The sequence below is a fragment of the Coloeus monedula genome (genome assembly GCF_965178545.1).
Source record: "Coloeus monedula genome assembly, chromosome: 3".
Taxonomy (NCBI): Eukaryota; Metazoa; Chordata; class Aves; order Passeriformes; family Corvidae; genus Coloeus; species Coloeus monedula.
Genome location: NC_138783.1, coordinates 29,211,623 through 29,355,801, shown reverse-complemented (window position 1 = coordinate 29,355,801; position 144,179 = coordinate 29,211,623). Strand labels below are relative to the sequence as shown.

Here is a 144,179-nt window from a genome sequence, read left to right as displayed (position 1 = left end):
ATTCTTCAGAACCATGTAGCATGGGGTATCAGCAGAGATGGTATACTGGGTTAGAAAAGCCTACAATCAGTCTAAGTTTAAAATCATGAAAATTATTGTACATAATTTTAGATCTCTTTGATTAGAACAATTTTAAGTAACAATTCCAAGTACCCTTCTACTATGGTCATGAAAATTTAAATCTTGCAGAGTTCCAAATAATACTCATGGACCTTTCCTTACTAGACCAGAGTTCTCTGCCAAAATACAGATAGTACTGAACTTAATATGAATGTCCATTGCCTGGTGAAATAATCTATGAAAGGCTTTCAGGGTCTGGGGAATTCATTCCTGACTGGAAGCTGAAAACTAGCCTACATTATCCCAATTTACAAGAAAGGTGTGAATAAAGATCCAGGAAGCTACAGACCTGTTACTCTAATCTCAGTACCTGGAAAATTATGGAGAAGATCATACTGGGTGCAATTGAAAGGCATTTAGAGAGCAATGAAGCAATGAATTCATCAGGCACAGTCAATGTGTTCACAAAGGGAAAGTCCTGTCTAATCTGATGTCTTTCTCCTGTAACATCACCTGCCTGGCGGGTGAAGCAAAGTCAGTGAAGGTTTTCTGGATTTTAGTAAGGCTTTCAATGCTATTTCTCACAGCATCCTTCTGGAAAGGCTTCCCAGAGAGGGGATGAATGCCACAAGCCTGTCAGTTTGAGAGGCATTTGGACAATGTCCTTAATAACCCACTTGAACTTTTTGGTCAGTTGGACTAGATGATTGCCAAAATGACCTTCCAACAAGAATTATTCTGTTCTAATTTTAAAAGAAAATCAAACTGTATTTCAAACATGAGAAAAACTCTCAACTATTTATGTAGCCTCATGAGAAAACAGAAGAGGAGGTGAATGCTGGTCAAAAGGTCATCTGTTCTTGGACCCACTTGAATGGGCTAACTGAGGTCAATGAGTTTGGACAGTGTCACTGAGAGTAGGATTTACCTCATAAAAATGCAACGGCTGTGGGCTGTTTGTGTTACATAATAACCCTTTAGATAAACCTGTTAGAAAAAGTCACTCTTAAAAATACAGTCATTTATGGTAATGACTACTTTCCTAATACTCTATTAGCAGTGCTGCATTCCTTGGCATGTTATCTATGTAATCATCTAGAAGAATGTCCCAGACAGTTCTACATGAAATTCCAGTTCCTGCTAGGCAGTGGGGTGCTTTTTAGATATCTGAATAAACAACTTTGGTGTAACATGAAGCATGAATTGACAGAGCTTGGCCTTTCCTACATCAGGAATGCATGTATTGTTGAAAAAAATATTAAGCATTTTCTAATGCTATATGCATAATCTAATGGTACCCAATAATTTGAAAATGAATGATCAAAATATATATGATAGCTTAAATGAATAAAATCCTGAGGAATGTCAACCGAGTCCTATTTTAATGCAAACAAGTATTACAGTATATTACCCCTTAAAATATAGTCAAAGTTTTAAATCAACATAGACCTAATGGGGGGACTGAGATAACCAAAAGGGAAGCTCTGCCCTGCAGGTTATAAGGTTGAAAAAAAGGACAGGTAGTACAAGTTATCCAAGGCCGTTCACCACAACTAAATTTCAGGGTTACAAGATGCTTTTAATGATTTCCTTTTTTATTTTGTGAAATTAGGGTAACATAGCCTTGGCCATAGTGTGACACAATGGCAGCTCACTCAGTCCCCTGTCAGAGAATGACATGTGTCAGAGTGACATGCACAATGCAGAAAGATGACAGAGGCTTCTTAAATGTCAATATCAGGATCAGATCCACTCATACAACTTACATATACACTCAAGTATATAAGGCAGTTAACTGTGCCTGTTGGGGGGTGGTGTCCTGTGAACCAGCACATAACAGCACTGATGGGAGAATCTCCAGGACATTTAACTGTCCCTTTCCAGGCAGAGCTTCACCTGGAGAATGTTGTTCAACAGGTCTCTTGCATCTCCCACTGCATACAGGAGATTCATGCTGCTGGACGTTGGCATGAATGTAATCTACCTTACAAAAAAAAAAAAAAACCAAAACAACAAAACAACAAAACAAACAAACAAAAAACCCTGAACAAAACAAAGAAAAAACCCAAGGTCTGGATTTTCTGCACTTTAATTTTTTCATTGTAGAAAACTTACTGTTCTAGAAGCAAATTGTATTTCCTATATAAAGCAAATTTTGTTTCTGTTGACAACTTCTCTGATTTCTTTCACTGTATGAAGGACAGGATCATCCTCTTCTCTCTCATTCATTATTTTAGCAAATCTTCCCTATATGTACACACCCTCCCATTTTCTAATATTCCTAAACCAAATAATTTAAATGCTGTGTCATGTTGCATTTTCTTTATGCCCTGAATAATTTTTTGTATCCTTTCTTACATTTACCTCATTTATTGAGATACGATAACCAAGGCTGAATGAACTCATTTACAGACTGGGACAGGAGAAAATTTTCTGGAGGATGTTGGCTCTGTAACTGTTCACTTCTCTCATTCATCTTGTGGCTGCTTCCAGCCCTAAGCATTACAATATTCCCACTGTTATTTTTTTCCTACCCTTAAATAGGCCAAAGTTATAAAAATGAAGTTGCTAACCATGAAAGTATTCTAACATCTCACCCCTTTCCACTTTTCAGACACATTCCAATAATTTCATTATTTGCTCTGAACAGTTCAGTAATTCAGTGGCATTAATTGGTAATAGAGTAGGAGGGCTTAGAGGAAAGGTTTCCAGTTGCTAACCTTCTAGTTACTGTACAATTACTGGCCCTCTGGACTTCAGTTCTCGAGCCAAGTTTTACTGCCTCCCTGTTCATGGGCTACTCAGGTGCAAGCCTTAATCATGATTAAGCCAGATACAATTACAGTATGCACACCCCAAGACTTAATAAAATAAATAGCTGATCGAGCCAGTCCTGTGATTCACCTATTTGGCCACCCACAGGAAATAATCACCCACATTGCAGTACTCAGTTTCCCCAAATACCTTGCAAGAGCAGGGTCCACAGCAGGTATGATGTTAGCATTGTGAATTTTTTTTATCCTGACAATAGTTGAGGTTTTTTTCCCTCTGGTTGTATTCTGAGCACTCAGCTATAGGCCAGCAGCTCACCTTGATCATCCCCTCTCTCTCTTAAATGTTGTTTCAGAAACATTGATGCTATGATCCCTATGCTCTGGATCCTGAAAATTAGTCACAATGATGGTAGTTATGTGTAGCTCCCTGCAATTAAGGGTGATATATTTCTCAGATAGCTAAAACTCAGAGGAACATGTTTGGTGCCCATTCACCAAGCAGACTGCAGTGGTAGTCCCTTTGCCAGCCTAACTTCAGACTGTTTGACTATTCCCCACACCACTGCCAGAAGAGAAGGATGCCAAAAGCATGGCAGCAGAGCGAGGTGGATCACCAATTGGTATGTTGTGTCTTGGGATGCAACAGCACACCACTGGGGTGGGGTGGGCAGACCAGGAGGGCTCAGCCTCACCCTGGTCTGTGCCCCAGGCATGCAGTCACCTGCACCTCCTTGTGCTGAGAGCTGTGTTCAGCTCACAACAGTACATTGAGAGCCCATCCAGCTGAAAACAGACCTTTTTCTCAGATTTATTTTCTGCAACAAGGTCACATCCCTTCTTCAGCTGGTAGCACAGCAACATTAGTGCTAGTGCTGGCAGAAGGAAGGTGATAGAGTAAATGTAGGTGGGTTTGGACACAGGGAGAAGACTTCTGCTCCCTGTGGCAGCCAAAGCACATAACCTCATCTTACTATGGCCACATAAATTCAGCCTCACTGAAAGGCCTATACAGCTTTTCATTGGCTGACTTTCTTCCCCTAGGACCCTACATGGGGATGATGGAACACTGCTGTAATCTCTATTTTACTCTTCTCCACAGTCACACAATTTTAAAATACTTTAAAAACTTGCTCCTCTCAACAAACATTTCAGCAGAGAAGAGACAGAGATGATAGGTGATGATCATGGGTGTGACACACCAAATTTCTGGTTGCAATTGGGCCAAAGTTCAGAGTATGGCTCACTCAAGACTGCAAAGTATTCATGATGGCAAGAGATTCCTATAAGCTTTGTTGTGCTTTCCCTCACCACTTGGAGCTGCTGAATTCTCAGTTGTCAAATCACCTATGCCATTGAGCTGTAGTGTCCTTTAGTCTGTTTTTAGCGTCTTCAGAATGCCCCTTTTTAAACACCTGCTGATATATGAAAGGAAGAACTTTTTCCAAGCTGTCTGGAAACAGCAAGTTTAGGGCAGAAAACAGGTAAACATCAGATGGGGATAGCATACTAAAAAAACCCAAAAACCCACAAAAAGTTGATGCAAAATGCAGAAAGGTACAGCAAGCCTTGGACATACATTTTTTGCTGCAGTAGGTTGATTTCATCCAGACACCTGCCCTGAGCCCTGTCACCCTGTAAGGTGTACAAAAAAGAGCTCCAGAGAAACTCATGATACTTAGGCAGGACCATCTCCATGGTTCTGTGCCCTCCTCAGCTGACCTCAAACCATCACCTCCATCTCTTTTTCCCTCTCATGTGTAAATGGCACTCCCCTGTTCCACCTGGGATAAGACTACCCCACGTGGGATAAGACTGCCCAAGTGGGAAACATGCTTCTGCAGGAAATGTCAGTGCAGAAGAGTGACAGGGAATTGCAACACTTGGCTAAGGATGCAACCCGGCTGAGCTTCAGGGTCAGACGGCCTGATGGAGAGCTGCTGAGTGAAAGACAGCAAGCACACGCCTCTCTACCAATCTACTTCCTCTTTTAAAGAGAGGCAGCTTTCTTCAGAGGCTGTAAGAAATCTACTGTGCTCCCCATAGTCTTATTTATACTCCACACAGGACTTCCGGAATGTATTTGTGACAGTAGATTTCAAAGATAAACAGTAGATTTATAAGTGAAGTACAAAATATTGTCAGGGGCTCCAATTTACCTCCACTTCTTTCCACTTTCTTTCCTTTTCAGGTATATTTTGTCCCTGTCTGCAGAAGTAGGAACAATATTATGACAGGAGAATGTGAAGGTTTGCTTGAAGCTCTTCTGCTTTAAGTTCAGGCAAACTTCTCTCTTGTGTCTCTTTCTGACAATGGCAACCCCACATGCGCATGCTTAAAACCCAGTCCTGAGTAACAGCTGCCCATGCCCTTCCGCTATCTTAAGATGCTCCTTTCCCTTGTTGGAGTCATTAAAACAAAAGTATATCAGCAGAGGGACTGAAAAGGATTCATCTCCATAGGGTCTCTTTAATACAGATTTCTGTTACACCTACTTAATAAACCCTGCAGGTACTTGCTATCCCTGAATGAAAATTTGATCATGCTAGATTGGCAATACAAAAACCTGAGGGCCCAGGAATCAGGCTGTTGTTTCATGTCTCTCACACAACTCAACTGAATGAGCATGAAAAGCACACCAACCCAAAACTGATGTGTGAGACCAGTTAGGTTACAGGTCTCTTGCTAAAAGGACATAACAAAGCCACAATATCATCTAGCTGTCATCATAAACCAAGGATGGCAGCTTCATTCTCTAATCATAACCAGAAATCAAAGAAAACTCGTTTAGATTTGTAAAGCATGGGTTGGAATGATTGTAATCTGCTGCAGGTTTAGCAGGCTGGCTTGAGAGAGGTCTCTGGGTACAGTCTGTCTGCTGAAGTGCATGAGGATAAACCCAATGAACTCAGAGAGTCTCACTAGCCCTGTGGACATCAGACTGGTTCTTTGCTCTCAAAGGAATTGCCTGGTGGAAGGAAGATGGATATGAACAAGTGTGAGAACCTCAGTGACTGGGAACATAAACCTCTATTGCCTCCTTGCATCTGGGACAGTCAGGATGAGGGATCTGTCTTTGTCCAAACAGATGAATAAAGGGGCAAGAGGAACTTATGTAACTCAGTATTGTATAGCTGCCTGTCATGACCCTCACATGAGGGCCTTTATAAGCTCAGGTTCAGGTTAGATAGGAACATGTGCTCACACCAGCAAACCTAATTTATGTTTTACTTCTCTGCAGATGGTTGTGACCAGCCCTTCCTTTAGGGAAGCAATGCTTGTGTTCTCAGGACCACTTAAGAGAAATATCAGACAAACACAATTTGTTTCAGTCCTCTTAGCTGAAGAACAGTCCTTTGAAAAGTTATTAAATGTCAAGGGTCTGACTTTTGACAAGAAAAAGGCCTAGAAATGGTAAAATCCTGTCCTGCCCACTCAGAACAAGCTCTCTCACACTCTGTGTCAATCCTTTAGGTGCTTTGAAAGAGTGGGCTCATTATCTTTACTCAGAAATGTTCATTTCCTGAAGTTCAGTCAGAGCCTCCTGGGTTCCAGATTGTGCCTACTGCCTCTTGTTCTGTTGCTGGGCACTACTGAAATGAGCTTGGGTCTGTCCTCTTTGCATCCTTTCCTTGGATATTTGTGCAGATTAATGGACCCCCTCCAGAGCCTTCACTTCTCCAGCCCTAAGTCCCAGCTTTCTCAGTCTCTCTTCATACAAGGGATACTCCTGTCCCTTTATCATTTTCTTGTCCCTTTGTTGGACTCTCTCCAGCATGTCCATGTCTATTTTGTACTGGGGAGTCCAAAACTGGACACAGAACTCCAAGTGTGGCCTCACCAGAGCTGAATAGAGGGGAAAGATGATCTCCCTTGACCTGCTGGCAATACTTTGCCTAATGCAACCTTTTTTTTTTGGCAAGGGCACACTGCTGGCTCAAGGTCAGCCTGGTGTCAAACAGAGCCCCAAGGTCCTTTTCTGCAAAGCTGCTTCCCTGCTGGGTGGCTCCCAGGATATATTGGTGCATGGGATTGCTCCTCCCCAGGTGCAGGACTTCCCCTTGTCGAACTTTGTGAAGAATCCTGTCAGCCTTTTTCTCTGCCCTGCTGAGGTGCCTCTGGCTGGCTACATGTCCTGAAGGTGGTCTGAGGCCACCCAGAGCGTACTGTACATACCCAGTAGCATGGATTGAGGAGAGAATGTTTCTTTTTCTTACCACACCATTGTATTTATCTCAGGCATGTACTAAAGTGACATTAACGTGACAGCAGCTGTGCTGCCAAGTACTGCTATTTCCTTGGGCAGCTCAGCTCTATATCTCAATTCTATCTTATACAAAATGGGAGCAATAACACTAAATTTTATTTGTCTTTGTGTGACCAATTAGCTCCCAATCTTCAATGATAATCACAAATACCACTATGGTAAATCACCTTTATGTTCTTATTATTTGCAACTCTCCGTAGGCAAGAGAGGTAGGAAATGCTAAAGAGTTATTGTGCATGGCAAAGAAAGAGAATTAATTACATATGGAATTTGCTGTGCTGATGAACTATTGCAGGGTGTAGGAAGACTACACTTTGCCCTGTAGTTAGCAACGCATGTTAAGCCTAGGTGGGCTATGGTTCACTTACACTAACAAGAACTTTCTCTCAATCGGGATTTTATCATGAGTTAGCTAACTTGACATGAAAATTTGTTCCTGCATTTCCATTTTCTCTCCTCCCTTAATAAACACAGCCAAGAGCAAAAAAATTTGATATTTCATAGAATCATAAAGTTGTCCTGGGTTGGAAGAGACCTCAAAGATCATCTAGTTCCAGCCCCCCTGCCATGGGCAGGGACACCTTCCACTAGACCAGGGTGCTCAAAATCCAGCCTGGATTTGAGTGCTTCCAGGGATGGGGCATCCACAACCTCTCTGGGAAACCTGTTCCCATGTCTCAACAACCTCACAGTAAAGAATTTCTTCCTAATGTTTAACCTAAGTCTCTTTTTTTAATTTAAAACCATTCCCCCTGTCCTGTCATTATCTGCCTGTGTAGAAGGTGACTCATGCTCTTTTTTATAAGCTTTAAGTACTAAAAGGCTGTAATGAGGTCTCCCTGGAGCTTTCTTTTTTCCAGGCTGAACAACCCCAAGTCTCTCAACCCATCCTCATAGGAGAGGTGCTCCATCCCTCTGATCATCTTTGTGGCCCTCCTCCCAGATCCTTTTAACAAGATTTGAGGATACAGATTTTATTATTTTCTTGTTCAGACATTTTCAAGTGTAATTCAGCTTTGGGAAGTGAACCCTACATATGGAGCATACACAGAACTTCTTCCTTATAATCCACTCTTTGGTAGAACCATCTCTGACTCAACATTTTTATTTGAAAATTAAAAATGTCTAGCTCCACATTAAATGTTATTTGACAAATTTAACCTGAGGTCTAAGAGGCAAGAAATCTTTCCTCATGTTCTTCATCCTATAAAATAAAGCCTTGTAAAGTATGACAGACATGAAAACAATTAAATATACTAAATGGTGGTAGTTTTCAAAATTATGTAATAATGGACCTCCTCCCTGACAGGCTTACTGACATTTTTAAAGCATGGAAATACCTCAAATAAGCAAACACTTCTTGATGAGAAAGAGTATTCCAGGAATAACAATGGAGTGAGGAAGGTGTTATTCACAAATCCTTCTCTGGAGGATTCAAACACCATCTCTAGACACCATATTCAACAGCTCAATAACATCACTGAAGGTCAATATGGCCAGGTTCCCAAAAGGTGTGAAGTCCTGACCATACAGATCACTCTGGTTACCTTTGAGGCTCTTTCTGTTTTCTGAAGTAGAAGATGGGGAGAACAAGATAAAGTAATGTTCTCGTAGTGAGTTGAGGATAAAGAGAGAAAGCTGAGCTGATGATAACTTCATGGGTAATGGAGGGATTTTGATGGAAGAAAGAAAGCAAAAGACTCTCAAAATGGGGATAATATTTAGTGAGTAAACAGAACTGAAGACACAGACCAGAAAAAAATCAAAAGTAAAAGGACCCCAAAATTCTGAAGAAATGAAAAAAAAAAAAAAACCAAAACAACAACAAAACAAACAAACTACCCTAAAAAACAAACAAACAAACAAAAACCTCCAAAAGAAGAATATTAAGAGGAAAAAATCCTGAAAATCAGTGTAACTACAGTCTCTCATCTAGTTTTCAGGGAGCTGGTATTAAAGTATTAGAAATTTTGATCTCATTTGGAAGGGGGTTACTTACAGTAAATAATAACCTCATACTTGTGGAATAATGTTCTGCGTTAGAACTGAGCTACCATATGTCCAGCAGTTTCCAGTAAGTATTCTTGACATGTTAAAAATCCCTTCTGGATTTCTGATAGAAAAGCAGCCCTAACTTTGAGATCTGAAAGCATTCAGTTCATACTGCAAATGAGGCTGCTGAGGTCAAAGCAGATGGCACATCTCCAAAGTGATACTGAGGCAAGCAGTAGAGTTGAATTACTTTTGTTTTCTACAACTACAATTTATCTGAAGTACAAATATGAAATAAATGGGCACTTTCACTGGAATCCAAAGATGTCACCTGTCTAGATGTGTTGTGCTCCCATTTAAAAAGGGCAAATACAATAAACCTCCCTTAAACAGAAATTGAAAGGAAAACCATGAAATGTGGAGTTTTATGCAGTATCTCAATGCTGTTGTAGTTCTGATTCAAATGCAGCTGTCTAAATATTTATCATAATATAGAAAAGGGTTCCAAGTGGATGAAATTGCTGTTAAAAAGTAGATTACTTGCAGAGAAATCAGAGTTGAAACGTGCAGCTCTAAGTATTTCTGCTTTCAGAGGTCATAAAAATCACTAACCTGCAGTCATTGTTAATTTAGACTACTCACACATGCATGTTTTAAAAAGTAAGAGGTATCTTATCACAGGGACATGCTGCTAAGCAAGTGCTAAGGAAAGAAATTTCCTTGAAGCATAACACTGCAGGGGCAGGCATCCTATGTAAGTGGCAGACATCTGTATGTTACTAGTCAGAGAACAAACAAGTTCACTCTGTAACTGAGAGAGACACTCAAAGCACGCTGAATTCCTACCTGGAGCAGTCTCCCACTATGGACCACTGAGAAAACCTGACCTTGAGCAGCTGCCTAATACTTACATGATTAAAGTTAGGGGAAATCCACTTCCTGATGTCAGAAATTAACTGAGCAGTTTTAGCTGGAATCAAGCAGATGGCCTCATGTACAGAAAAATGCCTGGTTTCCATTGTAATTTTTTGTATGTTTTTCATGATCCTGCATTTTTTTATTAGATTTCTTTATTTTTTACTCTTTGTGTGATTAATTTAGAGTTTGGTAAGTTTGTGAATAGGACTACATGATAGTATAGTCTATCAAGGCATCAACCTCTGTGACCCTTCCTGGCACACAGTACATATAATTTAGCACCACTGACTCTTTCACCTCTCTACTCTAACAAAAGAAAAGGCTAACATACCTCCCAGCTTGAAAACAAGCTCTAAATACAACAATATGAACAAACACTGACATCACCTATATATAAGGAATGAAAGAAAAGCATTTTAATATGTTCTTCAGTTGCATCACTTTCCTGAACAAAGAGGCTTTAAATAAGGCAAACACAAAGGGTCTGTTGGAAGAAACAGCCCCACTTGAGCACATTGTTAGGATATCTCTGGTCTAAATAGAGAAATTTATTCCCTTAGCTACGCATCATTAGCATCATTTGCCTCATACATCTGGAAGATGATTGCCATCAGTGGTGTCTGTAATTTTGCTGTTATTAAAAGTTAGGATCTGGCTATAGAAAACAATGGAAGACATATTGCTTGGAGATTCCATGTAGGCAGAGTTGTTGTCTGTATGAGAAACAGGTTTAGATTGTTACATGCACAGCACCACTACCAGTTGCCTCTATGTCCAATGGGAAAATCAATCTTGAGTAAGAGGCAGTTGTAAATTACTGGGATATTTATGGACTGAAGAGAGCATTGTCAACACGGAAAATTGCCATTAAACAACTTAACCCTCCCTGCTGCTCCTGGAAGGTGCCAACATTCAGTGTTAAGTCAGATGCCATGGTGCAGGAAATGCTCATTTCTAATGAGTGCACTAGTCAGTCTTATTCTAGATCAGCTAACTCTCCACAAACAGACAAATTAAAAATCTCACTAAAACTGAACCTCATGACATTGCTGTAGAAGGTCATGATGGGAAGACAGTTCTGTGGCTGGAACACATAAGAACAAAGGGAAGTGCAAATTTCTGTGTTGAGGTCCAGTAGTATTTTCTTGTGCAATTTTGGATGGTGTTTAGTTTGAACAGCCACGAGTCTTCAAATCGTGTGTGCCTAATTTGAAAGTAGGCTCCCTCTAAACCATGGGAATTTTAAATGAGTCTTCCTTTCAACTCCTTGAATTTGGCTATTGCTAGGATGAACAATTTTGTCCCACTCCATAGGATATATCAAGTGTTTTGACATCTTTGCATATAGAGGATATAGAAATGTAAAATATTAATGGCAACTCAACAGTCAAGATAAATTGACAGGAAACTAGATGAAAGCCTGCTATATATTACACGCTCCTGAAACCAAACTTGAGGAAGGTTTTCAGCTGAACTGACCACAGGTTATGGTCTTATAGACCAAGATGAAATCACAAATTGGGAGCATATGTCCGGCACTGTACGTCTGCATATGCTTCCACTTATTAAAGAAAGCTTTTACCAGAACAGCCAGGGAATAGGAGCTCTACAGTACAGGATTTTGATGAGCTTCATCTTTTGCCTAAAAGTATCAATTGTGACATTGTTTTTTTAGAGACAAATGCTGCAGAAGAGTTGTGTGTTAAGAGAAAAAGCTCAATGTTTTCAAGATGTTTTACACTAACAAAGCAACTTCTATCAAAGATATGAAAGAGAGGAATTAAGGAGGAATGTAAGCCCATTGTCTTCTCTACTCCATTCTTCTACTACCCTTCTAATAGCTGAGCAGAGTCAGCAGCCACCTATATATATATATATATATATATATATATATATATATACATAAACACAAGTTCTGTTCTCTCTTTCTTCCCACACTTAACTTCAAAGTTAACTTTGCCGTTCTGAGTCCTAATTTATTGAATTTACTAAATGCACTTAATTTCTTCTTTTTTTTTTTTCAGTTCAAATTATTCATTATTATTCTACAGCGTTTATATTTTCCTCGGAGTAAAAGCTTGATTCATATGTTGTTTCTCTTTGAAGCAGGGAGATCTGAATACTAACATGGCCCAACATGAACAGGTACTGGAAATGTCAACTATAATTTGACAGCTTATGAAGTAAATTAAGCAGCTATTAAGAGAAAAAGCTTCTGATGTGACACCTCTCAGCTAAAAGCGTCATCAAGATATAAAGGTATCCCTAAAAGACTGCCACCAGACTGATATTCACCTTTCACCAGTACTGAAAGGAAAATACTATTACAGAAGCTGGAAGTGAATTCACACATGAGTGTGCACGCATAAATATTCACGGAGTGACAGGCACACAGATATGAATGAGGCCAAAGCTCAGAGTCCTTTATATACTGATCTAGAGGACAACATTTATTTTTGTAATCTTCTGTAAGGTAATTGCTGTCCCTAGTAAGCAGTGTGGGAATAGCCAGTTGTCATTGTCCCCCCTCAATTGTCAATTGTTTTTCTACCTTGCATTTCTCTGTTTCATTCCATGTCCTCATGGCCACTTCTTTGTCTGAAATGATAAATCAGAGCTATTTTTTTCTTCTACCTTCTTCAGCTTGTGCAGGATTTTTTCATCACTGCATTCTTTGGAGTCACTGAGTTCATAGGGAGTAACATTAATAGTGTATCTGCCTTTAACCCCTCTGATCCTCTGCTATCTTCTTCTTTTAAGACTTTTTAAGGTTAAGCCAAAGCAATACTTCACACCGTGTCTGGCAGACCAGTTACTGAGGACTGTTGTTTTCTTCTATTTACGCCTTAAGCAGAAAACATAAAGGAAAAGACCTGGCAAAATCTAGTGTGTGCAATGTATTGGATCCATCCTCATGTCACAATGTTTTAGGGTTTTCTGTCACATTTGCTACATGTCTCTGGGAAACATCTCTTTCTCACATATGTACTGGCAGTCTCTGAGCTGGGAGAGAATCATGAGATTCAGCTTTCACTGCTCATTTTAGCCATGGGCTGGCCAAGGATGCTGATCAGCAAAAACTCAGCCACAAATGGAAAATTCAGAATGTCTCTTAATCCCATTCACTTGGATCTCTGCTGTGCCAGGATTTCAGTATATATTAATGAAAATAATTTGCACTCCTATTCTAGCAAATATGGGAAATGTTGGACCTAACAAATCATTGATTCTTTCCTTTCTTTTCCACCTACTTATATTGAGTTGTAGCTTGAAAGAGTAACCACTGCCTTTATTTTTTAATGCTGGCTACTTTTGATAATGCCTGGAAGCCCCCCAACATTGTTCTATTACACAATAGACAATGTGAAACAATATCTATTGTCTTGTGTATTGTCTGACAAACAGAAGAAGAAACCATTTCTGGAAAGCAAAATTGGCAAAGACGAATCCACATAGCAGTAGAAGAACAGGAATAATTGAAACCACATCTTCAGATTCTCATGTTTTCTCAAATGAAAAATAAATCATGCACACAGCTCTGGAGCAAGCTTGAGGGACTCTAAATAGATTCCTCCAAGCTGTCCTTTCACAAAGAAAATATTTCAGATGTTTTTTATTGCTTTGATGAGAAAGAATGAACGCTGGGAGTTAGCAATGCTCTGCTGTCTGCAGCAGGAACTCATCCTGCCTCTGTTGGCATATCTACAGAAGTTGTTTCCCTTGTTGTGATAGTCAAGGCAAGACTGTATGAACTCAAGTCCTTCATCACCATTCCAATGACAGTTCAACCACTGATGTGGAACAGACCTTCACTTGCTCATGCGTAAATATCCTATGAAAGTCATGACTCCTTCAAGACTAATACAACTCCACATCCATTATACATCCCCCTTGCTCAAGGCAAGATTAAGGCAAAATGGACCGTGGACCATGGAGCTGTTTTAGAGGGAGCATTCACCACCACCTGCGATGATGGTACACAAACTTTTCCTTATTTTCCTGTTGGCAAAAAATACACACATGATCTAAACTTTTTGGGAATCACTTTCTCTTTTCTCTTTTTTATCTCCTTTATTTCTGTCTGTCTTTGATACCTCTATTTCTAGCCTGATCATCTTTTCTTTTCCTTCCCTTCATCTTCTCCCACGTGAAGTAACATGTTTATTAGAAATGTGGAATGCAAGAAAATAGAAAGATGGAATGGAGAAAGTCTGGTTGTTCTAGTCAGACAGTTCTCTGAACCTGCAATTGTTCTCTTACAGTTAAAAATTGCATTTCTGCTGTCTTGCACCTAACCCTCCAATTTGGAGCCCAGTTTCTAGGCTCAAGGATTGGAAATCAATCTTCCAGTTTTCCTGAATGATATCAAAATTCCTGGAAAAAGTGATTTATTTAAGGTATTTGGGAGTCTACTTTTTTGGACATGTCTTTATAGATTTTAGAAAAAGATAACTTCAAAAAGTTTACTTAAGTTTAACTTTAACTTCATAAAACTACCTTGATGAAATGCACTGAAATGAACTAGACTAAAAAAGAATTTATTGATTGTCTCAAATTTGTCTTCTCAAGTCTAGGTTTGAGCTCAGCAGAAAATTTTCCTTTACAATGAAAATTTTTGCATTTCCAGTTTCAAATTCACAAAGCCTTCTGAAAATACCCAGGTAGTACTAAAACTGTAGAGAACAAGGTAGTTTTCAAATATAGCAGTGCCTGAATGAAGCAACTGCACCATGAGGCCCAATTTTAAACTGCATTTTTACTAAGTGAACAAAAGTGAACTGGAGGAGAGTCTGGCAACTGTGTGACATTTTTTGAGAAAAAGTGTCCCTTATTTATTTGCTAAAAATTATTTCTAACTACTTTTTTCTCATCATTCCGGCTTGTTTTGTTTTTTTTTTCCCAAACACTTTTCTAGTTGGCTGAAATGTAAAAATGTAACAAAATTATGAGACTTGGAAAAAACCATTTTGCGTAAGTTCCTAATTTCTAGAGGCAAATGTCTTGATTTACTGAGCTGGCGTAATGAAGAGGAAGGATAATGTCAGAGGCCCAGAGTCTGACCTCTTTATTATGTTTCAAGAGAGAGTCACAAAGGGATTCTTTTGGTAGAAAAGCTTTAATAATTCAGAGCTTCTCAGTTATGTGCCAGTATAGAAAATATAGCTTGAAATTGAAACAGGACATGGAAACTAAGAGCTGTAGCACTGCTCCTCCGCCCCGCTCCCAAAGTGAAGGCCATTAATACAACCCAAGAATATACCTAGGCAATCATGTCTTGCACATGAGATTTCCAGGGGAATCTAAGAAACCCTCCTGGTTTAAAATATTTTAAAAATCTGTGCTAACAGATTTTGGATTGTTGCATGCATGTCTTATTGAAGAATGACAGAGATCAAGGTGTCTCATGGGCAGAAATATAGGGTCAAAAGATTTTAAGAGTCTTCAATATTAGACAACACCTCTGCAAATGATTCAGCCAGAAGAATAGGCAAATTCTTTATTAATATTTTCAGATCTAAATAAATAGTGATCTTCATACTATTTTCTTCATAAATTTTAAATTCCTTTGTTTCTTCTTTTGAGTGATACTTAGGAATTGATCTGACAAGACTTCATGTCAATTAAATATAAGTGGAGTGTAACTTTGATGTTATACTTGGATATTTTCCTGGCATCTGTGTGAATAAAGCAAAAAGGGTTTGGTTCCTAACATGACAGATCACCATTTCCATTGCTCCCTTCGCCATATAACTGCCATATAACACTTCTTTTTTACATTCTCCAGCAGAGCTACATGTCATAATATCTGTTTCATGTTCTTTTTCAGCCTCAAGTGTAACAGGACCTGGACATCTTCCTGTTCATTGTTAAGAAATATTTATTACAGAAGTGTGTGTTGTTTCCCCCTGTAAAACCATCTCCATTAATAGGATCTGAAGTCATCACGGGCTCTGTTCCAGGTATGTGTAAAATCGAGTTAGTATGAAGCCACAGTAACTCACTGCACTGCCTGTGTTTATGTTTTCTGCACTGAGTAATATGTGGAAAACCCCTGAACTTTCTTCAAGCCACTTGGAAAAATACTTACTTTCAGTGAGGTTCTCACTGCTTTAATTTGCCTGTGGATGTTCAGCACAGTGTTATATCTCCAGACAATCTACTCAGGAGTGCATGGTGGGACGTCAAGAGGCAAGAGACAAAGTTAGAACAAGAAAGGTTCCAACTGAACATGAGGAAAAGGTTTTCATTATGGGGACCATTCAAAACTGGAACAGATTTCAGAGGGCTTGTGAAGTTTCTTTCCTCAGAATCTTTCAAGATGAGGATGGAGAAATCCCAGAGCTACCTTGTCAGACCTCATAGGAAACCTTGCTTTGAGCAGGATCATGGACAAAATAACCTCCGGATGTCCCGTCCAACTTGAAATATTTCATGCCCTTAAGGTCCTAGTTCTCTCATCACAGAGACCATGTCAAACAAAATGGATTTTAACTTGCTCTACCCATGCTCTGTATCACCTCCTAAACACACAGAAAAAGATGGCTAGAGATAAGATTCTCAGTTCTGTCCACTGGCTTCCCTGACTAACTCTTTTTGAGCTCATACAGCAACAAGGAAACAAAAGTTGAACTAGATTTGTCCTCTTTGAAAACTAAGTAATCTGTTCTCTTGTAGCTTTCTGTTCTATATCACGGAATGGGGAGCTATTCCATACGAAAAACCTCTAACTTTTTTCTTTTCTTCTAAATTTTCAATGCCAAAACCATGGATGAAACATAGCTTGCAGAGAAGTTAATAATGGTTAGTCACTTCTGGATTTGTTTCATGCATTTGCTTTCCTTATAATAACTTTTTAAAAACTCTCCTGTCCTTGATAGTTTTTGTTTATTTATTGGCATGTCAAACTAGTCAAACAGGACTCCCACCCTTGCTGACTATTTTTTTATTCATCACAGGGTTTTTCCCAAGTCTCAAAGGTGAAATATGCACGTAGGTGGCATAAAACAAACAGAGAAGGGTGACTTGTGTGCATACTGAAGTTGGTAAGTGAAGAAAATGCTCAGTGGTTACAAACAAGCAATTCCCACTTCTGTGTATGTTGGGTGTGTGTTTGATGGGACCAAAATGAATAGAAATAGACTAACCACATGTAACAGGGGTTTTTTGGGAAGACAAATGTCTGCCCCTCTTCCTACTTCGGCCCCTAGCTTTTATTGCTGAGCACAACATCATATTGTATGGAATATCCATTCCATCAGCTGGCATCAGCTGTCCCAGCTGCATCCTTGCCCAGCTTCTCATGCACCCCCAACCTACTTGCTGGCAGGGCATTGTGAGAAGCAGAAAAGAACTTGACACTGTACAAGCACTGTTCAGCAACAACCAGAACAGCCCTGTGTTGTCAACACTCCTTTAATCACAATTTTAAAACACCACCATACAAGCTATTGTGAAGAAAACTAACTTTATCCCAACCAAAACCATCATATTAAATTAGTTTTCTTTGCGTATTATTGTGCAGGAAGCCTAGATGGCTAAATGACAGCAGAAGACATCAGTATGGAAGAAATTCCCAAATAGTTGGCACAGTAATAATATAAAAAAAGAGTCCAGCTCCCAAACTTCCAAACTCAGCACAGATGCCCAATGAAATAAGGTGAAACTCTGGGAGAAGGATTTAAAGCAACCTGCATTAAGTACCCAATTATCTTATGTCCTTCTGTATCTCGTTTGCATACTCTTCATGCATGCCTACAGAAAATAGTCTGGAAGTTGTCTGACCTTTTTTGTAAGTCTGATGTTACTCTGTAGTTCTTAAAATGCTTTTGAATCTGCTATGCAATTACCATTAAAAACAAAGATTCTAATAATAATGTAGCATTTTGTTTCACCATGAATGTAAGTTCAGGAGTAAAACCCTGAAGTTCCTGAGTTTAAAAAAAAAAGCAAATATGCTTTGTACAAGCAGAGGAGAACTTGGGTACAGGTGTCTTGAAAAAGTGATCAGATGTACACAGAGTTTTAAATGGATTTCAGTGATTAGGAGTCTGCAAAAATGATAATGAAAAGCTGCATTGCAAATTGGCAATTTGTCTAATTTCTGACCTTCAGCAATGTCTCTCTCTGAACAACAAGTCTATTATGAGGAGGGACATGCAGCTTTTTTCCCATTATTGTGGAAAAAAATGACTATGCCTTTGTTCTCATTGGCACCGCCATTTTAGCATATTACTATACACAGTCTGTACTACAGCAGGTGAGGTTACGTCTCTCTTAATTTCACAGGTTTTTAATTGGATTCCTCTACTTTTTGTTACGGGCCTATACTGATTGTGTTAGTTTTCATACCTTTTGCACAGGGCTCAGGGCACGAGTGGAGGTGCCTCACAGACAAGTAAATTCTAGCCTTCTTTGAATTGGAAGCTATGAGGAATATCTCAGAAGTTTGAGAATTTTTTTCCTGTATTTTAGCCCCAGGAAAATATCTTTCTGTAAAGTCTCATTTTCTAACAGGCTAAGAACATTAGTTTCTGTATTAGGTTGCAATGTGATGCTAAGAAGGGAAATTATTTGTTGCAGAGCTGCAAAACTCCCAAAAGCAGTGTGCAAGTCTATCATACAATAAAACTAGGGAAAGTTTTGATAGTATTTTTCCTGTCAGGGAGTGGCCCCAAACTAAAGAGTTTTAAAAGACAAATTGCCAAATTATACTCAAACAACTATATGAAAGTATTTAGGGAAGGAGCAGCTGTAGTAATAAAGAAAGAGAAGGACAGAAACAGAAAAATAACTTCTTCCTTCCTACTAAAGAAAATCGAGTTATAGAGGAGTTTAAAATATGAAGACAAATTTACAACTAGAGGAAGCATTGTATAGCATAGATCATCAGAAGAGCTGTCAGAACCACTTATGACCAACAACACAGACACAACTGTTGTAAACTAAAGGATCTATTTAATAGGATATTAGCAATATCCTCTGACCAATCAATAGGAGAGCTGATGTCTCATAAGCAGACACAATTAAATATAAAGATTTTATTACTTTAGTATTCAGTTATATGCCTGAATCTTTGGACTCAAATCTTTGGAAAATATTGGAGAGGTAAGGTTTTAGAATAGATCTTCCCAAAAAGATACTGAGTTTCTGACTATATTACTTTACACTTTTTCTTTATTGGTGACGAATTGTGCTGTAGTTCAAAGATGCTCTCACTTTTCAGCATTCATATATATTTGACTTTAAATAGGTCACCCATTGTTTATTATGAGGAGGTAGTTCTGACATGAGATCTTTGTCTGTATTGATTAAGAGAAGCACCATGGTGGTTGCTTTTGTAGCTTGCCAAGGTAATATTCCTTCAGGTTCTCCTAGCACCCAGTTCACCAACTACTGATATTGGAAAGTTATCTTAAAAACACTCAAAATTCACTTCCAGTGATTCTTGCTTTACCTGAACATTGTTCAAGGCTACACGTCAAATAATCTTGAAGGAAAAATGTTAAATGAAGACATAAATGGTAACTCCTGTTTGAAGTGATGAAGAGGTGGAAACACATTGCTACCTTATGTAAAAAGCATTTCAAAATATCCTATCCTTGCCCTTCACAGAGAATAGGAGGAGAGCATTGAGGTTGGCTGTGAAAAGGTGGTGGCTAAAGATCTTAGCACAACTGAAAATCCTGGAATGACTACATGTCTTCTTTCAGCATAAGTTCCACCAGACCATGAGTCTGTTGAAACTATAATGCTTTAAGCTCAAGAGAACAGCTAGGATCACCATCTGCTATTTGGTGAGCCACTCCTTCCATCAGCCCTGCCCCAGTGAGATCAGTATTTGTTAAAGGTCAGCTGCTTTAGAATGAAGATTGACACCCAGATATGTGTGTCCAGGCTGTCCACAGACAGTGCCAGCTGTTGACACAATGTTTTGAAGCTGACCTTTTGCACATTGACATTTATGATCCATTCCTGATTATTTCATATGTGAGATATCATGCAGTCTTACCAGTGGGAGTGGGTGAGGCCCATCCCAAACACCGAGACACAGGAGGAACCAGCATGCCAGTATTCTCAAGCATCTCAGCAGTATTTCCAGAGTACCACATTAGAATGAGCCAGTTTCTATTACTTTAACACTCCAGGGCACTTTCCCCAGGAGATCAAGCAAATTAACAGGACCATAAGCTTGAAAAAAGAACCAACTCTTACCTGAATCCATTGGATTCTGTTTCATGTCTGTCGTAAGAGATAATATGAGGAAGCACTATGGACATTTATGTGCAGAAGCAGCATAGATGGAGCTGCATCTGCCTTGTACCTCCTTAAAACCTCTTTCTGTCATTTTATTATCTTTTAGTTGAAATGCAAAAAAATTTATTATTTGCCCAGCTATTTCCTGCGGAGTTCTAGGAAGCAAGCACTTTCTCTTCAGTTTTCCATCCATGACCCAGACAGAACAATGCATAGTATGGTGTTGCCAAGTGGCTGTCAGAGCGGCGTGACTACACCAATAAGAGAGTTCATTAGTATGCGTTGGAGATATTGGCCCCCTAGAAGCTTGAATTTATTGATGTTTTTATTTTTAGATTAACTTAGAACTTCTCAAGGATTATAAAGAATAATTTATTCTGATACTATAGGCTGGTTGGGCTTAGGGAGCAGTGTTTTCTTTCCTAGTACTGATTCTTTCCAACATACAGTCTCAGTTAATTCTTTGCAATAAAAGGAGAACGTCAGCCGACCAATGCATTTGATTAATGAGTAGGAAGGCGTTCCAAGGACAAGGTTCTCATGTATGCAGAGGGATGATGGTAGAGCATGCTTCTTTTGGAGCAGCAGAGAGAAAAAAATTTGCAATTATCAACTAAGCATAAAACAGTAGCAAGACCAGAGGGTTTTCATATGTCCCATCTCAGAGATGCTTGCTTGCATCTTCACTAGTTTCTTGTCTTGGCTTGTAGATTTCTCAAGGCAGGACAGAACTCTTGCCAAAGAGTTCTTTGTGCACAGCTGAGAGCTTGATTAAAAAGCTGTAATTTCAGAGATAAAGATAACCTTATTCTTAAAATCAATGGTTAATGGCGCTAAGTGTTACCCTAACCCTCTATGAACCAAGTGTTTGTTGAATTGGTTTATTCCCATTTAGGAAGCTTTCAAAAACTCCACTTGAATCACAGTAATAATTTAAGAAATGGTGTAAACATCAAATTCAGTGAACCATGATTATACACCAGCGCATTATAAAATTGGGTTATCTGTATCTGTTTTGCATGTGCATTACTGAGAAAACTCTGTATATATGTGCATTTTATTGCAAACAGCTACAGCAAGGACAGTTGCCTCACTGCCCAACATACATCATTCCACGAACATGAAAATACAGCTTCTAATCTGAAGAGCCTGTCCTGCAGTTTTCGCTAAACTCTCAATGACTTTAAAAAACAGGGCCTTGATAGTTCATAGTTTGAACCAGAAATCAGCATTTGGAACTCTATACAAACTTTGTATAAAGAAATATCTGAAGTGGATTGCTGTGGAACAACAGATTTAATCAAAAAAAATTTAGTGTGGACAACACAAACAATTTGCCAGCTAATGTCTATGATTGCTACTAGAGAAGAAAACACAAACATTGGCTCCTGATATTTATTTTAGACACAAAGAAGCAGTCAAGATATTTCATATTTTTATTGTCGGCAAAATAGACCTCATTTAACTACAAGCAACTGGATCTAAACATTCATTCTCATCACATTATCATAAACTTCAGTAACGTAGAGGACAGTTTGAGGTTAGCACTTTCAGGGAGGGGAGGAATGTCTGCTTTGAAATCATTGCAATATTGTTAGGAGGGAGAGGAAAGACACCTTGCAACAGCAAGGAACAGCAATACTGTTTCAGAATTTTAGGATATAAGTACATCAAAAAGCACAAAACTTGAAGCAAATCTTGAAGCAGCACATTCATGCAGAATATTACAGCGGAAGTGCTTTGCCTCTGTGTGACTGCAGTCACTGCTATTGCTGAGTCAGACCCAGACTGCATTGAAACAGCTCAAAAGTTATTCCAGTGCCTCCCATTACTTCATCACCTGAGATTTACATGATTATACACTTCATGTATATATGTCCTAATGAAAGAGGTTAAGTATTCCACAATGACATATTAAATTTAGTATTTCCAACAACTGGTGTGCCCATTACATCTGCTGAATTTTCACACTTCTAATTTTCTTCTGTAGCTGTTATTATAAATTATATAAATATATAAAATTATTATTAAATGGTCTCCATCACTGATCATCAACAAAAGACTGGGGGATCAATTTACTATTGGTAAAATATTCTGTCCACTTTTGCACAAGGTCTTTTTCCAGGATTTTTTTTTAATATGCAAATCATTTTAGGAAACTGGAAGTCAAATTCCAATAGGAGCCAGTAAGAAATTTTTTAACAACAAGGGTGGTGAAGTACTGGAGCTGTTTTCCCAGAAAGGTGATAGATGCCCCATCTCTGGAAACATTCAAGGTCTGGTTGGACAGGGCTTTCAGCAACCTGATCCAGTTGAAGATGTGCCTGCTCAGTTTCTGGGCTACATGACCTTTAAAAGCCCCTTCCTTCTATGATTCTATGATTGTCTATCCTATTTATATTATGCAATTCCAAAGTCAGAAAATCAATTACACAGTTCTGATGCTGCTGTATGCAGGGGTTCTGTGCAGGGAGTTTGAAAGCTAACTATCACAGGATGCAATTTTATGAAAGAAGGCACTTCCTTAAGAAAATCTGCTCCTGGCTTTTTTTCTTTTCTTTTTATGGAGAACAGGTACCAAAATCAAAAAAGGCCTGGCACTGGTAAATTAGTTATGTTCTGCCTCCTGCAATGTCAAAGTATTGCTTTAATTTCCAAAATCAAATTTTTCAGTATTATAGCAATGAAGAAGAATGCAAAATCAGAACCAGGGCTTACACAGCTTGTACTTCAAACTACCTTTATTTTTATTACTATTATTATTATTTTGTCACAAGGGGGATTTCTTCTGTAGAAATGACAGTACGTGGTTCCATCATAATTGTATTTCAGCGGTTTTCAAACTAGTAAAAATTCTACTGTATTTGGGGCCAAGGATAGGATGTGAAAATGGGGGAATCATCAGTTCTCCCCTTCTTCCTATTTTCTATTAGCTATGAAATAAAATTCATCTACAATCAGAGCAACATTTCACAGTTCTGGTTAATGTATCACATTGCCCCCATTTCCAAAGATCACCAGTATGAAGGCCAAAGGTTTTGGGAAGGACGGACAGCACTTCAATGACTGAGACCAGGCAACACCTTCAATTCAATAGCATGAGTCAACTCAAAAGCATACAGCTGAATTCCAGAGTGACAGCCCTCTGTCTGTCTTCCACTGGAGCACAAAAAAAATATACATTCAAGTAAGAGAAAGTGGCCATTTAAATAAATACATACGATTGCAACGATCATGATACTCATTACAGCACCTGCAAGTGAGAAGGTGTGGGAGAGGTTTGCAGTGATATTTCAATACAATCAGAAGTCCACTGGGGTCAGCTTTTTCATTGTCTGCTTTGATTATCACAGGGTGATTTGGCTCAAAGTCTAGCACTAGATAATAGTCTTTAATTTCTTAAAGAACAAAGTTGCTGTTATTAGTCCTGTTGGAAGGAAATGTTAAGACCGTGGATTGCTTTCTGCTTAACTTCTGCTACTGGAATGAAACTCCACACTCCTGAGGATACAAATAAAACCTGAAATGACTGCCCATTTCTCTGAATATTCCTTCATTTTTCTTAAAGTGGCCTGAGGCAGATGGTAATCTGACAGACTGGCACAGCATCATGCCTGGAAGGGATCTGTGTGGGTGCCTCAGTTGTTCACTGGATAGTTTTAGACTTTCAGAGAGAGACAGAGAGTACCAGTTTCTGAACTGTCTCTGCAATAGCTCTTATTCATCTATCCAACATCTCCTCACCATTTCTTTCCATGTTACATAGGAGCTCACTACTCAACCTTGATGGCTCAGTTGTAAATCAGGGAACTGTGGTCCGGAAACCTATTCTTCCACAGAAAACAAAAGACCAGTTTTAGCTTACTTTGGAGATAAATATCTCTGCTGAAATTTCACACTGCTGGAAGTCACCTAACCAGCTCATACACTCTCTCAATCTGAAAAGAAGTTCCCACTTCAGAATCCTCACAGGAGTAGCAATCACTTCTTTTCAAAAGCTTAAAGTGCATTCATGTGACAAAAAATTAAAACAAACAAACAAAAACATCCATCACCAATAAAAAACCCAAACAAGCAAACCAAACCAAAACAGTCCTGCTAAGCCAGAAATGCTGAAACTGCAGTTAATGGAGACCGCCTTTCTTCAGAGGGCAACATATGTCAGGCCCTGAATGCCAGCTCAGTAGTTACAGTCCTTTTTAATCATCACAGTGTCAACAACTACCTTCATTCCTGAGATCAGTTACAGGGTTTGTGGGGTTTTTGAGGGTTTGGAGGTTTTTTCTCTTCTGTACCAAATCATAAATCAGAACTTCAGTCATTCTTTGCTATGAGAGCATTGCAATTTTGTGTAACTGGGGGCAAAGATTATACTCTATGTAACAGTCTGGAAGAGGGCTTACTGATCACTTCTTCGTAAACGGATGAAATCCCATCGCAGGCTTCTTTTGATCATTTGCATTACACAGCTCAACAAGCCCACCAGCTCGGTGCAATCAGTGCAATTGCAGAGACACTTAGAAGTAGGAGAGAAAAAACTGCATTCTTTTATCATAGCACAGATGCCATGAACTGCTCACAAAATCTTCACCAGCAGAGTTCTTCAAGGCTGATGAATGTGTGTGGCATGATGGGGAGTGTATGGGCAGCTGTAAAAGACAACTGTCGTTGTGGCAAAAGGGATCCATCTGGTGGTGTGAAAATAGAGGCTTCTTAGACATCATAGACCTCCTCGTCCACGGCAGGCCCCACCTCTCCACAAAGCTGGCGGAAGGTGTTGCGCCTCAGGATCTCCCAGCCACGGTGAGAACTAGTTCTGGATGTGCTCCGTGACAGTGACAGAGCAGACAGATCCTTCTTGCACAGGGTGTCGCCATTGGTTTCCAGCTTTTCTGACCCTTTTTCATAGTTATCCCTATCCTGAGCCTTAAATGCCTCTGTGTAACGCATCATCTTGTGTTTGTTGGGATCAACCCTGTCTTCAATTCTGTAAGAGGATTAAAAAATATAAACGGAACGAAGTAGGAAAGCACCAGCTTATCAACAAACCCATCCAAAAAACAGGCCTACTGACACAGACATTCCAGAAAAATCTGCACAGGTAACTGATTATAGGCAGGATGCTAGGGGCTACTAGCACAGTTATCTCCTAGACCTTCATCCCCATCGACTTCAGTACCAATGTCTGCCCGTGGTTTCTTGTCCTTTAACTCATTTCCTGGTTGTGATTTGCCCTTTCCATTTTGCCAGCCGTAAGCAACTTGCAGACCTTGCATATACGCATATATTCATTTATTCTATCTGTTTTTGACTTTCCTCCTCTGATACTCTATGGCTGCTAGCCTCAGGATGTCACTCATCTCTGGCTGAACTTTTACTTAACTGCTCCACTTCCACCAATCCTTCTCTACATACTTATCGATTGTCTTCTGAATTGCTATCCCACAAATATATAATGAACATCCATGTGATTTGACAGAACTAAATCACAGCAACACTTTTTTCTCACAGCATCCAGTGAATAATTGGCATTCCCAGTTATTCCCAGTGAATTTCTGGGACACTGCTCTTGCAGTATATTGTTATATTCCATGCCTTGGACTGAAAGTGTTGCATACTGGCACCACTTTAGGTCTGCTTGTCCTGCCCAGTAAATCTGAAAATCCACGAGGATCAATTGTCTGCAAAAACTGCAGAAGGTCCTATGCAGGACCAGGACTTTGATGATCCTAGTGGGTCCCTTCCAACTCAGGATATTCTATGATTCTATGATTCATATAGCCACCACTCCCCCTTCTGGCTTTATCAGCAAAAGATGGCACAGTTAGAAAATGCAAATGCCCAAAAGTTAAATCTTTTCTCACCTGGCATAAATATTGATTAAAATCAGAAATAATGATGAATTTTGTGTTATCTAGACTACAGACAGTTTTTTAGTTCAATGCATAAACTGAAATCCTGGACCTGTGCCTTTGCCACCTGACACAGTCATCACGAAGTATAACATATTTACTAGGTTCACAAGAGAAAGAAATTTTGACTTCAATTATTCCTGTTCTGATTTTGAGTCATTCACAGGGCAACTCATTGCTTCTGAATGCCTGATAGATCAATACTGCCTCTGCCATTTCATGCATCCCAGGGACAGGGACAGCCAACCAAGCACAGCAGTGAAGTTCAGTGATAGTCATTAATAAGAAGTTTGAAAGAAAAATTCAGGTCTTATAACCTGTGCAGTTTCTGGGGTCTGCCCAATGTGACTACTGGATGAGAATGCATCAGTTGATTTCACAAGGAAATGCACAGCAGAGCTTTCTGAGGGGGGCAGTGCTCGTCTATCTATCAGTCAGAGACAGAAAAGAGATTGGGGTCTGTATTCTGCAAGGAAAGCACTTCAAACACTCCCTAGACCACTGAAAAGGCTCGTTATTAACATCCATACATTGGGTTCCTCTTGTTGGATCCTTACATACACATGCCAAGAGAACTCACCTGAGGTACCATCGCTCCCCCAGCCCAAACTCCCGTCCACAGATTCCTGAGCGGGGCCAGAGGCACCGTGGCAGTTTCCGCTCCAACATGACAGTAGTAGCAACAACCTTTGGAATGAGAAAAAAGAGAAAACTCAGATGAATTAGAAAAATAACGAGACTCTCTTTCAAAAATACTAGTTTCATGAACACCCATACTGTACTTTATTACAGCTCCTCATGTAATTAAAAAAAATTATAGAGTCTGTATTCCATTTCTTATAGGGCAGTCACTAATTTAGGTCTAACTGTGACATGTTTTGAAGAAGTAGTGGTGATCTTAAAACACTGTTCAATTTCTTTCCTTTTATACCTCATGGCAATGAGTAGGGTAATTAATTGCAAGCTAGAGAAGAGAATATCTACACCCACTTTAATTATCATCAGAACTTACCACTGTGGCCACATGACTATGTTTAACCATTTGTCTGACTGCTTTCTCACAGAAAAGTATAGGAGATGGATTTCCTGTTGATTAGCTATAGAACTGGTTGCATTTCTTTGCCTTTTGACCAAGACAGGCCAACTTCTTTCAATGGACATTCCTGGCCTTCCTATGAACATTACCCCCTCAATCAATCCCTATAATTATAATTTAACTCTCAGTTATACAGAAATGTGATTTGCAAAAACAAGATGCAACTTCAATTCTATTTAACAAGAGATTCCCTGCGTTGGGAACAAACATCTAGGGAGACACAGGCTGGACAAGAAAGACTGATGGGCTTCTAGCTGCTATTTGAAATAATGTAGGAATGCCCACTTGATCTAGATTACCTGGGCTCTCCAGAGCTCATCCTGCTCGTGGGCCACCCTCCAGTGGGTGTCACCCATCATGGCAATTAACAAGTTGAGCATAAGGAGGGTGGCAATGATGGCGAAAGCAAAGTACACCACGCTGTACATAAAGGGCAGGTCCACATCGTAGTTTGCAGGGCCATCAATGATAGTGAGGAACAGCTCAAAGGTGGTGAACAAGGACATGGGATAGTTGTAGAACTGCCCAAGGTTTTCAGGGTTCTCTGTCTGGAAGATGATGTAAAAAGCTGGAGGAGAGGAATTGGGAGAAAAAGAGAGAGTTTAACAACAGGAATCACATTCCAGGAGGAATAACAGAATCCTATAAGAGATTCTGACAAAAAAAAAATTGGTCCGGGCAGGACATGCACGTGTTTCTACGCAAGGACAAATCCCTGATTAGAATCACTGGTCTCCATGATAAAATGACCCAAAATTACTTTGATTGTTTATTTCTCAAAGTAGTGATCTTTTCATCCTCAAGGATATGATAAAACTATGTGTGTTAATCTAATTTTCTACAGACAAATATCATAAATGCAGTATGCTTTTAGACCTTGACTTTAAAATATATGGAATTATCTGAATTATCTTGATTTCTATTACCCTGGAAAGAGAAAGAATTGAAAACCAAACTCATGAGAACAGAAATCAGTACTGGGAAAGTGACCATGCTCAGAGAAATAGAAGCTAAACATCATCACCAGCTTTTCCAGATATTCAGAGGGCAATCAGAGATTAAATCAAAACCCACACTCTTAATTCATACCGAAGCAGCTGGCAGGGGTAACATATTATTATTTTCTCTTTGTAGACTCACCTGATGCAAAGCCCAATATCACCACAGCCATGAGCCAGCAAAAGCGCATAAGATCTCCAAATATCATCTGTAGAGCAAAGACAGAGCCGCCATAAGGCCCAAGTGCTCCACCAAGTCACAGTGCCACCCTATGTAAACCTTTTTCCAGATTTTGAGACCATGAGTGGACTAAAGGAAACTTTTGCACTAAGGAGAGAATGTGAAAGTTCTAAAATGCTCTGTGCAGACAAGAACTTGTTCATTTGACATTAACGCAAAATTAAGCAAATAGTCCTGAGGGAGAAAAAAGTATTCTTACAGTTCTCCCCATTTGCAAAGAGGTGTCAGGATGTGTATGAATAGCCCATATTTGTTTGTGTCTCACACCTTCTGGATCATGATGGTGAAAGGTCCAAGCATCTGGAAGCCTCGTGCGAAGTACATGACATTGCACCATCCCAGCACCAGGGCGAAGGACATGGGCACCACCTCCCCAGTCGTGCTGGTGAGACGCATCACCATGGTCACCAGAATCATGCAGGCATATGTGATGCTGCAAAGAAAAAGAAACAGTGAAAAAATGTTCGGTAAAGGAAGTGTCAGTCAAGCCATTAAGAGAAAGAAAACCAGAGAAGGAATACTTTAAAAACATGGAGAAAGCAACTCATCTGGCAAAAGAGAGCAGTGGGGAAAACGAGAGACAATATATTTATTAGACTTAGTATGTTCTGTACTTACACAATTATGTGGAAAGGCCCTCCTAGGATTGTTTGCCCAAAGTATTTTGCTGCTCCAACTCTAAGGATATCTGGAATCTAAGAAAGACATCCTATTAACTTGAGGACTCACAGAGTTTCCATCATACTACTAAATGTCATGGCAACCACCAACATTCACAAGTTCTTAGAGTCAGCCACATCTCCTTTGACGGATCAACTTCTACATTACTTTAAAATCAGAATGGTTGAGCCAGGTGGGCCCTTCTTGGGATGAGACAGAGATTGCTGGAAAATCTAAGAATGCTTGGGCAGATTGAGAGACACGTCACAGAGAGGTGCCTCAGTAAAAAAGACGAAAAGACCTTCCTGGTGAATCAAAGGAGTTTGTTATAATTCACACTGTGCTAGTTGTAGCCTTAGCCCCAGAGTCCTGACTAAGCACAGGAAGAAGGACTTGTCCTCTGGAACATATCATAGAATTGAAACTCCACACTGCACTCAAGCTGAGGTCACATCAGTGCAGAGCACAGAGGGGACAACCACCTCCTTTGACCAGCTGGTGATACTGTGCCTGATGTACGCCACACAGGCAGAAAGCTGTTTACAAGCCCTGTTTTATTTTCAGTTCTTCCTGTCATCGCGTTTTTAGTTTTCTCACAAATCTATTTCCTATTATAATAAAATCAAGTGGGGGACAGTGGAGAAAGGCTCCTGTTACAAGTCCTAAGTGTAACTGATCTCTAATTAAATATAAACTTTTCTGTTTATGCACAGAAATCACTTCACCCAGCACCCCTAAACACAGGGATATTTATGGGTACTGGGTGAAGCAACATCTGGGAGTCAGCTGGACCATGGATGGTGCTAACAGGAACTGTGGATTACCCTGCAGACAGTATTTGAGAGTGCGACCAATCCTTCTAATTGCTTCTTCCGCACCTGGAGTCTTACTAGGACATTGTCACATTCTCTGTCTCATCTAATAGACACTGTTGGCAATGTCTATTGTGTTGAAGTGTCAAAGTACTCAGCCTAAGCAAATAAGCCCTACCAAGTAGTGAGCACAAACTCATGTTTGTCTGTAAGTAAAATCTGCCTTGATGAAACTTGAAACTGTATAGCTCACTGTTTCTCTTACCTCGAGAACCAAAATTACTACAGCTCCAATGACTGTGATCAGCTCCCCCACCAGCCTCAGCTCATCCTCATACGCCACGTATGACTCCTGAAGAAAAGTTAATGGAAGTTACAATTAGATTTTAAAGAAAGTGAAAGTTAATTTAAAAAGAGGATGGGGGAGAAGAAAACCTATTGTTACTATAATAAACATGAGTAGTCCTGGCAATGCCAGAGGAACCAGCCCAGCCCCACCAGTGGAGAACAGAGCCCACCTCCTATTCCTCCCGGACAAAGGTCAGCTGGCCGAAAGAGGGGAGGAGGACAGCTGCAACAGCTGGGGACTGGGGAAGGCTTGGACTTTCCAGTTGAGTAGGTTAAATGGGAATTGCCCAATGGGGCTCTGACTCCTACAGTCACAGTACCTGAAGCATTTTCTGGACATAGACTGTGTTGTCCCTGCTGCTGGTTCTGTTGCCTGTTCGGGGTTTCAGAGGCCGGTAGACGCAGCACATGGTGAAGCAGACCATGTAGAGGATGTAGAATAAGGCCAGGAAACAGAAATAGGGACGACCATACATGTTCCACTTCAGGCTCACCAGCTCCTTCACAGGTGTTAGGTCCAAGATCTGGCGTGCCTGAGAAAGAGCAAGAGAAGGAATTACTTGCCAAAAGTGCATTTTTTTATAAACATCGTTCACAAATTTTCCTGAGAGGGTGTTAACAAACTATTCTCATCTACCCTATTCGGCATTGGAAAACTGAATTTACTTTGCAAAAGTGGAATGCTCTAGTGGGCATTGGATTTGCTCACTTTGACAATAAAGAGCTTTGGAAAAAAGAAATATATCCTGCAGAGAACAGCTTTTGAGTACCAGTGAGAAGTACAAGAAAAGCATGTTAGATACTGGAATAAATTTGTCCTCTGTGTAGGAACATAGAACTGAGGATGACAGAATATTCCTGTTAGTAAAACAACACAAGTTTTTTTTATCAGATGTTTTAAAATAAGAAAACAGAAACATTTTTCTAAAAGATATTTGTACTTGTCTAATGCTCTATGGTTTATGTAAAAATACTACCTTTTAAGTTTCTGCCTTATTATCTGGGTGATAATTAACAGAATCATCTATATCAAGCCTTCAGCTTATACTAGAAGACTGACAGAGAGTAAGTAGAAGAGACAGGTGTACTTTATAACTTACTTATGAATTTGAGCCACACATTTTATTAAATATTTCTAGACTTACTTTCTATTGTTTGTTCAGGGGACTATTGCAATAAGCAAGAAAGTAAAGTAAGTCAAATTTTTGTGACTGGGTTACTTTAAAGAAAAACTTCTTACTGCACTCTGGATGTTTTTCCTCTATTGCTACAATGTCCTGTTTCCTCTAAGTCAGCCAAAAATTGCTGAGTGAGCAAAGTGCAAGGAATGTTTCCATAAATGGATATGACTCTAACAAAACTCTTGAATGGCCTATGAAATATCCTAAAGGATCAAAACTGCATGAGAGAGAATCCACCTATAGGTGTCCTAGTTTCTATAGGAGCCAGTATTCTTGAATTCTTTGCATAGGAGAGTAAATTTCATTTTCATAGGGATGATACAAGTTTGAAGCTTACTATAATCTTCCTGTAGCTTAGTTCCCTTCTATTTCTTTTACTTTTCTTCCACTTCAAGATCATAAAATACATCTTAATAGCTCTGTGTATATGCATTCCCCTTAATACAAGAGGAACCCACTTCTGACTGGGGGTTAAAGATGCTCCTCTAGTCCAATATTGAACAGGGAGGGCATGATGGGATGGGGTCACACACGGCATTCTTCTAGAGGAGACAGCAAACATTTTGGGCCAAACATATCAAATGCAAAAACGAATTACTAGTTATGCATTAAAAAAGTGCAAATGCACATATGTAAGACCATTCTGGAAAATGGATTGTTATACCTCTTGATATTTGGGCACACCGTATCTTCTGAAATTAGGATTCTTGGATCTGCATGCACTATATGAATGTTTTGGGATAAGAGTGAGGCAAAATATTCTGCTTTTTTTTTAGGATTATGGTTTAGTCTTCTAAAGTGGACAACTTTTAAGCTGGTTCTATTTTTTGACATGGACTGCTTTTCTCTGGATTTCCATATGTATCACCACTTACAGAAATTTAGAGGATTTCACGTAAGAGCAAATGAGACCTCCACAGACAGCAGCTCCATAGCAAAGCTCTCCAGAAGCTCAAACTTTTGTTAGAAAGGTTTGGCAAAATTTTGATAGATGGAAATAATACAGGATGGGCAGAACTGTGCTAATTGAAGTGTCTTCTGATTCATTTCCTGTCCTGTTAGGATTATTTAAGGTCATTACCACTGATAGGGTTGTGTACCTTAAAAAGTCCTACGGAGATCTGTCAAAGCTTGCCATTACACTCTGCTATTTTTGTCTTATTAATCCCTTTATAGGGCTTTTGACCCTACAGCAGAGGTAATTTGCCCACTTTGTTTTGAGTCATAACCTGTCATTAAATGAAGGGAATAATAACAATGAGTGGTTCCAAAATGCACTCCAGTTTAGGATTTCTGAATGCACTCCTGTCTCACAGGGACATTGTGAGAGTTAATCAGTACCATAGCTACAGGAAGATACTTGCTAGAGCTACTCTACAGGTTCTTAGTGTATCTTTGAGCCTAGTGAGAGAAAACCCTTTTCTGCAGTTTGTTCATACTTGTTCTTTCAATAACTTGTAATTTTCACACCTCAGAAGAAACTGTATATGAAGCATCAGATGTAGCCAGATCATTAATAAACTCCTACACTTCATGTATTCTCTGCAGCTCATGGTACAAGGTCCTTGCTCTATGGATTATATCAGTGAGCTCGAACCTTCGAACTCATCATTCCTCTCCATTGATAATCCCCACGGTTTGCACACAGAAAGCATAAGGTGCCCACGGTACCTCTCTCTTCTTGGTGGATACAATGAGCTCAAGGAAGGACTGATCTTCAGCCCAGGAGTCAATCTCTGTGATATCATACAGCACAGTGGTCAAGGGGCCAAAGGACCAGAGATTCTGCTTCCGTTTCTGCATAAGGTATTGAAACATCTGAGGAGAAAAGAAGGGAGACAAGGATATCAGAAGCTTTCCAGTATATCATGTATTTGCAATGAGAACAAAAAAAGTTCTTAAAAACCCTTAATTATGACATATTTTCCTTGAACTTGGTAGCTGTTGAGGTTCCCATATCTCTCAGGAACAATTACAGCAGTTTAAGAAGTGGAAGGTATTTTTCTGATTCCTCTTTGATTATTAGCTCATGCTTGACGTAAAGGATGAGTGCTTTTTACTCTAAATTCTAATCAAACTGCTAAAGTTACTTGACACAGTTATACCTCCTGACAATAGACTTCAGATGGAATTACATGTTGATTAGAAAAAAAAATGTTTTAATACTCTTCTACAAGTTATCGAAAGAGACGTGTGACAAGGGAAATGATCCTGTCCCTTGTGAATCTAAAGAAGAGACACCACCCTTGCTTTTCATTGAGTGGAAGGATGAGGGCTTACATTAAATGCTAAGATTTTGTCTATTAATAAATGCCTGTGGATACCTGAAGAGGTTTCCCATGTGTCACCTTTAGAGTAATGAAATCTAGACAACCAAGACAATAATTTCAGTGAGCCTTTCAAAAAATTGCTTTGGCTAAATCTGTCTGTTAATACCTCTTTAACTCAAATGCCTCAAAAATTGGGGGAAAATATCTATTCTTTAAGCACTAATTTCTTTCATTAAGATAAAGAAATTTCTTATAAAGGGTTTTTGGGACCTACATAAGACTTCTGGAAAAAAATCTTGTTATGTATCTTCTACCCACTAAGAACATGCACAAACTCCCTTGCGCTGAATGATGCTATTTCAAGGTCTCCATTTCTCTTTTTTACCGAGGTACCGGTGTCACACAAACTCACCACAGTGTTGCCCTCAACTCCAGCCAATTTGAATGGAGTGAGTCCCTCATCATTAGGAATCAGTTCAAGTGACCCTGGTCCCTCTTTGTTCCTGTCATAGGAAAGTATCAGGCTGTACATGTGGCAGGCAAACATCTTATTAGGCTGGAGAGCCAGGATGTGAAGAACAGTGTTACCTATGAAGGAAGCAGACTGGATAAAGTATCTGGAATAGCCCAGCCCTGTGCAAAGATTGAGAATTGACTGATGGCTTCTATTTTCCTCATATCCCTCATCCCACAGCTGTTTCTAATGAGAGAAGAATATTTGCATGCACAGACGGCAATCTGAATTAAAATGTCCAGATCCACTCTATGCAATTCACTGAGCCCCACAACACATACCCAGAGAATCTTGAGCTCTAATGTCAGCTCCATTTTCAATGAGCAGCTGCACAATTTCCTCATTTCCCACACAGGCAGCAAATGATAAAACATGCTCTCCTGAAATGAAAGGAATGGGGAGAAATAACGTTAAGAACCCAGGAGGTAGAAGAGGTTGAATGATGCTGAAGGAAAGCTATCCATGCTATGAAGCCTTAGGATATGAAAGGAGGACTTTAGGGAACTTATCAGTTTCCTGCCCCTCTCCTCATAGTTCTCAGAAAGGTTAAAAAGGTTAAAAAGACCTGTCCCGCAAAACACTAATATGAAGAAATGTTCTTCTCAGGGGTTTACCTCCATAAGAAGGTTGACAAGTAATTTGCTGCTAGGAAGACACTAAATTACAATTTTTATACAATATATGCATTTATTTGCATACATGCAAATCTATAAAATGTGTACTATTTATATTTACATAACATTTACATACTCAGAGGAAGTCTTACTGTCTGCTAAAAGGTGCGTGTCTGACGACACTTGGAGGTAGGAGCCCCTGTTTATCCACTTTACATGGAGACTACAGTAAGCCTCCCCATTCCCCCTCACTACTCTGCTGGTTTCCTCCTAGGGCAGCAAGGGGACAAGTTAAGGCTGTACCAAAATAGAAAAGGTTCTGGGAGCTGCGCCTGAAGAAGTGCCCAGTGGCCCTTGCTGTGCTGGCATTGGCTCCTCTCTTAAGCAAAGCCTTCACCAGCGTGGTGTTCTGGTTGGCTGCTGCAATGTGGAGAGCTGTCTGCCCTGCAAGAGACAGAAACAAAACCTTGTCTCCCAAGAAAGCAACTGCAGGCTGATCGGCAGCCCGCAGTTCACGTCAGTCATGGTAAATGGACAGCAGCTAAAGGAGTTAGCTTTGAAGTTATCCCTGTTGTGTGCAAAGGGTTGTCCTAGAGATTTTCCAGAGGTTCCACTCTACTTAAATCTGTTCATGAATTTATTAAAACTGACTTTACAAATTGACAAAAAACCCCTACAGAGTGCACTTCATAGATTTTTTTTTCCTTTTGAAAATCAAGACTTGCCACATTCTTCTGGGAAGAAAGTTATGAGATTGACTACACTTCCCTTCATAAGAAATGAAGATAAGGTCAAGAAAAAACTCCCAAAGACTTCCTCTAATCCTTCAAACTAGGCTTTAGAATTTTTAAAACCCCATCATTATTATTTTAGTGGCTTTGAGATTCAGACTGGAATTTCTGTGTACTCAACCAGAAGCATTCTTTTAAAATCTGGATAGGAGTTTAGCCTCAAAAGCAGTGGCCACATTCCTCATTTTCTCAACCAAATAACTACTTTTTCTCCTTCCAGGGGAGGTTAGGCAGATATCCCTTTTTTTACCAACAAGTATGTCAGAAAGCAAACTGTACATATCCTTGCAGTGCCTTTCCAATCCCTTGCAATTCCCTGGTCGAGGCCTTTGCATGTTTGCACATATGTGTACTCAAGTTTAATATAATTCCACCTTCCAAGAAAGGTCAGAAGCCATTTGTATGTTGGTTTAGCTGTGTAACATTTTAGCAACATATTGAACCAGGAGCAGTATAAGCCAATTTCCTAAAAGTGCAGGTAATACTTCTCCCCCCCTTCAGGGAATCCTGCCCATCCTCTTCCCCAGTGATATTACCTTCATAAAGTTCTGATGTCATCCTCTCATTGATAAGCTCAGGAGCTGCTTCCATCAGAGCCACTGCTGCCTCCAAGTTATCATACATGGCAGCTACATGAAGGGCAGTCTCTCCCACAGCACCTAAAAAGAGTAGAAGTATGTGAATTGTCAAGACATTCAACTGTATGGGACAAAAGCAGAAATAGATTTATTGAGGTGGGAAATTACGGGAGTGCTATGACCTCCCTTCAGTAGTGCCTGGTACAGTCACAAAACTGCACAGTCTCTGTTCTTCACTTCAACAAAATCTGAAAACTGAGCAGAAACTTTGGGTGTTTGTAAGTTGATGGCCGACCTCAGGCACGAAGCAAATGAGCACAACCAAGTCAGAAAACTCACTTTGTTGCAAAGTTGCTGACACCAATTTAAGTCATCATCTGACTCTGCTGATGCAAATGTTTTAGCAAACTTACAAGCTACTCATCGTAGGAAGGTCTTGCCTTGCACGGAAAACCATTTTTCTCAAGTAATCCCAGTTACCTCTCTGATAGATATCACATGTTCCGTCAGTGAGAAGTTTCCTAATGGCAGCAAGGTCATTCTCTTTGGCAGCCTGGAGGAGTGGGGATTCCCAGATCCTGTAGTCAAGAAAAAGCATCTGATAAGGAAGAAAGTCAAACACATTGTGCCTCTCTCCAGAGCTAGTGTGTCCTTTGCTCGAGATAGTTTTTATCTTGAACATTTTCACTGAAAAATCAGCAATGCACACGTGCCATCTGAGGTATTCTCTGAAGGCACAAAAAAAGAACAGGAAAAAGCAGAGCAATGCTATTCTAAAAACACACTGAGGTTCATCATCTCTGGGCTTAATGACACTGAACCGTACGGTGGCAGCAGAGGGAAAGACAGGGAAACAACCAAAATGTTTCTTGTTTTTACAGCTCACATTACGAGGCACAGAAATAGTGAATGATGGGTCACTGAAGCCCTCCTGCAAGCAGGCAGTTATCTCAGGAGCCAGAAAAAAACAGTTGTTTCTTCACACAGCACAGTAAATTAAGAAAAGGTCATCATCTGAATTGCTCCCATAGTGGAAAGAAAAGGGCAAACAAGAATTCCATCTGTGTTCCGGCAACACTTTCTATAATTAAGAGACTAAGCTCTGAAATGTCGTTCTTCCATATACAAAGTTATGGAGAAAAATTTGACAGCTTAGTTATACTATTTTTTCTCTAGTGCTGAGAGAATTGAGGAAATTTTTAAGAACTGAAATGTGTTCATGCCCTGGGAAAGAGCACACACTCAAACAAGTTCCAGACAGAGTGGTTCACTTATAGCTGAAGCATGTCCTTGAGTCTTCCATGAGGATCTGTATTATTTGAGTATATCCTTCGGGCTTGATGAAGAATTTATAAGTACAGCCACCAAACTTCACTACAGCAAGGTCTTTGGGAGCAAACAACAGGTCAAGGGAGGTGATCCTCGCTCTCTACTCAGCTCTGGTGAGGCCGTACCTAGAGTCCTGCATCCCGGTCTTAGGATCTTCAGTACAAAACACATATGGAGCAACTGGAGAGAGTTCAGCAAAAGGCCACAAAGATGGTTATGAGAATAGAACATCTCTCAGATGAGGAAAGGCTGAGAGAACTGTGACTGTTTAGCCTGGAGAAGAGAAGGCTCGGGTGATGTTCCTATCAGTTTGCATAAACACCTGAAGACAGTTACCTGCAATGTTTGTTCAGCATCCAAACAAGCTTTGCCAATGTTCAAAATCATGAGTTGGCCACACAAAAGTAAAAAAAAAACCAAAAAAGTCTACAAAATGGAGGTAAATATTTCTGTTATCCTTGAATATTTTCAGGTTTGTCTTGTAATTCATAAATTAAAAAGTGGTTTGGGGTGGGCTTTTTGATTTTTTGATTTTATACAAATAAAGAATTATAAGTATCCCATATTCAGGAGATAAAGATAAAAGGGGAGGAAAGACACTCAAACCAAACAAAAAAATTTATGTCTCATGAGTTTTCAGTATGAAATAGAAAGAGACTCCTCTCTCCCAACAGGAAAATTTCACTTTTAGGTCTTTGTTTAAATTAAAATTTTGTGCTTTTATCTCACCCCTGCTGTTTTCTAGTAAAGATGTTTAATTTGATGTTAATTATCTAGCATGGCTCAGGTCAAGCTGCAGCATGTGTTGTGGAATAAGTCAAAGGATTACAGTAGAAAATGACAAACTCAAGCTGATATGAACAAGGATAACACCAGCCCTCATTTTTCTACCAGCCTCTGTCTATCCCTTTACTACAATCTAACAACTGCCAATAGTTGTCTTAAGCACACACCCCCCAAAAAACATGTGGGACAAACACATTAGTCAAACCATCTACCTGCAGATACAGTAAATGCTTCCTCCTGGTGATGTGCCATGTATTCTGGTATTATTTAGTTACAAGATTTTGGGGATAAATACTCCATAAAGCAATAGGTGCTTTGCATTAAATGGCAACACTGATGTGAGAATACATTACCTGGGAATATAATGCTATTATAAGCCACAATAAAACCCACATCAGAGACACAGAGAATTTAAATGGCCCATTGCAAAAAATGTTTTCTTACAACTCATGCATCGTAAGTGCAGGACAGTTGAACAATAAAACAATAGGAAAATAGGCAACATGATTTCTGTGCCTTACAGGAATATTCATTTTGTGCTTTAAATTATTCTTTTATGGACAACAGGATCTTGAATTAAAAAAAAATGATATGCCATTATTCAGGACTTAACCCACTTGAAATGTGAGATTTCTGCTCTAGTTTGTAGTGGAAAGACACTTTAGGCACTTGAGAAATCTTGGGGGAGAAAGCAAAACAAAAAATATCACAATGACACAGATCAGTAGAAGTCATTTGTGTAAGTGTAAATTAATGGACATGGGCTACAAGTAATAGAAGCATAACTGAACATCATGTTTATCATTCCACAAAATGAGCACTTCCTGTCACCAAAAACACCCCATTATCTAAGTTACTAGAAACTAAACTAGAAAACCCCTGAAGAGCAGAGGAGAAATAAAAACATTCAGGATAAAAAGAACCATCCTCAACAAATCAGGGAGCCATTCTGAGATATTTTTATGTGTCCTTCACACTCCTAGTTAGGGAAGTATTCCTTCTATAGCTTACTCATGCGTCAGTTTCATTAGTAACTAATGACAAGATGATTTGATGAGGAGATTGCATCTAGGATCAAACAAACAGGAACTAAATAAAGAGGCACTCCAAGCAAAAGTCATAAGATTCAGTGTTAATAAAGTCAGCTTGCCACCTCTGCCACTATTTTGGCTGAGAAAGACTTTGTGTTCCTGGAAAATATAAGTTTCAGAGGCAGGAAGTGGGAAAGAGGTGGGGTTTCAATAGTATAAACAATGCTACAATTAGTATGTTGATGCTTTACTGGGTAGGCCTTTGTCCCTCAAATGACCTCAGAGAGAAAGAAGGATTGGGCAAGAGATGACATGGGAGGACACAAACACAGTACCTTTTTCTCAAAAATTACCAAAGTTTTTGTAAACTAATTAAATCACATTAGTGCTACAAGGAAGGCACCTAAAAATACTATGCTCAGCTTTTGGAAACTGAGGGCAAAATTGTCAAACATTTCTTCTTATTGTAGCAACCTCCAACTGGGCTTTAAGTGCCAGAGATCTCAGGCCAAAGAGCAAGCCAGAAGAGGAACCCAGAAATGTTGGCAAATGTCATGGCACACTGCCTGCGATGTCTCAAAGCTTCATGAGTTACATGCTTCTAGCATATGCTTTTGCTCTTGTTTAATTTTCTGTCTCATAATTGGGGAAACATTTTACTCTCATTTAAAACATACTGTTCTAATTATCAGCTAATTTTTAATACATTACAGCAATGTACTCAGCATATAAATATCAAAAACTACGGGAAGCAAATTTGCTAATATAAAAGATTAAATGAAATCACCTGAATTTAGAACCTTCAAAACATTTTCAATTATTTAACTTCTGCATATTTAACCAACTTTCTTCCTGACAGATCAAACACAGCACGAATTTTGCATTTTACTACTTGGGCCCCTTTTTGTGTCAAAGCAGCAGCTGGCAAAATCTGCAACTGAAGTGTCTTAACAGAACTGCCTACAGTAGATGCTTAGCTTCTGTAAAGTACCATTATGTCACTGAATGGTGAGGCTGGCTTTCAGAAAATGATTCAGCAGACATATCTAGACACCTTGAGAAGATAATTCAGCACATCTAAGTTAAGCTCCTGTTCTAATCCTGTTCATCCCCTTCAACAGTTACGGAATCAAGGAATACTAAGGTCCTGATTTACCCAGCTAAGTTAAGTTTGTAACACTACGCAGACTGGATGTTGACTTAGAGGATCAGTTTAGGATAAGCACAGCTGCACAGCAAACCAGTAATTCTGATGGGCAATGAGAACCACAACAGTATCCACCTGGATGTGCTGCTGAGTTCTTCTCACTGAGCTAAGGCATGTGTCTGAGCGGAGGCATTTAGTGAGCCTTCATCATGCGTTACTATCGGACAGTTTTCTTCACAGGTGAGTCAATGACGTGCTCGGGAAGCCGTGAGCTGTTTTTCCAATATAGGTGAGGGCAAAACCAGGAACACTTGAAAACCCATTGTGAAACAAAGAGAAGATAAAATGTAGGTCAGATTCTGACTGAGGGAGTCATGTAAAATGTAGTTCTAAACAAGGTTAAAGATTTCACAAGCACTTTCTGCTGGTTATATGTATGCTTTTAGGTTTACAGCTTCTTAAGCACTTTGGAGTGCAGCCTGCTCGTTTCACTTATGGAGAGGTAGAGAATGCAAAGACTAGAAATAAGTCTTAACTCTGTTATAAAAAGAAGAATTTGGATTGCTATGGTTATTCTTTCAAAACAAGAGAAATTTATTAAATATGTGAACTGTCTGGACAACAACCAATCTGAAGCTTCTATTTCAAGACTGAACTCACCAGGAATGCAAAGAAGCATCTCTTTCTATTCTTCCCTTTTCAGATTCTACAACTTCCATCATTCACTGTATGGAATTTCCCTATTGTTTGCTTTAATTTAAGCTTGCTTCCAGCTTCAAGCTTTATTCCCATAGAGAGTCAGTTACTGAGGTTCTAAAGCAATTATTTTAACCTTAGCTATAAATTCATCAGCAGGATAGTATTTTAGCTTTCTCCTCTTTCCCTGTTGTGCTCAGAATATCCGTGGTCCAGAATGCATCATGAAATTGCCAGGGGAGATTCGACTTCTCCCTTTCTTCTGCTAGCACGTGCATGTAAATGTATGAAAGCCTTCAGGAGAGCAGAGGGCTGCTCAGAGGAAGCTAACCAGCTGAAAGACTATCAAAGCAATCACCTAGCAAGATGCCAAAGAAGGAGTTAGGGAATAATTGCATGAAGTGAAAAGGAGACAGATAATAGGGGCTTGGACAATCAACAGGGTCAGCAAGTTTCTTCAGCACCAGCAAGACTCAGCAAATTAACTGGAACCCCTTGCTCATGTATGTCAAAGCTCCTTCAGCTGAGAGTAAACAGAGCTTCTCTGAAAATAAATTAAACAGGTTAATAATTGCCAATGTTACTAGACAAGAAACTGATAGGGAATTCTTATCCCTTCAGATATTTAGCTATCTACCACACAAAGCAGTAGAAATCTTGATCAGTTATTTCCAGCAGGGCATTATCCTTGCTTTAACTTCTTTTTTTTCCTAATTCTGCACCTGAGACCATCATAACAATAATCTCATGCTAGAACTGTTTTAATTGTTCAGAAGTTGTTAGTTGTTATATATTATCACTGAATTTGTCATAAAACAAATTTGTTCTCTGATGTATAACCTCATTCTGCATCAAAACTTCCAGCCCTCCTCAACAGGGATTTTCTTGCAGTTTTATTCCAGGTTGTGTTCCTTACCCTGTGTCTAATCATTTTTTTCTAATGGCTTTTTAATTTGGGGTGGGTTTTTTTCAGGGTACAAATTTCATGTTTTCTTCTTCAAAAGGAAACCTCTAGCCAAGTTTAGGAAGTCAAATAACTTCCTAAATCTATGAGCCTGAGATGCATTTTAGGCTGAGGTTGGGTGTGTGTATGTCTGTGCATTGCTGGGGAAACACGGATTCTGAAGGACATTTGCACTTGTGAAATTAGGGAGATAATTTACCATTATTAGTCTCAAAACTTCCACTGGGATGAAGGTGTATCAGCAGAAGAAAAGATCAGAAATGCTGCTATTGATGCTTTTGATTTTACGTTACATGCAGCAGATTTTTCAGCCAATTGTTATGTGCATCTTGACTACTCAGAAGCACTGTTGTTGCAACAAGCTATAAATTAAGTGGAATTGGAAGCTGGCATCTTTATTTCACTGTCACCTTTGGGTGCAAAGGAACTAATTAGTACTTACAGGCATTGTGGGCTTTAAGACAGCACAATCCTATGTCAAATTCTGGGCTGAAAACCCAGTCATGTTTTTTAGACAAATGAACAGCCAAACTATGGGGACATCTCATTCACTACCAGCTTGAGAAAGATTTATGTAGAAGCTGGAGGCTCTCTGTGTCCCTGTACAACTCTTCAACAATCCAGTTTACCAGCATTAGGCTGAGCTGCTTTTTTATTTGTGCCACATTTGTTTTCAGGGTAAGCAAAGCACCTCACTAATATGTCTGGGACACTAAAGAGCCACCAAAGAATTTGGAAACTAAAGGTTTTATTGTGGCATCTTTGGAATGACCATAGCTCTCTGCAAGTTAGGCAAATTGTTCCAGGCACCTCTAATGTGTTACTTACTATTTATCAATCAGAGTTACGGATACAGGCAATAACAGGAGGAAAAATACTACATAATTGTTATAATTTTATAGGTACTGGAACCATATACTCGCTCTAATTTATATATTGCTTATTTTTTATGAATAGTGCAATTCTCATAGGGTGGAATTTCTAAAACCACATTCTAGGAGGAATTTGTTCGTGTTTCCTTAGAAACTCTTGCACTGAAAATAATTTCTGGAAGATCTATTACACAGTGACAGACCTGTGATTCTTCTTCACCTCTATCAGGCCGAAATTTTTATAAGTATTTATCTCTCTGTTCTCTGTCTTTATGAATTATGTCGAGGATTTATGTTCATATGCTTCAGGCGGTGTAGATCCCAGATCTTGCTTCCAAAGATGATTCTAGAGAGGACATATGAGATGTGACCTCTGTCCCTGGGGTTCCACACTGAGCTACAGGCTGTTTAAAAAGGAGAGTCATCAATAGAGAGAAACCAGAAGATTAAGGCCAAATAAACTCAAAATCCTTTATAAGGTTAGGAGATTATATGGCATTTTCTGAACCTGGATTCCCCTGGGGGAATATTATGCAGTGCAGTATTAATCCCTCTCTGTGAATAATGCTGAGATCTAGTGCTAGTAAGATTCAAATAACTGTTTCACACAAAGAAAGAGAATGAATATCAATGCCAGGGAAGGCGACAACTATCAAAACAGTCAGTTTTCAGGTATTATCACCAGTTGTCAGACAGAAAAAAAAGCCTTGTTCTTCTCTCGAAGACTTTCTTTGTGCAATTAGAGAACACCAGTTAAATAGTAACATGTTTACCACTGGCTTTCAATAAGACAATAGTAGAATTTAATCACTACTAATTACTGTATGTATTCCAACACCATTTTCACTAAGAAGAACTCAAGCTGAAGCCACAATACTGCAGTTCTATACCACAAAATGACAGGATGCAGCAAAAGCCCTTTTGGCTTACAACAGTTTTTCCACAAAAGCAGAGGTTTCATGAGAAGAGTTCCCATACACAAGTCACCAAAGAAGGTCTTCCTGTTGTGTTTTTCTATCTGTACATAACTAAAAATGTGAAAGCAATTAAACTGATCCCAGTCCTCTGCAAAATGTTCATTTCTTTTCTCCTCAAACTCTGAGCATCTCCAGGGACAAGAAAGGAAAGAGTAGGATAAAAGAGGAAGAACTGCCCCCTTTAGGAAAAGAGTTTTCACATATTGGCACCATGTAATTTGTGACCAAATAGCAAAAGGCTTATTTGTGTTAGCTGAAAGATGTGGGAAACATACACACCTAAAATGGTAGGGAAAATTGTGTCCCAGTGCAACCCTGATTTCACAGACAGTGAATATTGTACCCACTACATGTGTTTTACAGAGAATTTTGTAACGAAACACAGAAAAGTTAACTTTGGGGCCAGTGGGATTGCACTATAGTGATCTAAGAGAAGATTATGCAGAAGGGTTTATATGACTAACAATTTTTCTGCCTTCCTCTGTCAGTAGCAACATGGAACCAAGTAGAACCGAGATGTTCATGGGCCTGTAGCACCATGACTAATGAGGACTAATGAGCAAAGAGAAGGTCCAATGGCAATCAAATGGCCAATGTGAAAGGGAGCAACCAAAAGCAAGGGGCCAAACCCTTCTTGGCAACAGGAGATGGTAAACAAGGGACTGGAACATCATCGAAATGTATGATTTTGGAGGCTCAGGTTGAATATTTAGGAAAAGAAAAAAACCATTTTTCACTAGGAGGTTACTACAGCACTGTAACAGGTATCTAAAGCTGTGGTGGAGTTTCTGTCCTGGGAAACTTTCAAGACTGAGCTTAAGCAATGTGATCTATTGCTGGCAATAGTTCAGCTTCAAGTGGGAGGTTAGATAGAGATCAGCAGAGCTTCTTTCCACATGTGTTTGGCTTAAAAATATGAAGATACTGTTATAATCATAAAAAATTATCATAGTACAATTTACTGCTTATTGGTATTAATTATTAGTATATAATCAATATAATTAATTTAATATATTAATATATTTGGACTTCTATTTTCTGCTCATTTGGATCTTACAGAATCTGCTGAGAACTTATTTTTCAGTTACCTGTGATGCTTTTCATGAACACACCAAAATGTAAACACTTCAGCATTCCACAGAAATACTATTGTTCCCATTGTCCCTCCCATTTTAAGTGTATTTAAGTCCCACTGCTCTGAAGCAAACTGGAACAGGCTTTGTTACTCGGTCAGAAGTTAGATCATTAAATAGTTCTTTCCCTAAAGATGTAGTTTTGTCCCTCTTAAGATGCTTCCTTGCATATTTCTATACATATATGTGTATATACATATACATATACATATGTATAGATAGATTTTGTCCCCACAGATGTTCAGAGTTATGTGTTGAAAGAAAAAACAGATTTTACAAGCAACTGGAAGCAATTTGTTATTTGAGTACTGCAGCACTTGTGCATGCAGAAATGACAATGAAAACCAGATCCAGCTGTATTTCCATGAATAGTCCTACATTTCTGTGTGTGGAAGGAGCAACTCTGGACAGCAGTAACAAACAGCCTTGATTCAGTGTTCGCTTGGGAAGACACAGGCATCTTCTGGATAACCTAAGGTCTAATAGGAGTCACTGTACTTGTTGACACCCAGGTCATAGGGCTGAGCAACCACAGTCTGACCCAAGAGGTGACTGACCCCCAAAACGTTCAACAACATTAAGCCTACTCTATCCCACAGTTAGAGCAAACTTTAGAGAAACAGAAAGCAAAATCCTCACAAAAAAGCACCACTATTTCAGCTGACTGCAGCCTATACCTCACACACACTCCTAATAATAATAATAGTAATAATGTTAATGATAATGATGACAGTAATAATGATAATGATAATAATAATAATTACAAACAAACCTTCATGCATTTTCCTGTGAGCTTTACCAATGAAGCAGGAAAGACAAGAGAATACATTATTAATCTGTGACTGAAGTCCTGCACTCAGTGTAATTCAATTGCAACCTGGTAAATCTACCTGTGAAAGCAGATAAGATTGGAACTCAGAAGCATTCCACCTTGAAAGAAGAAATCTGATAGACAAGAGTGCTCCAGGGTTGTTTAAAGTTTATCTACTGGCAGAAAAGCCTAAGGGGAAAGAGTGAGAATCAGCTACAGGGAGAGCAGCAGAAGAAAGGGAAGACAAGAAGGCTGAAGTGCACTGTACCTTTTCTGCTGGAGTAAGTAGATTTCATCCAGATGTTTATCCCAGGATTTTTTGCCTTGCAGCTTCTGACTTAGTCCATTCCAGATCCGGGAATAGAAGGGATTGCTCTCCCCAAATAAAGGTACCCCCATATCACGTCCCTTTTTCTCTCTTGTCTAGCTGCCTGAAAGCCTGCAATCCCCACTTTGGAAAGACGTCAGGAAAGGCTCACTGCAGGTCACCACTCCTCCACCCTCAGTTACTTACAGAGGAGACTGTCAGTCAGCTGCATCAGCTGATCAAAGTACATGTAAAAACACAAAATAAAATCACTTGTTCCTAGCAGACCATACTTGAGCCTCATTAATTACTTAGTTTCCAAAATAGCCCAACCCAAAGGTGTGTCTGATTTAGAAGTATCTTGCCAGCAGCCTACCCCTCAAAAAGACCCTGTACAGCACTGAAGAAGTCATACACAATCGAAGTCCTAAGCTTCTACTATTTTGATTTTGAAATCTAGAAGTTAGAAGCAATCATTCTCCTTCTGTATCTCTGAATTCCTCTGGAAAGCAACATGTAAGCAATTTTGAAATAGACAGCTGAGCAAGTCAGGCAAAACACCTTTAAGGTGAGTGAACATGTGGGAACGTGCCCTAAAAGACACAGGGCTCTAGGAAGGTAGCAGAGAGGAGGATGCACCTCCCACCTCAGCTGTCTGCAAATCCCATTAAAGAAATTATCGTTACAGACTCCACCTTCTCCACGTAAAACAAAACCACTTTACTCCACAAGCTGGAAGAAGAGTTTATGTAGATTAATATGTAATCTTTACAATATTCCATTTTCATTTAATGTTCTAAAAACTCTCATTATTTCTTCACATTTCCTCCAGAAAAACAGCATTTAGGAAAGGGATGAAAATTTCTATTTAACAAAAACTTTTTTCTTATTTAACAAAAACTTGATTTTGGTACAAAAAACCATATTCATAGTCAGGGGGTATTTGTCTGCAAAGCAGTAGACCAAATATCAAAATGAAGAGACAAGATATCCTTCTTTGTGTGAAGAAGCTGAAAGCTATGAGGGAGAAAAGAAAAAACAAGAAGTAAGAAAGAGAGAAGAGAAGAGAAGAGAAGAGAAGAGAAGAGAAGAGAAGAGAAGAGAAGAGAAGAGAAGAGAAGAGAAGAGAAGAGAAGCAGAAAGCTCCTAATTTCTAATCTTCTTTCCCTAAAGACTTGTCCTAATATTCTTGCACCTTGAATCAAAAGAAATATCCCTTCATTCCTACTCCTGCTGTAGTGGAAAACAATTCTGTTCAGGGTGCCTGGACCTAAGCAGAATCAGTAGGTAAGGGAGAAAAGTGTGTAAAGTTATAGGACTGAGTCATCTCTTTGAAACTCCTGGTTTATTTAGAGGTTACAAAACCAGGATTAATATCCAAATGTCTGTGAACTCATGATGTATCCTATTCAATAAAAACATAAATTGCCACACAGAAAAAAACAATGCTTTATGGCAAATGTGAGGAATCATATCCTAAATTGTAAGATTCACTGAGTTGACCAGTTCTAGGAAGAAATGTCAAGTTAAGCTGTCAGAATGGGAAGAATATATTACTTGCTTCATTGAGAGGTTAAAGTTTATACCAGCCAGGTGTTTTGAGTAGATATTGTGTTTTTAATGTATTTTTTTAAGAATATCAATAATGAATCCCTCCTAAAACTATGAGGGGTGGGAGGGAAGCAACTCCTCTCGAAGTTGAGAAAGATATTTAGACACTGAAGTGTTAAGTGCCTCTGACAGATGAACACAATCTCTATTTCTGCCAAGCAGAGAATACTTTTCTACTGTCTCTCCCAGCAGTACAAGCCTTAGAAGAGGGGTATCAGCAGGGCAGGAAAGCAGTGACTTATTCCTGCTTCCTCTGGGCAGCACTGCCACCCTGACAGCAGCTCTAAGGTAGAAGAGATGAAGAACAGTCAGACAGCAGGTTGAGGAGGGCATTCCTAGCTCACCATGGAGGCAACAGCTGCAGCAGCCAGCGCAGTCGCAGCAGCTGCAAACCAGTGTCTCTGGTGGACTCACCACACGGTCATGGGCGGCTCATTAGAGCTCTCATTATGGCTTCAGACTGCAGTAAAGCTGGCTCAATAGTCTTCCCTTACCCACTTGTATGAACATGAAGTCCAATACTACAAAAGAGAGTTTTCTTGTAATTCATGGTAGTGGTCATTTTCAGTGGCAGTAGAATCGGGGATGAAAGGTGGATGAAATACGTCAGTGTATGGTACAGACTGAAACCTCTTTAGCAGATCATGACCATACCACTTAAGCACTGCTGGGCTTTCAGCCTAGCAGGAGGCTGTAAATAGTTTTTTTCAAAAACTAAGGACCTGATAAGGCTTTGTAGTTGAGGTGTGGATTGTAGGTCTACACAGTTTTGGTGCATGTGGTTTTCCAAATACCTGATAGGTGCTCTTAGGTCTTTGAATCCCTTTCCTCACCTCCTGAGTCATGTTGTGACTGGCTCCTAGCCCTTTATCTCCTGATATTATTCTAGCTCTACTTGTTTCTTGTTCCAAGCTCCTACTGCAAACCGTGTCTTTATCCTGGCTGCCAGTGATGCCCTTTACTGGTGTATGTCTTGACTTCTTTCTGAAATGGGGGAATTCTGATTGACCCAATTCTTGGACTCTCTTGATTCCAGCATGACCCCATCTAACAAATATGACAGCTGATGTCAAAATCTCCTTACACACAAATTCCCTTCTATATCCATAGGCCATCCATGGCAATGTAGGCACAAAGAAATGCAGAACACAACCTGTCCAAATGTGTTTCTCACACCACAGTGTCTAACAACACAAAATTAGAACAGACCAGCAATGATGGAGCGATGTTGGTTCTCTGCAGTTCAGTCACCCCGTGGCTCTAGGGTATCTATCAATATCACATATGGCACAGTTAGGATGTGCTGCCCTTTGCAGGGCTACAGAAGCTGTGCAAATAAGCCAGTGTGTGGAAATGCTTCAGCTACAACCAATTCCTATTTTCCCATACCTGCTATAAATACAAGGGAACAAAAAAACCACTCTTGGGGATTGTGATCTTGCCAGAGACAATACTCTGCACTTTTTAGAGTGCAATGCATTTCTTTCAGGTCAGCCTTGAATTTTTAATTTTTTTTTTTTTTAACGCAAATCTGAAGAGTTGAGTGTGAATGAGGTGACTTTTGGTGAACCTGAAATTCAAGCTAGCATTTTTCAGCAACATACTTGAAAAGGATAATTATTACAGGAGAATGATAGGAAAACACTGTAGGAAATTTTTCATATAATCTCCAGTTTTGTTTTTATCCCAGCCACCTTTTCAGTCCCTTCTTTCTTTTCAAAAATAAATCAACACAGCTATTACCTGGGCTACTATAAAAGTAATTTCAGTGCTAATGTAGAGACAGATGTAATTTGCACAGTACATGGATTCCTTTCCTTCTGAATACTCCTGACCCCTACATTCCATGTTCTTACAAAGCTCCTGTTAACCTTCCTGGAAATTTTGAGTACTGGAGGTATGTAAGATTAAATCCAATGTGCTTATCTGGTGACAAATCGGGATGGGAGTGCTTTTTTTTTAATCTTTCTGGTTTTATCTTACAGATTTTTTAGGGGAAGGGGGAATTGCAAGAGCTGCATGATATTTTGAAGTTACTACAAAGATATATTTTGAAGTTACTATAAAGATGTAAGTGTAATCCTGGTCTTTCACAAAATCCACAGGAATGCAAGCTCTGAGTAGCAGGAAATGGAAAAGATAAAAGGCACTGTAAAAGTAAGGAAACCTATTGAACCTAAAGGCAAAACAAAATTAGCTAGACATGGTAGATATCCCCCATTTTGATCTTCTGAAAAGTTTTTTAAGGTTTCTGTTAAACACAGAAGATTATGTAATGAGTGGTATCAGGAGAACTCACACAAGGTGGCTTTTGAAGAGAAAGGAAAGAAAGGGAAGTCAACTCATTTATTATGATGAATTGAAATTCCCTTCTTCATTTACCTTCTAAATTTCCCCCCCACATCCATGTTAAGCATCTGGTAGATGAATAAAGCAGCATAATTAGATGCTTAACACATTCAGAGCCACTGAGTAGCCAAGTTATCTTGGCTAGAGTACAGACAACCCAAGTTTTATCTGTCAGAGATAAGTATTGCTTCAAACCATCTGCTGGACAAATTTCCACACAAAGATTTGCCTGTTTTGCCAGAGCCACAGACTGACAAGTCAATTCAGAAACTCTTATTCTTCCACTTATTTCCCCATGTCTTTTCCGCATATAATCTCTCTGAATCACATATATGCTCAAATCTTAAAAATAAAAATACATTTTATTCTCAAATTGACAAAAAAAAACCCCAACAAACCACTATAAAAATTAGCTCTTAAAAATTGCCACTTCAGAAATCTCAAGAGAAATTCTGTCATTTCAGCCACAGCAAAACGAAGCGCATGGATTGCATTCCCATGTTTAGACTACCATCTTAAGAGCAAGACTGGAAGTGCAACCTACAACCAGACCAGTCTTTCAACACTTCCCCTGTACATTTCTGGTTGTACTGCAGTTCTTTGTCTGAAATCTCAACGTCTAATAAAAGCTCTAAAGATGTGATTTGTGAGAGAAAAGAATGAGAGCAGCAGAAGTACAGGAAAAAGCAATGACAAATAAGAGTTTCTAAGTATCAAGAGAACACAGAACAGAAAGTCAGGAATTCACCAAGTCAGCGGTAAACAGTGATGTAGTTTCTCCATGTCTATAATGGATAATCTTCCATCTGAGAAGATTGTAATAATAACTAGGCAGCAACTTCTTGATGTATTACAGATATGTTAGGGAATCCTGTTGGACTGTGACATTTCCAGTTGTTCAAGTTATATATCTTACTTGGGTAGCATAGGAAAACAAAGCTGTGGATGACTGTATGGAAATGCACAGTGTTCTGTACAGTTTGATATCACACAGCTGAGTGGTGACACCTATCAAAAACCAAAACAAAGTAACAGAGGAAAATAACTAGATATTCCAGAAGCAGAATACTAGTGGTGTTATCTCCACCAGTCTTGAGAAACTCTTATCTTCACAAGATCTCATCTGCTGTGTAAATATGAATTACTTCACCACCAGTAAATCACAGGTAACCCAGCAACAGACGTAACTTAACAATGCATTATAAACTCTATCATGGCATAAGTGTCCTTGAAGAATCTACTCTGTATGATGCAACTAGTCCTGATGTGTGATTCCATGAATCCATCTCCTGGCCTGGAGGAGTGCAAAAGGCTAGAGGGCAGCTCGCTGTAAATAAAGTATTACACTGAATTCCCTTAATTAATAGTGTGGGCTTGTTGTATGTGAACGTGTGTGTAGTAAGCCTGGTTCAGAGAATTAAAGTGAAGTGGTCTCTACTTCTTGACTCAAATTAGCAGAAGCAAGGACAGCTACTTGTGGTGAGAAATGGCAGCAGAGGCACAGACTCCTTTGAAAGATGCATTCCCAAGGACCTCATCAGTTGGATGAGGGATCAATGATAGCTCCATTGTCTGTTACAGAACAGCAGCACAAAGATCACTAGATTTTGTCAAAACTACCCTGCCAACATTTGCAGCAGACTTCGTAGCATTTCCAGGAAAAGCCAAAAGAGATTTGAAGACCTCTGAGGACTGCAGTCATATTGGCGATGTGAAGGAGATCTCTTAGTGAAATAGGATCACCAAGAGTATTAATGATTCATAAAAAACCTTGAATGAGGGAGTCCATGGGATTTTACCTCACTGGGAAGCCCAGGCAAGGATCCTGGATGGTTTTTTACTGTTGCAATTTAAAGTACTAGCTACAGTGAGAAAGCTTTCTGTTAGTGAATTGGGAAGCTTATTTACTGGTGGTTTACATAGAGACCAATCCCCCAGCCTCCTGTCAAGGGAGGATGTCCCAGGGACTCATGTACTCAAGAGAAGCAGAAGCATATTCCTTTATAAAAGGAGGATTGAGTAAATGTGAAACCAATAATCTACTCCTGCAGATAGGAAACTGGTAGTGGGTCCTAACACAAAAATACAGAAAAAGAAAAAAAAATGGGCTTGGAACCTCATCTGGACTGTAAACTAACATAAAAATTGTGGCAGTAGGGTTATAAGATACTGAATTCAAGTCGTGAGAGCCTTCTCATTCAGATTTCCTCAAAGGAGGTCTAGGATTTTAAGGTATCCCAAGGATGTTACCAGGAATCTCTAAACCAGCTTGCAGCAGAGTGGGAAAAACCATTAGCAAAAAAGACCACCTCACTAATTAGTTTTATTTTGTGGCCAGGAGTGCCACAAGAATTGCTACGTCTTTCATTCAGTAACGGTAAAGCTCTGTGTATGAGTGGGTAGGCCCTGCTCTTCAGTAGAAGTTGTCCTTGCTCCTAAAAGTACATAAAAACATGAAGGAATAGTTCTGGGACCCATCCATGGCAAGGCTAAGCCCCAAATCTGTGGCCAGCAACATTTCTGCAGTTTGAAGAAAGAAAGAAGTTGGTGCAACAGCTGCTTGGTTTTCATGCCTTATAGCATTGATTTGAGACTGGATGTGAGTTCACTGACTCCCAATTTCATAGCTGGCATCAGGTTTAAAAGATCCTCTGAAACCTCTGAAGTATGAATACATGCTGATTTGACTCTGAGTTTTTTGAGTCTTAGCCAATAGTGACTATATTACTAAGCCAGGACAGCAGAAAGGAAATAAAACTTGGACTGTGACTGAGGTTTTTTTTGTGACAACAGGTGACACCACTCAGTACTTGGAACACACAGCTGTGAGATATGCTGTTGTCCAAAGCAGCATTAGGGGAATTCCTGAATATGTGCTTTGGTGGAAGAGGAAGAATTTTGAAGGTAACTGCTGATGACAAAGCTTAAACTTTAGTCCTGACAAACAGAGGAAATCTGGGCCCTTTTAAACACTTGTCTTTAAGAATATTGCATCCTGAGAGCAATTCCTGGTAGAGTCATTCAACTGTACATCTCAGATTACAGGGCTTGCTACAAATAGCTGCAACCTGTGAAATCCCAGAGCAGAGTAAAAATCCTTCTTTTTATTCCTCTGCCCCACCTTGGTCAGGTCCCTGAGTGTGCTAAAAGCCTCATCTGCTACCTCCACCCTCATACTCATCACCTCAAAGTCTGTACAGTCTCCCATGTTTCCTAGGTTTCCAAGTTTCCTCCCAGCTTTCCTCGGGTTTCCTTCTCCCTGTCTCCTCTGCCCGATCCCCAAATCTTGTCAAGGGTGGAGTGAATTTCTGCCCGACTCATCCCCTATCGTCTCTGAAGCCCACCCAGCCTTTAGGGACCTCAGAGGCAGCTTGAACTCTGCTACCCAGCCCAAATTTTCCCATGCTTTTTCTCTCAATAGTCTCTCCTTGGCTTTGTGTCCCCGGAAATCATCCTATGGAAACCCACAACAACTAATCCACTTTACTTACAGCCCTTTCTGACCGCAGAACCCTGGAAGATGTGAGGACTCTCTTGATGGGACGGGACACTTACTGTCAGGTTCCTGAATGTACTAATGGGCTTTCATGGCCCTGAACAGTCTAACCCAGGGCTTTCAAAAAAGCTACACACACACACACACACACACACACACACACACTCATGTGATTGCCCAGAAGCACAGAAGCCCTGTTTAAGGTCTGTCTTGTGTCTTCAGCTCCTGCCTGCAGCTGTACTTGTGTTTGGCCATGGGCTCCAGTGATCTGGCCCCTGACCTGCTCACTGACTTCTAGCTTGGCTTCACACTTGCCTTGTCAACACGGATATATACCTTATGATAAGCAGACCTTGTCACCATCACTGGATATCACTCTGATCAATGGATTAATCTCCTAGCTTGATCCTAGACCTGCCTCACCACCACGAAATTGCCTCACAATTTAGGCTCTTGCTTGAGCAGCCATCTCCAGGTCTGCCTACTCACCTTGCTCAAATAGTATGGGACTACACCCCAGCTGTGAGGCCCCTGTCCTGTCCAGTGTGATGTCAGGCTCTGTTTCCCATCCGTTAGGGTGCAGCCAGCCCTTGCTGCTTCCTAACACTTCCCTCACGATTTAAGACATCCTATAAAAACCTCTGCAGTTATTACTCTTTTAATTGCAGTCTTGAAGATTGTCCCAGTGAAGTCTTGACTGGTTCTGGAAGTTTTGGCAGTAGCAGGAGATCATGGGCAGGTTTCAGATCTGACTGGTTGATTGCAAAATTAACTTAGAGAATCCATTGGTCCTAAAGTAGAAACAAATATTTCTGCTTATATGAACTTGTTGCTTTCAACACCAGAAAAGGAATAATCACTGAAAACGGTAGATTCCACTTGTGCTATCTGAAGACCTGCTTACAGAATTTTTCTGATAGACAAGTGACAAAGAAGACAGTGGTTTCTTGCATTAACTATTGGAAAACATTTGATTACGTGAGTTTATCAGTTAGATCCCAAGCCAACAGAGTTTAAAATGGTCTCCTCTGAGATGAAGCAGGAGAAGCTAGATGTGTTCCTCTCAAAGGGGTTATCCTGAAGGATATTCTTCAAGGTACTTGTTGCTGGGAAGGAACACTTACTGTTAGGTAATGACCCATTCAGAAGTATTTGTCTATTAATCAGCTTTGGTTAGCTAAGCCAGGGAAGGCTCAAGTTACTGTGTTACTGTGTGAGTAATCCTGCTCTTTGTGCACAGATATGGTATTGCAATAGTTAAGAAAAGATACTCAAGGGCTGCAGAACTCATTGCCCTGAGCTTCTGGGAAAAGGACTGTTATACACCTCATGGAAAATTTTATGGCAGAAACTGACGAGTGTTGTACGCAAAGAGAAACTGATCCAGGGAGATGGCAGTGAACTAAACTTAAAATAAAATTTTATAAGCACTGAGAAAGGAAATAACCAATCTCCTGTAAGATGGAATTGGTTGGATTTCATTTAACTACTAGAACGTAAATAATTTGTTTATTTGGTTACTTATTAGTAATTTATTATGTTTTCCTTTACTTCTGCTGGAAAACTTGGCGATTGAGATATTTTTGTTTGAATTCTTGTTTTTCCTCAGATTCTATTGTGTTCACCCTGTTTAATAATGGAGGATTCTTCTTCAGACTCGTGTTACTTGATTAGACTTTATCAGCTAATGAATTTTGAACCCGATGCACCACAACAACCAAAGAGCTACAAGAGCTGTATTTGCATTAGTGAATTTTTTACCCTCATCCCCACCAAGAAGAGAAATTTTACTCCACCACAGAAAGAGGTATGTTCTAACCACATAATTAAAGACAGATGAATGATCAAAATTAATCATCACACTCTTCCCCGTGAGAATGTTGTATATACCAGAAAGCTGTCCCCTGAAACAGATGTGCACTGATTAAAAACCGAGTACAGAACAAAATTATCCTGAGAAGTCAGGTCTTTGGCCACTTGTACATACTCCACACGCAGCTGAATTTTTCTGCTATGAAGAGTGTCCTGAAGCTTTTGAAGTGCATGCTTGCAATGACAACCAACTACGTTCTTAAGTAGAAAGAAGTTCCATTGACTTACATAGCCCTGAATAGGACTGACATTTAGAAAACAAACTATTAGAGCAAGTGTTCTATCTTCATAAGAGATTCCAAGAATAGAATTTGAAATGAAAAGTTACCATTCCCTTTGCAAGTATGACTCTTGAGTTTTCTCAGGCAGAGGCTCATTTATATCCTTCCTGAAGTCTCTTACTATCATTGGCCATGGACCAAAAATTAAATATGTTTAAATATACCTTAAACTACATCTCCCCCCTGGATTTTTTTTTTTTATTGTTTAGATGATCCAAAATGACACCTTTCCCTTGAACTACCAACAAAAATATCACCCATGCTGTTGAAGAGAGTATAGGTGATGTGACACAAAGATCACAACAAGGCACCACAAATTTGGTATAATGAAACAGCATCAGGAGGTGACTCAGTAGTAACACCATTTTTTCTTGATTCAGCCCTTATGTCCCAGTGTGGAAGTGTGGTCAGTGTACATCCACTGTCACTAAACACAAGCTCCATGTAACACCCAACAGCTGAATAGCAAATATAAATGCATATTTTATCTTACTTATTCCAAACAGTTTCCATAGTAAGTGTCCTAGTTTTTAACCTATGTATCTATGAAACACAACAAGAGCCTGGTGGTGTGGAAGCTTTGACATGTCTCTGAGCCCTGTGTGTTAATTAGGAGAGACTGACTGACCTCTACTGGATTGATCAGAGTTCATTCACATTGTTGATTGTATCACAAATACAATCAAAATACAGAGGGGCACCTTCAGTAAATTGATGACCCCAAAGTGTGGGGAACGCTCACTATACTGGAAGGCAGGGCTGCCATTCAGAGATAAATAAAACTACTTGATAAAATGAAGTAAGAGGCCAAGAGGGATCTCATGGGGCTCAACAAAAACAAATACTTAGTCCTGGATCTAGGGTAGGAAAACTACAGGCTAGGGGAAGATTGGCTGGGGACCATCTCTGCAGAAAAGAGTCTGCAAGTTGAACATAAGCCAGCAGGATGTCCTTGCAGCAATGAAGGTCAACCACATGCTAGACTGCATTAGCAATACTGTAGGCAATATGTCAAGAGAAATTATTGTTCCCTTCCATTTCAGAGGGGTTACGCTGCATTTAATAAGAGGCTGAATCCAGGGCTGGGCTCCCCACACTGGCAAACGGGAGCACATCAAACAGAGGGTTGCAAAGATGGACAACACGGAGAGAGCTGCTTTTGTTTATCATGGAGATAGCTTAAAGGGAGGGGATGAGAAGGGAAGGGAAGGTACAGGACTGATTGCTGTGTTCAACTACCTTTAATAGGGTCACTGAGGGGATAGAACCAAACTCTTCTCAGAGGTACCAAGGAAAAAAGCAACAACTTTCAAACACTGCAGTGAGGGTGATTCAGCAATACAATAGGTTGTCAAGGGAGGCTGTGACATCTCTGTTCTTTGAGCTTTTCAAAACTCAGTTGAACAGGACTCTGAGAAAACTGATCCAGTTTTGATGTCAGCATTGCTTTGAGCAAGGGGAGACTACAGCCTTTTTAAAGGCTATAAACCTATAGAAGTGCTTCTAAGAACTTAAAATTTGGCAATTCTTTAAAATGTATTTTATTAAGATATGAATGTTCTGTATCTAATCATTACTTATTTACTTGATGCTAGTGCATGCTAGAGCTGTACAGCCATCAAAATTACGAGACACAAACATTTGCCAAAGCGATTATTGGAGGTGACCAACTGTCCAAAAAATGTGACTCTGTTGTCCTGCAGGGTTTTCTGTGTGAACCAGTTCTGCACACCAGAGTCCTCTCTGAACCAGCTTGCTTCTTAACCTGACATCTCTTGAAACTTCTACAATATTTGTGTTTATAGTTGGGAAGAATCTATGTCTCATCTGCTCCTCCTGATTTCAGAGTCAAGTTGCTGGATGTTCAAGGCCATCATTCTCCCAATAAATGAAATGGTAGCATCACTTGGAGTAGAACCTTCACAAATACTAAATCAGATCAGCTGAAGCCCTTAAGAGGGCCATTTCCCATTCATACAGCAGAATAACAAGGATTAGTGTTCAAGTCCTTGCCCATCTTCTGATCTGAAGCCTGCAAGATCAGAGGTCATGTCTTTAGAACTGCTGTAAGAACACTGTATCCAGGTGACCTTCATCCAAACCCTGGGGAAAAGACCACAAAGTATTTTTCCGCCTGAACATCTCCTGTGCACCCACGGCATTTTTCCATAATTTGCCCTTTGGAGTCACCAAGTTTATTGAAAAAGAAAAGGTAACCGAATACACTTACTCAGTTTGGCTTCTCCTGTTTTGAATTACCAAGGAAAAGAGTAATGCCTTAAAGCTTTCACTGCATCTTAATTTTTTTCTGACGTCAGCTGTAAATATTGCCTCCCAATCTACTTCTCATGTGATGCCATATACAAACTTCATTCGAACACTGATTATCTCTATTACAGACCAGACCATAAGTTTAGTGTTTTGGTTCCAGTTTTCAAGAAGTGGCATGTCGCCTCTTGTTTTTTTCTTATTTAGGCTATGTAGTGTTTTAAATCATTCCTCGTTTGGAAATTTCCTTTTTCTGATTTTTTGACACATCTTCATCCAATAACAAAACTCTGATACCTGTTTCTTTTTCAGGAATAATGTGATCAGAACGTGGACTGTGGGAAGCACGTACATCGATACCCTAATGCTTATAAAACCTGTAGGACTTACTTTGCCAACTCATATCCACAGTTCATAAACCTCTGCCAGCTTGCAGACCCATGAGTGCTCTGCAGCTCTGCAACAGTTTCACAGATACTTTTAGTTCCAAAACATTTCTGGTTAAGAGTACCTTTGAAAAGGTTACATTTTTGTCAAGGAGAATTTAGAAATAAGAAATTGGAAGAAACAAAAGTGCTGACAATATAAATTTAAACTGTATTACTAAATTTCTTCTCTGAACTAGTAATTCCTCCAGGTATGGCAGCTATGTCTGAAACTACCTATCCTGATTCCTTTGTCATGGTATGATGAACACAAACTCTTGGCTGCATTTTTAATTTGCATGGTGCCATACAATGAGTGTTAAAAATATCTTGGTGATGACTATAAACTGGGGCAATCATTCTTACTTTGTTGCATTACCTGTGGGAGATAAACTTTGTAATAATAAACAGAGCAATTATAACCTGATAATATATCATAAGGTAATTTAACACTGAATAATTTAAATGGTCAGTTTTTCCACAACTATCTACCCTATGTGAGTGGTATACATTGAAACTGTACTCAAGTGAACAGATTACTTTAGAAAACAGAGGAACTTATCACAGGGCTAATAAAAGATCATTTTGCAATTTTAATAATAATTCTCACTACTAGAAAGCAAATATAATCTTTAGCATTTTATCTTTTGTGTCAGTTCTCTAATACTGCCTATGTATGCAATATTATGTACTATATGCACAGTATACTATTATCCTTTCCTATTTAAAGTACTTTTTATATTAATAGCATATTGTTTATGTCATGTAGAAACAGCAAACCTTCCAAGCCATGACTAGAAAGTCATAGGAAGAAAACCCTAAGAGTATACCTTCCAACTATGTAATTTCACATGAGAAGAATCTCAAAGGCAGTCACATAAGTTACTACATATAGGGCATTTGAACTTCCCCACCTTCGGGGTTCTTCTTCACATAAACCCTTGTGAATCTGCTATATTTGGAATGAAGGAGGAACACCAACACAAAAATCTTCAAAACAACTCCTGCTATTTGTTTCCTAGGGCTGGATTGCAAGACATGCATAAAGAAACCCAGGAAGAACCTGAGCTCAGGTGCTGCAGCAGTGGGCACGGTTCACATTCCAAAAATTACAGATCAGATTGCAGACTGGGCATCACATAATCAAGAGTGTGATGGGAAGAATGCACATTCTGGCAGCTTCTGCCCTCTGCTGCAATTTTGAGAAATCATTATATTATTATCATACTAGGGAATAGTTCTGTCACAGCTGCACTTTTAGAACAGGTTCACCTGCATTAGAAACAGGAAAAGTCATTTGTTGGCAGTATTATTGTATTCCTGTTTTGGAAGAAATATCTTAAAAGGGAGACTCACATATATCCAATAGATAAAGAGAAGGTCAAACACATTACAGAAGATGTAGATAACACAATTCATCTAAGATATCTTTGCAGCTGCAGCTATTACCTGTCCAGTCCATCCTGTGACACAGTTCTCTCAGTCCAAATGCTTCACAACAGGACACAAACACTTCTCTCTCCCTCTCCAGACAACTCTGTTTACACAAGTCAAATAATTTACCAGGAAATAACATTGAAACATTCAATTTTGGACTGACTGGTTTTGTTTCAGCAAACTGAAAGCAAAAAATCCCCGACACTCTAAAATTTTAGGGTGTTTATTGTGTAACTGCCTATGTCAGACACCTTGAAGACTATTTGTAATACTCCCACTTAGCTAGCAAACATGCAGGTACTACTTCAGTGAAATCTTGGCTCTGATGAAGACATTGCAGTTTTGCAACCAACTTCTTTCCAAATCTGAGTGTAGTTACATTTAAAGGGACAATCCAGTCTCTTACATCGTCCTATTCCATTACAGCAAGTCAATATTGCAGAGCCAGGCTTATAGGTACCAAAGGAAGAAACAGTGAGACTGGAACAGTAAAACTGCTCTGAGCTGGAGAAAGAGAGAAACTGGAATGATATCTATCCCATGGGAAATTCAGAAGAGAAAGTCACCAGGTTAACAAGCAGTGTTCTGTGGCTATTTAGAAAACACGATTAGAATAATAAGAATGAAAGGAGACTAATTTTCTTCATAATCATATTTAATTGTTTAAACACAGAATTATTTGCTTAGTTCTTTTAATACTATATATTCTTCCTTGCTAGTTAGAGTGACTGGGATATACTGAATGACACAGATTGTGCAGCTTCAGGGGCAGTTCAGAGCAACACCTCTGACAGCAGTGAACTATCACAGACTTTCTTACCAACTACCCAATTATCTTGGATCTCCATCTTATCATTGTACTGCCCTCATTTACCCCAAACCAAATTACAGCCTGGAAGGAGACTGCAGTAGTGATTTGTGTAACTTATCTGATGAACAGTTACATCATGTGGTCAACTCTGGAAAGGGTTCAAGAGAAATTAAGACAGAACCTTGTATAATTGCCCATTCATAAAGAAAGCATGTCAGAACAATGTCACTGATGTTTTGCCTGGGGAGAAAGGGATCCAAGGCCCTGACAATGCACCTAATGACTTTTGCATTCCCACGGCTGTTATACTATTCCTCTTCTCTGTATTTTCAATAAGCAAATGGAGGGTTGCCTCACACTGTCATTTGCAAGAACCCTGGGTATATGTAGACTTCACCCACTTGGAGGCCCCATTCTATTGCCATACTTAGATATACATTAATTTATTAAATAATGACTACTAATTATAGTTATTAAGTTAATTAAATAGTCATTAAATTGTATCTTTTTCTGGATAGGCCTTGGATCATTTCACAAACAAAAAAAAATTAGCATCTGCATCATAAAAGCTGAATAAAAAAGAGAGGTAGGGATATATGCAGATTCCATGGGAAATGAATACAATTTGCATTGTACAAACACTGCAATGCCTTCTACCAAAAGCCTACCATGCATGTTGGACTGAGTCCCTGGATTTTTTGAGCTTTTTAAAAATTAGTTCCTAGATTTCGGTGCTAAAGAGAAACCTGAAAATATTAAGCACATCTATTCAGAACAAAAGGCAAAAAATATTGCCATATTGTGTTTCTTTAAATCTTAGATAGTTTATTAATTTTCTTAAGAACTTGCTTTTATGACTTTCACTTTCTGAAATAATAAGAAGCTGAAATTCTTTTCAAGTAATTTATGTCTTATATTGTGTCTAAATTTGGTCAGGGTAGCCAGGAGTAAATTAGAAAAAACCCCATAGAACTGCTTTAAAACCAGCATAGAAAGGCTGTTATAAAGGAGATTTCAATATTTATTGAATGCACATTGAGATGGTTGATGACAGACATAAAGATATTTGGATAAATGGTGTGAGGCTTAACAGGCCACACAGACCAGTGCCTCAACAATTAAAGCTTCTTCTGACTCCTGTGTTGATGGTGAAGGAATTGGGTGCTTTATGTATTTGAAAGAAGTGGCCCAGCAATCAGTGGAGTTGTTCTGATTTAGAAGCTTCCAAATGTGAAATTCCTCTTTTATCTAAATTCACTTTTCTCAAAATTACAGGCAGGGTTGTTTTTTCCACTTAAATCTAGATGTTTTAGGAAATTAGTTAAGTCTCTGAGTAAGTGTAAAAAGTAACAGCTGTTTGAGCTGGTTGGAAAGGAGTGCCTTGTGGAGGTGACTATTGCTCTTAATACTAGATTTAATACAGGTTTAATTCATACTATGTATCTTGCATATGACTCTACTGTTACTATTTTAGGTAATTAATAGCAGTCCAAATGAGAGCAAATGAAAACAGGAATGGCACAAGAAGAGAATGAGAAGAGAAAGTGCTAGTACAACCCATGCCTCAATGGAAATCCAATTTGCACTGTTTTTTAAAATAATCATCCATCACTCCCAACTCAGGAATTTTTATTTGTTGTTACTGTGTTGTGGTGAGATAGGCAAAACATTTGGGGTATCATCTCTTGCATGGGATGATACAACCTGGCTGCTGCAATCTGCTCTTAGAAGAAGCAAGATATTTCCATTTTCAGAATCCAGTATTAGTGGTGAAAAATGGCCACACTTCAAAACCCTTCTTCTCTTTTTGACCTCTCCTTCTAAGTTTTCTTTTCACTGATGACCTCAGAAGCTGTGAATTCTGCATTAGAAAGCAGAGAGTGAGAGTACCTGCTTTGGGATATTCATGAGAAACAGACACCCACGGATTAGTCAGCATTCTGATGATAATGTGTGACAGGTAAAAGAAAAGCCTGGTTTGCTAGAGGGGAACTAGTTTCTGGGAGTTTGAGGTGCACTTTATGATTCGCTGCATCACCAGATCAGTAGCCATAACACAGAAGTGCCTGCAGTCCCTTCACCCCAGCCCTCTACTCACAACTGTCTGTGGCCCGAGCTGCAGCCATTGATTGACCTCAAATCTAACATCCATCATTCCTGTCTTGCAGCTGCCAAGTCATTCCCACCCTATAGTCATAAAACCCTCTGCCAGTTCCCTCTGTCCTGTCCTGTGTGTCTCCACTTATTTCTGTTCTAGAATCTTCACGAAGTTCTGCTTTTGCCGTTCCCCACTACACTATTGCCTGGCTTTTGTAGTTCTGGGCACTCCGAAGGGAATTTGCTTTCAGTCATGTTCTGGAGTTCCCCGTTACAGACTGCAGTATATCCAAATTCTCCATCTCTGTCAGTTTCTGATCCCGACATCAAAATCAGCCAGTAGGTGTGCCTTTAATTTCCTGGCACTATCCTGTTCTCTGAGGAATACAGCCTTGGGGTAGGATGCAGAAATTCACTGATTGTGATCTTTCGGTCCATTTCCTTTCTTCCCTTCATTGGCTCTTTCTTGCCTCAAGGCCCTCACTGCTCCATCTTGGGAATGACTTTACAGCCTCATCCACCTCCTCATTACAAATCCAATGGGGTTTTGACCTCACATAGGAGAGTCATCTGATGCAGACAGTGATAACCTTCCTGGTGCTGCCAATTGTCCTGTGCTTCACTGGACCGGAGAGCTGCTTTTACTGGATTTCATGCACCAGCTCTTTCAACCTGATGAGGGAGAAAGCATACATTAACTAGTCTGCTTTATCCCCCTCCCCCAGCCCAACCTGAGAGCAGTGGCCCATGTGCTGTTTTGACTTGGGTATTTTCATCGTCTTTGCACCACACACTGAGTCATGTTGCAGAATTTGCAAAGGAAGGAAAACGTGAAATACTGAGTCACAATCCCTAGAGAGAGAAATTATTGCTCTAACTGGTTTATCCAATTGTTTCAGTGTAGTCATCTCCCTCAGAGGCTGCTCATTCCCCACCTTTGTACGGACAGAGGAATCCATATCCACTGTTGTTCTCTACCTTGGAGCCTCAGCTTCAAAGGACTCCAAGGGCAGTCCTTTGGTCTACTCTAAGAATCCACTCCACTGGCTACAGAAATGAACCTGTCTCTCTTGGTCTGGCTAGAAAAGCACAGCCTTAGGCAGGAATCTGTTTTCCAGATCAGTCAGTGTGACAATAAACAGAAAGGACCATGAAGGATTCCAGAAAAGGACCAGGCCGTGTGAAGTGAGATTTTTGAAGGGGGCTCAGTCCTCTTCAGAAGCAAGAAGGGAGCTTATCCTACTCATGTGCAGACCAGGAGAGCCAAAGCAAAAAAAAGTGTTTAAAATATGTCCAATAGGCCCAATATCTAAAAACTTTTAAAACAGAATAGTTTATTGAGGATAGATTTTAAGAACATAGTACAGTCAATGGGGTGGCAGTGCTGGCAAAGGGTGATTTCAGTCTGGGAATAGAGATAAAGTGGGGAAAAAGGTAATTATTAATTTAATTCTTTCAACCTTTTTTTCTCTATTGTGCTGGATGCATACAAATTGAAATTTTCACACATACTTGCATTTACACATGCAAAACACTGTAACAGAGAACAGCCGAAGAAATATATATACAAGGTCTGAGACGGTCAGATAAATATTCTATTACTGTCAGCCACAGCGAGGAAAAAAACATTTGTCAGACAGTCTGATTCTCCATATTTATTTTTCTTTTAAAGGAATTTTGATTTCAAGAACTCTTCAGAGATGGAGCTGTGTTTGGAGAGCACTGCTATTAGTTTAAATCTTTCTTATTTCACATTTCATCTTAGCACATCCTTTTCCTATTTTCATTATGCATCCTTTTCCAGTGAATACATGTAACCACAAACAAAGGAAAACAGGAGTCAGAACTCTCTGTACTCGAGGAAGAATTGCGTAGTCACTGTTTCTTTTTAAGGCCACGGCCTCTATTGAATTTGTAGTGTCTGTCACTCAGTAAAGGGCAGTCCAGCCTTCCTCTGTCCCGCCCCAATCATTTGTTTCTGCTGGCTCGCTGCAGAGCACCCTTTGTGTGACTGCACAGTTAACTGCATCCAAAACACACCCAATAGAAAAATGACCTAATAAAACCTATGTTTAAAATGGTTTTGTCACCTACTACACCGCCTTAACTGAGCCACACCAACACTAGTGTCAGCAAAGGAAAAGATGTAGGAGCGAACATCCAGTGGCAGGAGCCCTTGCTGAGGCAGGAGCGTGGGCTTATGCCAGAATGAATATGCCATCATGACCTCAGCCATAGTAAGAGTTTTCACATCTAGCATCTGTTTACTTACCTACTTCGGTGAAATAAAGAATTTCAGAGGTGCGGGTGAGGACTTGAAAGTATTCCACACGCCCTGTGAGGAATGCAGAGCACTTTTGAAACACAATCTTATGCTGATTTGGGTACAGATTCCTTTACATGCAGACATATCTGCAGGGAGCATGCCCCTTGAAGTTGCTTTACTAATTGCTCTGCAGGACTGAAAATTCCACGTTCCAGTCCCACTCCCTCTTATCCTTTCTGATGCAGATCTGTTGAAGCTTCTGTCCTACTCCTGCGTTAGAGCATATACCTACTGGTACCCAGTGTATTGAACTTGTTATTACAACATTCAGTAGGAGACAGTAGATAAGAAATTTATTTTAGAGCCAAATGCCTTATTTGTTTGTTGAATGTAGCATTCAACAATTCCACTCAAGGAGTATTTCTGAAAAACTGATCTTCTAAACTCCTGAAGTGTATTTCTAATGAGCACTTTCTGGGCTGAGTGTAAAATCTTTTCAAGACTAGCAGGGAAAAAGATCATTGAATGTCTTGGACAGCAAGCTGAAACTGATCTAAGACCACCACCTGGTGCAGAAATCTCAATGCCTACAAATCAGAGTGTATATATCCTTGCATATGCTTAAGACTGTAGTAACTGTCATAGGCCTGGGATAATGATTTTCTTCATTTGACAAGCTCATTTTCTTACCTGCCTAAATTCCAGACAGGTTTGTGGGCATTTAGGAAAAATATGTGAAGATCTTGAATGAAGGGACATTGCTAATAGTAGAAAAGAAAAAAACAGCACAAACAAAAAATGACAACCACCCCCTGACACCACCAAAAAACCCTTCTAACAAAATCAACACAGGCCAAAACCAAAAACAAACAAACAAACAAAATGAAAGTAAAATCCGAGGGACCTTAACAGAAATCTGTATGTAAATTTCAGGAGTGTGAAAGAAATTTGGCACAGCAAATAATAGTTGGGTTTAAATGTGGGTTTGAAATAACCAGAAAATTGTCTTCCAGGCTGCATGGCGAAGAGCCATCATCAGAGTTCTAAAATGCAATCTGGACAGAGATTTAATTAGAGTGGGCAATTTGGTCTGGCAAAGTCAGTGGCAAGGGTTAATGAGACACAAGATGCGTTTTTTCTCTGTAGAATAGGTGCTTAGCAAGATGAGCTGTTTCTGCATTGATGTTGTTAGATCACCATCTAGAGGTCATTTAAAACACATGCTTGTCATTAGACTGAATTTTTTTTAAAAAAATGTATTTCTATTCACTGAGGCTGTTTGAGCCAAACAACACAAATTACTGATAATTGTTTAAGTACTGAAGTGGGAAATTCATTACATTTTCCACTCCACTTGTACCAGTCTTATGAAACACTTCTTGTTCACTTTCAGTCAGTTGTCAGCTACAGAAATATTCAGGATTAAGTGTGATTTTTTTCACATTAGGTAGCATCCTATTTTTGTGATCCTATCCCCTTCATTCTCTTTTTTACCTTTCAGCAGAGACATACTTTTAAAAAAAAAAAAGATTCCCAAAAACTTTCACACACTTTTCTTGCTTTGGGATCTTCTTAGCTACCTAGGGTGAAAGTCCACAGTGTTTCTGTTGAACAACATGCGACACCTTTGTATGTCAGGTGCTGTCATGATGTCACAATGTGCCCCAAACCAAGCTGTGCTGGTACTTATCTCCAGACTCCATTACCTGAAAAGCAGCAAGGAGCAAAAGTATCTTGTGCTGGACAAGAAAATAGGATGGGCAGTAATGCAACCCTGATAATTTTCCTGGGATTTGCCGTCTATCTGACGAGTTTGTTCCCAGTCACTTACTGCTCAGTACCGGTAAAAATCCAGAGCACGATTCACACTGCCAAGAATGAACCACAAAAGGAAAGCAGTCCAACAGCAGGTGAGAGGATGGGTTGAAGTGTGAGGATGACAAATAAGAGGCTTGGAGAGCAGCTAAGGGCAGGATATGAGACTAGGTGGGGACAGAGAAGCTTGGTTTTGCAAAGAGAAAATCAGAGGAGGAATGAGAAGATATATGCCAGAGGGAAGTGGAGACCAGATGATCCCTAAGGAATATGGAGCCTGCAACGGAGTGGGATAGCAAGGCCATCCCACAGGCCCAAGCAGGACAGGCCTGGAGATGGCAGTCAGGGTGAGACAAGAGGTCACCAGGGAGGTCCATGATGTTGAGACAAGTCCAAGTTCAAGAAGGAATACCAGTCAGTGTCAAGACCAACCCTAGTGACGGTGACCAGGGTCAGACACGGTCCAGTGACTGCCCAACCCTACACTTACACGGGGCAGAGGACGTGGGCAAGGCACAAATTTAGGCTAGTCATAGATGTCAAGGCCTCTTAGATGGCCTGCAGTCCTGACTGCAGACTCCTGTCTCAGCTGTCCCCTGACACCCTACAGAGATCTGAAAGGAAAGGTCCAGGACACCCCTGGGGAGCAGGGTGAAATAATGAAAGAAAATAGAGTAAAACACAGTCCCATGACTGCCAGACAAGTCCATAGTGATAAGGCATGTTCAAGGTCAAACCAGGAGGTCAGTTTGTAGGTCAGGATCTAGCACAGAAGGGTCCAGGCACAGCTGTGATGGAGATGGAGCTGGAGATAAGTATACTTGCAGCAGACCACAAATAGAGATCTGAGACCCAGACCCAAGCTTAAATGCATCTCCTGGATGCATGGGATACAGGTAAAGGCTCCAGTTGAGGCTTTTAAGGGCTGTTACAGTGTACTGCTATAGTCAAGGCCCTGAAAAGATAAAACAAAAACCTGGAGTGACTTTTGTAATGGAAAAGTACAGGAAAGGAGAAAAACATGAAGATGCAAGAGAGAATGAGGAAAAAGTGATTTCTAAAAGGGAAGATTTCAAAATCAGAATCATAGAAACAAGAAAAGGACAAGGGAAGCAGACAGTGGAAAGTGGTATGAATGAAAAGCTGCTTTTGAAGGAGGAAATGCACATACAGTGAAGATGAAATGGGTTTGAAAGTTTAGAAAGCAGGGAGTAAAAAGCAGGAGGGAAGTAGAGGTAAAAAGGATTCAAGTATGAAAGAAGTGAACAAGAAGAAAGGTTATGTTTTTCTCTTTTTACCTCATTTACAGGTTGGGAGGAAATGGAGGAGGCATTTGTGGCCTCCTCAACTGGGGAAGGAATGGAGGTGATCGATATGGTGCAGCCTGAGGACTCAGAGACACGGAGCAATTCAGCAGTGAAGGTTTTACTCTTGAATCTCGCTCTTCTCCTGGAGATTGTCCTTTTTTTATGCATGACATAGAGCATGAAATAATTTCAGTGATCATGGATGATAACAATTTGAACATCTACTTATGTTTCATGATCACCTACTGGACAATACAGCTTATCTTCACCAACCACATCCCAGGGAATTGAACTAGAACACTGAAGATAAGGGCAAGGACCCTGTGCACATACTGAAAGTGTTTTCCTTTCTTCTTGAGAGACACAATAAATTCTCAGTACTTTTTTCTAAGCCAGACTTCCCTGCTTGCACTTCTCATATTTTCTTTGTGTAAAAACGTCATAGTTAATAAAAAGAACTGATTCAACTCACCAATTTCAGGGGTGAATCTGTCTTTTAAACAGAATATTATTAAATTCCACATATATTGGAAGAACAAGAAAAAAATAAAGCATATTCCAGGGAACTGTGCCTCCACATACACTTAACAAGGTAGACTCCTCAAAATGCATATTGTCGGTAGCTTTTGCTTTTTCTAAACACTATAAGCACAGAAGCCAAGTAGTCTCAGAACACTGAAACAGTGTCTATATTACACACAAAGTGTTATGCAACATTATTTGCTATTAGCATCTAAAAGAAAAACTGTCTGGACATGCTGCTAGGAGAAAATCAATTGAAGGAGTGAAGGGGAGGAAGAGCGTACTCTGTTTAAATGGTAACAATAAGCACAAGCCCAAATTTGTTATTTATAATGATGGTAAGTAAGTCAAACTATTTTGAGGTATTCTTATTTATTACTTGTGAAGTTCAGCTAACAGTGCCGGTCATGTTGTGAACAGTACAAATACAGAAAAAAGAAACAGGCCTGATGATAGAGAGTTTGCAATCAAAGTAATTTTTTTTTCTCAGAAGCAACCAGTTTATTAGTATTTTTGTTAATTAATGAAAACAAAATCTCTGAACAGTCCATTCTTGGAAAACATTTGCTCTGTTTGTCAGTACTTGAAAAGGATTAACACAGTTATTTTTACAATGCTTACATTGATAAGGGATGTTTCCACTTGCCATCACCCATTCCACAAACAATCCCCAGGCAGTCAATATAATAAGTAAAATAAAAATGTTCCCATAAACAAAAACAGTTTGAAGAGTATGCAAAAGGTGTCTTTTTTATAATTACTAACGTCGGTAAATTTTAAAACATTGGTATAAATTTTCTATTTATGAGAATGTGAAATAGATGTAATTATTACACTGCTCTTAAGAATGTACTTTAGGCACTTCTGTTGCTCCAAACCATGTTGCTTCTTACTCTGCTTTTGCTCTAAAGCAAATTAATACCTAAAATTCAGTTTCAAGTAAAGTAAAATCCTGTAACAGCTCTACTCCTCTGCTTGGATGGTAAATGTTTACAAATGTAAGGAGAGAACCAGCTTCAGGATCCAGAGAAGCTCTTGGAATTCTAGTTGTTCAACCTTCAGAAACTTCTAGAAACCCCTGTGACTGTCCCATACTGCAACCTCTACCATATCCTCAACCCTAGACACGAAAAAAAAGAGTCTTGTTGGAAAGAGAATCTGTTCTCAGCTCCCCAGTCCCCCTACCATTAATGGGGATGCTTTCCTCTTTCCTCTTATGTCTGAGTTTTGCTGATGAAACAAAAACAGAGCAGAGAAGGCCTTCAGTAAACTTCATTATTAAGTGACTTACCTTCAGCCTACAAATTGTAGCCACTGAGTCTTTCCAAGCACCTGTCTCCATTTATTAGCAAAAGAAGAGAAGAGAATTCTTCCCTCTCTTGTAAGTTCTGTGTGGTTTGCCCGGTAACCCACAGGATTTTCCCAAGAGCTATTGTAAGATACAAACAAGTCTTACAGCTCCAGATTGTTGACTTGCCCTTTCAACATGACAGTGAGGCTGCTGGAGCAGACAGGTAAATGCACTGAACAGAGGGACTAACAATGTAACAGTATTTCTGTACACAACTCCTCAGCAGCTGTTGCCTACTAGAAACTGTCCAGTCACCTTGCTGCCCTGAGAATTGTCACACATCTGGGACAGAGAGCTGAGAGCCTTGGAGGAGACCCCCTCCTTACAAGATCAGTTTAAGAATTTCCCTACCACCAAGTGCTGAGGAAAGGATAACAAGAAAAGGAAGGCAAAGGAGTGAATAAGAGCACCATGTCACCCTAGAGGCCCTGAGAAGACGGTCATACTTTAATGTACCAGGCCTTCCTCTCCCTGGGATCACATCTCTCTTCCTCCTTTTCCATGTGCATTACCAGATGCGACATTTGTTTTCTGGGTTCATTGGGGATCCACTGGGACATTGGAAGCTCTTGGAAAAGTCCTGGCTATTGCTGACAGGCCCAGACACACGAAGTGGCAAGGGACTATGTGGATCTGTGTTCAGGGAAGACTGGAGTTTCTCTGGATCCTGATATCCACACATTGCCTGAAGGGAAGCAAAATAGAAAAGTCAGTTTGGCCGAAAGTCCTCGTGTGAACAAGACTTACGGCTTCTCATGCCTCTCACATCAGAGGGTGCTGGAGTAAACAAGGAGACATGCTTACGTGGCTGCCAACAATGTTCAGATCTTTCTTCTGATTGTTTTCCCTTTCCTTAAACTTCTCTGTTCCCATTTCACTCTCTGACAAGCCATCTGCACTTTTTCTATACTTCATAGTCCAGAACACAGAGAGTTTAGGCCACCCTGGCTAGGCTCATGCAACCTTGGACTCCATCTAAAATAGTGGTGAAGATGTCTCAGTGCCTAGATTCAGCTTCTTAAGTGAAATCAGTGAGTGCTCATCAACAAAGGGGAGCACTTGCACAAAATCCCATTACTACTCAAGAGACTTGGGGGAGGATTATATGACTTTTCTGGTGTTAAGCTGGCAATCCAAGTCTTCATTCTCATTATTTCAGTCTTTATTTATCAACAAACGACGCAGTAGCTGCCAGACAGCCTCTGAAATGCAAATCTTGCCACCAAGACCCAATAAGCTGTTTATTTACACACTGCTCTGACTTAATGAACACACAAAACTTTTCCCTTTGCAGTTACACTGACTTACAAGGACGTGATTTTTTGCGCACAGAAATCCCACCATCTATCATGAGGAACTTGACAGCACAGCTACGCACAGCTCCACAATTTGCAGAAATCCTTACTGCAGATTCCCACAAAAACCACAAACTATGTGTGCATGTACTTCTAGTTCTCCAGCTCTAAATAACATTTGAACTCGTTTTTTCACTATCAGTCACTCAGAGTGACATGACATTCAGCCATTCACCATGACGGAGAAGTGAATGAAGGAAAGGATGGACAGATACATTACTTTTGCAGTTAGGTTTCTCTTTCCATGTGTAAGATTACTCACAACAGAAAGGAAAGTAGTCAGAAGCTGGCTATGAAGCCTGCTTTCCCTGACACAGTTGGTCTGCTATGACTTAATTGTGGTGGATTTCAGTGCTTTGTAAAATATATATTTGCAGACAGGTCTTTTGTTAGCTTTGAGATCCATAACAGGTTAGGAGCTGTAAATATGAATTTTAGCTTCTAACTAAGATTCTGAATCTTGCAGAATCATTGGTCATTCCCAGTTCTGTGAAGAAGGAGAAAAGTGATTGAGAAAAAGTGTGGAAGAAATGGAGAGTGAGAAAGACACACGATTAGCATTCATTACATGAGCAAAACTGAGGTAGAAAAGTTGATCATGTGAAAGTCCAATTTTAGGTAAATCCTTCTCTTCTTTGTGCTTTTTCATCCAATTCTTATAGGCCTGTGGAGAGATAAAATGGATAATAATAAAGCTTCCTTTAGACAGTATTGCAAGCTCATGTCTTCTAGCAGTAAAATCTATTAATTTGATAAATATTTAATAAATTAGCAACTTTTTATCTCACTCTGAGGCTTTCTGCTGCTGGCCATGCCCTTAAAAAATCTAAAGTGGGAGAGTAACAATATAATTACTTTCTTTACCATTTCAGATGCTACTACACCGATACTACCACACACATTGTCATAAGATGTTGTAATTGTACTATAAAGGAATGAAAATTAGTTTCAAAACAAATCACAAATATTTGACTATAGATTAAAGAATTTCTACCTTCCAATGTCCTTCATGAAAAATGTAACAAGTACCGTCTTAGACCTAGGGGTCTCACACTACCCTCAGCAGTTAAACTGCTAAAGTAGTGTATGAGGAAACAAAAAATTCTCTCTAAAGTACTGCTGAAAACATTGTTATAGTCATTTCACCACCACACAAAATTCTGTTTCATGTCTCAGCTTACTTCCTCAAGTATAACATAAGCGTATATACAATAGCATGCCTTTGTATGCATGACATAAACAGGGAAGTAAAGGTGGTGAAGGAGAGAAGCTGTCTTACATGGACATATAGAGACTATGAGCAAAGCTTTGTGAGGAACCTCTCTCTGGACTAAGAGAGGACATGCTGGGCTCATGCTTCACTGACACAGGTGGTGTAAGAAACCTGGAACTGGAGAAGGATGTGGGAGAGGGAAGCAGCAGGGCAATCTTGTATGTTATGAGATTCCAGAAGTAAGAAAACCACAATACCTGGTAAGCGACAGCGAGCCCTCCAGTGTCAGCTGTATTCTCCAATAGTGTGAAGGTGCCATTGACATTAAAGCTGTAGCTTTCATAGTGTTCGACCAAGCAATCTGTAGATCTTTGTAGTGCACTCCTGTTGCATGCAGGACAGTCCACAGGCAACACTGTGGGGGAAAAGTCCTAGAAGTAAAACTATTTATGGCATTCACCTGTGTTCCTCACATTAATCCCTGATTCTTCCTAGTAGCCATCATGTACTGGAATGTGTTTTCCTTAAGTTCATCTAGCTCAATAATATATGTATACACTGATATAAGGACCGGGATTTCAGATCCTCTAAGGGAAAGTACCAGTGGGACCTAGAAGAGTAAATAAAGACACCACAGCCAGTACCCACCATAACCATAGAATGAGTGAAGAATTTCATGTGCCATGAAGACCCCGATGGCTCCAAAATTCACAGCGCTGAAAAATAAAGATGAAAAGAGTGCTTTTGGAAAGAAAAAGAGGGCAGAGGAGCATTCTTTATAGCCACTGAGCACAACTGTGTGCTCCACAGGAGCATTCTGCTCTGGGACCCCACAGAAACACTTTGTATGTGTTGTCACTCAGATGTGTAAAAGTGCAAATACAAGTATAAATTATCCTACCAATGCTTAAAATTGTATTATGGGCTTATTTTAAAGTATTTGTAGCTAATAAGCCATCATAACAATGAAGAGTCTATGAATGAGATTCTGCCTTCATTAGCTGTAATGACAGGTATTGTTGTTGAAATATGTCCTTATTGACCCTCTACTGTCTGAAATGCTGCACAAACAGCAGCTACAACGGTAACCATACAAAAGCAGGATGTTTGGAGAAGCAATCTTGCAACTTTTGTCTAGTGAGAAAGAATACATAAAACTGGCAAGGCAAATTAAAATCATGATGATTTGACTGCAATTACTCTGGTCTAGCATTGGCAATCTTGCCACAAGCATGAGGTTGTCCTCGAGACCTCCAGTAGTTCTTTCCGAATGGAATTTCTATGGTTCTATGCAATGAATTTACAGATACTCTCAAAAGGAAGAGAACACTCAAAATGCATTTCCATTATATGAAATTATGGACTCATTCTATCTTCCCGTGCACTGATTAACACAGCTGAAGCATGAAATTATCGTACTGGATCATTACTTCATCGCTGGGAACTCAGTAAGAGTTCTATAGCTGATAATTTATAAATGTTACTCAGAGAAGTTGTGGATGCCCCATCCTTGGAAGTGTTCAGGGCCAGGTTGGATGCGGCTCTGAGCAACCTGGTCTAGTGGAAGGTGTCCCTGCCCATGGCAGGGGGGTGGAACTAGATGATGTTTAAAGAAAGGTTCCTTCCAACCCAATTATTTCTATGATTCTATGATACTGTAACAATTGTACTGCTTTGCTGAGTTCTTGTTTTAAAAATTATCTTCATAGTCACCTGAATTAGCTTTTGCCAGTAAAGTTTAAACTCCAGAGCATCATCTGAGAAAATGCCATTGTACCAACTCACCAAAAGCTGATTAAGTTTTACTTATCAGTCTATTCAACTGAGGTGACAGTGAAAAGAATGTACTTTACTAACACTGAATACAAAAGGAATAAGAAGGCATAGACATTTTTCACAGAGGAAAAATACAGTGACAGCCCATACCACTGGAAAAAAAAATTATTTTCTACTATTCTTTTGAGATGTCCTTTTCTTCATACTATAATAAATTAATTAAATACTGCAAAGACTGGTGACTTCTAGATCACTACTGAGAAAATAATTACTTTTAAGCAATCTTAAGACATGTTTCTTTCAAACTTCAGTCTCTTGCCACAACGTGAGCTTATCTTTCAGTACAATGGTATTAGGACAAGTATCTATCCACTATCAGGCAAAAAGGACATTGAATGACATGTTTACGATCAACTGCTTGAAGTGCTTTTATTATCAGAAAAAATATTGCTTAAGAGATCTGTTCCATGTGACGAAAGAACACAACCAGAGGAGTATGATCTAGAGAAGTGTCATTATTGCAGGGGAAGACTCAGAATTAAACATCTATTTGCTTGGCAGAAAAGGTTTCTTAAAAAAAAATGAAAGGAGAACTGTGATACATTTGAAAAAGACTTCTGACAAGAAGTTGCTCTGTGAGGCTCCTGTTTTCTCTGGGTTAGATTTCAGGAATCCTTGGAATCTAGAAAATGAGGGGCAAAGGTGAAATGTCTTCTTTGCAGTTAACCTACATATGACTTCTGCCTCTTTGCTCTGGAATAGTATCTTTGTCTTAGTTTAGTTTCACCTAGATTCTGATTTTGCTTCAGCAGAGTCAACGATCACTCACTCCAAGAATTCATCAAGCTTTAGAAAAAGCTGGGTTTCCCCCCGGGATGCAGTAAAAAAAACCGATTAAAGACAGACCACCCACTAAGATTCCTCCTGAAAGCATGGTGCAGCCCAGGGACTACATTCAGCTTGAACCTCTTAAGCCCCTCCATACCTGGGAAACTCCATGTGGAAAAACGGACTGCGGAACATTCCAGCTGGAAAGACCACCATGTGGTGCCTTATTGAATAGTATGAATGCACACTCCAGGGGTGCACACGCCAGCTAGAAGCAAAATAAAAAGAGAAATTAGAGAATGTATTAACTCCTTATCTCAAACTTTGATCCTTTCTTGCACCGGCTTGCAAAAATTGTTCAACTGTTCACACAGCACCAGCAAATTATGAAATTCACATTATGTAGAGTTACAGGTGTTTGAAATAAATCTTCAGTTGTTTACAGATGGCCAGAACTAATAGCTCAGTTTTCATAGACATAAAGGGATTCTCCCTCACAATTTTCCTGACAAGTAAATTAGGATTAGTAACCTCCTGTGAAGTCCTGCACAGAATACTCTTCAGGAGGACTAAGGTCCAAAGCACGTCTGTCAATGCTGCCTTCCTTCTGAAGCATCCTATGTCCTGCCTTTGAGGTGATTCCACCAGCATTCATGTCATCACAGTGCTTTGCTGTTTACTTTGTTGTGAAGCCCAGGAGAACCAGCTATCCCTCTTAATCAGGGGTGTATGGTCAAAAAAAGTGGGGTTTTTTCAGGGGTCTGGTGGTCTCTTCACAATGATGGGGTGTTTTGGTCGCATTGCTCAGGCTGAATGTAGGACAGGCTGCCAAATGCAAGGGTTTTTTTAAAGCAGGATGCAGCAATGCAGACTTGCAGCAACATTCAGAACTGGAGAAACCACATTCAGAAGTACTGAGTCCAATTCTGCCCACTGGCCCCCACCTGCCCTTCCTCCTCTTCCACAGTAAAAGAGAGCTATAGACATACAGTTATCAGAGTTCTGAGTGACCTGAGCTAGTTAATCCTGCCTTGAGAAGGAGGATTGGACTAGGTGATTCCAACAGGTTGATCTCCAACCTCAGCTGGTTCATAAGTGTGTGATTCTGTTATATTTTTCAGATCACTATCTTACTTACTTATCCTGCGGGTGATGCTGAAGGAGCTTCAGGTAGGAATTTTCCCTCAATATTTTCAAGCAAGCCACGACATTGAGGAAAAAAGTGTCTTCATTTATCTCCAACTGAGGGAAAAGACAGGGAATGTGACTGTCACAGGGCAAAAGCAAGGAATGAATTGAACAACTGAGAAAAAGAAAAAATTAGAAAAAAAAAGTCTCATGGATCAAAAAAGGGTTTATCAAAAGAGAAACCAATGGGATACTTGTAGGTTTTTTCTCTCCAAGTTCTAAAGACCTTCAATTTAAGATATGACAGGAATGTTATCTGAAGGCCAAACAGAACATACAAACAGGTAAAAAATTACTTCGATCAGGCCAGCCACTCTAAATAGGAGACAGTATAGGCAACAGCATAGAAGCAACAGATTAAGGTTCTCTGGCCCCATATGTTCCCAAAAAATGATAAGTAGGAAATGTGCTCCAGAGGTCATAGCCTCTTTTGTAAGCAGACAAGATAGCAGCTGATACAGGTAAACTGCCAGTAATGAGGCAGGCATGTTTACATTATATGCCTCACATTCTGGTATTCCAGGTTCACTTTGTCAGTCTGGAGTATGTGAGCTGGATAACCAATCTCCACTTGTAGTTTGGAAACCTAAAATAATAATAAACAAACAAACAAACAAACAAACAAAAAGAAACTTGATCAATAGGAGGCTTTACATTCTGCAAGTCCATTTAAAGGCTATTTCCAACCAATGTAAGCAAGATCTGTGAGTCAGCCCTTTAAAAGGACAGATACTCTGTTTCAAGAAGATATCTTGTCCTGCTGCTCTGCTTTCTCAATTCTACGACCTGAGGCCTAATGTTGTTCTATTCTTTTTGTTTGTATTGTCTTCTGCCATTCAGCTTTTTAGCTTTTAACCTTACTAGATGTATAAAATTGAATTGTATCTCAATAAAATTGATTCAGAGTGTCCGTGGACAAACAAAAACTGAGCCTCTCTATGCCTACACATCAGTGTATGTGTACCTATGGCACCTACAAAACCACCTTCAATATTTAGTATGAATAAGACATCTATTTAAGATTGTGTGCCTGTAGAAGCAGGTAGGAATATATAAAGGTGCAGGTCTCTTCTCTTCCTTCTCCAAAGGCTTCAGGGAAAGGAAGGCCTCAGTACTTCCTGCCTTGTGCACGCACCAAGGCTTTAGCGTTTCGGCGAGTCTGTTCATCCATCCACTCCACCTGATCCAGGCGGTCGTAGAGGGCATCTTGGATGGCAGAGAACATCTGCTCAGCCTGCCGTGGATAAAAAAAAGAAGGCATGGTCGCAACTGCACAAAAACATTGCTCACTCTTAGCTACCATCTTCGCATCTTCCAGCAATTCAACCACAGAATAACTGAGGGAAAATTCCTTTCTTTTTGTGATGAAAGAAAATATTTCAGTTTCTACAGTGATTTAGGCTTAAGTTATTTGGCATCCAGTTTTTCCTCACAGGGCTCACTGTTCTCTCCCACGCACCTTTTCATCTGGCCTCTCACAGTAACTTAGAGGGAGACAATTCCTTCTCATTCAATAATGAATAATTGTACCCCTTCATGAGCAAAATGAAAATTCAGTATCCACAAGTATTTCTTGCTGGTGTCTCCCTTTTGAAAATTATGGCAATCTGAGTTAATCCTTCTCAAAATTATGCTTTATTAATCAAAATTTATGCTTCACTACATGTAGTCTTGGTTTTCCCATTAGCTTTTCTTGGTGTTATTTACTCTTGCCACCTTATAGACTTCAAACTGTTTGCAAAACCTGATGCTACACTAACTTTCCTCAAAAGAGAAAGGAACTCTGATCATCACAGGATGAAAAAAAAGAAATCTTTTCCACACTGCATTCAGGTGTTCTTTTTTACTGTAGATCCATTCAGAATGTTTTCATTTGAATGCTTAGTGTTCTTGTTGAGATATATCACATTGGTGATGAATAGTGTTAACTAACTGTTAACTAACTCTTATTCCAGGGAGCACACAGAGGTTGCATGCATTTGTACTGCTGTCATAGCTATTGGTACTGCACATATGACTTTTCTAACAGTTGAGACAAAGCTAATAGCTGGTATTTAGCATTGATCATTTTAGAATGACAGCAATATCTTGTTCTGACATATTCCAAAAAAAGGAGGGAACTTGCGTAAGCAGAGGAATATATAAAGAGGCAGGAAACCTACACATGATTTTGCTGCCTTGATGTGGTCTTAAGGTGGCATGTCAAAAAAAGAAAGAGGTGAATCTGAGCTTTGCTTGGGGGTTAAGGTGATGAATACCTACAAATTTCTTGGTCTGCTCAGGGAAAATTTCTTGCACAATCATCTTCCCTAGAACTGGCTCAAAGAAAGAGCTGGTATCAGTCAAGCACTTCCTCCAGCGCTCAGCTAGCATCTGTAGGAACAAAGCAGAGACACATGAGAGTGAGGGCAAAGAACTAGGAAATCAGTAAAATGATATGTAGATGTGTGGTCAGTAGCATATGCACTGCTGACTAAGAATGACAGCAGTGAATATGTAATGTAGTTCTATTTAAGCTACCTCAGTAAACATTTCTAAAACATTTATTTCCTTATGATCTACTCCACTTACCTCAAGATGAAGATTTGTATGTTAGCAGAGAAAAATCCATAGAAGAAAGATGACCATCTATATATTTTTCCTACTCCATGATACAGTACACTCAGCTCTCTAAACTTTTGTGTGTCATGTCTACTTCCACATTTCTTTTGAGAAAAAAGAAGCACTTAATGGTTTGGGGAGAGTAGTTTTTCTCTCCAAATCTAAGAAACTCCATTCATCTAAGGCATCAAGGGAACATTCAGAAGGTATGACCTACAGTGTTCAGCTGTTAGGGAGGCTGAAGAAGCTGATAAAAGGCTGACTCACCATTCTAGATCCCATTTTTCCATAAAGGATCTTATACAGCTCCAGGCGTGCATCTTGGAATCGACTGTCAAGGGCTGGGGAGAGATTCCCAATCAGACAAACAATCATATAAATGTGAGGGACCCTGTAGGCAGAAGATTGAAGGCTGGTCACCATAAACACACAAGTGAGGCAAGCATCAGAGGAGCAACTTGAGGCAGAGAAATCCTAGGAACCTGAACAATGACAACAAAGAACTCTGAATGGAATACACCTGGATGCTATCAAAGGAGGATGATTGACAGGAGTCTACTAAAGGAACTCCCCAAAACACTGTGGAGACTTAAAGGGTAACTGCCTGCTGGGGCACAGGATTCTTTATAGGAAGTTGGAGAAGGATAACTTTTAGGACTGGGTGAAACTTACAGAATATTATGAGAGGTCTGTGGGATTCTGTAAGATTTATGATGGCATGTTTACAGGAAGGACCAAAGGCAGGAAAAGGAAAGGATCATAGTGGATTGGGAGAATATATGTGGGAAAAAAGAGAGGAAAGCTGGTAGAAAGGGATGGTTGAGCATAAACTTGTGCTTGCCAGGGCGTCTGTCTGATTGAGCTCTGCACATGGTCACCAGGATACGTCCTATCTTATTAAATGCTATTGTTAAGTAACATTCTACTCACTGTGTGTGGGGATGGAATTGGATGCTGGAGAGACAACGAGCCTGAGACTAGTGGAGGGACTTTGGATCCAGCTGGCTTCTGGAGAGAGCAGGAGTCTGAGAGCTGGCTATTGGAAATACTAGTGGTTTGGACCAGCTACTGAAAAGACCTGATAGGAGTGTTTGTAACAGGAAGACACCAGAGTACCAGCAACCAAAGTTGCAAGGGTTGCTTGCAAGTTTCTCATATATTCCATGCAAGACTCATATATTCCATGTGATATATCCAAGTGGACACCAGGAGATCTTGGCCAGGTTCATGACAGACTGAATACCTAAGACCAGCTATTGGAGTGAGTCATATCATGTGTGTGCACGCATATTTCGCTAGTATTGAGCAATCCTGATCAGCTGCAGCTGAGGAATAGGATTAGTCTGGGTTCATGTTTGTATGAGTGCTATGGGTGGATGGGTGCCAGTCAATACACTGTGTTCCCTCTCTGTGTGACATACATAAATATATTATTTTATATGTGTGTTCAGACATGGTACATGCATATGCAAGCCTATTGGGAATATATGCTAAACCATAGCACTGGCCAAACCTGTGGATATAAAGCCACAGTGTCTTGCAATTGTTAGATTATTGGATTTAGCAGCCTCTAAGACAGACCTATTAAACCTATAGTATTTGAAGTAAATATTTCTTGGGGCATGAGCAATCATAGCTATCGACTCCTACCTTCCCTCGTGCCATTTCTTGATGAGCTGTGACATTTCTCTTAAGTAATCCATGTCATGCACTGCAATTGGCTGAGAGAGGTTCATTGGCATAGGATGGAAGACAGCCTGGAGACATGCCAGCCAGTCAATAGCAGGTGCCTTTTCCTGCAAGTAAAACAAAACTTACATGCTGAATTATGAATCTAAACTGGCTCACAAGAAATAACAGGAAAACTAGGATAGTCATCGTAATACTGTTAAGAGATACTTTTGACAAGTTAAATTGTTTTTATAATGTGTATCTTGAAGAGGAGAATTGACTTTTTTGAAAGGGAATTAGCGCCGGGGAGGGGAGAGAGTTGTGGGCCTGAAAAAATTCTGACTGTCAGTTAAAGACCATAAGTTAAAGGGTTATTTAAAGCTCAACAGGCTCCAAGTGTAATTTGCAAGACAATGGTATGTAATAAGAGTGTCTGATATCTCTTTTCATCTGGATCTTCAGAATGAAGACATGAATGTCACGTGTAATTGTGTTGGTCAAATTCTAAGGCACAGATACCTGTAGCTCCCTAATGGTAGTGCGAAAGAACAGCATCCCCCTCTGCTGTCTTTTCTGCAGTGGGGTGACAACTCGCTGGAGGTTAGAGATGAAGGACAAGGTCTTGGAAAAGGAATCGGTGGGATCATCCTCTGTCCCTCCAAGTAGGACCCCCAGTTTCTCCAAATATGAGAGATACACACGGAGAACCTGCAATACAGAATATGTGACCAATGGAAGATACATGACTGAAAATTAGTCACTCCATCCATCCATCCATCCATCTTGACCGTATAAACTTCAATCTTTGAAAGCTACTGCAGGCCCGCCCCATTCCTAAAACTGTCTTCTTTCTGCAACATCCTTATGTAATTATTCATGTGGAATACACCTTGCCAAGTACAGTTCCTCTCTCAGTGAAGAACACTGAATTCCCAAAAGATTATTTTTTCTCACAATTACTTCACAATTACAGCTCACAATTACTTCAAATACTTGAATAATTTTAGAGATGTAGGCCTGCCATCTCTGGAGTCAAAGGAGAGAAATTCAGTGATATAATGAGCCAGCTTTTCAATGGAGAGAAAATGTCAACTTCTTGTTTCTATCTTCATGAGGTTTCAGAGTAATGTTTATGCTGGCTCAGGGGTTTTATTGAGGACTTTTCTGAAAAGCTCAGAACAAGAAACTGAAATAACTCAGTTTATATGAATTTGGAGAAATGACAGGGTTTATTTTGTTACAATGTCCCAAGGTCAAAATTGTTTATTTGTTCCCTCAACTTATATTCAAACTTTTTAAAATATGCCTTAAAATGCTAGCTATCCCTCCCTACAACACACAAATTTTGTTATAAAGCCTTATTTTGGACAAAAACATCTTTTAAAAAACATTCAGGCAAGGCAAAAGCTAAAATGAAGCCCAGATTCAGATTACTTAGCAAGTAGAAATTAAAATTATAATTATAACATTCTGTTTCTACACTAGAAGTTTTCAACCTGGGATCTAAAATGGGCTACATTTTACAATCTATCCTTTGGAAAAGTAGAGTTTTGTAAAGAATTCCATCTGGATGCATTTTCAGAGGTCACTGACGATAACCCATGGAAACAGACCACTCTGAACCAGGAGGTAATTCAAGGAGATCCCTGCATCAAATAGCTAAATCAGAGCTTCAGGCTCTGATATGTTACCTTAAGATAATTTTTCTCTTTGAATTCACTCTCAAGTGGAATCTCAAACTCAGGATGGTCAATCTGCAAAAAGGAGTAAAGGAAAAACTTATTATTATTTTCAGAAAGAATGGAAATGTGAGGATATTTTGGTAATCAAAAATTATCATGGAATTTGAAATGTTATTAACTTGCTTTTACTTTTGGAAAATGTTTGTAAATTCTTCAGAGAAGAGCAAAGGCTTGACTTGAGCAAGCCTTGGTCTGACTCTTTACTCACAGGGCTTCCTTGATAATGCTCTTTCTTTAGCATACTCACCTGAATAATATTGGTCTTGGGGTCAAAAGGACTAGGTCCCACAAGGACTCTAAAAAATGGGAAGGTGCTGTATCTGCCCATGAGAATCTGAAGAGTTTCATTAAAATCTTTTGTTTCCCCCAGACCTGTGTTATGCCATCCACCAACCTAGAGAGAGACAAAAATGCTGCAGGTGAGAAAAACGGGTTGGATCTGTATTTAATTTTTTTTCTTTTACACCTATAAGCTTAGCCATTATGATAACTGAGAAGCAACAGAGCAAAAAGCACCAGGGGAAACTCATGAAGTGTTCTACATATGCTGCTGGCTTTAAAATGACCTGACACTTTTCCCTAAGCAAAGCAATGAACTGCAAAATGACACAAGGAAAAGGAATTGTAATTAGCAACAAAGTGTGCAGGAAAAAATACTGGGTAAGCAGGAGACAGGAAATAGGTCTCATTTTTCTGAAGCCATTCAGAAGGACAAACAGGGATCAGCGATTAAAGGTCCCACCTCCCTGACAAGCAGATTCATAGGTGGGCCTGTAGTCACTGTTCCTCCTGCTGGAAGGTTCTGCATCCTCTTTTGACACAGGGCATAAATGCTCTTTGTTGGAAGGAAGAATGTGCAGCTCTCCCTGGCATTGAGAGAAATCTCCCAGAATGGAAAGAGAAGGATTTTCTCCTTTAAACAAGCTCTCTTGGAAGCCTTGACTACTGAATGATCATCTAATTTTAGACACAAAAATTTCATCCATTCCAGGTGTTCCCTGATCTGTGAGTCAGATCCTATTGAACTGAATTTCTGAGATTAAACATGATCCCTCTTTGCAGTATTGGTTTTTTTGCCATCCTTAAGTAATACATAAGGTCATGAGGAAAGATTCAAGTACCTGATGTCAGAAAATCAGTTCTTGAAACAGCATTTAAAGCTAGAAGATTTATCACTTAGAAGTTGTGCTGTGAACCATGACTAGGGTCAGATTCTAGAAAAATTACATCATGTAGGACTGTATGACCCTAACTGCCCATTTTCCTTCTCCGTGCAGGAATTCTCTTCCTGAGGGAGAGGAAATAGCACAAACTTTCACCTGATTTAGGAGGTCCTTCAACGTCTGAGCTCCTTGGGATTCTATTCGTTCAGTATCCATGCAGGAACGATAAAATTTCATTGCTTTCTCCTTGGCTGAGCCTCTTATCCCAAACTGTGGACTTTCTGAAGAAAAAAAGTAGATTTAAAATTTAAAAATAAGTTTAAAAAGAAGTTGGGACAGTATTAGAGCAGAGAACGGTTTTAAGAAAATACTGTACTTTGATCCAGAACATTTTAATAAATACATCCACATTTCCCACAGTGACTCAAAGCAAGGGACCTTCTAGCGCCATGACTCTTCCTGAGACCAAATATGTGAGTTTCTTTGCATGGAAGCAGGAGTACAACAGGAAGATGGTGCATATCTAGGCTTCAGTCCCCCACAGAGACAGGACACATCATCAGAGTGCACATTCAGACTAGCAGAGCAACAATGGCCTACTTTGACAAGGCAACAGGAAAATGGTTTGGGTTGCTGTCAGAATTTTAAAGCGTGACTTTCATCTGTTACACTTGGCAAGGGGAATTAAAATGTTTAAAATGCAGCTACTGTAATATGACATACTCAAAAACAAATCTGTGCCTGTAATGATAGAAGAACGAAGAGAGGGGACTCAGTCCCTGTTAGGAATGATTGTGCTCTCAGTTACTACTATTGTCAGCTCTGACCGAGGCAGATGCCGAAGGTAACACACCAATCATCTGTCCCTACCTAAAAGCCTTTTCAGGATCAACAGGTTTTCTTCCAACAACACATCAAATACATTTAGTGATTCTTCTCTGGTTCTGCTTGACTGTTTGCCTTCCCATCTGCCACAGGCATATTTGTAGAAGTTCTCACAGGGGTTTACAGTGTCATTCCTAGAATTCAGAAGTCTTTCCAATAGACCAAGATCTGACTCAGCATCACAGGATCCTGAAGAGGAGGTAAATAAGAGAGAACTGAGAAGTGACAGCGGAAAGTGAGAGCAACTCTGAACAAAACACTTTTAGGGGACATTTACCCCAAAAGACTTATTTTTGGTACAAGCTCCTCTGCATGCAGTGTTGAATTCCTTGTAAGGTATTGCTGAATATGGATGAAGTGTGTTTTCTCTTTCACTTCCCACGGAGATTGTCCTCTATTTGTACTATCTAGGCAGCCACAAGTTGGATTATTTTGCATTTTCAGTGTCCTTCCCCTGGATCAGCCGAATTTGGCCACATGATAAACAAGAAACAACTGATGGTGTCAACATGTGATGAAAGAGAAGGACATAGCCCAGTGAAAGTAATGACATAAGATTAAACCAACTTTTTTCAAGCATGGGAAACATTTCTCAGCAATGACATTTGCCAAAAGAGGACAAGGACTTTCTAGAATATCTTGCTTTGATCTATAACTCTCTTTTTCTTAACTGCTGCAAATCACCAGGTATATGTTCTCATTTTAGTTCAGTATCTTATATCAACATCAGATCAGATCCATTATTTACTGAAATAATCCACTTGTAAATCAAGGTGAGACTTCCCATACTATGGTTTCAAAGTTGACATGGGAGAAGGTAGGCAGAATAGAAATGGACTAGATCTGAACTAACAGTTTTTCCTTGGTCTCTGAAGTGAACTGTCTCCAACACATAACAAGAGCTAAAGAAAAAAGCTAAGCAAAGAGTCAACAGTGCTTATTTTGGAGCAGGGAATACCTGTATCCACCAATATAAATGCACCTTCAGTATTGAGCTTTCTATATGCACAGACATTGACATGGACCATTCTGCAGATAGTTCTTTAGCAAATTTGGAAGGTAAATTAATGTTTCTGGTCTATACTCACAGCTTCTCCATTAGCAAGAAACTATAACTTCTTCTTTTACTCTATGACTGCACTGATCTATACTAGAAAACCAGGACTAAACTTAAGTCAGAGATAAAAGTGCAGAGGAGGAGCTCCAAGTGTCAGATTCAGTTCTGTTTCCTGACTATAGACAGAGCAGAACACACTGATGAGGTGCAAGACAATAAAACGCTGCTCTCCCTCAAAACTGGGCTCAGGCATATTAAATGGCAGGCAGAGGAGAACAGATGTGGAGGATCTCTCCCCACTGTGACCCAAGGAAGAGGTAGAAAAATGTACCGTTTTGACAAAAAGTGTTATGATTCCTGGAGATTCTGAAAGTCTGGTTCTTAATACTGATGTTAAGCTTAAAACAGTGGAGGCAGGTAAGAGTTAAAGGGGTCTTAAAATGGGGTGGATGAGGACGAATAGAAAAGGGTATCTCATATTATACCTAGAGCACAAGTCATCACGAGGTAGGTGATAAGCAATGTAAACCCAAGGAGAGTACTGAGAAGAAGTGCACACAGAAGTACGCTTTTCCCCTGAAGGCATCGTTCTTTCTTTGCACCTGTTCTCAGCTCCTGGTCACAGGTCTGAAGAGACAGAAAAAATTAAGAAAGAAAAATTCATATTAAGGTTAGCACTGATAATATACTCCATCTCCCACCTAATCTACTAGAAAATCACTCACAGGACTACTGCCAAAACACAATAGTCATCCAAGTCATCTACATGACTGTATTCCCAGAGGCTTTCTCACTTCCTCATTTCCCTTTCTTTTCAAGCTATAACTGTTGCACAGTGTTATGAATTATGCATTGAAAATCCAGCTTGCTATGAGGAGATTTGTCCCTCCATGGTTCATTCTGTTTTATGGAATCACCTTGCATGTACTTCCTGAATATATCAAAGCCTTTTTGCATCTATAAAACTAGTAACAGGATGGCTAGGACTGGTGGTTCTTTATACTGCTACAGTCTGGCAACCTGAGCACTAATTTCAGATCTCTCCTGAAGAAATAAAATACTGCATCCTAAGCCCTCAAGTCCAGTTCAAGTGAGAGAAAAGATTTGTTCTATTCTACAAACTGGAGTAAGCTGTAAATCACTGAGAAGATCTTATATACAGAGAGGTCTTATCTCACTCTAATTTAGTTTTGTTCATAATCTAGGTGTGTCTTTTTAGTCAGTGGAACAGCCTAGGCACCTAATGAGTACACCTTCTGTTTTAGATATCTGTTTTAGCATGAGCTGAAGCATTCTCCGGAGTTATTTGTCCTTTTCTCTGTTGACTGCAAAGGAAGCTAGATGACTATCATAGGATACACCCCTAGCATCTACCTGGAGATGACATTTTCTCTGGGTGTTCACTCCTTCTGCATACTTTGACGTACATAAGACTGGAGAACAACACTTTACAAAAGAACAGACGTGAATGCATGCTGGTAATATATAAAGAAAGGGAAAGAACTGAAAAAAATGAAAAGTGGAATGACTAAATAAGAATAAACAGTGAGAAAGGGGAGGCAGAAGGGGGGAAAAAACCCCAGAAGATAATGGAAAACCTCAGCTGTAGCAAGGAGAAAATCTCATAGCTGTGAAAGCTGATGGAAGTGCTACTGGGAGGGTCCTACATGTCAGTGTCAGGGCCTGGCCTGTACTGTCCCCACAGGCTCAAGTTTAGCTCCCTGTTCTATCCTGGTCCTCTGATACAAGAAATCTGTTTGAGAAACCTTGTCAGGCCTTGGAACTCTTTGAGGCAAAGCAAGAGGCAGCCTTAATGAACATGCCCCTTCTTCACTTGGCCTTTCTCCTGTGCAGTCTCCATCTGAGCTTTGCTGCAATGGCAGCCATGCCTTCATCTGGACAGGCATGCCACTGATCTGTGTCCTGACCATAACCTACAGACTTGATTCTGCAGGTTTGACCTGGAACCTGTCTCCTCACAAGAGACTTGCCTGGCAATCTACACTCTTGGTTGACCCTGGGCACTGTCACCAGGCCTGCCTTACACCCATACTGGCGTGCACCCCATGCTTTTTAAGGCATTGCTTCTTGCCTGCCTAGTCATGACTCTCAGGTTCTGGACTGTCATCTCTCTTCTCATGCTCCCTTACATGCAGTAGCTAAACTGCATTTGTCACCACACTCAGTATCTATGTTCTTTTCCACAAAACACGGAAACATGGATCTCGACAAAAATCACAAGAAATGGAGCAAAATCTTACAGGAATTAAGTACATCACAGTATATACCCTTTCACCTAAGGGAACATTAAGGAAATGAAGGAGTCTGCTGTTAATCATTTGGACTAATATACTATGGTACAAGTTCTGCACAAAAACATTAAGAGAACAGAAAACAAAAATCAGCAATAGAAAAACAGACCTCATAATTTTATAATCTTTCAAATGTGCATTTTATTCAATCTTGAATAAAAGCCTCTCAAAAGCTTACTCAGCTCCTGGAACTTGCTAACAAAAGTTGAATGCCTAACTGCTTTTCTTGTTTAAAATCCTATTCTCCTAACTTCTTCAGCAGGATACAGAATAACTAAATGGAGAGCAAGTACTTACAAGTGACTCCTGACATTAGAAGGTACTAGATACAGAACATGATCATACTGGCAAGGTACAGTGTACAAACTACAAAGGAAGAAATTCCTTTCATAAGCCCCTGTAGCAAAACACTTGTTTGAGTCCCAGAGTAAGAGAGTAAGTGTCACAACTTAACAGTATGGTAGGGAAGTGAGTGAAAGAAAATTAGCTTAGCTGATAAAGGAAATAGAAAAACTATTCTTTGGCATGCAAGCCTTCATGTCTCACCATTTAGGAAGAGTGAATGATTCATGATTTACATTCACAATTCTCCAGACTTCTCTGTTACAACAGACCTTGTTTTTCACACTGAAAATCCAGCCTATTCCTACCATGAAATAATAGTAATTTTGCAATTATTTGGTTTCATGTTATCAGAGGACACCTGTTTCTCTCTTTTGAGTAATAAAAGGCATGGCTGTGGAGGTGCTAACAAGAAATTGGTATTTCAAGACTGTCGATGCAATTTCTTATGAATTTCTGCTTAACAGTAGTTCTATTTCAGGCCCATATATTATGTTTATTTTGAAATGCAAAATGCATCAAATAACAGATTTTTAAAAATCTCTAAGAGAAACAGCACTGCCCCCCTAAGTCTCCATTGTGAAACAACTAGGGAAGTACCTGGCTGAGAGCAGCATGCCCAAAATAATAACATAGCACAAAAGAAATGACAGGGGAGTGGAAATTGGTTGTGGACCTGTACTTGGAAACTGGATTATGGCTGGTGTTATGTGAACCATAAGCATAAAAGGCGTTCTTCAAACACTTCACCTTCCATAATAAATGTCTTTCTAATCTTGCCTCTGTAACTGGGTTTGAGAGAAACAGTGGACCTACATAAACAGAGAAAAAAGAGGAGGGCAGTCATATTTAGTTCTCCTTTATGTCTTTTCATGACAACAGCTGAAACAAATCTAGACACACAAATACCTGCTCTTTCAATACTCTTATACAGATAGTGACCTGAGCAAAATCCCCATCAGACTCTTTATCCAGAATGAACTTCACTTCTATGCCACACTGGATTATGTGGTTCATACGCACTGAAATACAGACCCCTTCCTGAGTGATTCTTGGCCAAGGCAGGAGCGTGGATTGAACTAGATGGAACCAGAGGTGGCATACCAACACTTCCAGGGCACAGGCTGCAGGAACATTACATAGCTTACAGGAAGCAGCAGCACTTTATTGTGGTATGTTTTGAGACCTGGTTGCTTCATCCACCATGCTCCATATAAAGATACAAGTGAATGGGTTGAACAAGACAGTGGAAAAGGATAAAAATACTTCAGTCTCTGACAGGGCTTTTCCTTATAGGCCTCACTTATGGATGAGAAGAATAATCAGTATTTGCATAAAGATGAATGCAATTTCCAGTACAGTTTCTGTTCTTTCATGTTTTTAAGCATGTGCAAAAGCTCAAATTTAAATGGCTTCACTGTAGCTAAGTAAAAACAAGTGGCTGTAAAATCATTAAAAGATTAATTTTAATTTTTGTAAATTATAAACATAATTATAAACATAATTATAATTATAAAATTATAATTTTAAATTAATGTACTCTATGTATTGTCTGATTCATATGTGAGCATGACTTAGGATAGCAGAATCATGACAAGTACTGTTATCACTAAAGTAAGAACTGTTTGATACAACTAAACCAGCCAAAGAATTTGATTTTCCTTCAGCATCTCCTTCTTTCTGTTTGTGAGCCATTCCTGAGTTCTGAAGTGAGATTGAAGTTGCTCTGCCTAATTCTTCCTCATCTTGCATTTTCACAGTGTTTAGTGCATTACAGAAAAAAAAGCATCTAGCTTTCATGAAAATAAAGTAAATTAAAATAAAGAGATCAAAGGCAGAGAGAATTTGAGTTATTTTTCATAGCTATTTACCAGATAATTTAAAGGTATTATTTTTCAGCCAGTAGATTATTAATGAATTACCAACTTTGGCTGTTACCCAAATTGTGTTTATCACACTGCTCACATGGATGACATATTTTCAGACTAATGCCCCAATACCACAAAAACCTTCATTTTCTTAAATTTATCTTTTGTCAGCAAATTATTTAAGTACATAAATTGAGCCCATTAAATGTTATTTAGCCTGTGTTTGAAATAGAGTACCTGCTCACATGAAATATGAGACAGAAAGATTGCTGAATTATATTCTGGAGTACTAAAATTGTAGACCAAAACTATGGCCAACGACTAAAATTATGATTGTGGTCTGATCTTCATCACACAGATATTTGGGAATGGATGTACAAAACAAACATTTCTTCAAATTCTTCAGCTGTAAAAATGCAGACAAGATGAAGATAAGTGACCGTTGGCATTACAGCAACAGTCACACTGAACAGATCTCAATGTAACAACACATACAAGTTTCTGTGTTTGTATTACTTAGTAACATAGAACACTTATCTCTGTTGCCCTTGAATGTTCTGTACTTTTTAGCAACCTTGAGCTAACAGTTCAGTGCAATTTGTCTGTACATATGCAATTAAGGCTTTGCTAGCTGTTTATATAAGACATCAAAGCAGAAAAAGGACACCATGCTTCATGGGAAGCAATTAGGCTCACCATGTCATTCTCACATTCCAAAAACTATGCCTTGCTTATCCACAGTTATTTGGGGAGGGGGAACTGCATGTTTCTGTGTAAGTACTTTCTTATAATACCTTGCTGAAAAAATGGAGATAGAATAAAAGATGTCATTATTTTCATTGTTGTTGTTGTTTTCATTATTACTACTACTAATACTTTTACTATTACTATTATTACTTGTTGTTCGGTGCTTCAAACAGTCCTCAGAACAGCCATTATGGTGACTAACAGGAAGGGCAAGAACCCCTAAATCATGGCACCATATCCCACATCATTAATTCTGAGACCCAGACAAGACCTTTCTGGATACAAACTGAGTCAAAAACTCAACTACCCCGGTCCTCCAAGGCAACAAGCAGTGTATCTATGAAAGGGGAAGGAAAAGAGAGGTGTGCAATGAAGGTCCCTGAGCAGACTGCAAGACAGACCCATTTCCTTACCTGTGGAAGAGTGCTCATCCTTGTCACTGAGCAGGCGTTGCTCCTGCGGCTACCACAGTTGTGAACTCTGTTTACTTGGTTGCTATCAGTCTTCTGGGCCCACACACTTAGTGAAGTTCAGAGACAATCTCTTCTTCCCAGCTTGGCTGTTTGCTGTGGGGAGGAGAAGAGAAAGGAAAAGCTCTGAGAAAAACACCCTTAGAGAAAATGGGAGGGAGGGAAATGGTGTTTCTGCAACTCTCTGCCCACCTTCTTAGCACCTCTACTCCTCATAAAAGAATATTTTTCTTCCCCTTCTGTGTCTCTGTGACCCACCTGCCCTTCTGTCTCTTGGAGCTCCACCGAAATCTTTTTGAACAGAAGTATGTGATTCTCTATCTCCCTCTGCCTCTTCTCAGCTATTTGCTGTTTCTCTTCTCTCCAGCAGCCTCACTATCCTGCCCACCCAACAAGCCTGTTTTGGTCTGATATTCTCCCTGCCACTGGCCTGTTTCAACCTGCTGCTGCTCTGGGGCCCGGAGGCTTCTGCCTATTGCTAGATAGTGTGGGGTACAGATCCCAGCGCTCCTCCTCCCACAAGAAAAGCCAGGGTGCTGACTTGCTTCTTGCTCTCTCTCTCATCTGCACCCTAGTGTCCATTCGAGGGGTGAACACCACCTGACTCTTTCTCTTTCCCATTAAGAGGCATTAAAAAAATATCATTAATTACTTATTCTATTTACAGTTATTCATTGTTTCTCAGGAGATGGCCAGCCTGTGTGTCTTCGCTTATTTAAGGAGGCACATTGGGAAGATTTGGGAGGGAGGTTTCTCTGCTTTGAGGACTGGGAGCCTGCCTCACTTCTCTGGGACATTAAAAACTGAGTAGTGGATGTTGGGATTTGAGACCTTCTCAAGTGGCAGCTGTGAGCTGAGAGAGATGGTGGGGACTAGCTTGGTGTCAGCTTCCAAAGTGCTTGAAACAAGCAGAATACCAGGACGGAACTGTTCACTCCCCATCTTCCTGGTCTCTGAGCGGAGTATGATATCTTGGTTCACTAGTCTGAAGATAATTTGGTATCTGCTCAGTTGTTCAGAGCTCCCATCAACCTGATTTTTTCCCTATTTTTGTAGTGCTTGCATAATTTCTTAACCCTCCGCCATCACAACAGATTTCTTATACGGCTGAAACCAGTTACTTACTCCCAGCTGTTTTTAGCATTCGGATTACTAGTAACTGTGTATTTCTATATTTACAAAACAGCTCTAAATACAGTAAAAAAAGTCCTTGCATGCTGACAAAATGATCCCTACCAACCTTTCCTTCCTTGCAGTGTGTCACTTCCCTTCAGCTTAACATCAGGATCTGTTTTGCAAATACTTCTCGCATAAATTGGTTGAGATTTGACTTAATGAAAGTAACAAGACAGTCTTTTGTTAGCCACAAGTAAGATCTTACAGTGAAGATACCTTTGTAAACTGTCTGGAAAAATTTGTTCATGACAATATCCAGTTTTTTTATCTGTCTTAACTGTATCTGAACTCTTCTACCTTCATAATTGCAGCATCTAACAGCTCCCAAGCTTTATGTAATGAAGCAAATTTCACTTCTCTTTTCTCTTTGAACACTATCTATGTTTTAAAATTTGCCTGGGCAAGGAATTTATTGCCTTTTTTGATTATGAAATGGTTATGATAATTTTGAACATAATGTAATTAAAACTAAAGCAAGTAATAAAAGCTTGGCTGAAGTATTCACTTTTAAAATTACACTTGACAAGACAAAAAAAGCCTTTTGTCAATATGCTGTGAGCATATGATTGCAGTTAATGTGGTTTCACATACCAGTATCTTTTAAACAGGCACTCTCATCTCCTCTTGATTAAATGAAAGTTTACCACATAATTTGGCAAAAAATTATATTGATATTGCCACAGTGCATGAATTATGCCACACATGCTATCTAGAAACACAGAATGTGCATGTATGGATGATTTTTACAAGACCTTGTAAACTAATCAGGACACCTCTTGAAAAGCAGATGGATCACAACTTCATTGCAAGAGTGCATGGAATGTGTCAGGAAAGGAAATGCACTCCTCTATCTCAGTGGAGAGCATGGCTCTTTGAATTAGTACATGTTTCAGTGGTGCTGTGATGCTGAGAAATTTGCCTTGTAAGTGTGGAGGTGATACTTCTTCTCCAAAGGCATTACATACCATAGTAACATTATATATTGGATCTAACAGACACTACTGTTGGATTCTGGATACTGTTAGAAAAGTATGCTCCTGAGTAGCATTCTGCTGTATCAGAAGGAGTAATGGACATTTGGGTTTGAGTTTGTTAAGTAATTCAGTAGGAAAGTTGTGCTGTTATGGGGAGAATTAAGCTGTTAAAACTTGTATTTATTCCAAATTTCATGTATCTCTTCAGAAAGAATGTGGATTTATTTCAAATAGATGTTGCCTCTGTGATTTTAGTCTGAGATATCCAGGTATAAGACATATTTTATCCTAAATGATATGATCCACACTTCAGAAAAATCTGTTTGGCTGTGGTTATCAGCCATGATTGCGAAGTAATTCAGGCACTGTAGTTATGTATGTTTTCAAGCAGAGTTTCTTGAATCTCTCGGGGTAAGGACACAGCGTATTTGCATCTGGTAGCAATAAGGCAGTGAAGCATAGTTAACATTTTCTACATTTCCACATATCCAATTGGATATGGAAATCTCTTTCAGGTTATGTGCTGCAGGACAGTGGCACTTTCTGTCTGAAAATGACAGCCTGTATATATATCTAGGCCTCCAAAAAGCTCTGCCTTGGAGGGGATTGCATGTTGGCAGGGTATATCCAGTAAACACTCTGATGTGGTTTTGAACATACAACCTGCAGAGCTTTGGGGATCTTGAGAGTTGAATGTGTGAAGTATTCACGTATACATGAAAATGGTGCTGTTGTTTTTCCTGCTAGCATGAAGGTTTCTTTGAAGACACTTTTATCATCTACAGAAAGAAAAGACAAAAAGTTTCCCTGTAAAATTTTTCTAATTACAGAAGCAGGAAGAGGGGCTTGGGGGAGGGAGGGCAGGGAGAGAGAAGACGTCACAAGTAATCCTTATCAACTCATTCCCTTCTTATCTTTAAGGCACATATGACAGGTCTGCTCCCTCGAGTCCACAAATTAGTGAGAGAACCTCTGGCTTTTTTCTCTGTGACAGACACTTTCTCTTCTCTATACAGTGCATTAGCTTTTTCCAAATCTAACACCGATCAGCACATTGAAAAGAATATAATGTTGGACATGCCTTCCAGCTGTTACACATAAAAATGGTTAACAGCAATTATCTTTTAGATACCTCTTAGTATTAAATAGACATATGATTCAAAGAAAGATGAATGTATTAAGTGCATTGATGTGCATTTAACAGATGTCGTTGCAAGTATTTCTTATGGTAATTTTAAATGGTTAGTATTTCAAATGGTTTGGAATCTAAAGCAGATTTCAGCAAATTATTTTCTTAATATCGGTCCTATAGTGAAATTGAATTGGGACTTTGATCTTCTACATCATGTGAATAGTTAATTCCACTGCAGCAGTTCAGTAGAGTGAAATTTTGCTTCATGGATTGATATTCCATCTTCAATGTTCCAAAATATGTATGTATCACACACTGCACAAAAGATTGGCAGCTTTATGTAATTAAATTTAAAAAGAGCATTAGAAAAACATGGTGAAGCAATATTAATGTCACTGGCCATCTGGAAAGCTCATGAAAAGGCTATCAATTACAAAGAGGCTGCACTTAGGTTTAAAAAAAACTTATTTAACTCAAGCTCTTCTACCTCAAATGGTCCCTGGTGGTACTACCACTGAGCAGTGTAACTTGTGGAATAAAACAACATGAAAGGAAATCTCCTTTATATGAAAGACTGTCTGCTAAACATCAGTAATAATTTCAGTAACCATCAAAAGTACAAATTTGGTGTGAGAACATCAGAACACTGTAGCACTGGAAAAGCTTGTTCCTTCACTAAAGAAGTTCAGAAAACTGGAGGCAGGACAGTCTGGGAGCCATAATATTCCATTGTAGACTGGAGGACTGATGACAGGATAAATTCAATTTCAACAGCCCCTAACTGGAGCTGTCAGTCAAGGATCTAGCAGAGTGCTCTAACTGCCCCGTGGGTGACAGAGAGAGATCCCTTCCAGGGGAAAAGTGCTCTCAGACACTCTTCAGTCACATGCAGATGGCAAATTTTCACTGCCCTTTTGTCCACCAAACACTTGCTCTCTCGTCTGGCATCAGTCCATCAGTACACAGACTCACAGAAAAGCTTGATTGGAAGAGACCTTTTAAAAATCATCCAGTTCAACCGCCCCACCATGGCTGCTTAAACTCTGTCCAGGCCTTGAACACTTCTAGTGATGGGGCGTCCACCACTTCCCTGGGCAACCTGTCCTTCCAGCTTTCTGGGACATCTTTATTCAGGAAAAAAAGGACAGAAAAGTCATTGATATACTTCTAACCACAGCTACCGGTTAATAGACTTTAGGTTCAGAGGAGGCAGGAGGAAGGGGAAAGACCAAAGTTTGTAACCACAGATTAGCTCAATACGTGGCAGCTCAGTTACCTGGAAGAATTTGTTAAAGACAATGAGGAAAAAATGTGGAATAGCCTGACATTTGTGAGTCCTTCAAACTGAGGATTCATCAGCCCATCCATAAGGAAGACTATACTCAAAGCTGTGATCCAAGTGGGAAAATGGATATAAGGTATGTGAACTGGGAGGTAGGCAGGAAGAATATCCTTGATGACAGAAAAGAAAAGGGATTGGGTTCAGGTACTAGAGGAGGGAAGTCAGAGAATGAAGACAGGAGAGTAGAGAAGATTAGGCAAGAAAGACAGGAGAAGCAGTTTAAATAAAAATGGCAGAAAACACTGATGTTGAAACTAAAAAACACCTTATTTTTCCCTGTCCTACATGAATGTACATGAGTTTCCCGGGTCATAACTCTATCCTACATTAATGTCTTGTATTATTTTCTGTATTAATTTAATATCTCATTTGTTGCTTCATTGGGCACAACCTCTAATAATAAATAGCATAATTAGAATATTACTTCAGGCTATTGTTAAAGACTTTGTAGTTTTTGTAGTTTCTCTTCTAGAGAGAACTTGATATTTTTTTCTCTGCAACAGGGTAAAGATTGATATTAAAAAAAGATTTTTGTGGTTGTACATCTTCTTATGGGTTCAGACATTTACTGTGAAACCATTCCAAAACACCCATGAGGCATAGTTTTCCATTCAGAAAAGTAAGTCCTAGCCTCTGAAACTTTTATTTAACATTAAGGAGAGCAAAAAAGAATAAAAGCATAATCACTGAATAAATAGCCACACAATCTTCTATTGAGGAGGCATGCTAAGACAAATGAAATATCTGAGTCCAGCAGACTGCCAGAGGGCTTCTCTTAGAATTGAGTGTGTATCAGCTCTGTTCTCACTCCTTCACAGTGCACCACCTTTCAAAATACATCCTAGAAAACCATTTTCCGTAGCTTCTTAAAGTGCTTGCTATTTGCTTTGTTTTTTACAATTGCTTGCAGGCTGATTTAAAGGGATATTTCCTGTAAAATTCAGTGCTGATTCTGGAAAATGACTACAACAAAAAATACCCTTTCATATTCAACATGATCAAAAGTGGTGAATTTCATAATATAAAAGCTATGTCCTGTGCTTTACTGTATTAGCCTTACAGCTATAATTCAGATGATAGATGACCTTGTGTGAGATGTGGAGTTGTACCTACTTATGGAAAACTCAGGCTAATTACTGTGCTTGGTGACAGCAAAATAGAACAAATCCTTATAACCTAAATGATGTGTGCTAAAATGTGAGGCAAGAAAAGCCTTGAATTCCAGAGATTATGGGGCTATCAAGCGGAATCGATTATATTTCACATGTAGATAAAGTCTTTCTGGTGCAGAATCACTTGAATCATGACTGTTACAATGCAATACCCACTAGATCACAACTCAGACTTATGTTTCAAAATGTGTATTTTAACTGTAATGCCACAACAAGAAGTTATATGGAAGCATACCCTTTGCAGCTACATTTGAAACTGTATGAACTTCCTGGCCATTCAAAATACTTTAGAAGGTGTCAGCAAGACACTGTTTTTTCAGGGTTTTTTTTGTTAGAAATACATCCATAATCTCTACCATTAGTTACACCTGTGGACCAGACAGTGAAGTGTCATCACTCATAAAAATTCTCTTCTGTTCAGCCCCCAAATCTGCTGTCCCCATTTGTGGTGTAGATCAAACTGAGATACTAAAGCTCTTAATATATTTTGCAATATCTCAAAGTAATGCTTGTGAAATCAAAGGCTGACATATTAAAGAAAAAAAAATTACCTCCTCTCTCCTGAGCAGAACCCTCAAGTCCTTTCTTCTGTATTTCCACCAAAGTTTCATTTTATGTCTCCTCTTCTTACCCTTTTCATCCTCCTCAATATCTCCAGGTATTGCTCTGTGTTTCAGAAGTTAAGGCTTAAACTCAGGATTCTGGAGATTTCAGGTTCCATTCCTACCTTTGATTCTGATGCAATACGTGATTTTGAGTCATGAAGTAACTTGCCAGTGCATCTGTAAAGTGGAGTTGTTTGCATTTGCCCAGCAACGTGGCATATTTTGAATTGAACTGAATAATTTCCTGTGTGACTATGAGGTATTATTAAGTATCAAAAACTTTGGTTCACCAAACAGCCTAACTAGCTGGGAAAAATTTTTGCCCAGACTGATGAAATGGAAACAAATGCATTTTTAGTAGATTGCTATATAGTTGGATGAGTAAGCTTTGCTTTCATTCTCTTCTCCAAGGCAGGATCAACTTTCCCTGTGACATTCCTGCAGCTTCTTGTTCAAACTCTCTTTAGAAGTTTGCAATGAGTATATACATGACTTTTTTTCTCTAAGTTTTAACACTCTAATTGTAAAAAGGATCTGGCTGTGTAATTATGAAACTAGCCACTCCTTACCCTCTCCATAACGCACTTTAAGAAAAGTTTATTCCTGTATCTTCAGAGTTATTTTTGCATGTATTAGCCTTTTGCAGATTTCTTCTTTCTAAACTAAAAAGGCTGTTGCTTGCAATTTTTATAGTTCCATAACACAACTTTATTTGGACTATATGGAAGAGTATGGTGCCTTAATTTATACAACAAACAAAAATTTCTGTCTGCACCTCCCAGCATGGCATTTATTTTTATTACAGCTTTCTTCACAAATTTATATATGCATGTGTTCATTCATATCTGTGGGCATTTTCCATATTTTATCAGACTGCATCTCCAGCTTTCCAAGATGATTTTGAATTCTGAACCTGTCCTCCAAAATTTCATGGTCAGTCTAAGCCCATTGTTATGTGTAAATTTAGTAGCGTCCAGTCACTAGGAAAATAAACCACCCCCCCCCCACCCCTCCCCCCCAAATATTAGATGCAATATTCCAGATGCTGCCTTAAAAAGCATGGAGGAAGAGAATCACTTTCCTTAATCTACTGGCTGTGCTCCTGTTAAACCAGATTAGAGTGCTGTACACTGCATAGTTATTCTCTAGGCATTTACTGAACTACTTTATGCAATTAACTACTATCTATTGTAGTAATTAATTCTGATTTCTTTGTCAAGCCCTTGGAATTTACTTGCATTGAATACTGCTGATATAATTCATTTTACCACCAAATGATAAAAAGATGGTACTGGCATGGACTCATTGATTTGATGTGTGTTGCTATGGTGAATATCTGCACTGCTTTTGGGATTTTGGCTGCTGAGTTTCAGAGCTAGTTTCCACAGGGCAGCTATCTGACCTTAAAACAAATTTCTGGGAGAAGCCTCAGTGGGGCTCAGACCCCCCTCCTTTCAGGAGCTGCTTCTAAACTGGGTGCTCAACGCTTGAACTCTCCCTGAGCTCTGCTGCAGCTTTGCCTGGGCCTTTCCACTTGCTTAGCTGACCTGGATACTGATCCTGGCCTGCAGACTGGAATTACTGGCTTGATCTTGCACATGTCTTATCCCTATGGACACATCTGGTATGTCTGGACTGCTGATGCTGACCCATCACAGAGCTTATTTGCTACCCTTGCCCATATGTGGTGGGACTGTGTGCTTGACAGTCCTATCCTTGCCTGCCTTGTGATGCTGACTTTTTAGGTCCCCTTTCCTTATGGAACAGCTCCTCCTCCTGCTCCTTGACACACATGGCCACTGTAATTTATGCTTCAGCCATAATTCTCCCTGTGGGCTTACAGGTTGTTGAGCAGCTTTTGAAATAGATATACTGATAGTAGTCTTTCTATAAACAGTGTATGGGGATATATATGTACTTTGTTAGTTGACTCCACGAAGATGGGGTGTTCAGGTTCAGCTAGCACCCACCCAATCTCTCTGATGTTGATTTTGACTAATGGGTAGACATTCTGGAAGAGGGCCTTAGTGACAAGCATGAGTTCACTATATAGAACCTTAAAGTGACCCTTTTCAGGTCAAAACGTATCACTTTCTGCTGTTCCACCCAAGTGCATAGCACAATATGATCCCAGGAACTGGATAGTCATTTTCCACAGTGTGGAGGAATTATCTACTCATCAGCAGCTCACTTTGACCCTTCCTGGAGAAAAACATTGGTCCGGTAATTTCTAGATAATTCCTGAGCATGAGCATAGTTGAGAGTACAGCATCAGAATAAAATCCAGCAGCTGGAATGGCAGCAGTGTCATTCAGATTGTCAGCCCATTGCCAGACAGGGTAGACTTGGCCTGGCGTTTGAGGTCTGCAGTGAGTAGAGGCATGTGAGTCACCCTGGTTCTCTTAGCCATGGAAACAAAGGTCTTTTCCTGGTGTGGGTTACCAGGATAATATAAAGTTTCATGAAACAATTGCAAGTTCTGTAGTTTGCTGCATATGGGATGAATTGCAATTTACCAATACCCAACCAAATCTAAATTTGGAATTATTTCTGTAAGCAGTTTGCTGACACTATCTGTGTCCAATTCTTTTATTGTACAACATTAGGAGGGTAGTGCAGTACGTTAATAACTACTAACAGATGTAAGTCCATTGTTACATAATTTCATTAAATGTCTAACCTATCCTGTTGAAACATCTCCAGCAGAGATGATATTTATGATATTTGTTTAGAGCAGTCTCTATACTTGCTGTTCTACTTAGATTCTGTCGAGTATGGGCTGTATAGCTACAAGTGGATGAATCCATTATCCTGATGATGCGTGGATGCTATGGCTCTGTTTTCTTGAAGCCAAGCTAAGAAGTGAGGCTGAGCACGTATTCCTTGGGCAGGTATCCCCGCCCATGGTGGGGAGGTTGGAACTAGATGATCTCTAAGGCCCCTTCCAATCCAAACCATTCTATGATTGCATCATTCTATGATTGTATCATTCTATGATCTATAGAAACACACTCCAGCACGTACACTCAGAATACTCAAACACACAGCTGGCCATGCAGAACACATAGACACGAAGTACTTGAAAATTTTACTTTGGGAATGCTTTGAAAATCTAGCTAATGTCACTTTGAAGCCATCAGAATTAGCAAGACATTTAAAATCTAATCATCCAGAGCATAAAGACAAATGTCTACAATTTTTTCAGCAACATTTCAAGCCATGTGACATTCAATTCAATACTTTACAAAATTTCACCAAACTTAATGACAAATTTGTAGAAGCCTCCTTTGAGGTTTTTTGCTTCACAGTGATGCCTTAGGTTTTAACTTCCATATTTTTCAAATCCTGTACTGCCTAGTGGGTAAATCTGAGGTTTCTTGTGGCCTGTTAATTTCTGCTTTCTCATGCTAGGTAGACATAACAAAGTCTCTCTAGGCCTGCTCTCCAAGGACACTCAGGCCACCCTAGGCCCAAAAAGTATAAACCAAAAGCCTCTAAAGGGGGGGCAAGCTTGGGAAATCTACATCATTAACTGAAGCTTTACTTGGAGAATTAACCCCAATATGCAAATGAACCAAAGTTATGAAAGTGTGAAGAACTCATGACCTGGGGTCCATCTTGGGGTCCTGTTACAGTAATCCCCGCTGTAACAGGGTCCATCTTGGCAGTAGCCTCTGACTCCCCAGGGTGTACCTTTGAAGGCCCTTCAAATAAATACCTACCTTTATTCCCTTATTCTTGTCTAGTCTCTGGTTTTAGGTAGCCACTTCAGTCATCAACAGCAAAAGACAAAATGCCACATGGTACCAGGAAAACACTTATTCTTCCTGCCATAAAAGGTAAAAATGGCTGTGATAATACACAGAAAGCAACAGGGCAGCAAACTGAAATGCATTCCTTTGTCAGCAAACACCGTTACCAAACACAGAGAAAATACTGCTGAAGGTTTGAAGAAACAAGCATCAGTACAAATTACACAGTGGAAGAGGATTCCTGAGTGGATGGATGAAAGTACAAATGTTTCTAAAATGCCTCAGATTATGGTATTTGACAAATTCCGGTAGTGAAATAAATTAAGAGCTACCTTCTGCAAGCTACTGAAGGAAAGATCTGTCACAGAAGCTGTATCCTCAACAGTAAATCATTTCTTTAATAAAACTGTTTTCTGGAAGAGCTGTGCAAGTGTAAAGACCAGTGGAACAGCTCCTTTGACTGACATAAGAGAGGGATTGGGTGGTAAGGTTACATAGCCACTATTACACCTGGAATTCGTTCACTGCAATTGCTCATAGAAGAGTTATTACAGCAATGACATTGGAGCCAGACCTGCAAAAGGTGCTGCAGGATGTCATTGACTTGGTTCATTTCATAAAAACAAGACCTTGAAATGGTAGAACCCTTGCAATACTTTGCAATGACAAGGGAAAGACCAAGAAAATCCTTTATAACTGTGGTGGGTTGACCTTGATTTGCTGTCACATGCTCACCAAGCCTATTATCAGATATTTGAATACAACTGATAAAGACAAGGACCTGTCCCAGTATTAGAAGAGGCGACAGTAACTACTCATAAACTAAGAAGCCATGACAGTGCAAGACATGGAGAGATTAAGGCAACAGACATAAAAAAACAAACCTAGGTATGTAAAGCAGGACATCAGACACTGGACTGCAAACCTGCAGTTGTAAACAACGCATTTCAGCTGCTGCACAACCCTTCCAATGCAAATCCCTTCACCAAACTGAAAACACTGTAACTGAATCTTTATCCAATTTGCATGCTTAGTCAAATCATCTGAGCTATCAACTCCAAAAACAACATGTAAAATAGCAGAAATATTAAATGACATTAGGATACTCCTGCCCCTGAGATAAATAGGTGAGCATTGCCCATAACAGCTCCTTGGAGCTGGCAGTGCCTGGCAGATCTGAGGCTTTCAGGAACCCAGGAGAAGCTGAGCAATAATTGCAAGCTCTTGAGTTGCAATGGCCACATCTTTTGCTCTCCTTTGTCTATCAATTGCCATAATTGAATCCATGGCAGGAATTCTAGGAGATGGAATTATCTTGGCTGTCAGTGCATCTAGCTGCATTGGGAGCAAAACATGGTCTCCCTATGATATGATCATGATCTCTCTGAGTTCATCTAGAATCATTTTGCAATGCTGGAGTATACTGGATTTTTTCATGAGTATATTTTTTGAAACTTCCTATTATAAAGAAAATGTTTTCATAGTTTCCAAAGTAATTTTTACATTTCTGAACTACATCAGCCTCTGGTTTGGTGCCTGGCTTAGTGTCTTCTATTGCATCAAGGTTGCCAGTTTTACACAGCCTTTCTTCATCTGGATGAAGCAAAGAATTGCCAGGCTGGTACCCTGGATGCTGCTCACATCATGGCTCTACTCCTTTGCAGCCGCAATTCCCTTCGCCTTAGATCTCTACAATGGGCACAACAACTTCACTGCTCCTTTACCCATGACAAACTCTTCAGCAATGAGAACCACAAGGAAAGACAACTTGACTTTATTGATTTATCTCTGTAATGCAGCTATAAGTTTGCCTTTAATACTGTCTGTTGTTTCAAGTGTCCTGCTGATTTGGTCTCTGTGGGTACACACCAGACGGATGCAAAATAATGCAAGTGGCTTCAGGGATCCCAGCTTAGAGGCCCATACCAGTGCCATCAAGTCAATCTGTTCCTTCCTCATCCTTTACATTACATATTTTATGTGTGTGCTTCTCCTCTTATTCAATGGTTTTTCACCTTTAAGCAGTGGAGAATCTATCTGTATAGTTTTAATGGCTGCCTGTCCTACTGGACACGCATTGATCTTAATTTGGAGCAATCCAAAATTTCGAGAGCTGACAGCTAGGATTTGGCACCACACTAAGTGTCCACTCAGAACCACATCCATGTAAAAGACATGGGCTTAGCCTGGGCTTTCTAATTTACATTGAAAATATTTCAGTTGAAGTCATCCGATGCATAAATAGATGCTGGAATGAGTAGATCAGAGCCTTGATCTGGTATCATGTAGAAGGTGGAAAATTGCTTTACTTGCATGTGAGTCTTGTTATGAAGAATTGTGTAAGTTGTCTCCTATTTGCTGTACTTTCCTTGGAAATCATCACGGTTTCTCTAGGACAACAGAAAAACAGGGCCAAGACTCAGGCTAGGATGTAATCACTTGAAATTATGTAAGTTACCATTTATGATACAAACAGAACAGACTTGTTTGAGCCCAAGCATGATCTCATTTTATTTGTGAATATTATGCTTGAATGCTGTTTCTGCTCACTATAAGCGCCTATTGAGGATGCTGAGGTATTCCAAATAATTTTGGAAAATTTTGCTGATAATTTTCAACTCTGGTTGAATTCTAGAAAAATATTCGTTGATTCTAAAGGTGTCTATAACATCCCAGTATGGTACAGGAAAGAATGACATGGCCTTTCAAGCTTCATGTTCCTGCTGAAATAGTGATCAGTGTCAGTGCATTATTGTTACATCAGGACTGGAGCTTTGGGACCCTTTCCAGCAGCAGTGGGACTTTATTTACTTCTAAACTGTCACCGAAACATACATGACCTCACCCTCATGTTCCCAAAGGCCCTTCTGATGTCATGTAGCTGGCTTGGATGTTGTCAATCTGTTTGAAGTAATGTGTCTGTACTTGACCTGAGTTTGCACCTGCCTTAAGACTAAAAAACACCAAGTCAAAGGATAACTTGTGTTGGAGTCTTCCTTCCCCTCACGACAGAAATATTTCACAGGTGACAGAAATGGCTTGCAGGAATGTTTTTTATGCCATTTAACAGACCTGCTGAAAATTCAGAACATGGCAATGACACCCCAGCATGCCATTGTCAGCACCACTGAAACGTGCTGGCTCCCAGCTCAGCACCGTGCAACACCCATGTTGGGAGGGTTGGTCCATCCTCTGCCCTTCCCTGCTGTCCCCTCACCCGCCTTCAGGAACAAAGCTCAGACCTCTCCCACCCCACCAACAGGCAAAACACGTGGGCTGTGCCCAGCCCACAAACCGTGTGTGCTGTCCTGCTCCTGGCTGAGCTCTGAGGCACACGGCTGCTCAGCAGGGACACCCTGAACAGCTGCTCTCACACGGTTTAGTTTACCTTCCATTATTCCACATTCCTCATGCCCATGAGAATTGAAAGCGCTCCCTGTGCTACTTTCCTGCCTCTTTCAGTACATCTTCCCTCCAAAGCTTTCTTTGCATAGAATTAAGTTAAACACTTACCAGTTCATTAACATGCATTTGGGAATCTAGGAGGGAAAGCCGACAGAAATACATGTAAAATATATAAACACATATACATATATCTGAGGTGGATGCTCACAAAGTTTTACTCCTACAGGTGCATGATCAAAGAGGTTTGATCACTGCCCTAGGCAATCATTGATCACATTAAGCACTGGGAAATGCAATCTGCTCAAAGGAACAGCCTTGAAAACACCTCAGAATTTCTCCTTTGATCACTGCCCTCAGCTTCTTACTGTACTGCTGACAGCTACTTGTGTCACTGCATTTATAAGAGCCTGTTGATGTGTTCTGGGCTGCAGATAAAACGTGAGTCCCAAAGCTTTTCACTAAACCCAAGCCTCTCCACTCACCTGTTTCTTGTTGTCTGTGGAAAGTGTTTGAATTCACTTCTTTTAGCACATACAAAGAATTCTAAAAGCATGGATGTTCCATATGGGAGCAAAATTGACTCAATTAACACTTGTGCCATTGCTCCTGTATGTAATGCTGTATATTGCCAGATCTTAAATTCCCTACGCAAATTCCACATCTTTTCAGGAGGCGGGTGAAAAATTGGCAAGTGAAGCACTCTGGTAAAAGAACTTTCCTTTTCTCTGTCCTTACCTTTCTGCAAATTTATTGTTCTTTTCTGAGTCATTCAGAGGGAGCATGCAAAGATAATTATAATGCTTAAAAATCTCCACACACAAAAGAAAAATATGATAATCCTCTTTGTAGCAGCTATTTCAATATATCTGATATAGAAGAGGAGATGACCCAGGGTAAGAAGAGGCTGTGGCAATTATTTCATACCAACTTGGAAACCATCAACAGTGCAAGACATGGAGAGATTAAGGCATCAGACATAAAAAAACAAATCTAGGCATGTAAAGCAGGACATCAGACACTGGATTGCAAACATGAGGATGGAAAAACTCCACTTAAGATGCTGCACAACCTTTCCAATGCAAATCCCTTCACCAAACTGAAAACACTGTAACTGCACCTTTATCCAATTTGCATGCTCAGTCAAATCATCTGAGCTATCAACTCCAAAAACAACATGTAAAATAGCAGAAATATTAAATGACATTAGGATACTCCTGCCTCTGAGATAAATAGGTGGGCATTGCCCATAACAGCTCCTTGGAGCTGGCAGTGCCTGGCAAATCTGAGGCTTTCAGGAGCCCAGGAGAAGCTGAGCAATAATTGCAAGCTCTTGAGTTGCAATGGCCACATCTTTTGCTCTCCTTTGTCTATCAATTGCCATAATTGAATCCACGGCAGGAATTCTAGGAGATGGAATTATCTTGGCTGTCAGTGCATCTAGCTGCATTGGAAGCAAAACATGGTCCCCATATGATATGATCATGATCTCTCTGAGTTCATCTAGAATCATTTTGCACTCTGGGACTATACTGGTTTTGTTCATGAGTCTATTTTCTGAACACTTGTATCGTGAAGAAAATGTATTTGTAGTTTCCAATACAGCTTTTATATTTCTGAACTGCTCCAGTCTCTGGTTTGGTGCCTGGCTTAGTGTCTTCTATTGCATCAAGGTTGCCAGTTTTACACAGCCTTTCTTCATCTGGATGAAGCAAAGAATTGCCAGGCTGGTACCCTGGATGCTGCTCACATCATGCCTCCACTCCTTCGCAGCCGCAATTCCCTTCGCCTTAGATCTCTACAATGGGCACAACAACTTCACTGCTCCTTTACCCATGACAAACTCTTCAGCAATGAGAACCACAAGGAAAGACAACTTGACTTTATTGATTTATCTTTGTGAGGCAAGTACAGCTTTGCCTTTAATACTGTCTGTTGTTTCAAGTGTCCTGCTGATTTGGTCTCTGTGGGTACACACCAGACAGATGCAAAATAATGGAAGTGGCTTCAGGGATCCCAGCTTAGAGGCCCATACTAGTGCCATCAAGTCAATCTGTTCCTTACTTATCTTCTACATTACATATTTTACTTGTTTGCTCCTTCTCTTAAGCAATATTTTTTCATTTTTAAGTGATGCACAATCAGTGTGTGAAGCTGTAATGGCTGCATGTCCCGCAGGACACACATTGGTCTTAATTTGGAGCAATCCAAAATTTCGAGAGCGGACAGCTAGGATTTGGCACCACACTAAGTGTCCACTCAGAACCACATCCACGTAAAAGACATGGGCTTAGCCTGGGCTTTCTAGTTTAGATCCAAATGAATTAAATTGAAGTAATCAAATGAATAAAGTAATAGACACTGCAATGAGTAGATTAGAGCCCTGATCTGGAATCATGAAGATGGTGGAAATTTGCTTGACTTGCATGTGAGCCTTGTTACGAAGTGTGAGTTGTCTCCTATTTGCTGTACTTTCCTTGGAAATAATCATGGTTTCTCTAAGACAACAGGAAAACAAGGCCACGAATCAGATTCCAGTATTATTCAGGAAAGAACAAGAAGGACTTTTGATCTTCCTGCTCTTGCTGAAATAGTGATCAGTGCCAGTGCATTATTGTTACATCAGGACTGGAGCTTTGGGACCCTTTCCAGCTGCAGTGGGAGTTTATTTACTTTTAAACTGACTGTCCCTGAAGCATACATCACTTGAGCCTTTTGTTCACTAAGCCCATCCTGATGTAAAACAGCTGGCTTGGATGTTGTCAATCTGTTTGAAGCAATTTGACCTGAGTTTGTGACAGAATTGTTTTACTTTAAAAATTAAAAAATACCAAGTCAAACGATAACTTGTGTTGGAGTCTTCCTTCCCCTCATGACAGAAATGTTTCACAGGTGACAGAAATGGCTTGCAGGAACGTTTTTTATGCCATTTAACAGACCTGCTGAAAATTCAGAACATGGCAATGACACCCCAGCATGCCATTGTCAGCACCACTGAAACGTGCTGGCTCCCAGCTCAGCACCGTGCAACACCCATGTTGGGAGGGTTGGTCCATCCTCTGCCCTTCCCTGCTGTCCCCTCACCGGCCTTCAGGAACAAAGCTCAGACCTCTCCCACCCCACCAACAGGCAAAACACGTGGGCTGTGCCCAGCCCACAAACCGTGTGTGCTGTCCTGCTCCTGGCTGAGCTCTGAGGCACACGGCTGCTCAGCAGGGACACCCTGAACAGCTGCTCTCACACGGTTTAGTTTACCTTCCATTATTCCACATTCCTCATGCCCATGAGAATTGAAAGCACTCCCTGTGCTATTTTCCTGCCTCTTTCAGTACATCTTCCCTCCAAAGCTTTCTGTGCATAGAATTAAGTTAAATAAATACTTACCAGTTCATTAACATGCATTTGGGAATCTAGGAGGGAAAGCCGACAGGAATACTGGAAAGCATCTTATAGGGTCAATCTCCTGGTAGACCTTTCTGTCTGTACCTTACCAGCTAACTAACTATTGGCATATGAATAAAAATATCTTCAACATGCATTTTATAGACTGTATACTAAATCCCTGCGTTCTATTGGGTAAATTATAACTTTGGTCAGGATTTGTTCTGGGAAAGAAAATAACAACCCCTGTACTAGGAGGAAAATGACAGTTACGAGGATTATGATCCTTTGATGTCATGCATCTTGTCTCAGAGGAAGCATTCTTCTTTTTTCTCTCTTCTGTCTGGAAGCTGAAGGTTGGTTTGGTTCCCCCACCTTAAACCTACCAGTTTGCAACCTGAAGAAAGTTTCAAAGTCGTGGACTCAGACCCTTCCAAAACATCCAAAATATGTCCACACACACCAGTGCCACAGAACTGCAATGGCAGCTCAATTCAAGCCTGGAACAGGAAATCAAATCAGTAAACAAACAAAATTCAGAGCTCATCCTGCTCTAACACTGCAAGAAGGACATCAGACAAATCATGTTCTCTTGTACCTCTTTCCAGTGAACATCCAGGAAAAAACCCACAAAATTTTCTAGGAAACTGCTCACATGTAACATAAAACAATGAGGCCAGCATTTGAAACAAATCTCTTTCCCGTTAAAGACACTCTTCTGGATTTCTATAATTTAATGATAAAAATAATCATCAGTGAGTAATTCAAAGAATGACAGCAGTCCCCATTTATTTTCTAAAGCACAGGCTTTTCCAAGCAACGAAACAATAATTTGATTAGAGTCATTAGCTCAAGTCAATAAATGCAAATATGTACAGGAGAAGTCATTACAGGATCCTTCTCTGATTTGCATTCCCAGAAGCACAGCTGGAATTTTCATAATGGAAATTCTGAACTACATGCAATGCAGTTTTCAATGCCCGTCACAACTGGATTTTAAGGAAGAGCAAAACCTGAGTGCCAGACTGCACTGCTTTTCTGTGTATGTTGGGAGAGAGGATGACCAAAAAAGCTATGAATGGACTATCTGGTGAAATTAAGGCCTTGCCTTTGGGGTTTGCCTGCCCTGTCTCGGAGCCAACATCCACAGTCCACCTGACTGACCTTAAAGCAAACTGCTGGGACAAGCCTCAGTGGGGCTCAGCCCCCTCTCCTTTCAGGAGCTGCTTCTAAGCTGGGTGCTCAATGCTCTGCTGCAGCTTTGCCTGGGCCTTTCCACCTGCTTAGCTGACCTGGATACTGATCCTGGCCTGCAGACTGGAATTACTGGCTTGATCTTGCATGTCTTATCATTATGAACATATCTGGCAATCATAGGACATCTGGAAATCCCTGGTTACCATCACAAAGCTTCTCTGCTATCCTTGCCCATATGTGGGGGGACTGCACACCTGACAGTGCCCTCAGCATCTCTTTGCCTTGCCTTGTAGGGACTCCTTCAACATGGGGAAAATAATTGCATTTATTGCCAATCAATAACAGAGTAGGGGAGTGAGAAAGAAACAACAAAAGCAGAAATCTCTTCCCCCCATCTCCTCCTCTTCACTCTTCCATCTCCTCCCTGTTCCCCTGAGCAGGGCAGGGCAGGGCAGAGGAACAGGGAATGGCGACTGCAGAGTGCATCCTCTCCACAGGGTGCAATCTTCCAGGAACAAAGTGCTTCAGCATGGGATCCCCACAGGCTGCAGCTCCTGCCAGGAGCCTCCTCCATGGTGGGACCTCCACAGGACGCAGCTTCCTTCAGGGCACAACCACCTGCTGGCGTGGGGGCTCCGCTCAGGCTGCAGTGTGGATATCTGCTGCAGAGGGGTCTGACAGGGGCTGCAGGCTCACAGTCTACATCAGCATGGTCTTCTCCAGGGAAAGCACGGGAATGTTTGCTCTGGTGCCTGGAGCATCTTGTGCCCCTCCTTCTTCACTGACCTGGCTGTCTGCAAGGCTGCTTCTCTCACATATTCTCTCTCACTCCTCTCTCTCACACCTGCTCTGCACTGGTCTTTGCCCTTCCTTAAATGAGTTGTCACACAGATGCCACCAGCATCACTGATGGCCAGAGCCTTGGCCATCACGGGCTCTCTTTTGGGGGTAACTGGCAGGACCAGTTCTGTGTGACACAGCAGCAACACCTGGTCCTTTCTCACACAAACCACCCCTGCAGCCTCCTCTCTACCAAAACCTCGCCAACACATATCACACAGACATTTGCTGGTTATCTCATGGCAAGATGCTTAAGGTCAACTCTGAATGGGGCTTTGGGTAACCTGGACTACTGGAAGGTGACCCTGCCAATGGCAGGGGGTTGGAACTAGACGGTCTTTAAGGTCTCTTTCAACCCAAACCATTCTGTGATTCTATGATTCAATCAATGAGCTTAAAAGAGCCGCTGAACTGAAAGAGCAGCTACACAGTTTGCTTTTACTAAAAGGCAAGTGCTCTGTGTTTGCTGATATTTTTTCTGTTAGCATTGTCTGTCAATAGCATGAAAGAAAGCAGTTCCTGTCAGAAAAGTAAACACACTTACTTTATCCCTTCAAGGTGAATGTGAAATTCTAACAGTGGCTGACAATCTAACTGCTTTCCAAAAGGTTTTCACACCAAAAATTATATAAGTGTGACACGTCCAAAAACTCTCATGCAGGTAGACTTCCAACATTTGGAAACACACTGTCCAAACCCATTTTAAAAACTTTCAAAAGAAGAGCTTCTGTGCATTTTGGACCCATTTGTTAAACATATAAAATACAGAACAATATTTGATTGGTTGGAAAATTTTGACATCAGGGAAGTTGGCAATTTACAGCTGAATTTCAGCAAAGAACTTTGCGGATGTGGTAGTGGGGAAGCCATTCAGAGCAAGTATCAAAAGAAACTGAACACAGAGCCAGGCCTTTGAATCACTGTGTCACAAAGTGATAAACCCGGAGTTTAAGAAAGTAATGAAGTGTGTTGAATCATGTTGCTCTCACCAAAAACAATTACTAATAATATTTTTAGTGAGAACAGAAAAAGAGTTTGTACCAATACTAAAGTAAAATAATTTTTACAATGTTGTTTATTTGATCTTGAATTATTTCAATCGTTATTTTGAGGTGTTTTATAATAAGCATCTGTAAATAATACGTACATAACACATACAGAGGTACATGTAAAATATGTAAACAAACATACATATATCTGAGGTGGATGCTCACAAAGTTTTACTCCTACAGGTGCATGATCAAAGAGGTTTGATCACTGCCCTAGGCAATCATTGATCACATTAAGCATTGGGAAATGCAATCTGCTCAAAGGAACAGCCTTGAAAACACCTCAGAATTTCTCCTTTGATCACCGCCCACAGCTTCTTACTGTACTGCTGACAGCTACTTGTGTCACTGCATTTATAAGAGCCTGTTGATGTGTTCTGGGCTGCAGATAAAACGTGAGTCCCAAAGCTTTTCACTAAACCCAAGCCTCTCCACTCACCTGTTTCTTGTTGTCTGTGGAAAGTGTTTGAATTCACTTCTTTTAGCACATACAAAGAATTCTAAAAGCATGGATGTTCCATATGGGAGCAAAATTGACTCAATTAACACTTGTGCCATTGCTCCTGTATGTAATGCTGTATATTGCCAGATCTTAAATTCCCTACGCAAATTCCACATCTTTTCAGGAGGCGGGTGAAAAATTGGCAAGTGAAGCACTCTGGTAAAAGAACTTTCCTTTTCTCTGTCCTTACCTTTCTGCAAATTTATTGTTCTTTTCTGGATCATTCAGAGGGAGCATGCAAAGATAATTATAATGCTTAAAAATCTCCACACACAAAAGAAAAATATGATAATCCTCTTTGTAGCAGCTATTTCAATATATCTGATATAGAAGAGGAGATGACCCAGGGTAAGAAGAGGCTGTGGCAATTATTTCATACCAACTTGGAAACCATCAACAGTGCAAGACATGGAGAGATTAAGGCATCAGACATAAAAAAACAAATCTAGGCATGTAAAGCAGGACATCAGACACTGGACTGCAAACATGAGGATGGAAAAACTCCACTTAAGCTGCTGCACAACCCTTCCAATGCAAATCCCTTCACCAAACTGAAAACACTGTAACTGAACTTTTATCCAATTTGCATGCTTAGTCAAATCATCTGAGCTATCAACTCCAAAAACAACATGTAAAATAGCAGAAATATTAAATGACATTAGGATACTCCTGCCTCTGAGATAAATAGGTGGGCATTGCCCATAACAGCTCCTTGGAGCTGGCAGTGCCTGGCAGATCTGAGGCTTTCAGGAGCCCAGGAGAAGCTGAGCAATAATTGCAAGCTCTTGAGTTGCAATGGTCACATCTTTTGCTCTCCTTTGTCTATCAATTGCCATAATTGAATCCACGGCAGGAATTCTAGGAAATGGAATTATCTTGGCTGTCAGTGCATCTAGCTGCATTGGGAGCAAAACATGGTCCCCATATGATATGATCATGATCTCTCTGAGTTCATCTAGAATCATTTTGCAATGCTGGAGTATACTGGATTTTTTCATGAGTATATTTTCTGAACGCTTCTATTGTGAAGAAAATGTATTTGTAGTTTCCAATACAGCTTTTATGTTTCTGAACTGCTCCAGTCTCTGGTTTGGTGCCTGGCTTAGTGTCTTCTATTGCATCAAGGTTGCCAGTTTTACACAGCCTTTCTTCATCTGGATGAAGCAAAGAATTGCCAGGCTGGTACCCTGGATGCTGCTCACATCATGCCTCCACTCCTTCGCAGCCGCAATTCCCTTCGCCTTAGATCTCTACAATGAGCACAACAACTTCACTGCTCCTTTACCCATGACAAACTCTTCAGCAATGAGAACCACAAGGAAAGACAACTTGACTTTATTGATTTATCTCTGTAATGCAGCTATAAGTTTGCCTTTAATACTGTCTGTTGTTTCAAGTGTCCTGCTGATTTGGTCTCTGTGGGTACACACCAGACAGATGCAAAATAATGGAAGTGGCTTCAGGGATCCCAGCTTAGAGGCCCATACCAGTGCCATCAAGTCAATCTGTTCCTTACTTATCTTCTACATTACATATTTTACTTGTTTGCTCCTTCTCTTAAGCAATACTTTTTCATTTTTAAGTGATGGGGAAACCATATGTTTGGTTATAATGGCTGCATGTCCCACAGGACACACATTGGTCTTAATTTGGAGCAATCCAAAATTTCGAGAGCGGACAGCTAGGATTTGGCACCACACTAAGTGTCCACTCAGAACCACATCCACGTAAAAGACATGGGCTTAGCCTGGGCTTTCTAGTTTAGATCCAAATGAATTAAATTGAAGTAATCAAATGAATAAAGTAATAGACACTGCAATGAGTAGATTAGAGCCCTGATCTGGAATCATGAAGATGGTGGAAATTTGCTTGACTTGCATGTGAGCCTTGTTACGAAGTGTGAGTTGTCTCCTATTTGCTGTACTTTCCTTGGAAATAATCATGGTTTCTCTAAGACAACAGGAAAACAAGGCCACGAATCAGATTCCAGTATTATTCAGGAAAGAACAAGAAGGACTTTTGATCTTCCTGCTCTTGCTGAAATAGTGATCAGTGCCAGTGCATTATTGTTACATCAGGACTGGAGCTTTGGGACCCTTTCCAGCTGCAGTGGGAGTTTATTTACTTTTAAACTGACTGTCCCTGAAGCATACATCACTTGAGCCTTTTGTTCACTAAGCCCATCCTGATGTAAAACAGCTGGCTTGGATGTTGTCAATCTGTTTGAAGCAATTTGACCTGAGTTTGTGACAGAATTGTTTTACTTTAAAAATTAAAAAATACCAAGTCAAACGATAACTTGTGTTGGAGTCTTCCTTCCCCTCATGACAGAAATGTTTCACAGGTGACAGAAATGGCTTGCAGGAACGTTTTTTATGCCATTTAACAGACCTGCTGAAAATTCAGAACATGGCAATGACACCCCAGCATGCCATTGTCAGCACCACTGAAACGTGCTGGCTCCCAGCTCAGCACCGTGCAACACCCATGTTGGGAGGGTTGGGTCCATCCTCTGCCCTTCCCTGCTGTCCCCTCACCGGCCTTCAGGAACAAAGCTCAGACCTCTCCCACCCCACCAACAGGCAAAACACGTGGGCTGTGCCCAGCCCACAAACCGTGTGTGCTGTCCTGCTCCTGGCTGAGCTCTGAGGCACACGGCTGCTCAGCAGGGACACCCTGAACAGCTGCTCTCACACGGTTTAGTTTACCTTCCATTATTCCACATTCCTCATGCCCATGAGAATTGAAAGCGCTCCCTGTGCTATTTTCCTGCCTCTTTCAGTACATCTTCCCTCCAAAGCTTTCTTTGCATAGAATTAAGTTAAACACTTACCAGTTCATTAACATGCATTTGGGAATCTAGGAGGGAAAGCCGACAGGAATACTGGAAAGCATCTTATAGGGTCAATCTCCTGGTAGACCTTTCTGTCTGTACCTGACCAGCTAACTAACTATTGGCATATGAATAAAAATATCTTCAACATGCATTTTATAGACTGTATACTAAATCCCTGCGTTCTATTGGGTAAATTATAACTTTGGTCAGGATTTGTTCTGGGAAAGAAAATAACAACCCCTGTACTAGGAGGAAAATGACAGTTACGAGGATTATGATCCTTTGATGTCATGCATCTTGTCTCAGAGGAAGCATTCTTCTTTTTTCTCTCTTCTGTCTGGAAGCTGAAGGTTGGTTTGGTTCCCCCACCTTAAACCTACCAGTTTGCAACCTGAAGAAAGTTTCAAAATCATGGACTCAGACCCTTCCAAAACATCCAAACTATGTCCACACACACCAGTGCCACAGAACTGCAATGGCAGCTCAATTCAAGCCTGGAACAGGAAATCAAATCAGTAAACAAACAAAATTCAGAGCTCATCCTGCTCTAACACTGCAAGAAGGACATCAGACAAATCATGTTCTCTTGTACCTCTTTCCAGTGAACATCCAGGAAAAAACCCACAAAATTTTCTAGGAAACTGCTCACATGTAACATAAAACAATGAGGCCAGCATTTGAAACAAATCTCTTTCCCGTTAAAGACACTCTTCTGGATTTCTATAATTTAATGATAAAAATAATCATCAGTGAGTAATTCAAAGAATGACAGCAGTCCCCATTTATTTTCTAAAGCACAGGCTTTTCCAAGCAACGAAACAATAATTTGATTAGAGTCATTAGCTCAAGTCAATAAATGCAAATATGTACAGGAGAAGTCATTACAGGATCCTTCTCTGATTTGCATTCCCAGAAGCACAGCTGGAATTTTCATAATGGAAATTCTGGAAGACATCTGATGGACTCTGCTTTCAACGCCCATCAGAACACGATTTAAGAATTGATAGCACATGTGCATGTTAGCAACTGGGCACATTATATGATGGTCCTTTACCAGCTCTGCATGCACATATTGAAATGAAAGGCAGGAATGGAACATTTAACTGGATAGTGTCTTAAACCAAAATACACAGCTATTCAAGGGACACCGTTTCTTCATCAAAATTCTTCCATCTCAGTGGTGTTTAGTTTGTTGAGATATGGAAGTGCAAGAGTTACTTTTGCCTACAAGTTGCAAGAGTCTTACACAAATTTTGTTGTTTATTCAGGCAAATTTACTGAGCTCTTTTTGTACCTTTTACTTATGCAGTGAAATCTCTTAGAACAGCATCTTTTTTTTTTATGAAGGGAAGTTAAATGATGCTACCTGCACTTAGCCTTTGAATTATTTTCATTTATCCTTTGAAATGGAATTACTTTCCTTTTTTTGACACCTGGAACACTGTAGTAGTGTTGAAAGTGCTCAGTAAATTGAATAAATTTCAAATGTTAAGCTCAGAGTTGAAAAAAAAAATTCTATTATCTTCAAGCAATTGCACACATATGTGTAAATATGTGCGTATTGAATTAATTTAAAATGCAGGACTGGCAGAAATTTCAGTTCAGCTATGACAGCATATATGTGTTTGTGAAAGCCCAGGAGCAGTTAACATCAGTTGCTTGAAAAATGAAGGAAATTTCTGCTTAAGGTCGTTGTCAGCAAATCACTGTTTTTACCACAGTCACAGAAAGGGTGTATCTACAAGTACATCTTACACTCATGGATTCCCAGATCACTTATTTTACAGGGAAAAAAAGAGACTCGAAAAGAAAACCTCATCATTCAGTGTTACGGAAGTTGAGCTCGCTAAAAAGTCACCAGCAAGTGTATCAGTAAAAATCAGATTTAATACTAAGCAACAGCATGACAAAGTTCATTGGCAAGGTTCACTCACTAGCCAGCTAAGGCACAACAAGGGTAAAAAAGCAATAAACAAAATGCACTCAAAACAGAAATGAACCAAGAACTATCTATGTGTGTGTGTATGTTTAAGTGTGTGTGACAAAAGGATAGAAAGGGCAAGTATAAAAAGGAATACAGTCTAAAAGCTTAACAGCACTCAATTTTAACAGTACTTAAACTTAACTTGTACCTTAAATGTAACAATTTAGCAAAGGAAAAATACTTAACAGCATTTAACATAATTTAGCTTATACCTTAAACTAAACAATTTAGCAAAGGAATAACATGCAACAGCATTTAACTCAGCTTATAACTTAAATGAAACTTGCTTACAGGCCTAAATTACTTAGATATCTTAGGTGCTTAAACACCTAAGAGAGCAGCTTCTCCCCTTTTGCCATAGCATAAGCACACTTGTATGCACACAGGCATAAAGAGTCAATGCAAGGTACCTGTGAAAAAATTCCCCTTGAAGGTAGTGAAATACTCACTTCAGATGCCTTTGCATCTCCTCCATGGGCAAAGGGTTAAGCCTTGAGGAGTGGGGATACCAGCCCAGGATCCATCGTTCTTTGGTGATCTCCGAGTGCAGCAAATGAGAGTTCGCTGGCTCTGAGAGGCCCCGCTCAGAGGGAGGTCGCTGCTCACAGCCACTGCGGTCCAGGAGAGCTCCAAGGGTCTCAATTTGGACTGCTGTTCATAGGCCAAAAGCGAGTGGACCTCAGCCATAACAATGTTCCATCCTGGCCGCACTTGCAGTTGGCAACTTTCTTTCAAAGTGTGGGAAGAAGGATGTTATGCCATTAAGGCAAAAAAAATAGTGTCCAGGGCTGTTCATAAAAAAAAAACAGGAGCTCGTTAGGCAGTACAAGCTCCTGGGAGCACTCAGTGCTTCTGATAAGCTCAAGAGAAGCGGGGCCCAAGTGCTGCTCATCAAGGCAGAGGCCTAACGAGCATTTCTCACATCACAGTGCGGCCTGACAAGGCAGGGGGCTGGAGAGATGAACCACCACACCCAATAAAAAGCTGAAGGGACAGACATCAGCCTAAACAATCTAAGAGGAAAGAGCTACCAAATCCTTTTCCCACACTGTTTGAACAAAAGCTAAGAAGATCCCACCGCATAAAAATAAGGCATGAAATAACTTGCACTCTCAAAAGTGGGAAGAGAGTTGCAAGGGAAGATAAACATGACACACAGTCTCAGTACAGGACCAAGAGAACAAAAGGATGAGAGAAAAGCTGAAGGGAACTAGGTAGACTATTATATAACAGGATGCAAGAGACCAGTAGTACAAAGGGAATTAATTAATTAATTAATTGGTGGAGCTTTCCTTAATTATCTGTTGCTTTACCTCAGCATCCAATTACATGTTTCTTCATCATTTATGTTGGACACCACCACAATTTTCAACTCCTGGACAGGCAGGATCATCAGTCTTCAGTGTTTGACACACTCCTTCCGACCAGAGGCAGAAGCAGAAGGACACATTATGTATCCCTAAGCGGATCCAATCACTTTGCTTTACTGAATCAATTTTATACAACCTTCAGAGCCTTGGTTATTAATACTACTCAGGTTGACTCTATTCTATGTGTATGATGCTCAAGTTTTCTTTTGTAGTCTCTTGAGACAGCAGTCACAAAGCAGATGCAGTTTAATTAATACAGCTTGCACTGAATTCATGGGGTTTTTATTGCCTGTTCTTTCTGGGCACAGTATGGAATTTTAAAGGAAGATGATCCACAGGTTAAACATAGAAAGAGTTAACTGAATATGTAGACAACCAACAGAATATACAAAGAGCTGTTTACTGTAGTTTGCATCCTTGTGATTACTGGTTGGGCTTTTACAATCAAAGCATTCTATCCTCAGCTAAGTGAAATGGAAAAAGCTATTGGATTTTTGAGGCTTTCCTGGACATCCACAACTTTGTCTTTTTCCAAGTATATACCTTAAGAGCAATGCTATTATCCTGATTTTAGTTTGATTACTGCCTATACACAGATGATACCTGTGAAATGTGACAAATAACACAGCATCTTGAAAATATGCCTGATACATTTGTATATAATAAAGAAATTATAAAACCCTCCAAATATTAGTAAAAAATGACTAATCATATGTGATGCCTAAATTTTCAGTGCTGAAATTATTGCCTTCTAAAGATATAATCATTCTTCTATTTTTCAAATATGAAAATTTAAGGATTCAATCAGCCATACATAATAGCAGAATTTGCAAATCTTGAACAGATTTTCTCTTCCTATATGTCAAGATATGTGACATAAGGTTTACTGCAAATTCCGTTTTCCTTGACAGAAGATTATGCCATGGGGAAAGAGCACAAAAAATATTGACTTCAACATCTTTTATTACTTAAGAGGCTATTTTATTACAATACATTTTTAATTAATAAATAGCTATTCACAAAGCAAATACACTTAGCTTGCATAGTTCCCTCTCTCTTTCTTTCTGTCTCACATGCACATGCACACACACTCATAGCAACCTGTAATGGAATTCCAAAAGGAAAACAGATTTAAATTATTAGCAATAATCGCTCACCAGTGCTGAAGGAAGAAAATATGCAAAGATTGCAAGCAGCAGTAGAATGTTGATTAATGAGTGATTTGCATCCCTCAGAGCACTTCTGAAATCCCTTTATTAAGCTAGAACTGCGGTGTTGTGATGGTTTGGGCTGGAGAAACTGTGGGTCTGGAGACCTGCTACCAGAGAGACCTGGTCCACTGTTTTTAATTTGTGCCTTCAGATTCAGGGATGAAAGATTTAAATATTCAGAGGAAAAGTTTAGAAACCTTATCTTACAAAAAGGGATAAATACAGACATACATGTCACCTGGTTCCTATTGAAACTTGAATCATTTTGCTCTTGAGAACTGAGATGCTGGCATTTAATTAAAAACTAGATGTGACCTCACTATTCTTTAAAGCAAAGGTCAGAGCATAATCTGCCATAATTTATGCAAATTTTCAGTGGCCATTGGATCAGTTGTTCCATTGTTAGCTGACTGCATACTTACCATGAAATCCTAGACAGTTACCTCAAGTTAATTTTAATACACACGGTTTGAATAAATATTGATCTCATGAGTACTTAGAATGAACAAAACTTGAGGGGGGAAAAAAAGTAACAGAGAATAATACAAAAAGATTTTTTAATTATTGTTTTAAGAAAAATGATACAGAAAGCAACAACAGTCACAAAAAAAACCCTATGTATAAATTAAAATGTCTCAGGAAGTGCGCTGAAAACACCTGCTTTAGACCACAATTCAAAGAAGTCATTAAAACTTTGCTTTCAAATTGTTTAACTCTTCATTCAAGGGATCATAAGATCAAAATACAGTTTATTCTGAAACTGAATAACATGTTATCTTTTTTTACAGTGAAAATCATATTGGCTTGCACTTGAAGTCTCCCTGAAATCAAATTTTGTCAAATAGTAATATTTCTTCAGAGTATACTTTCTTCAAGTCATACTTTTGCTGAAAAACTGACTGACACTTGTCCAAAAGCATTTGGGCTCACAAGACAGTAAATATATAACTAGCTTTTGGAAGGTTTTGACAAATACCTTCGTAAAGATAACACAAAGGTAAATACCACTCCAGATAACTTCATTTCAGATGTCTGTGTAAACCATTGTCAGTTTGAGATACAGAGATTAATCCTTCTCGAAGCTCAGGTTTATCTTAACCACAGGATGCATCTCATTTCTCTGAAACTCAAAATCCCTCCGCACAGCCTGAGTAAGGAAGAAAGTGGTTTCCTTCCTAACTGCTTGTTTTCCTTCAGGCAGCCCCATCTTTGCCTTAGTACTTAGTGTATTACCTTCATCTCTTAGCTCCATCTATGTTTTGTTTAAAGATAATGGCTGTTCAAAGGCACATGTACTTACACAGCCCCAAAACAAGTTTTGAAGCAGCCTGTACTAACGCTGGACCACAAGACATGCATTTGGATGTGCTTATCTTTCTCACTTTCTCAGGCTTATGGGACTGACAGTCGTAGAGACCTGGAGGAAGCCTTCAGAGATGTGTACAGCCTTCTGTACAAAAGGGTTCATACTCTGAACAGAAACAATCAGGCAAGAGTGGTTTGCCTCTTAGTTATCTTGAAGTGAGTGATGTCTTTTGAAATTCTATGTTATAATGTAACAATAAAGGTATAAATTTCACATAGATACAAGAGAACCGTGTTCAGAGGGATTGAAGGTAAAGATTATTGCTGCAAGCTGAAATCATGGGACAGGACAGTGTTCTGTGGGACACATGATGTCTTTTGGATCAACTCTGGCTCTGCGTTTCTGTCATAAAAGTCCACATGGGGTGAATTTGCATGAATGAGCAGGGCCTGTGTGTGTGCGTGATACTAGAAACCAGATCAAAGAAAGAATGGGTAGGTGCTGAGAGGCAGCAAGTAAAACTCTCCTAAGAATACATAAGGTCTGGAGACTCAGTCCTATGGATTCACAAGAACAGAAAAACTCAGAACATCAAGATTCTCAAGTCTCTCAAGGCCACAAGCATGTCGTGACTCCAGGTAATTGTCAGTGAGTGCCTGAGTGTGAGGCAATAACTGAGCATAATGTGTGAATTGTTATCTGCTATTAATAGTAACAGCTTGATTCTACTAACAGTCTAACTAGTAAGAAGTGATCTAATAGACCTTGATTGTGATCTTTTTCTCTCCTGACTTGAACACCCTTCAGGAAAATTCGCAAATTTACTCATGAAATCACCCTATCCTTTCTTGACTCCCTAGGACTAGCACAGGCTAATTAGTGGTTGCCTGCCTGAGCCCCACCTGTACCTCACCTGACCAATAAATACTCCACTAATCCTGCTCATTGTCCCTTCACTGACCTGCCTACTTTGCATCGTGTGGATCAGGAAAGTCTGAGATTTTGCATATCCTCAGGGCAGAGTTGGTTGTCAAGTACCAGATTAAAATCCTATATGGTCACTATGGAGGAGGCCTTTTTGTGTGCTCTATGGCAATCTTCTCTTGTATCTGCAGCAGAAGTAAGATTTATTCTGAAGGTCTGTTGTGGTAATTCCTGAACAATGGAGAAGGGGTTTAATGGGACTGTTGCAGTCATCAAATCTACATTCGTGTTAACCGAATGAAACGTGCTTTCAGTGGTTATGACCTTGGTCATTACTGCAAAAGCTCTTTCTGTCACAATTTTGACTGGGAACTTATTCTGGGGCCTTATTTTTCTGATTATTAGAAACCACCTTGTGACATCCAGTCTTACATGTCTTCATAGCAACTTTATCCTTTTCTTTACATTATATAGTCCTTGTTCCAGTTAGTGTTAACCTGTCTCAAAATACTTAGAAGCAAAAGTTTGTTTTGTTAGGCTGACAACTTTTTGAAATCTCTTCATTACCCTTTGACTGTAAGATGGATTTTGTATTCGTCTGATCATCCCTGAAGACCCTCTTCGTATTGTTCCAACTCTAGCACATCATTTTGCTGAGCAAAGTATTGTGTTCAGTTTCTAAACAAAATATCTCAGAGTAGTTCTGCTATTTGCTGCTTGATTTTCCCAGAATCATAGCACCCTTTTAGTTGGAAAATATATTTAATGTCATCAAGTCCAACCATTAACCTAGCACTAAACCTAATGGCCTGTGGCCCTAAGTGCCTCATCTACATATCCTGGAAATAAATCAAAGGATGGCGACTTAACCACTTCCCTGGGGAGCCTGTCCCAGTGCTTGACAACCCTTTCAGGGAAGAAAATTTTCCCAGTATCTCACCTGGGCCTTCTCCAGCACAATGTGAGGTAATTTCCTTTCATGCTGTCTCTTCTAATATCCACGGGCACTGGCACGTACCTGGTTACATGGACATACGGCCCATAAAAGAGGCTCTGGTCATCAAGGGCCTGTATGCTGAGACACAGATCTTACTCTTAGGCTTCCTGGGTTGGGTTTAAAATGTCAGTGAGAATTCAGTTGGTGGACATCAATCAGCAAAGATTAGTGCTAAGTGAAACCACTGAACCTCAGTACAGGAACAGACATAATAATGGATACCTTACCTGTCTCTCATTAGCACGATCTGTAGTGGGGTTTTCCCCACCCTGACCACATTTCCAATGGAGTGGCAGTGACTTTCTGTTTTTCAGAGGTCTGTATCAGGTGGCAGAAGCAGGATGCTCTGCAAGGGAAGGCCAGCCAGGAACTGAATCTGATAGCAAACCAGGCATTAAGCAAGATCCTCACAAAAGGTGCAGTCCCATAGTACCTGAACTAAAACAACCCTCCAGAATAGGTCAGCAACTGCAGAAAGGTTAAGCCAGTAATCCAGACAATCCAGACAAAACTGTGGTAAAATGGTAGTCCAAGATCAAGCCAGAAAGTCAAGTCAGCAGATTAGGGTCAGTAGCAGCAAAGTTCATGGCCAGACCCCAGCCTGGCTGCCCTGTAGCTCTACCAGAGACCATAGGCAGATATCTGAGCTCCTGAGCAAAGAACGGGCAGTCCCTGGCCAGATTCTCTGCTCTTGCTCGTGCAGCTCTTTCTGCAGCACTCTGACCCAAGGCTACCCTGCTGCAAGGTTACAAAGACCTTGAACAAGCAAAGCCCAGTGAGAAGGGGAAGAGGTTGCAGAACTTGGTGTTCTAAGGACCTAATAGCATGGATGTTACTGAACTTGGGATTCTGGATAAGGAACAGATAGATGCCATCAGACAAAAGGGGGATCCTGTCAGTGTCATAAAAAGGAACATGTGTTTAGACTGGTGTAAACAGCACTCTTGTTCCAGTTGTCAGAATGAGTCAAGCAGCCACTGTTTAATTAACAGCAGCTTTTATTTCCCTAAAGTTGGCATTCTAGAGTGAATGAGAGAGGGGTAGAACTACCAGCAGTGGTCACCTGAAACAAAAAGAAACTCAGCAGAAGAAACAGGAAGGCCTGTAATTCAAATCCTAAGGAAGATGGTCTTTTAAGAGCTTCTGCCCACAAAGCTTTGACAAAATAAGGAAGCCCTGAGCCTGCCCCAACGACAGAGAGGGTATCATTTTTTACTCACCGAACCACCTCTAGTGATAAACACCATTTCTGTTGATTGGAGTACAATTTCTCCCAACGAGATGGACAAGCTTCAAATTTAGGGGTAATCTTTGCCTGTTTCTCTTCTGAAATGATTCATAAATGACCAGTGTTCTGCACTTTCAAATTCCTTTGTCTGGTGAGAAATAACCACATTGCGAGCTGCTCTGCCTGTGCCACCAATGTTGGTCCCATAGTAAAACAATTCTGATGAAGCCATCAGATATGCAATCATCCTTCATATAAGGTCACAAGCACACTTTTTGAATTTTATTGGAGGCTTTGGCTCCTTCAGATTGGAGATTAGTCTGCTGATAACGTCTAAAAAGGTGAACAATATTTCTATTGGTTCCTTCACGTAGTTCGTGCTAGCACGTGAATCTATATATTTCCTCCTTTGTAGTCGTTTGCGAAATACAGGAATGCCCTTGCAGAGTTTGGTCTAGGGAATACCTGGAGAGTGAAGTTTCATCTGTCTGTGGTTAGGATGGCAATAAAAGAACATCTTTCTACTCCAGTGTTGTGGTTGCTTCTCCTCTCCATTCAAGTCTCTCTGGGTAAGTACATACTTTATTTCACTTAAGGCAGTGAGATAAGAAAAGTATGCAAATTTAATATAAATAGGTTGTTATTCTATGAACCTGTAAAGCAAAGTGACAAAAAGGTGTTCAAGTATGTTTCTGTCTTTGATTTAATCTCCTTGGTAATCCTGAGATAAAGAAGGGTAAGCCATTTGTAAAAATTTTGTATTTTACTCAGACATCAGTGACTGGCTATTCTCATAAGAATTCAAGTGCAAATTTTGTAAACTGTTGAGTTGTACTAAAACATGGTTGGGTATTCTTATTACTGTCTTATCTCTCCTGCTGAGCTCTTTGTAGACAGAATTAATAATTCCAGGTCTTTGTTCAACACCAGTTAAAATGATGTAGCTCTGCCCTGTGTGTCCAGTGGAGTTTGGGTAACACAACATCCCCTCAGTTGTGCCTGCATATCTGACGCTTATCACTATTTGCCTCTCTGCTCTTCTTGACCTATGTGTACATGCTTGATGTTGGTGATGAGAGACAGATTTTGTAAACCTCATTTTTTTCTCTCTATACATGGAGGTGACATTATGGCATTGTGGTGGTGGTTCATCCCCATATGAGGAGAAAAAGACTTCACAGTTGATGCTTTGCTATGGCATGGCCCTAGTCTTGAAGGTTCTCTCCAGTTGTGTGGATGCAGTCAGAGTTCACATGGCAGAGAACAGAAATCATTCTTGACATACATTTTCATAATACGAAACATTTTTATCTGGACACCTTTGTAGTGATGTTTTCATGTCACCTGAGCTGTACTGTAGAAATGAGAGTGAGTTTTCTGCCAACTCCTTGCTAACATCAGGGAACAGTAACAGATGACTGGAAGATGCAGACAAGAGTAGCTTTACCTTGACAACATCATCAGCACCTATGACCCTCATCTCTGCTCTGGTAGCACTTGCACTCTCCATGCTACTACAGGAGCTCTGATGTTCCCCAGGCATGGAGCACTGTGCAGAGCAGTGCAGGAGCCACTACCCTCAGGGAGGGAGCTGGCAATCTGCCCCTGAGGCAGCAGGCCTTGGCTGAAAACCTCCTCTTAGGGCTTGGGGACAGGAATGCATGCTGCATTCTCATCCTTTGCCTACAAGAAGAACTGGGTCTTCACCTGGAGCAGGCAGAAATCTCATGCCTTCTCAGCCAAGCCGAACACCCAACCACTGAATTCAATGAAGGTATTTGTGGGACATGCTGTGGTGTGTGAGGAAATACAAAATTGTGCCTGTATGTATTATAAAAAATTCAGAGAAGACTGATTACAGCAAATGATTGCTTTTTAAAGGAAATATTTAAATCTGTCAGTTGGGTTATGCCTACCTCTGCATGCAGTCTTGCATGCTGTTACATGTTGAAAATGTCAGATATACAATTACTTAAAAATTCAAGTGCAGAGAGGTTATACTGTTGAGTGAAGAGCTGTTGGTTTTGCTCCTGGATATGGCTAATAGAAATAGGTTATCTGGTTCCTTTAAAAATGTATGATGAATTCAACTTTTCTTAGAATTCATTTCTCTTTTAAATGTATAAATGTTTTAGCTGAGAAAACTCTTTTTTTGGACTATGTTCTTCAAATAGCCTGGGGGTTGTTCTCCAGAATGTCTTTCAAGAAACTTACAAGACTTATTACAGAAAGATTACGCTCCCTCTGAGACAACATGTTGCAGGCACAAAGTGGTTTCATAGTTATCTGAGGGTTGTGCTATGTAAGTGACTTTCTAACTCAGGAAACTTGAGGAGAGAGAATACTTCACAGAAAAAAAAAGGGGTTGGAAGTTACCAATTGTCAGTCACTTGAATAACCACATTCCTTCTTTTTCGTTTCCAAATCTAAATGATAGGCAGGAAATTGCAAGGAAATTCAGCAGTGTTAGGACAGAGGTAAAGCCTTTGCTGTGTATAAGAGGCTATCCTGTGTCAAAGCCACATTGCCTGTGTCTGATGAAGCAGTTAAAAACCACATGAAGATGGAGGCAAAACTGCCTTCCAATTGACTACTGCTAGCAGTTTACTCTGCGATAAGAAATGAAACAATGGTTAGTTTTGGAAAGAAGTGGCTGCATTAGCACCAGCTCATGGGCTAAGACTGACACATTTGCACTGAGCAGAGAGAAGAATTAGATTTGTTTCCAAATGCAAAGAAAAATTATATATTGTCATTTCACAATGTCAGACCACAGCAAGATGTGTGATACACAGAAACACCTCTCTCTTTGGAGGAAGAGAGGGAAGGTGATATTTTACATAACGGATTGTTTTGAAAAAATCTTACAGGAAAACCCAAGGCTCTTAGTGCAAATTATCTTCTGTCACTTATCAAATGCCATCATTGATAGATGATCTTCCCAGACCATTTTCAGGATTTGCATAGCTGCATTGCTTTCCATTCACATCAGTGCCCAGTGCTGGGTCTGCAGGAGTACTGCAGGTTTCTCTTGGCACCTGGTCACTGTGGCTGTGAGTGCAGATCAACAGGGCCCATAGCCAGGCATGGCTGTGCCAGAGTGGAACACAGATGCACCTGCCACATGGCACAGGCAATGGGAGAAGGCCCACATCTGTGCTTAAATGGGCCCATGGGCAGAGGATGTGGGTGGAAAACCCAGGTAAATGTTTGCTTTAATATTCCATTGTGTTTCAGGTGTTGAAACAGTGAAAATTTGTGCCCAAAGTTATTAGGCTTCTTATGTGACTGTCCTGTAAACCTCCTTTAGCGATGTGGTCAATCTGAGTAATCCTCCAGGCCCAAAAGAAGTTGCCAGCCCTCTTCAGGGATTTACCTGTTTCATAACATGCTGAAATGCAAATCTGACCAAACTGAGGACAAAACTCAGATGTAGTAGCCAACTTCTTCCTGTTTCCTTTGCACATTTAGCTTGTAGTTTGTCCTTAACCTGGGAATACAGCAGTCCTGCACATGGTTTTCTACCATTTGATTTTCCACCTATTTCATGGGTATCCCCTTTCATGCTCTAAACACCAGCGACTTTGACTCCAACTGGTAGTGAGGCTAACTTTTAGTCCAAACAGCCACATGTATGTAATACTCATATACAAATGTATACCCACACACACCACAGCTGTACATGGCTGCCCACACAGACAGAAACATGCGACGTGACACATGTGACACAAACATACACAGAGCCAGTGGCCTTATAATGATCTATCAGCTTCTGTAAAGCCTTAGACATGGTCCCACACAACAGTCTTGTCATTAAATTGGACATATGTGGGTTTGATGGATGGACTATTCAATGGATAAGAAATTGGCTGGATGGATGCGTCCAAAGAGTTGCAGTCAATGGCTCAATGTCCAAATGGAGATCAGTGACAAGTGGTGTCCCTCAGGGGATGGGAATTGCTCAAAATCCTTATTACTGACATTAGTAGTGGGATTGAGTTTACCCTTGGCAAGTTTCCAGAGGACACCAATCTCAGTGGTGCAGCCATTGAGGGAAGGAATGCTATCCAGAGGAATCTTGACAGGTTTGAAAAATGAGCCTCACCCCATGAAGTTCAACAAGGCCAAGTGCAAGGCCTGTACCTGGCTCAGGATGCATGGCTTGAGAGCAGCCCCGTGGAGAAGAACTTGGGGATACTGGTGGGGACAAATTGGACATGAGCCGGCAGTGTGCCCTTGAAGCCCAGAAAGCCAACTTTGAGTTGGGTCTTTGAGCTGACCCCCTCACCTTACCACCTCTGCAGTAGCTGGCCTGGCCCCTCTGGTCCCTGTAGTAGCCAGCTCCTCCAGTTATCCCACTCCCAAAGACACACACAAGGTTGCCAGTTTTACACAGTCTTTCTTCATCTGGATGAAGCAAAGAATTGCCAGGCTGGTACCCTGGATGCTGCTCACATCATGCCTCCACTCCTTCGCAGCCGCAATTCCCTTCGCCTTAGATCTCTACAATGGGCACAACAACTTCACTGCTCCTTTACCCATGACAAACTCTTCAGCAATGAGAACCACAAGGAAAGACAACTTGACTTTATTGATTTATCTCTGTGAGGCAAGCACAGCTTTGCCTTTAATACTGTCTGTTGTTTCAAGTGGCTTCCAGGCCAATTAACTCACAGGAAAATGAAGCTTCATCTATCGTAGCAATCACACACTGACGTGTGGTCCCCTCACCCACTCCAGTTGGCAGTGTCTATTGTGGCAGGCTTTGTGAATCACAAAACAGGGACATCACTCGGCATTTCACAGCCCTGGTAAATCAGTATAAGAGAAAGGTTGCCTGTCATTAGAAATAACTTACATTTTAGCAGTGCAGTTAGCTCATGCTTGTAAATACACACATAATTCCTTGCAAAAAAAACCCCAAACCTTTAACGTTGGACTATTTAGAAAAGTGAACCAAATAAATCCGATGTAAGAGTAAATTAAGAGTAATAATAATCTCATTAACGTCTGCAATAGATAATCATGATTGGGCTCTGTCCTTTCTATAACCTTGTTCTATCTAAAGGTGCTGATGAATTGAGGCTGTCAAACGGAACGGGCCCCTGCTCTGGGAGAGTGGAAGTAAAACATGAGGAGCAATGGGGAACCGTGTGTGATGGTGACTGGACCATAAAAGATGCTGAGGTTGTTTGTAAGCAACTACACTGTGGATATGCTGTTAAGGCCCTTAATCGAGCTCCTTTTGGACAAGGAACTGGACCAACGTGGTTGTACCGAGTTGATTGCCGTGGTGATGAATCTGCTCTCTGGAACTGCACACATACAGGATGGGGTTCTTTTACCTGTCCCCATTACTTTGATATTGGAGTGATCTGCTCAGGTAAGAAGTGATCCAAATTTGTATAATGGAAGAAAGATACGAGCCTGGGATCAAAATTTTCTGGGTTGGATAAAGCCAAGTACTCCCTCTAGTCATCCAAAGCAAGTTGCTTCAGCATTGAGTCTTCTGCTGACTGCAAGTGCAAGTCTACTTTGCCTGGACACAGCAATGACATAGAATGGGCATATTAAATGACATAGAACAGGGGGAAAAAAAGCATTATTTGTTTCTACCACAGCTCTCCCAGGCAACAGGAGAGCAGTACTGAACTTGTCTATGACCAGGAATGGGGGCTTAAAAAGCAGTCGTAGGTGGAGAAGCAAGAAAATGCAGTGTTATGTCCTACAACTGCCCTTCTTCTCCAGATCTTCATGTTAGCTAAGACAGGACAGTCTGCAATGGCAAAAAAAGTTCAATATCTGTCTGGCTGCTCCCTATGCAAGATTTTACTCTTTGGAGAAAAACCATTGTAAGAGGTTTTTCCTTCCCAGCTTCAGGACTTTACATTTGTCCTGTTTTGATTTTTGTAAGGTTCCTGTCAGCCCATTAGTCTAGCCTGTCTAGATCTCCCTGAATGGCAGCTCTGCCCTCGTGGTTATCTCCCTCCCCCCCCCAAAATCATAAGAGTGTACTCCATCACCTTGTCCATGAAGAGAAGACACTGAGGAGAACAGGCCCCTGGAAAGACACAAGTGATATTCCACTTGCTGACCATCTTCAGGTAGAGTTTAACTCACTAATGACTGAGCCTGACTGTTCAATTAGCTTAACCATGTTGTCCTTCCACCCAGACTGTAACATCCTAGTTTTTGGACATAAGAATATTGTGCAAGACAATGTTAATGGCAGTGCTAAATGTGAGGTAAATGACATGTGCTGCTGTCCCCTCATCCATAAATCCATTACTATCAGAGAAGGCAATACAGTCTAACAGGCATAATACACACTTGATAAAATCATGCTGACTCTTCCCATTCATCTCCTTGTGCCCACAAATGTGTTCCCGGAAGACTCACTCCATATTTTTCCCAAGTACCAAAGTGAGGCTGGTCAGCCTGTAGATCTCCAGACTGTCTTTTTAGCCTTTTCTGAAACTGGGTGAAACATTTCCTGTTTCCTCTTCCTAGGGTGCTTTAGCTTCCTACTCACTGAAATAATGAAGTCTCAAGGACACGCACTAGTAAATGACTATTTGTCTATTTATCTATTTGGGGATTGCTACTTCTCAGTCATTGGCAGATGTTCAAAGCTTCCCTCCTTCTTTCCCAAAGATTTAGTGTTTTCACATACTGAAAAATAAGCAATCTCCTATACCATTTTCTTTCTTATCAGTGGTATACAGGAGTTGCCTGGTCACAATTTAAAAGTATCGGTGATCCTCAGAGAAGTGACGTGTCTTGCCCACTGAGGTACAGGAGTTATGAAAATAGGTTAGTACAACCAACCCTTGATGCTGGACTTCTTGGTTTTTGGTTTTTTCCAGGCTTCTCTGATCTGCGTCTGACTGGAGGGGACACTGCCTGCTCAGGACATTTGGAAGTAAAGCAAGAAGAATCTTGGGTGACTGTCTGTTTTTCACACATTGATTTCAAAACTGCCTCAGTTGTATGTAATGAGTTAGAGTGTGGCCACGCTGTGGATACCTTGAGAGGAACTCACTTTGGAGACAGACATGAACTGATCTGGCAAGAAGAGTTTCACTGTGTAGGGAATGAGATTCACCTTGCAGACTGTCCCAGGAACATACACCACACTAACACGTGCTCTCATGATGCCACTGTTGTGTGTTCAGGTGAGACTTTGGGCTGATGGACGTACTTCACCGGTGTCGTCTATGCCTTCTTCCTGTTAACCCACAGTTCAGAGCCTTTGCACACTTCTATGGTCCTCAGGATCCCTGGATGCTTCCCCCATCATGCCTTGAGCCATTCAAGGGGGACCAGGAAATAACAGAGAGTAGTCCCACTCACTCATTCACTCTACTCAGAGTCTGCATCTAACATGGGCTGTTCTAACCACTTCACTACTGCACCAGGGGCAGACTCCAAAAGGACTGTCATTTCTTTTATGCTATTAGAGATATGCACTCAACAGTGCTAAGAATGCTTTACATGTCTTTCTCTTATGAATAAAAGGAGAAAGGGCCAGAGCAGACAAGCAGGAATATTCAGACATTAATTTCTTTCCTGTGGTGCCAGTGCGTATGTTAATCCCTGGCTCTTCAGTTAATTATAAAACTGGGAGAGGTACCCTATCTCCAAAAGGTTGAAGGAGGCACAAGCTACAACTGTAAGTTATTTAAAAAATAAATAAATAAAAAGGTTTCCAGAGGCCTAGATGACTTTCATTGTGACTGGCAGGTAACATTACTTAAAAACTCCACACAGTCACGGCTGCTGGGGGCTCTGAATATGGCTCGGTATTGCAACCCGCTGCAAAAGTGAAGATTAGACCTAGCAAACACAACTGTTTTCCTGAGGCCACAGTTCTAAAGGGTAAAGTAAACCTGGGGCAGAACTGCTGGCAACTTTCTCACAAAACAAGCCTGGAAAATGATTGCACTTCATGTCCATTGTCCAGTCAAAGGTCTCCAGTCTATTTCAAGATTGCCTTGGACACTGTACCCCTAACCACAGTGACCTGGACCACTGGCTGGGGAGCTGTGGCAGCCAAATAGCTCAGTTAAGGCATCTAACAGGCCTTGGCTCCTGCTTCTGTCTTGCAAGAGTCTTAGTCAGAGTCTTTCAGTCAGAGCTGAAATCCTGGTCTCATTGGGGGTACAATGCAAGGACAAGGTAAAGGTAGAAAGTAACAGTGTGAGAAGACAGAGGGACTGCATGGGGCTGGCAGTAGGACACCACAGTGCCACCCATGCTGCCCTTAATTTATTGTGAATATGCTGATGGATATGGCCTGTGGTGTTCAGAGCCTTTCTGTGGGGCATGGAGGAAAGCTGAGAATTCCCCACTGCAGCTTCTACTTACCAGGAAATGTGACATGACCAACTACTGGGAAAGAGAGTGACACCAGTTGCTCCTACTCTACCATGTGTGAGGTAGTACTGAAACTGCCTCTGAAAGAGAAGATGTTGTAAGGTAGAAGCAGTATTGAGGGGGGAGGAGAGAGCAGAGCAAGGAAGAGACACCGAACTTAAAGAGACAAAAGATTTTTAGTCATACAGTGCAGGCTACCTCACAAAAAATATAGAGGGGTTTTTTGGAGCTGGCTTATCAGCATCCTGTTCCAGCATGCTTTCCAGTAACCTGACACATAAAAAAGTGCTAGTTCCTTGCACTTATCGAGGTCTCTTACAGCTTTCAGTGCAACGGCACAGAAAACCAAAAGTAACTGCTAAGCTCCTTTATTCTTTCTGCAGGCTACGGTGGGTACAGGCTGGCAAATGGCAGTACTGCATGCTCAGGGAGAGTAGAGCTTCTTCACGGAGGGACATGGGGAACCCTGTGTGACTACCTGTGGGATCTACCAGCTGCCAATATCATCTGCCAGCAGCTAGACTGTGGAGTTGCACTACAGATACCAAGTGAACCGTCCTTTGGGGAGGGAAATGGGACTGTCTGGAATGGCACATTCAGCTGCAAGAAGAATGGCTCACGCCTGAGAGACTGTCCTGTGCGTGCTCTAAGTCATGATGAATGCCCTGCTGGAAAAGAGGCTCATGTGGTGTGTTCAGGTGAGCAGTGGAAAGGTCTAAGGAGAAAATTGAAAAACTCCTTCCTTGAGGAAAAATATGGACTCAAAATTCAGAGGGTGTATGTGGAGTCAGGGTGTATGTGGAGGGCGTATGTGGAGTCCATCTTTTGTCTGCTGCAACAGGAGTCAAGGCTGCACTTCGCCTGTACCACAAGGTTGCTCTCTCTGAAATGCTCCTTGTGTCAGGCAGCAGCAAGAGCAGGGCAGCTCCACAGCTCAGGATGAGGGCACAGAGGCTGAGCACAGCACAGACAGAGCCCTTGTCACTAAGGCACAATCCAAAGCACCTGCACAGAGGAAGGTACTGGTAATAAGGTCTATGTGCAGCCCCAGAGAAGTCAAAGCAATCAGCGAGATGTAGGGTCCAGCTGGAGAGGACAGCCAGGCATAGCATGAGACAAGACTGGAGACAGTTACACCTGTCAGGTACTTGAGGCAAGGACTGAATTCCTGGTCCAGGTGTAAGTGAGGACTTGGACCAGCAGTTGAAGGATGCAGAACTGTAGGCCCTAGGTGATACCAGTCTGAACATTTAAGGTCTATTGTTTGACCCAGAGCCCCAAAACCTAGTGCCCTGATTTTTAAATTTGCAATTGGGACCTGATCCTGATTTCTAGTCATTCTTCTCAGTAAAATAGGATGGACTCAAGTCTTGTTATGGGTATGGAAGTTTCTAGTTACAAGTCTGGCCCAGTTAAGTCATTTTTACTACTGAATGATAAGGAAAACTCATTCCCATTTCCCAGTCACTTCCAGGTCATGCCCATGAGCAATTGCAAATGTAACACTCCAGTACTCCCTTTCTCTTACATTCAGGGTGTCCAGGGGGCAGGCTGGTGAATGGCACCACATGCTCTGGCATAGTGGAGATCCGCCATGGAGACACGTGGGGAAGACTCTGCCGCTCCCACTGGAATTTGCAAGCTGCCAGTGTTCTCTGCCATCAGCTGAACTGTGGCTATGCAAAGTCAATCCAGATGGAAGATGGTTCTGTGGATGGGAATGGGCCTATATGGAGAGATGCTTTTCACTGTGAAGGCACAGAGTCCTGCCTGTGGGATTGTGCTCAAGTGACTTTGGGCAATCCAACATGTTCAGCCAAAGAAGCAGCCACTGTAACTTGCTCAGGTAAGTCAGCAGTGGCCTTTTATGGGTGGTGCAACTTCAGACCAAAGCAGTGCTGGTGATCTCACTGACAGGATCTAGACTATGAGCTGGGGAAGCCTTTCTCGCTTCCCATCACAGGCCTTTGTGTGCATGAAAGCAAACAAAGCCTTAACAGAGGCAGTCTCCTTAATCAGTGGTGAGAATTAATATTTTACCAGCACAGAAATTTGTCTTCTATAGCTCTCCTGCAAGTTATTCCTACTGCAGTAAGAGCAGTAGATGTTACTCAATATATTTTCCAGCTCTCTTGAGCCCAGGTCTTGCTGAATCACTCAGACTCTCAGGGGGCGAGAGCCGCTGTGATGGGCGAGTTGAGATCTTCCTCCATGGCGTGTGGAGCAGAGTCCTGGATGATGACTGGGACATCAAGGATGCTCACGTGGTGTGCAGACAGCTCCAGTGTGGAACTGCTGAGAAAGCCTATTACCTTCCAAAGTCTGAGCGAGGGATGGGTCTTGTTGGCCTAAGGAGTGTCCAGTGTACTGGAAATGAAACTCAGCTGATGCTCTGCAACACCTCCCATCATCAGACAGTTCCAACAGGAGTTTCTGAAGATGTTGGCGTGATTTGTTTGGGTGAGTCACTGTGTGAAAGGTACAGAATGTTTCCTTTCCCTTTATGCAATTTTAGCCTCACAGGACTTCTGCCCAAGCAACCATAGCAGAAGAATTGGGATATGACAAGAACATGATGTCTTAAAAGTGCTTTAGAAACATTGCCATTATGCTGACCTGTGCATTATAGTTGTGTTGCATGCTGGCAGCTGGATTTTCTTCCTACAGGCAGCAGGCAGATGAAGCTGGTGAATGGAACAAACCGCTGCGCTGGGAGAGTAGAGCTTTATCATCATGGCATCTGGGGCACCATCTGCGATGATAACTGGGATCTGTCAGATGCCAATGTGGTTTGCAAACAGCTTGGATGTGGACATGCCATCGAGGCATTCGTCTCTGCTCACTATGGAGCAGGGTCAGGGCAGATCTGGCTGGATGACGTGAATTGTACTGGGGCTGAATCTGATCTCTGGGCATGTCCCTCTAGGGCATGGGGCCAGCACAACTGCCAACACAAAGAGGATGCTGGAGTCCTGTGCTCAGGTGTGTTTGGAAAACCCTCTTTTGAGCCTGTGGGTTCAAACAGGAGGGCTGCGTGAACAGGAAGTAGAGAATAGTGGAGACTTGCTAGGACAGCCTCTTGCTGTCTTGATTACTTGAGGCATAGCTGGTCAGCACATCTTCTTGGTCCTACCAGGGTGCAAAGGATCTACAGAAGCCCATATTAAGCACCAACACACACATACATACAAAAAAGACTGTGGTGTGGTAGGATATTTGGGGGATAAATGGGACAGGTTTGTAAAGATTTCCACTGCAAGGAGCAGTGTGCTCATTAGTCAGTTACAGCTGCCTCTGAAACCAATGGAAACAACCCACTGTGCACCAAAGCATCAGACAATCCAAGCAGTTTATGGTGGCTCTGCTCACGCATATTTAAGACAGAATGGCAGCAGCAAGAGAGAGGAGAAATAGAAGAGATGTGGAAAAAAACACTGATGACCCCTGAAGGGAGTGCAGACTGTTAGGGCCCACTATGGAGCCAGTACCAATCCTAAAAAGATGGCAGCCTCTGAAGCATCCATGCTCCACAATACAGGTAGAACCAATACAGGTAGTCAGCACTGTAAATGAAGTGTTATTACACAGGCAGGGAAGAAACAAATCACAAGAAGTTTGTGGCACTAATTCCATTTTTATGTCTTCACTTCCAGATTTCCTGGCTCTGAGGCTGGTGAATGGCAATGACTGTGCTGGGCGTGTAGAAGTTTTCTACAACGGGACGTGGGGGAGCGTTTGTTCCAATCGCATGTCCCAGCTCACCGCAGCAACTGTGTGCAAACACCTGGGCTGTGGAGAGGGAGGAAGAATAGCAACAGACTTCAAATATGGCAGAGGGTCTGGGCCCACGTGGCTGGACCACATTGAGTGCACTGAGCAGCACAGCTCTCTCTGGCAGTGTCAGTCAGACCCCTGGAATCCTCAGTCATGTGATAACCGAGCAGAAGAGACCCATATTACTTGCACTGGTAATTAGAAATGCACTGGTAAATAATTAGAATTGCACTGGTAAATAGAAATGGCCAGACATATACATTAACATATGCATGCACATGTGGACGTTGCAGTAACTACCTTATGTTCACTTGTTATCTGGTATATATTATTTCTAGTTTCATGTAAATGGCAGCAACATTGTTCTTTGTCTATATCCTTGACTCAAAGGAGTGAATTAAAATTACAAGATTGTCACAGAGTGCTCTCACCCAGTGAAATCCCAAGGAATTCCCTAACAGGATGGTGCCATTGCATATTTTTTAATGCAAAAATCTATGATACATAGTCAGTCTGTGAGATCTGAGTTGGGATGAGACTTCCCAAGAGGTGTAGAGGCAAGTCTATGTTTCTACATGTATGGAGGCATATCAGTGTATACACGTAGCCATGGCCAAGTGTACAGATCAGTTTGGTTCTAAAGGTCCCTTTCTAATGCCTGCTCTTATGACAGCATTTCACACCTATGGGCATCAATATCTGTATTCATATACATTCACTATAATACAAATGAACTCTGGATGACATTCAGATATCCTGAAAGAGATTGCAGCTGCCCCATGAGAAGGACAGCATAACCACTAGGAAAATTATTACAGCAACAGCCAAAGAGCCATCCACCAAGAACTAAACAGGCCATACATATTTCAGGAAACAATGAACTTGATGGTTAATCTTCAGGTATTTTATACTTCCTTGATATTTTTCAGAGAATAATTAAATTATTTACTTAATTATTTAAATTCTGCAGGAAGAAGGGAGGCAACATCTCCAGCTGCACTTGCTGAGTGTCCAAACTCTACAAGTTGTTCAGGTACCTCCACCTCTTTGTTTTTCTTCATTGGTCCCTGTGGACCTTCCTGCTGTTTCAGTAAAACAGAAGATTTCTGTGTTTTGCAGACAGGGAGAAGTTGCGAGTCATGGGAGGAGAGGATGAATGTTCAGGCAGAGTGGAGATTTGGCACCAGGGTTCCTGGGGAACAATCTGTGATGACACCTGGGACATGGCAGATGCCAACGTTGTATGCAGGCAGCTGGGCTGTGGATCTGCTGTGTCTGCTCTCAGTGAAGCTGCCTTTGGGGAAGGAACTGGTCCCATCTGGTTGGAGAAGGTGCACTGTAAAGGGACAGAGCTGTCTCTTTGGGACTGTCCTACCAAGCCTTTGTTTGGCAAAAACTGTGACCATAAGGAAGATGCGGCTGTGAATTGCTCTGGTTAGTGACTGGTCCTTTATTACACAGGTCTGGGAAGGAGGTGGGTAGGGGAGAATTGTGCCAGCTATATTTCCCAGAGACTAGCCCTTTCATATTTTTGACTGCAAGAACCACACAAATTATATGAAGCTGATCTCCCTATTTTTCACACTTGCCTCTTCCCTAATCTGGACTCACCTTCCTTTTGCAGGTGTGACAGAAACAACAGCATCACCCACGAGAGCAGGTAAATTCCTTCCCCCTCCTTTCTTTCTCTCATCAAATGACAATTTAATGTCCCTGATACTTAGCAGATAAAACAGCAGTTTATTTCAGCTCATCAGAAAGCACTTCCCACAGCCTTTAATAAAGGAAAACTGAATGGCACCATCTCCAGCTGCTGAATTCTATCTGCTTGAGCAGGACCCATAACAGAGCAGCAGGTGCCCTGCTCACTCTACTAGCATGGGCACAGCAAGAGGCTGCAGAAGAGCAGCCCTTTGGGACATCTGATTCTCTACCTGTTTACCCTTCATTTCCATTCAGATCATCCCCGCCGCCCTGCCACAGGCAGCACGAGACTTTCAGTGCCTGTCATCCTCTCCATTATCCTAGGGACTCTTCTCTGCCTGGTCCTTGCCATTCTTGCTGGGCAGATCCGACATGCCAGGGCACAGCAGAGAGGTGGGTCTCTCAGGACTGGTAAGAAATACCTCCTTTACATGGCCCCAAATGTTTAGCTGGCTGGGGAGGCAGTGGGGGTGGGTGACTGAGATGAGCAGCATCTGTTGCCACACTAAGATTTTTTCACTACTTTCTGGCAGTGAAAGAGCCCAGAGGTGCTTATCCTCAGTCAGCAGCTCTTGGTGCCTTTCTAGGTGCCAACCAGGCCACATACACCCCTTTAAGGCACTTCTCCTTTTCATGACCCCAGCCTGAGTATGAGCAGAGACTGTGTAAGTGATCATTACCTTTTACTTTCAGGCTCCGGACTATCCTACGATCCCTTCTCCGAGGCTGTCTATGAAGAGATTGATTACAGCCTGATGAGGAAAAAGCAGGGCATGACTTTCCTCTCAGGTCTGTGTGTGCTCTTCTCAAGGGAAAGCTCCTGCTTTCTGATTCCAGTCTGATACTTTGCAGGTCCCAAATCTACTGGGAAATTAAAAATACCTGGATTTGAGGAAAGGAGTTTCCTGCCCAGTGGACTCTGTCAATTCCTCTCCTAGGGACAATTTGGTTTTTGCAGTCCTCACTGCAGTCATAGACCATAGATCAGCATACGTCAAGCAAATTTTAAAAAAAAACCCTTTTGCTGCAATTATTTAAAGCAGGGACAAAGAAAGGAATAATTTGCATCTCCCTCACAGCAACTGGGTCCCTGTAGGTTTCCTCCTGTGGATTGCTTTTCTCCCTTTGTGGCTTACCTCCCTCATGATCCAGTAGAGATGTTATGGGGCCCCTGAGGGATTCTTGGTTATTCCATTGTAAGCCTTGCAGAAGTAATACTGACTGCCAAAGAATCTGTTGGACTTGGGTGGTATTACTGGAGCCTGCTCTTTTTCTCATAGTGCAGTCTTAGCACTTCAGGAGAGTTTAATCTGATATCACGCTCTTTCTCATTTGTCTAGATTCTTATTCAGAGAGCTCAAAACCCAAGAAACAGGTCTATAGGGGGGACAGTGATGAAGAAAATGATCCTGAAGCAACCCAAGGTGATGAAAGAAAGGGTTTGTACAAAGAAAGAGATCCCAAATCAGGGTAACTTTTAATATCCAAAGCATTACGAATGATTCAACTTTCACTTCATGTGCTAGTGATGTTTTGATGTGAGCCAAAATTTTCTGTGTAACTTTTGTGGTGGAAGAGTGTCATACAATCTAATATAAAAGTGCTAGTTTTCCTCTTCTATATTAGAAATTCAAAATAAATGTTTGTTGGTAGTTTTGCACACACTTTACAGGATCCAGTCACATGAGTAAAACAGTTTGACAACTGTTTCTCTGAGACATTGCAACTGTAATAGCTTATAAGCTGTTGCTTTATTTCTGAGAAAAAGGAGGAGAATTAAAACAGAGGAAAGACATAAGAAGAAATAGGAACACTGGCATATAATTTGAGCTAATTTGGGAATTTTAATCTGAGTGATCTAAAAAAAATACAAGCACTCCGAAGAAAATCCAGATTCCTAGCTGTGGGAGTTTTGGGGTGGTTTGGGTTGGTTAGTGGTGGTTTTTTTTAATTTGAAATAACTGAGGGAGAGCAAGTGTTTGGAGAAGAACTGCATTTTCCTAGAGCTGATCAAAAAGCTCTCTTAGCTATTGCCTGGTGTCCAGGAGATCAACTGCTAAAAGCACAAGCAGTTTTGGACCTCAGCTGCCCGTATCCCGGATTCTGCTGCATCATGTCTTTATTTTCTATTGCTTTCTTATATTAAAGACTTTTTCTAGTTAAAAATAAACGAAAAGCTTTTCCTTAGTTGCTTTGAAGTGCTTATAGAGAAGATAATTATTCCAAATACAGTCTCTTTTTCTTATTCAGATTGAATATTTTTTGCTAGGCAAAAAGTGAAACAGGAGTGCTTTGATTTAGTCTTATATTTACACATGTATTATTTGTAAGCATATGTACATACAATAAAACTGCACTCTAACGTTCTCTGAGGGATGGATTCCAGTTAAGCACAGACATGCCAGTATTACAGCCCTGTGTTGCTGGATCATCAGCTACTGCCTTCCCCAGTGGAAGATCTCTCTCTGCTATAGTTAATAGCCGTACTGTTCCAGAGACCTCTCCACCGCCTGAAAATGCCCTGGAAGATGGTTATGATGATGCAACAGAAGCTCATAGACCTAGAGATGCTTCTCTTTCTGGGCAGAATGAACAGGATATTATTGGAATCCCTGGAGAAAGTGACAGAAACAAGGATTCACAGACAGGTGAGGCTAGAAGAGCAGTGCAGTTCTGTTCTTACAGCCAGCTGATCTATACCCGTGCTCTGCTTTCCTTATAGCCATAAAATTCTTGCCTGTGACCAACCCAAGCTAAGTTTTCACTGCTGCAAGTCAAAATTGTTACTTCTTATTAGAATGACCATGGGGACCAAGGGTGGCAGCCATCTTTGTAACAGCCTTTTAAGTGCTTGAAGACTGATAACAGTTTGTTCACACACCTGTCCTCAGTTCTGTTTTGTATTTTGTTTCTATAGACAGCCACAACCTAAATTAGTCAACTTTCTACTTAGGCCTTGTTGACAACACTCTGCTCATTATGTGTCTCCACTCAGTCCGTGTTAGACAGTCCATATCTTTCAAAAATTGTTTCAAAACCAAAATTTTACAGTATTTCTTTACAGCATGGTACTGAGATCTTACTAGTGTCAAGTAGAGCAGAAGGACCAGCTCTTATTTCTTGCAGCGTATCCTTCTGTTTATGGATGCCAGTGTGATACTTCCTTCCAACAAGAAGACACTCTTGAGAATGCTCAATGTCTGATGCAGCTTCAAATCCTGCTCTGTAGAATACTACCTATCATTAGACATGGATCTTTCAAATGATGCAGTTGAGTGTTTCTCCCTTCATCTGTAGCCTTCTATGTGTCCTTATTAGATCTCATTCTATGTTCATCAAAACTTCGCCAGGATGACTTGAATTATAGTATAGTAGGTTATCATCTGGAAAACATAACAAGAATATGTGTCTTTTATCTTAGGACATAATAAAAGTACTTTGTTGTATTTAGGGGTGTCCAAGAATCTTACCAGGTGCAGTGAGCTACACCAGGTATACCACTTTTGACTGAATTTGTACCCAGTCTACAGAGGTTTGGGTTAGACTATATTTCTCTAGAGTATGTACAAAAATTTCATGTGTGTGAGTTAAATGACAATTTGTTCTACTCCCTTATAAAAGGACTCTTAGACAATCAAAAAGAAAAATCAGACTCAGCTGCTGGGGATTATTTTTGATAAACCCATGTAATCTGTTATCTGCCTGTTTGTTCTTTTGCTCCTGTCTCCTTACAAGTAGTTCATTTGTTCTCATATCTTTCTGAACTTGAACTTTCTGTAACTCCTAATCCTCTTTCTTCTCCCACACATGCCACCTTAAAAATTAGCATATGTTGCTCAAGTTTTCCCAGTCTTTCAGAGCCTGTTCTCTGTGAGTTCTTAAAGACAGTGGATAGTGCCTGGAGGATGGATTCAGATAGGTTTTTAACCTAGCACTAAATTGTCAGGTCAGTCCATCAAATCCAGAAAGAATTACCAAAAAATATTTAAGATAGAATTTTCTTTATCTGTGCATTTAATATAACTGCGGAACACCTTCTGATCTGAACTCTACTTTTTGGGGTAGGGATAAATATTTCTGGCCTACTGAGGACAATAATGAAAATGAAAAAATGAAAAAATAATGAAAATATAGGACTCCAAGTAACTAGAGAGACATTAGAGATTTTTTTTTTTAACAGTCCATGAATATATTCATTTTAACATTGTGTACAAAGCTTGATCCTTGGATATGCATATACGTAGTGGAAGGCAGAGTGACATAAGCATTTCTCAGGTCTTTCACAGTCACTCATAAAATAGAGCTTAGGTTCTAATTTCTGGAGGAGACAACTGACAGCTGCACAACCACACAGAGGTAATGCATACAGGATGTGCATTTATATCTCTCAGTGTTATTCCTTTCATGTTTTCAGACTGGACTCCTAGGAACAGGACCTCTGAGGCTGAGACACCTTCATCCCCTGCTCCTGAAGATACAGGGTATGACGACATTGAAGAGCTGGGACACTGATAGAGACTGCTGAGCTGTACTGACTTCTTCTAGAAGTCACCACTTCCAGAATCCACTTCCAGGAATACACCACTGTTTATAAAATGCTAATCCTGCACTAGTAGAACCAGAACAACCTGCTTTTAGGATTAGTTTGCACAAGTTTGTAAAGAAGTGATTACATGCTTAGAAGATAAACAAGCACGGCAGTTAAGAAAATCTTTCAAATTTCTCTTATAATTTCTTGTTGCTAAGATTTACTGGACACTTTTTCTTTTATTTTTAAATACTTTCATTTAAATTATTTTTTTACTGAGTTAATTTTTAGAATTCTGATGTTTTATTATTAGAAGCTGTCTGAAGATCTCAAATTTATGCTCTTCCTCCCAGATACATGGGACAGCTTTCTGGGGATTATTAGGAATGGAGACTGAACTGCAAGAAAATCATCAAAATTCTGTTTCAGCCAAGTCTTTGAGAAAGAAATTCTTGATGATTGCTTCTGCAGCAACATCAACAAGACCTGACAGGTGTGCTGCATGCATGCTGTGAGGCACAGAAGGTGGGAAACACATACACCCATGGGATTTAATTGCATCATGTAATCTACTTTTCCTGGCTCACTAACAGGAAAACTGGGAAAGTAGAAAGTGTTTGCAAGGAACAGGAAAAGGCAGCAGAAACTGACAGGAGCAACTGATTCTATGCCAGAAAAAGGTGTAGCAGGCTATTTACCCCTGTCAGAACTATCTACACAGGACAGAACTTCTCTCCAGGTGCACCAGGCAGTGACAACAAAGAAGGGATCCTTGGGGACTCAGAGATGGCAACATCTGATGTCATTGGAATGATCCAGTTGAGCTGAGTGCTTCCCAGGTAACTGGGGTATATAATCCTCAATGCGACAAGTGGACTGATATTGGAAATGTGTTAAAATTTGTAGCCAAAGTCTTACAGCATTCTGTCTGCCCCTGAATGGGATCTGCACAAGGAAATATTTAGGATAATTGGAGGAATTGGATTGAAATCATATTAACAGCACAAGATTAATAAAAGATGTAAAATGGCTTAACTGTGGGATCTATCAGGCAAAATTTCTGTCAGAAGGGATGAAAACAGATGCTTACAGGATGAAACCCAAGAGAATCAGGCTACAGCTGAGCTCATCACAAACCCATCTTTCAAACTTTTGAAAAAACAGCTAGGAAAGGAAATTGTTTGTGAGTGGGGTTACCGGCAGCAGTGCTTGTTGCAGTCTGTGTAGCCGGCTGTGTTGGAGTCATCTCTGTGTGTACATATTTATCCCTCTGGGACACACACTCAGCCTCACTACTATCTGAACCAGCACTTGGGAAAGCAGCAGTCACATCCATAGGCTCCAGTGGCCTGAAGAGAGGAGCCCACAGACCTCAGAGGATGCCTGAGGCAGTGACTTATACCAGCTCTTTAAAGTCACACTCTGCAGCATTTCTGACCACTTGAGAAAAATGTAAGGCAGGATTTCCCTTTGGAGAAGCCCTACCAATTATCCTAAATAGAATTTTTATTCAGTCACTTATTCCTTTTTTTTCTTTTTTTTTCTTTTTTTTTTTTTTTAATTGTTTTTTTGGTTTTTTGGTTTTTTGGTTTGGTTTGGTTTTTGTTTTTTGGGTTTTTTTGCCACCAATATGCCTGGTAAAGACTTCACACTTCCCGGCTCTCTCCAAAATCTTTTCTTAACGATTGGCTCACTGCCCGGTACTCAGGTGTTAATAAAGACTTCAGCGAGGGGCCACAAACTGTTGTTGGCAGTTCATATTTTTCATTCTTGAGTTGAAGTTACTCATAATTCAAAAAGCTGCTTTGTTAAAAAAACAAGATTACAGCCAGAGGAAGGATCCAGGAGTACGTTCCAGATCGCATCCAGAACTTACAGGGGCTGCTGCGCGGCGCTGGGAACCCTGGCAGAACGAGAGCGGCTCGGCATCGCACAGGACTTCCTGTGGGATGGGCAAGGGA

The 144,179-nt window shown here is 40.4% G+C and overlaps 6 protein-coding genes across 6 annotated transcripts; 4 read left to right on the top strand and 2 right to left on the bottom strand.

Moving 5' to 3' along the window:
• Nucleotides 1-24,975: 24,975 nt before the first annotated feature.
• LOC309571045 (transient receptor potential cation channel subfamily V member 6-like) lies at nt 24,976-46,422 on the bottom strand (the record flags this gene model as incomplete). Its single annotated transcript, XM_082278186.1, has 15 exons — nt 24,976-25,249; nt 26,755-26,861; nt 27,570-27,838; nt 28,411-28,477; nt 28,777-28,942; nt 29,128-29,204; nt 30,247-30,333; nt 30,650-30,862; nt 33,182-33,328; nt 34,193-34,368; nt 34,576-34,674; nt 35,212-35,352; nt 36,236-36,358; nt 36,758-36,855; nt 46,292-46,422. The coding sequence occupies 15 exons, from the start codon at nt 46,420-46,422 to the stop codon at nt 24,976-24,978; spliced, it is 2,175 nt and encodes a 724-aa protein (XP_082134312.1).
• Nucleotides 46,423-69,443: 23,021 nt separating this feature from the next.
• Nucleotides 69,444-91,891, bottom strand: KEL (Kell metallo-endopeptidase (Kell blood group)). Its single transcript, XM_082278929.1, has 19 exons — nt 91,715-91,891; nt 91,400-91,552; nt 86,203-86,344; nt 84,646-84,849; nt 83,932-84,056; nt 82,860-83,006; nt 82,562-82,624; nt 81,390-81,578; nt 80,850-80,995; nt 79,467-79,590; nt 78,861-78,971; nt 77,734-77,832; nt 77,107-77,184; nt 76,549-76,652; nt 75,568-75,678; nt 73,455-73,522; nt 73,064-73,221; nt 72,162-72,257; nt 69,444-70,923 (listed from the first exon to the last, which is right to left on the bottom strand). Exons 2-19 carry the CDS (start codon nt 91,415-91,417, stop codon nt 70,747-70,749), a joined length of 2,160 nt encoding a protein of 719 aa, XP_082135055.1. The 5' UTR covers nt 91,418-91,552; nt 91,715-91,891; the 3' UTR covers nt 69,444-70,746.
• A 10,952-nt stretch (nt 91,892-102,843) lies between these two features.
• On the top strand, nt 102,844-103,779 carry LOC309571660 (taste receptor type 2 member 40-like; the record flags this gene model as incomplete). The annotated part of the gene is made up of 1 exon (XM_082279355.1): nt 102,844-103,779. One exon carries the CDS (start codon nt 102,844-102,846, stop codon nt 103,777-103,779), a length of 936 nt encoding a protein of 311 aa, XP_082135481.1.
• A 2,575-nt stretch (nt 103,780-106,354) lies between these two features.
• Nucleotides 106,355-107,290, top strand: LOC309570771 (taste receptor type 2 member 40-like; the record flags this gene model as incomplete). The annotated part of the gene is made up of 1 exon (XM_082277785.1): nt 106,355-107,290. One exon carries the CDS (start codon nt 106,355-106,357, stop codon nt 107,288-107,290), a length of 936 nt encoding a protein of 311 aa, XP_082133911.1.
• Nucleotides 107,291-112,775: 5,485 nt separating this feature from the next.
• LOC309570770 (taste receptor type 2 member 40-like) lies at nt 112,776-113,711 on the top strand (the record flags this gene model as incomplete). The annotated part of the gene is made up of 1 exon (XM_082277784.1): nt 112,776-113,711. The coding sequence occupies one exon, from the start codon at nt 112,776-112,778 to the stop codon at nt 113,709-113,711; it is 936 nt and encodes a 311-aa protein (XP_082133910.1).
• A 10,273-nt stretch (nt 113,712-123,984) lies between these two features.
• On the top strand, nt 123,985-142,202 carry LOC309571457 (antigen WC1.1-like; the record flags this gene model as incomplete). Its single annotated transcript, XM_082278963.1, has 17 exons — nt 123,985-124,095; nt 124,335-124,405; nt 128,905-129,219; nt 130,703-131,011; nt 132,596-132,910; nt 133,747-134,058; nt 134,355-134,672; nt 134,880-135,194; nt 135,866-136,180; nt 136,957-137,019; nt 137,106-137,420; nt 137,611-137,646; nt 137,946-138,083; nt 138,384-138,479; nt 139,031-139,114; nt 140,186-140,338; nt 142,105-142,202. The coding sequence occupies exons 2-17, from the start codon at nt 124,336-124,338 to the stop codon at nt 142,200-142,202; spliced, it is 3,252 nt and encodes a 1,083-aa protein (XP_082135089.1). The 5' UTR covers nt 123,985-124,095; nt 124,335.
• Nucleotides 142,203-144,179: the final 1,977 nt, after the last annotated feature.

What these genes read in the sequence shown, in the direction of transcription:
- KEL (XM_082278929.1), bottom strand. An exon ending in GAAAAATGGGATCTAGAATG is followed by an intron (nt 78,972 to 79,466) that starts GTGAGTCAGCCT and finishes TTGTTCCTACAG; the next exon opens with ATGCTAGCTGAGCGCTGGAG. An exon ending in GGCTCGCTGTCGCTTACCAG is followed by an intron (nt 72,258 to 73,063) that starts GTATTGTGGTTT and finishes ATCTCTCCACAG; the next exon opens with GCCTATAAGAATTGGATGAA.